The sequence below is a fragment of the Camelus ferus genome, chromosome 22 (assembly GCF_009834535.1).
Source record: "Camelus ferus isolate YT-003-E chromosome 22, BCGSAC_Cfer_1.0, whole genome shotgun sequence".
Taxonomy (NCBI): Eukaryota; Metazoa; Chordata; class Mammalia; order Artiodactyla; family Camelidae; genus Camelus; species Camelus ferus.
The window spans coordinates 23,800,338-23,942,071 of record NC_045717.1 but is presented as its reverse complement, the minus strand read 5'-3'; the positions used below and the strand labels follow the sequence as shown (position 1 = coordinate 23,942,071).

The 141,734-nt window shown below is 53.9% G+C and overlaps 1 protein-coding gene across 11 annotated transcripts; it reads right to left on the bottom strand.

Annotated features, from left to right (window-relative positions):
* Positions 1-20,119: 20,119 nt before the first annotated feature.
* On the bottom strand, positions 20,120-116,631 carry PTPRS (protein tyrosine phosphatase receptor type S). Of its 11 annotated transcripts, XM_032465839.1 has the most exons (37): positions 86,384-86,518; positions 79,292-79,483; positions 73,739-73,884; positions 72,945-73,086; positions 67,596-67,784; positions 65,672-65,680; positions 63,875-63,892; positions 61,290-61,400; positions 50,281-50,550; positions 48,201-48,782; positions 47,073-47,206; positions 46,748-46,892; positions 41,805-41,863; positions 41,558-41,672; positions 40,090-40,283; positions 37,782-37,899; positions 35,707-36,315; positions 35,166-35,263; positions 34,708-34,961; positions 33,646-33,739; positions 33,332-33,547; positions 32,671-32,828; positions 32,157-32,168; positions 31,779-31,891; positions 30,233-30,280; positions 29,016-29,113; positions 28,817-28,940; positions 28,050-28,225; positions 27,850-27,969; positions 26,071-26,225; positions 25,693-25,978; positions 25,313-25,491; positions 24,529-24,655; positions 24,310-24,435; positions 22,238-22,392; positions 21,927-22,062; positions 20,120-21,384 (listed from the first exon to the last, which is right to left on the bottom strand). In XM_032465839.1, exons 2-37 carry the CDS (start codon positions 79,380-79,382, stop codon positions 21,316-21,318), a joined length of 5,676 nt encoding a protein of 1,891 aa, XP_032321730.1. In that variant the 5' UTR covers positions 79,383-79,483; positions 86,384-86,518; the 3' UTR covers positions 20,120-21,315. The 11 variants fall into 11 exon arrangements, with proteins under 11 accessions (XP_032321730.1, XP_032321726.1, XP_032321724.1 ...); XM_032465835.1 differs by lacking the exon at positions 86,384-86,518 and adding an exon at positions 116,478-116,631 and having other exon boundaries at positions 41,558-41,863; XM_032465833.1 differs by having other exon boundaries at positions 41,558-41,863.
* Between the last annotated feature and the right edge of the window lie 25,103 nt (positions 116,632-141,734).

Below are 141,734 nucleotides of genomic sequence, written 5' to 3'. Positions count from 1 at the left end.
AGGAGTACAATTGCTGGATCGTGTGGTAAGTGCTCAGTGTTTTAAGAAACTGTTAAGCTATGTCCCTAAGGGGCTGTACCATTTTACATTCCCACCAGCAGAGCATGAGATGCAGTTTCTCTGTACTCAGAGCATCTTTTATCTCCATCCAGGCTTGTCCTGAAGGTCCCACATCCCAGGGGTTTTGGGGGGTAAGGGGCGGTTTCCTGGGCCCCAGGGGCAGCCCTTGGAAGAGGGGGAATGTGGGCTTGTGATTCTGTTTCAGGGAATTGCCTCACACTTCTTTCTCCCTGGAGCCCTGCCAGGGACTGACTTGCTCCCCCCCGTCCCCAGAATCCCTACGTTGAAGCCTTAACTCCCAGCGTCATGGTGTTTGGAGGTGAGGCCCTTGGGAGGTAACTGGGTTTGGATAAGGTCATGAGGGTGGGGTGCCCTTGTAAGAGGATGAAGGACCAGAGCTGGCTTGCGGTCTCTCTCTGTGCCGCGTGAGGACAGCAACAGAGTACGTCTGCAAGCCGGGGACAGGGCTCTCCCCGGACCCCAGCTGTGCTGGCACCCTGATCTCAGGCTTCCAGACTCGAGAAGAGTGAGGAATAAATTCCTGCTGTTTCAGCCGCCCAGTCAGTGGTGTTTTGTTACGGCAGCTGAAGCCAACCAAGACCAGTCAAAAAGCTCTCGGTCCCCTGAGCTCTGAGCCTTCCTAAACTTATGGGATCCAAGATGCTACCAACCACCAGACAGAAAATCCACACAAATCAGACATCAGAATTTGAAGCACATAGTTGGAGGAGTGCACTGAGGATTTAATCTTTAAAAACGCAATATGTGGTTGGCTTTATTTTTATCCTGTCGCCTGTACAGTTTAGTTTACTCTCGCAACTACGTGCAAACCCTCGAATGAACAAAAGAAACCGTCGAGTGTTTGGGACAATTTTGGTGTATTTTTCTCCCAACAAATTGCACTCTGGAATGACACACGCCTTTCTCTGCCCCTTTGATGTTGCAGTGCTAATAGTCACAGGGGCTTCTTTGTGTGTGCACGTGTGCACACAGACACACACAAGTGAGTTTTGCCAAAAGCCTCTCTTAATCCATTGCTAATCAGATCTTTCTCTTTTAATTAAAAAAATTTTTTTAGTTTGAAATAATTATAGACATCTAGGAAGCTGCAAAAACAATGCAGAGTCCCATTTACCCTTCATCCAGCTGCCCCCAGTGGTGACAGCTTTTAAGGCTGTAGGGAAATAGCAAAGCCAGGAAATTGACATTGAAATTGTCCTGTTAATTAGATGACAATATTCATATTTCATCTTTTTTTTAGACCAGCATCTGTGTGTACGTGTGTTTCTATGAGTTTCTATTAGTCCATGGATAGACTTGTGTACTCACTACCATAGTCAAAATCCAGGACTGCTCCATCCCCACAAAGCAATTTTCTCCTGCTATTTCTTCATGTTAACCGCACTGCCAGTCCCCCGTCCCCAGGAAACCATTAACCCGCTCTCCATCTCTTTAGTTTTGTCATTTCGAGAATATTGTATAAATGAAGTCAGATAGCATGTAACCTTCCGAAGTCAACTGTCTCCGCTCTGCGTAAGCTGTGTGTATCAGTCAGTTTTTCTTTTTTCTGGCTGAGTAATATTCCAGGTATTGGCTTGCCAGTGTTTGTTCACTTATTCAATCAGCGAAGGACGTTTGGTTTCCAGTATTTTGCTATTGTGAACAGAGCTGTTATGAATATTTGTGTACACTTTTTTATATGAACATATGTTTTCATTTCTCTGGGATAAATGCCCAGGAATCCGTTTGCTGAGCTGTATGGCAGCGACATGTTTGGTTTTTAAAGAAACTGACACTCTGTGTTCCAAAGTGGCTCTACCATTTTGTATCGCGCTGGCAATGCACGAGAGATCAGGTTTCTCCACAGCCTCTCCAGCATCTGGTGTTGTCACTTTTTTAAAAATCTGAGCTCTTCTAATAGGCATGGTGGTACCTCACTGTGGTTTTAGTTTGCATTTTCCTACTGGCTTATGACGTGGAGTGTCTCTTCATGTGCTGCTTTGGTGTTATTCTCTTTCCAAAAACATATTGAGGCTTTCCATAGAGTAAAGGGTGCGTATCTTTGAGGGAGGGTGTAGCTCAGTGGTAGAGCACATGCTTAGCATGCCCGAGGTCCTGGGTTCAATCCCCAGCACCTGCATTAAAAAAAAAAGAGCTCGGTGTCTTCAGTATCTTCATGAATTTTTACACTTGCACAGAGTGTTGTAACCACCACCCAGATCAAGACACAAAACATGACCAAACCATCACCAGAAGGGTCCCTCGTGTCCTCTGCCAGGTACTATCCCTTCCAGCAGCAACCAGTGAGCTGATCTGGGTGACAGTGGTATGCAAAATGAGGGCCCCCAAAGATGGCTACATCCTGGTCCCCAGAACCTGCAAACTGTTAGATTACAAAAGGAGATTATGTTTGCAGATCGAATGAAGGTGGCTAGTCAGCAGACCTTAAAATAGAGGCTGTCATGGGGTGAACAGGTAGGCTCAAGGTACTCAAGATTCTGAAAAGTAGAGAAGGAAGAGAGAGAGGTGATTTAAGCAACACTTGACCCGCCATCGGTGGCGGTGAGGATGGAGGGAGGGGCCGCGAGCCAGGGATGCGGCGCCTCTAGAAGCTGGAAGAGGCGAGACCCGATTCTCCCTGGAGCCTCCGGAGGGACCAGCCCTGCCCATGCCTGGGTTTTAGTCCCTTGTGAAAACCTCTAACCTCTAGAATGAAAAGAGAATGAATTTGTGTTGTTTTAAGCCATGGAGGTTTTTCTAGTACGTTGCAGCAGCTATGCGTGCTAGAGATGAATTTGTTCCGCTCTTGAACTTCATATAAATGGAACATGAAGGATGTGACCTTTTGCATCTAGCTTCTTCCACGTGGCATGATGTTTTTGAAATTCACCCATGCTGGCTGTGTGAATATCATATTCCTTTGTATTGATAAACGTTATTTCATTTTATCCATTTTATTCTACTATTTTTGCTTCTACGCTATTCACGTGTTGATGGACAACTGTGTTGTTTCTAGTTGGAGGCTATTATTAATAAGGTCCCTGTAAGTATCTGTCTGTAGGTTCTTGTGTAAACATGTTGTCGTTTCTCTTGGGTAAATACCCGGGGGTGAGATGTCTGGGTCCTAACTTAGCAAATCATCAACTTTATAAAAATCTGCTAATCAAGTCACTTCCCAAAGTGGTTTTGCCGCGTTTTGCATCCCCACCAGCAACGTCTGAGCATTTCAATGGTCCCACAGCCTCACTGACATTGACACTGTCAGGCTTGTAAAAATTTTGACGTTTTAGAGCCACATTGTCCAACGCAGTAGCCATTAGCCATATGTGACTATTTATTTATAGTTTTTAACGTTTATTTTTAATTGAAGTATGGTTAACTTGCAATATTACATTGGTTTCAGCTGTACAACATGGTAATTGGATTTTTTTTTTTTACTTTTAAATTTATATTTTTTAAATTGAAGTACAGTCATTTACAACGTGTCAGTCTCTGGTGTACAGCACAGTGTCCCAGTCATGCGCATACATACGTATATTCGTTTCCATATTCTTTTTCATTAAAGGCTACGTAATTTGACATTTTTGTAGATTGTGTCCCATACAAAGTTATTGCAAACTGTTGACCCTATTCCCTGTGCTGCCCACGTGACTACTTAAATGCAAACGAATTCAAATGAGAGAAAAAAGGAAAATCCAGCTTTTCGGCCACAGTGGTCTCATTTCCCGCGTCCCGCAGCCGCGTGTGGCTGGAGGCCGCCGCCGGAGCCCGTTGCCCTCAGCACGGGGCGCCCTGCTGGCGTGCACTTTCCTAGTGAGTAGAAGGCGCTGCCTCGTGGTTTTAACTTTTATTTCTCAATATGACTTTGTAAACCCCCCTTATAATTTTTTTTTTATTTTTGTTTTTTGGGGAGTTGTTTTTGGTTCTTTTTTACTTTATTTATTTTTGGTTTTTTTGTTTTCTGGTGTGTGTGTGTGTGTTTTTCAGTAACTCTCTTTTTTTCTTAAAACTATCTAGTGTGGGATTCAAAGAACCCTGGCTGACAGCCTTTTCCACAGTGAAGAGGGACCAGAGTTGGTCATCTTCCCAGCAGGTCTTCACAGAGCACCGGCCCGCTGTGCTTGGCTGCAGTGTAGGGGAGGGGGCAGTGGAGCGGGGGGCAGCTTCTTGGGCATCGCCCCACTTCCCTGCCTCCTCTTTGGGCCCTGATCAGGACCCTCATCTCTCTTGCCACCTCCATAACCAGTCCTTCACCACATCCTTCATCCCGTGACTCACCCAGTCCTCCCTGGTAACCACCCCAGCTCCCTGCTCCTAGCCCACACACCCCCTTCTGTATTTTCCTCCATGCAAATGCCGGGATGATCTTTGTAAAACATACATCTGATTATATTTCTCTGTTGCTAGAATGTCAGCTTCAGGAGGGTAAGAATCTTGCTCTGATTTGATCAGTGCTGGATGGCAAGTCCCTGGTATACAGTAGGTGCTCGACAAATGTTAACTGACTGAATGGCTTACGGCCATTACAACAGAGATTGTGGGTGGCCTCTACCCAATGGCCATTCTCCTCCTTTTCTTTGGTCACAGGATCTTGGTATTATTTAGGGCGCCAGACCATCAATTAAAAATTGCCTTTCCTAGACTCCTTTATAATTACATGCAATCTTGTGACTGTATTCTGGCCAATGACATCCTAGCAGAAGTTTGTGTGGGGTTTCTGGCACCTTTAAAAGAAGCTGACTCCAATGGAAGCTACATCATTTTACTCACCCCCCCATCCCTTTCTCCTTCCTGCTGTCTGGAATGTAGGACTGATGGCTGGATCTCTGGCAGCCACTTTGGATCCTGAGGTGACTCTGAGAACGGTAAAGAGAGAAGAGGGAGGAAGCCTGGGATGCTGATGGCCACAGAAGTGCCAACCAGCCCAGAACTGCTCACTTGCAGATACCTTCTTTATCTTGTTTGAGCCATTATTACTTTTCCAATTACTCTTTATCTTGGTTTTGGTTCCCCAGAAGGAGACCCTAGGAATCAGGGGTTTGGGAGCAAGTAGTTTATGTGGGAGGTGATCCCCAGGACACCCTGGAAGGAGGGGAGGAGAATTAGACAGGAAAGGAGTGGTGCCAATACAGAATGCATGCCTAAATAGGTGACAGCTATGGGTAACCTGGACTCAGTCCCACTGCGACCCCTGGAGGCAGAGTAGAGCACAACCTGACTTGTCCTACCTGAAGGAGGAGAGAGCTGGGGAATTGATCTACCAAATCCTGCTGTCCTTGGGAGTTAGGGGTGAATGAGAGGTGAGCTTCAGTTGGGGGCTAGTAAATCCCCAACACCTCAGCTCACCATGCACAGGGTTGGGCTTGTTCCCAGAGGAAAATCCCACAGCAGAGTTGGGGGTTGCAGTCAGCAGCCTTTGGTGTGTTGAGGTAACCACAAGGCTGTGGCAGGGTGTGGGCATCTTCTGGGGCTCCCCATTCTTCTCGGGACAGACTCCTCCGTGTGGGTCTCCAAGTCCTGCATCCTTACCTCCATCTCTTGGAACTTGCTCCAAGCTATGCTCTCCACCCCCAAATTCCTCCGAGGCACCCAGCCCCTTCCACCCCATAGGCCTTACCCCCAAGCTGCTCCTTGGAGCACCCTCTACCTCTCCCCTTTCTCCTGGTCAATTCCTGTACATCCTTTGGGGCTCAACTTAAATGCCACCTCCTCCAGGAAGCCTCTCTTGATACCCCCATCCAGTTTGAGCCCCCTGTTCCTGCTTCCCTCACCTTCCTGTGTTTGCCTTTGGAGAAATCCTCATAGCCGCATTTGTGCAATTATTTGTACATGATTTAGGGTTTATCTCATCCACCTGCTCCCCAAAAGGTGCCTCACTGTATCTGGGGCACTCAGCAGATGCTCAGTATCTTCAGGGAAACTCACAAGGGCAGACTCTCCTCTGCCAAGGGAGTGAAATGTGGCCCGGATCACACAGCAGGGCCCGCTGGCATCCTTTCTGCTGCTTCCACAGTCCCTCTGGGGACCCCTCTGGCCCTTTACTCCAGAACTCCTGTAATTGAAAGCAAATGTTCCCTCCAGAAGTTTACCATATCTGTGTTCATCTTCTGCGCAGGCTAATTTTATTAAAGTTCCCCAAAGAGAGAATTGTAAATTCATTAGTGTGCATCTTGGACCAGACCCTCCTGTACGCCGGGTGAAAAAAGACTAGAAGTCAGCTGGGCTCGATGATAATGAAACAGAAGATGCTCAAACATAATTCTTAATTAAACCGTAATGAGATAAGAAGTTGTCGCCGTTTTGCGGGCCTGGCCTGAGTCGCCCGTGTTCTCCTCATAACTTGTGATTTATGAGTCTCCTCCCTCAAAGATGTAATTAGTTTTTTCTCCCCACTTTCAAAAAAAAATCCTAAACATTATTTAGATTATTGGGAAAAAAAAAACCCAAAAACAAACCCTGGAATGCAATTGGGGGTTGTTTTAATCCTGGTGGAATATTAACTTCAATTTAGAAAAAAATAAATGGAGGAGGAGGGTTCCAGACAAGAAGATGCAGGGTGACAGCAGGATGCTGCGGCTGGTTCTGTCCGGAGCCAGCCTCTTGGACTTGGGACCGGCTGGTGCTGCCTCCAGGGATGTCCTTTCTTCTCTGCAGACCATGGTCATTTAGGACCACCCCCCACCTCCCCCAGGGTCTTGAAACTGACCCTGATTCGAGGAGAGTGTATTGTGGAAGCCCCAGGTGCAGGCATATTTGGGGTCCAGTTGGGTTCTGTCTCCTGGTCACTGAGCCCTGTGATGAGGATGGGCTTGTATCTCATGGGATTTTTTTGGTGGCAAGTGACAGAACCCACTTCCAACTGTCTTGGAGGGGATGGGACTGAGTGGTGGGACATGATGGGGGGCTTACAGAAGGGATGTAGGGGGCCAGTCAGGTGTGATGCATGGCCTCATGTCGTCTCCCTCCCCTCCTGTCACCTGTTCCAGTTTCTAAGCCCCACAAGAGGGTGACCCAGCCTTAACCCAGGACTGCCCCTCACACATCTTTGCATGGGGCTTGGGGGAGGGCCAGGCCCTTCTGAAAGAGGGTGTCATGACACCCCAAAGCCACATACAGTGAGAGCCTCCCTGAGACAGAAGCCAGATGTGACTAATCATGCCCGCTTAGGTCCCCAGTGCTGCCTCTCTGCTGTGGGACTTACTGCAGGAAGAGCCCACGCTGTGCTTTCGTTCATCACAATCCAGCGTCAGCAGGCTGGCTTTGCTGTGCGGTGGGCTGACGTGCCCAAGGCCAGCGCGGTAACATGATGCAGGCAAGTACAGCGTTTATTGCAGGCACCAAGCAAGGAGAATGGGCAGCTCGTGCTCAAATAGCCCGAACTCCTCGGTGGTTTCCAGGGAAGAGCTTTTAAAGGCAACATTACGGGTGAGGATCGCGGGATGCGTGATCGACTCATGGACTTTATCCTGATTGGTCGGTGAAGAGGTAACAGGCTGATGTTTCCAGAATCTCAGTCATCAGCCTTCTGGTTCCAACCGGCCTGGGTCTAGAGCTTGTGCTCTACACGTAAGTCACCATTCTTCACCTGGTGTGAGTCTTACTTACTGCAGAACGACTCAAAGATAATGTGTCGGATTGTTATGTCTACCCCTTGAACTACTGTTTAAGGTATTATTACTTTTCTAGCTTGACTGTTTTTCCTTCGTTTCTGCCTTCCCTCACTTCCCTATTAAATAACTGTGCCTGTTCTTTGGAACTCAAGGAAGGCCCAGGACACTAGAGCTTTTCCTACAAACAAGAAGTGGGGGACACGGAGATGCTTTTGTACCTGGGAGGGCCCCGCAGAGTCCCGCTCAGTGTCGACCACAACCCAGCAGGCTGGCTTTGCTGCACCTGGGCGGGAGGCCCCCAGGTTGGTTCAGTAACAGCTGATTCGCCTATTCAGCCAATACTTCTTGAGCAACGACAAGGTGCCAGGCCTCTGCTGGGTGCTGGGGACCTGGCAGTGACCAAGAGAGACCGAGTCCCTGACTTTAGGGACCTCACAATCTTGGGGGAGACCAGTGGTCAATAAATAACCACACACCAAATGATAAAATCACAACTGTGATCAACACTGGGAAGGAACAGGGAACTAGGAAGATAGTTTAAGGGGGATTGACCTGGTCTGGGGGGGTCCGTGAAGACTTCCGGAAGAAGTTTGAACTGAGACCTGAAGGATGGGTGGGAGATATGGGGCCCTGGGCAGGGCAGGGAGGGGTGCTCCAGGCAGAGGGAACAGCCTGGGAAAGGGGTTGTGGGGGAGACAGGAAGAGGGCCTGGAGGGAGGCTGAGAGTGAGGAGTGTGCCTCAGGAAGCCCTGAAGATTGAAAAAAAAAGTGTTTTATGCTGTGTAATTAACAAAACTCGCAACTTTAAAGTATACAATTCAGTGGTTTTTAATATATTCACAGAGTTGTGCAAACATCACCACCAGCATCTAATTTCAGATTAGATCACCCCTAAAGGAAACTCCGCCCCCATTCCCTCTCCCCCGGCCCCTGACAACCACGAATCCACTCTGTCTCTGTGGATCTGCCTGTCCTGGATGTTTCACGTAAATGGAATCACACACTGTGTGGCCCCTCGTGTCCGGCTTCTCTCACTGACCATCGTGTTTTCGAGGTCCGTCCACATCGTAGTGAGTGTCAGTGCTTCTCTGCCTCTCATGCCTGAGTAATACTGTAGTGTATGCATGGACCACTTTTTGTTTATCCATTTGGCATGGATGGACATTTGGGTTATTTCTACATTTTGGTTCTTGTGACTCATACTGCTATCAGCATTTCCATACAAGTTTTTGTGCAAACGTATGTTTTCAATTTTTAGGTAGATAGCTAGGAGTGGAATTGCTAGATTATCGATAATTCTGAGACAGGAGGGAAGGGGGTGGAGCACAAACATTAAAAGAATGACATGGCCATTGAGAAAAACAGGAGAGGGTATAAACTGGTTAGAATCAACTCAGCCCAAGATGGCGCAAGAGTCGACCTCCGGTTGACCTTGAGCCTCATTATGCGCTCACTGTAACCCGTTAGCTGCTAAGTGGCACCCCCACCAGCACTGGGATAGTTTCGAGTCTAACCTTAAAAGGCCAAAAAGTAGGCAGTGGCCCAGTTCCTGGAAATCCCCGCCCCTTCCCCAACATAGTGGGAAAAACCCTCCCACTTGCTAGCACGGGAAATCACCCAGCCCCTGAAAACCTGCCCGCCCTGCACCCTGGGGCGGCCCTCCCTCCTGAGATGGACCACTCTCCGTCTTGGAAAGTGCGTGTCTCTAAATAAGCTTGCCTTCACTTGACTACAGCTCGCTCTTGAATTCTTTCCTGCTTGAAGCCGATGACCCTGAGACATGACCACCCTCTCCTGCCTCATTCTCCTGCAACAGTTCTGTTTCACCTTTTGAGGGATTTCCAAACTGTTCTCCTAAGTGGCTGTGCCTGTTTAGATCACCCCAGTGGTGTGTGAGGGCTCCAGTTTCTCCCCATCCCCGCCCGTTACCGTATTTATTTTTTAGTTAGCCACCCTAGCGTATGACGCGTGGGGTTTCTCGCTGTGGTTCTCATGGGTTATAAGCCTGGAGGGACGATGGTTGTAGGAAGTCCCTGCAGAGAGTTCAGCCCTTGTTTATAAAGCCCGTGTGCTCTGAGATGGGATGAAACTTACAAGTGGCCCCGGCTCGCTGGTGCTTTTCTGCCGTGTCCATTCTGAGGCCTCCGAGGGCGGGAGCAAAGGGGTTAAGCCACCGCTGTCATCCCAGGACCCGAGTCGTCAGCGGGGCCCCTAGATAGCAAGGCTGGCTATTCAGCAGATTCATTCAGCCGGAGCCCCTTTTCTAAAGGGCCCAGAGGGCGGAGGCCAGGCCGCTGCTCACACACAGAGCTCAGAGTCTCAAGCTTTCCTTTGTAGGGTCCAGCACGGCTCTCTGTGTTGCGGGGGGGGGGGGGGGGGGGGTGTGTGCCTCGCCTGGAGCCCTCTGGCTGCGGATGGACGCCCATTGTTTGCCCTGATTGAAATGCAAAGAGAAAATTAGAATTCACCAGCCTCCTTTCCCCTTTTTCTTCTGGATTTTAATGAATTCAGCACTTACAGGCCGAGCAGGTGAAGAAAATGGCTTTTGAGATATTTTTCAAAAGAACAGTTTTCCTTTCAAGCTTGGTCCTCATGTCCAACTTCATCCGGCAGAACGTTCCCCCGAAGGTTAGGGATCTGGGCAGCGCTTTCCTGATTCGTCAACTCACTTCTTCCGATTCACAAGCGGCTTTATAGAGCCACGAGCAGTGTCACCTGTGTCTGAGACAGAATGTCAGAAAAATAAATACATGGGAGGATATAGTTGCAAAAGGCACTGCTAATAAAGGACCGCTGTCTAGAATATACAAAGAACTCTTAAAACTCAAAAAGAAGCTCACATCAGACTCAATGTTGTCAACTGAAAAAAAAGAAAAAAAGAAAAAAAGCACAATGTGAAAGTGGTGCTGGGTTTAATTTGGGGGCAAAATGAGGACCACAGCCCAGAGGCGGCATCTCAGCGCCGAGGGACTTGGGGGGAGGTCCGTATCATGTGTGATTTGGGGGGGTTACCTGCAGTCAAGTGTGCATTTTAGCTGCGGCTTGCCGCTAGCCACGAGGAGCAGATATCACCATTAATGACGTTAGTGCTTTTCTAGATATGAGGAGATGTAAGACTTTGGGCTCATAAAATCTTCTCCTGAAAATATCTATCTGAAGGCCTGTTCTGCCGGGTTTTCCCAGAGCAGGGCAGCTCAATCCTGAGCTCCGTCCTGAATTCCTCTCAGGGAGTGTTGAAGCCTGCAGCGGCCAGAGACTTAATCCTTGTCCAGGCAGTTGGCAAGCGCCCGTTTTTAGTTGGCAATGCTGAAGAGCTGAAAGCTTTTCCTCTAAGATCGAGAACAAAACAAAGGTGCCAACTCTCGCCAACTTGGTTCAACATAGCCCAGGAAGTCCTAGTCAGAGCAATTGGGCAAGAAAAAGAAATACTCTATGAACATTAAAACTGTCCTTTGGAGGGGAGGGCGCGTTGTCGGCCCTCCATGTGACCTGGGCCCCTCACATCAATACAGATGAGCTGAATGAGGGGCCGGTGAGCCTGCATCTGCCAGGCTGTCCTCACAGGCCGTGCTCGCTCACTGGTCCTCACGCGAGCTGTCTTATTCCAGGAGAATCCTTTCTCCATCACGGTGAAGAAATTAAAATCCTACTCACCTTGACCCCTGGGAGGGTTCTCCTGACTGCCCTCTCACCTGCATGCGCACGGCCCGTTGTGTGCCCCTCAGCAGAAAAGAACAGAAATTTCCTGCTGATGGGTCTGTGTCCCCAGCTCAGCAACAAACCCAAGAAGGCACGGGCTATGTCTCGTGCACCCTTAAATATCTAGTTCCTGGCACAAGCTTTGTTCAGACTGTGAACATGCGGGCTGGAAGGCACAAGTTCAATCCTGGCTCTGCCGTTTTCAGGCTGTGTGACCTTGGGCAATTTGCTTAACCTCTCTGTGCCTCACTTTTCTCATCTGCAAAATGAGGTTGCTTAGATCACTTTAACACTGCAGTGTAGAAACACCATAATCACCACTCAATAAATGGGAGCCGATTTTCATCATCGTGACAGGGCCCCCAGGGCAGATGGCAGGGTTAACCAGATTTAGCTGTGCCCTCATGCCAGTGTGCCCTGCTGCCTGCCCACAATGACCTAAGTCGATACTACCTGATAGTGGAGGGAAGGGCCTTATTTTATTTTTTTTATTGACGTATAGTTGATTTATAATGTGTTAGCTTCTGGTTTACACCATAGTGATTCAATTATACATACATATAGTCTTTTAAATATTCTTTTTCTTTATAGGTTATTACAAAATATTGAATATAGTTCCCTGTGCTAGACAGTAGGACCTTGTTTATCTATTTTATGTATAGTAGTGTGTATCTGCAATTCCCAAATGAATTTATCCCTCCCCGCCCTTTCCCCTATGGCAACCATACGTTTGTTTTCTGAGTCTCTTTCTATTTTGTACGTACGTTCATTTGTATCATTTTTTAGATTCTACATATGAGTGATATCATATGATATTTATCTTTCTCTGTCTGACTTACTTCACTTAGTATGATCATCTCTAGGTCCATCCATGTTGCTGCAAGTGGCATTATTCCATTCTTTTTTATGGCTGAGTAATATTCCATCATGTGTACATACACCACATTTTCTTTATCCAGTCATCTGCTGATGGACGTTTAGGCTGCTTCCGTGTCCTGGCTATTGTAAATGGTGCTGCTGTGAACACTGGGGTGCACGTGTCTTTTTGAGCTAGAGCTTCCTATGGTTATATGGAAGGGCTTTATTTTTTAAAATTAATCTTTAGTCATAATTACTATATAAATACATTTTTCATCATAAAAACAGAAATACTGCTTTAAGAACTAAAGTCCTCTTTTCCTCGTCTTTCATCCTGATCTCATCGTTGCCTCTGTCCTAGTCTATATGGCTGTACAACCTCCCCGCCAGCCCTCGTGCTGTCAGCACCGATCATCTTGCTATGCTCACGGGTCAGTCACTTGGACCAAGTGCGGTGGGGATGACTCATTTCTGTGACATGATGTCTGGGGCTCAGCTAGGAAGCTGGGGCTGCAGACCAGGGCTCCCGTGTGTGGCCTCTCTGTGCATCTTGGGCATCCTCACAGTGTGGAGGAGACCCAAGGGAGCATCCTGAGAGGCAGCATCCAAGAAGCGAGCATCTCAAGGGAAACAGGCGGAAGCTGACAGCCGTTTATGACCCCGCCTTGGGGACCGCCCAGCTCCACTTCCCCTCTACGCTATGGGTCCAAACAGTCACAAGCAGATTCAAGGGGAGAGGACATGGACCCCAGCTCTCCGTGAGAGGAGTGTCATACTTCACCAGTTCAGATGTGCAGCTCTTCCATCTCCCTTTCCTGTATATTTACAATCACATTTGTGTCCCCAAGAGATCTAGTGTCTTTTTTTTCAGGGGGTGGATACATTTATAACCTTTCTTTTTTTATTGTGTTAAAATAACATAAAATTGATTGCAACAATCTGTAAGTGTATGGCTCAAAAAAAAAGATGCTTAGCTCAGGGGCAATAAACATATTCCCAGTGCTGCGCAACCATCAGCACCATCCGTCCCTGTAACTCTTTCCATCTTGTCCATCTGAAATTCTCCCCACCTCCCAGCCCCCGGCAACCACCATAATGACGTAGCATCTTTTTTTATTTACAGTGTCTGATTGGTTATTGCTGATAGTCCAACTAGCTGACTGAAAAAAAATTATTGTAACTTTTTACTTTGAAATAATTTTAAGACAAGTTGCCAAAATAGTACAGAGAGGTCCTGTGTATCCTTTGCCCAGCCTCTCCTAACGTCAGCCCCTGACATGACCATAGCGCACGTACTGAAACCAGGAAATTAACATCGGTACACTGCTGGTAACTGACTTACAGACCTTATTCAAATTTAAGTAGTTTTGCCTCTCAAGTCCTCTTCCTGGTCCAGAACCCGATCCAGGACCTCATGCTGCATTTAGTCGTCACATTTCCTAAGTGTCCTCTGGTCTGTGATACATTCTCATTCTTTGTCACTGTTGAGTCATTTTGTAGAAAGTCCTTCAAGCTGAGTTTGTCTGATGTTTACTCGTGATTCAATTAAGGTTGGGCATTTTGGGGCAAGAATATGACAAAAGTGACATTGCGTTCTTCTCTATCAGGAGACCCAGGATGTCAGTGTTGTCTCATCACCGGAGACCTTGACCTTGAATCACTTGGCTAAGGTCCTGTTGGCCAAGTTTCTCTACAGTAAGGTTACTAATTTTCCCCTTTGTAATTAAAAAGTATCTTGTATGAAGATGCTTTGAGACTATGCAAATATCCTGTTTTTCATCCATTTTTTTTTTCACCCATTAATTTTATCATCAGTATTCCTTCCTTCCTTGCTTGCTTATTTTCTGAGACGTACATTTCATGGCTAACTTACGCCGGGTAATACATGTGCATATCCTGATGATACAAAGAATGACTCTAAAAAATTCCCTTCCCTCAAACAAGTAATTATAACCCAGAGAGAGAAGTCTAAGTAACTCTGGCTTTGCAAAAGGTAGAGGAAAAAAAAAAAAAAAAGAACTCTGCCTGCTGAACTTTGCGCTTTGCCAAAGGTGAAGGGAGGGGAGAGTCGGGTTCCAGTGCAGAGTGCGGGAGGGTGGGGAACCTCTTTATGTAGACGGTTACCTCTTCTGGCCTGTGAGTATATGGTCACAACGGTTTAAATACGAGAGTGTTAAGCAGTTGGTAAGAAATTGGATCAGAACTACTTGTGGCTGAAAATGTTTTCAGTTGGGCTGCACCCACTTCAGAAATAGGCCAGTGACGTTTATGGCGGCTTTGTAACTGGGATTTTGTTGGATTTTCTTATTACTTATGGCACAATTTAAGATGATTCTTTCAAGCTGTCTAGTAGGCAATCACCTCTCTTGTAATAATGAAAACTGTCTTTTCTTCCTGCCACACTTGCACCTCATTTCTTGTCTTGCTGCGTTGGCTGGGGGCCCTAGTATCACATGAAATGGTTGTTATGATAATGGACTTTCCTTGCCTCAGTTCTGAATTCAGTGGATATGTTTCTAGATCAGAGACTGGCTAACTATGGCCAAATCCGGTTCACTACCTGTTTTTGTAAGTAAAGTTTTACTGGAACACAGCCATGCCCATTTGTTTTGTCTCTGTCTGCTCGTGTGCCATAGAAGCCCAGCTGAATGGTTGCAACAAAGACCTTCTGATCTGCAAAACTGAAAAAATTTTTTTTGCCAACTTCCACTGTAAGTTTTCAGCATTGTCAAGTTAATTTTTCCAAATTATGGAATGGTTCTTTTTTTTTAATCAAATGCTTTGGGGTGATATTTCGTCCTTTTTCTGTGGATCGACTTTATTATTTCATTTATACAGAAGTGACATAATGATATAATGGACACCATAACCTTAACACCCAAGTCAAAAGGTAAAACAAAACACACATGTGAGTTGAATGTCCCTGTATACCCTGTGGTGAATGCATTCCCCTCACTCCTGCCCAGAGGGAACGGTTACTCTGAGTTGGCTTATAGATGAGTTTTTGTTAAGAGTTTTATAGCATTAGCTCTTATGATTGTCTTTGATCCATTTTGAGTTAATTTTCATATGTGGTGTGAGATGGGGGTTCAGTTTCATTCTTTCGCATGTAGCCATCCCGTTGTCCCAGCACCCTTTGTTGAAGAGATTGTTCTTCCTTCGTTGGATGACTGGTCTTGGCACCCTTGTCAAAAGCCATAGATGTGTGGGTGTATTTCTGGATTCTCATTTCTGTTCCGTTGACCTATGTGTCTGCTCTTACGCTGTTATCACAGTGTTTTGATCACCGTAGCTTTGTAGTAAGGTTTGAAATTGGGAAGTGTGAGTCTTCCAACTTTTTTGTCCATTTTCAAGATTGTTTTGACGACTCAGATTCCTCTGCAATTCCATATGAGTATGAGAATTAGCTTTGCCATTTCTGAAAAAAAAAAAAAGATACTTGGGATTTTGATAGGGAGTGCATTAAATCCGGAGTATTGTCATCTATATGAGTTTTTATATATTTGCCACTTATGTATTTATCCTTAACTAATACATATTTGCTTTATGTGTCTTTAAAATGTTCTATAAAGCACTTGCACTAACTTTTCTTCCTCGGGCCTGCTTGTTTTGCTCAGTGCCTTTGAGGTCCATTTATATTTCAGTGCAGAGTTCCAGTGGCTTCGTGTTCACTGCTGGGCACTACTTTGTTATATGACCACACAGAATCCTCCTGCTGGTGGCCATTTAAGTTGGTTCCATTTTTTAATAAAATACTGTTTCTAGGCTTTAAATTTATTTTTTGGTCTATAATAAAAAGCTATTGTACATTTTTGTTTAAGCAAATAATCCCACTGTGGACACACCTGTACATGCCCCCTTGGGCACACCTGCCCACGACAGGTAAGGTGTGTAGGAGTGGAATTACTGAGTCAAAGTGTGTGTGTATCTTCACCTTCCTAGCTACAGCCGTCAGGTTGCTCTCCAAGGTAGCAACTCATTCTCACTTTGAGTAGATTTTCTAACAGGAAACCGTCTTTGCATTCCACAGCTCCTTCCCCACTGAGTCATAACATCCTGTTCTTTTAAGGAGATGCTGGATTTGCATTCCTGATATTCTCTTGGCCTTTTTGAATCTAGGCACATAATGGGATGTGTTTGTTTTTTCCCCTTGGGTTATCTTTGTATAGTTTGAGTACGCCCTCTTTCTCCCCCTTTTGTAAGCTGACATAGTTTATAAAGGATGCAAGTCATCTCTTTCTTGAAGATCTAGCAGAACTCACCTGAAAAACCATCTGGGAAGCTGCCTTGTTTGGGGGAAGAGACCTTTGACCATCATTTCAATGTTTTCGAAGATAATTCACTTTTTTAAATGCTTTGGTTGGTTTTGATATATTTTCTGATTTTCCCCCCTATTTTTATCATCTTAAACATTTAGCAGTGAAAGTTGTAAATATGTAGTCTATGTTCATCCTTTAAAGTATCTCCTTTGTGAGTTATTGGCTCCTCTGTTGTCCCTAATGTTTATTTGTGCCTTCTGTCTTCTTGCCAGAGACTTGCATCTTTCATGGGTGTTTCCCAAGATCTAGCTGTAGTTTCCCAGTTCATTAAATTCTCAGCATCTTAATAATGTTTTCCCTTGACTTTCCTTGGGTTTATTTATTCCTTTTGTGGATGTTTGACTCGAAAGCTTAACTGCTTTATTTTCAGTCATTTTCCTTATAAATTCACTTAATGCTACAGATTTCCCTGGGTACTGCTTTGGCTGCTTATTTTATATATATGCTTTATATATATGCTTATATTCAGTGATCTTACTGCCCCCATAAATGCACTCACCATTTTAAATTTACCCCTGAGTACATTTTTGGTTACATCCCAGAGGCTTTCGTTTGCAGTGGTCTTATCATTCAGTTCTAAATATTTTGTAATTTACGTACTCTTTTGCTCATTATTTAACACTTCCACCGTGTGAATTTGAGGAGCTACGTGCCATCACTGATTTATCGTTTTTATTGCATTGTGGCTAGCGACTGTGAATGCTAAGCTTTTCCTTATGGTCTAATTCATGGTTATTTTTGGCGACAGGCTCTAAGTGTTTGGACAGAATGTATGTTCTCTGTGTTTGGTGCAAAGTTCTGCACACATACATTTGCTCAAGTCTGTTATTGCATTATTTATCTCAAGATCCTTATTATTTTGTCAGTTTAGTCGTTTCATTCCTGAGTTAGTTTCAGTCTCCAGCATCACTGTAGTTCTGTTTCTCCTCATGGATATTTTAGCTTTAAACAATTTAAAGTGATGTTGTTAGGGTCAGAGTGTGTCCTTAGGGGATCTGCACTTTGCAGAGCAGTAGAACGCCCTGGCCCCTGACAGGCCCTTGGTGGTGGGAGGTGGGGCTCTGCCCTGGGGCTCTCCCAGCGTGGGACTGATGCGGAGTGTGGGCAGGAGGAGCGCACAGATGCCTTCAACTCCCTCACTGTCGCAGGAGCGGTGGGAACTGGGCAGATTTGGACCCACGTCCAGCTTCCAGTACTTACCATCTGTGTGATCTTGGGTAAGAAACCTGAACTGTTTGAGCCTCAGTCTTCTCATCTTTCCATTGGTGCATCATCAGAAGGATTAAATGAGATTGTGCAAGCCAACCATACAGTAAGTGCTCAGGAAATGGGGATGGAGGTTATGAAATCCTGTGGCAGGACCAAGGCAACTGGAGATGCCGAAGTCTTGGTGCTCACGTCTATGGGGTGAGGCAATTCCTTAGGGACCCCTCTTCCAGGAAGTCTTCAGATAGATCCCTATCTGCCACCACCTACCCACAACCATAGCCATGAGCATCGCAAGGGCTGAACCACAGAGCTGAGGGTCACACAACTGTTAACTTTCCCTGAAGATCCTCTGGTTTCCAGGAAGAACAGCAAGGTAGATCTTTTTCAGGCACCTTAGCCTCAATGGGTTTCGGTGAACAGAGAAGGGAAATAAGAGACACCTTCTTAGAGGAGCTTTTAGGACTGGGCTTTGAGGATTGAGTAGGAGTTCAGGGGGCAGAGTAGCCTGTTGATAGTCTTGGATAATTTAGGTAGGACTAGGGGTTAGAGTCTGATTTTTTGGTCCTTTCTCCCCCACAATCTGTGACTAGGAAGAGGATTGCCTCCCCTACTACTTCTTGAACTCAGAACTCAGGAGCTAATGAATGTAGTCCTTTCCGTGCCACTGCTTCCTGCTTCTCTTTTCTCTGCCTGCTCTTCCCACTGTCTCAGAGGGGAAGGGTGAGGGATTCCTCTTCCGTGCCAGCTTGGCTACCCCCCCCCCACTACCCCTCCCTCTCTAGGCTCTTTCCTGCTTGTCTCCCCCAGGACTCATCTCACACTTTGAAAAAGAGCCTCCATCTGTAGTTAATGTGCCCCCCCCCCGCCCCTTTCCTGGATTTGGGTGCGCTCTCTCTTCTTGACTGTCCTTGCCTAAGATTTATCTACTCTGGTGTTTTCAAAGACAGTGTCTGATTTTGTTAATGCAAAAGAACCACCTCAAAAATGTACAGTTAGAGTTACCCCACTTGCATCTTTCCCTGTTTGGATTTAGTCTGTTCGAGCTATTTGAATTGAAAGCTTGGTCTTTTCCTCCTGGAGTCTCGGTCTCCAGCATCACTGTCACTCTGTTTCTCCTCGTGGTATTTTAGCTTTAAATATGTTAAAGTGATGTTGTTAGGGTCAGAGTGTGTCTCTACATGATTTGTACTTTGCAGAGTATTTTAAAGTTGACTTATTTTCAGAATTGGTTTTCTCGCTGATGTGTTCAAGGCTATAAGTTTTCCTCTGGGCACCCCTTTGGCTGCATTCCATAGGTTTCATAACGTAATGTACTGTTTGAATTGTCCAGTTTCAAAAACTGTAATTTCTGTGTTGATTCCTTCTTTAACTCATGCCTTATTTAGGATTGTATTCAAAGATTTCTCATTGTAGGCCTTTTCAGGGGAGGCTGTTACAGAGTCTACTCCTGGGGCCAAGGTCAGGTTACCTTATTTACTGTCTTGTTTCTTGTCATTTATTAAGCTTTCTACTGCTGGTTTTACAAATGGTCCATATGTGTGTGAGAATTCTGGCACTGGGGGATATGCAGCTTGATAAATCTGTTTGACTAAGCTTATTAATGGTGGTAATCACTTTATTCACTTACTTACTGCCTGAAGGATCCTGTAATTTCTAAAAGGGTTGCGCCCACTCTTTCCCAGGCTGGACTCCTGCCCTGAGACCCTCTTCTCACCCCTGGAGCATCTCTGTGAGAATAGGGGGAATCTTTCATCCTGTCTCTGGGTCAGAGAGGGAAGGGACCCAGCAAGGGTGTAGACACAGAATGGCTCACCCTCCATCCCCCAGGGTCTGACTCTGGCTCAGAGTAGGGCCCACTCATTGGGTGGCCTAGAACATGGGGAGGAATAGTGCTCCCAACTCAAGGCTTCCCTCCATGGACTCCACTCCATCACTGGCTGTCCTGGGGGCTGTGGATAAGCCTGGCTGGGATATGAATCCGAGCTCCACTTCAAACCATTATGTGACTTTGGGTTGGTGCCCACCCCTCTCTGAGCCTCAGTTTCCTCATCTATCTATTGGGTTGATTCCCATCTCACAGCGCTGGCCCGTGGTTGATGCTCATTGGTGATCATGATTATCAACAGGAATAACTATTACCAATGAGGCAGCCCCTGCAGGGCCAGAGCTTGGGTTCTGGGTTCAAATCCCACATGACCCCTTAGATGCTGTGTGACTTTGCACAAGCAACACCACCTCTCTGGGCCCCACGCCTCATTAGACTGTTTACACAATGGAATGAGAATATATCAGCTCTCCAGGCCTCTGCCTGCCCCCTGGATGAGACAGGATAGACAGGGTCATGACAAAGACTCCACCACCGGCCGGGGTCAGACGACCTTCCTTTAATACAAAGTCGATATATCTACATACACAGAGGTGGGAAACCACCCAGCTGCTTCCATTTGAATAAACAGTGTTGAAAGCAGCGGCAGGTCTGCTCTTGTACAAAGAGGAAAACTTGCTTGCTCAGGGGTGGGGGTGGGAGATTTCATCTTTCTGTTTCTGCCCCCAAACTGCCCCGTAGTCCCGGGGGGGGGAAGGGTCCCTGATCCGGGGCAGCACACGGCCTCTCTCTCCCCGAAGAAGTGGGAGCCTCCCATTTTGTTCGGTCCTCCTCCTCGGGGTGGGAGACAGGGGGCTCAGGCTGTGGGGGGGGGGGGTCACTGCCATCTCCTCTGGGGCAGTGCCCACCCCGGTGGGCTCGAACCCGACGCTGGTGGGCCCAAGTCCCCCCACTGCCCCACCCTCAGAACGGTCCTTGATATGTCTGAGAATTGAATTTCAAAGCAAAAACAAACAAAAAAAGCATTAAAAAAAAAAAAGAAGAAAGGAAACTAGGAGCAAAAGGTCCTATTCTTGAGCGAGGCACACCTTCAGACGGTAAGAAAAAGAAAAAAAAAAGCAAGCCACGGGGCAGGCTGAGCCGCACGCGCCTGCAGACACAGCCGCCACACGAACGTCTTCTACGGTGAAAAAATAGACTGCGGACAGAATAGGAATACGCCGTTTTTCTTTTTAAATTTGTTGACTGTCTTTTTTTTTTTTTTTTTTTTTCCTGTTTGTGTCTTCTTTTAAAAAAAATGAAAAAAAATACACTATTTAAAAAAAAGGAAATGTCACTGAATACAGTTACACTGAGTTTGAAAGAACGCTGAATCGTGCCCCCGGCCCGGCGCCCCCAGGCCACAGGGCAGGCGGGCGCCCCGGCGGGGGGAGGACGAGGGCCCAGGCCGCGGCCCCCGCCCCCCGCGGGGTCTGGGGAGAACCCCTGTTTGCTCACCGCCCCCCTCCCCCCACCCCGGAATCGCGGTTTTTTTTTGGAATCGGAAGGAAATGAGGAATGTGCCAAGTATCGAAGGCGGCGGCCGCTCCAGGGAGGTCGCTGGGGCCGCGCGGGGGCTCGAGGGGCCGCGTCGCCCCGGAGACCGAGCAGAAGCGCGGCGGCCGGGGCCCAGGCCTCGGGGCGCCCCCGGCACGGGAGGCACCGGCCGGCGGGGTCGGGCCGGGCCGACCTGGCTCTAGGTTGCATAGTGGTCAAAGCTCCCGAGGTACTCCAGCGCCGCCTGGTAGCAGAACTGGTACTCGTCCTGGGGGGTGGGGGAGGCGGGGGCTCCGTCAGTGCCTCTCCGGCTCCGAGGCCCCCCAGGGCTCCCGGTCGCCCTGGGAGAGCCTCGCTCCTTGACCCTGTGCCTATGCTAGACTCTCCACCTCCTCATCTCCCACAGGTCCTGCTCATCTTCTAGGACGTGGCCAGTTGGCCGCCACCTGCCACATCCCCCTGGGGGCGACGAGGCTGCGACTCCAGCTGTGTCTCCCCAGAAATGGGAGGGTTAGGAGGATTTTGTTGAAATGCCCAATGTGAATATGATGACGAAGTCCCTCCCCACTCTCGGCCTCCCTCAGGATCTGTGGCCTGTGTTGGGGTCCTGGCCGAGCTTGAACTTGCTGTGACTCAGCGGCCAGGACAGACCACCTCTGCCCACTCCGAGGGATGCTTCTCAGCTCTGCACTTCAGCTTACTCTTGTGTCTCAACCCCCTTCCGCCCACAGGGACCCAGAGCGTGAGCCCATCTCACAGAGGAGGAGACGGAAGCGTGAGGCTGGGCTCCACCTCCCGTCCCGCCCTCACCTCCGTCTGCACCATGGCCGGCCTCTGGGTCCGCAGCATCTTCACGGTCTGGAAGATGTCCACCACACCTTCGTACCGCATCCGCTCCAGCACGATGCTGAGCGTGATGAAGACGCCCGTCCTGCCCACGCCGGCACTGTCAGGGTGAGTGCGGCAGTTCAGGGCAGGGTTCTCAGGGGAACCCGACTTGACCACCCGATTCCTCAAGGATGAAGAGTCCAACCTGGACTGCCCTGAGGCTCAAGACCGTCCTTGTGAGGCCTCAGTTTCCCCAGCCGACCAATAGGCTGGGGCTTGGTGGAGAAGCTCACCTGCAGTGGACAGAGATGGGGCCATCCTGGCCGAACTGTTCCTTGGTCTTGTGCACTTGGCCGATGAAGTCGATGAAGCCCTCCCCCGACTTTGGCACGCCCTGTTCCGGCCAGTCCGTGAACTGGAACTGCCGGACGGTCCGGGACTGGCCATCCTGGGAAGGAGAGATAGCCTGGTCTTGCTACAGAGGTCAGCGGCAGCCACAGTTGTTTCCCCGCCCCAGCCAAGCTCCAGTCCCTTCTCCATCCTTCCCCAGCCTCAGCCCCATTTTCCGCCATCTACCCTGATAGCCCATTGTCCAGCACCATCTTTCATTGGGATGTTCCAATCTTATCTTTCACCACCCAAGGATGCCAGGACCATCCTCCTCACCATCCTCTAACTTCACTGAACAGTGACACCATTTCACATGGCCACTGTCCACACCCCCACCACCCATCTGTTCCCCTCTCCACATCTCCAGTCCCATCCACCACGACTGAAGTAACATCCAACACCACTGTTGTCCGCCATCTTCCATCCTCCACCACTGACTACTGACCATCTTTTATTGCCCACCCAATGGCGCGATCTTCCACCAGCCAACACTGGAATCTCATCAGCTTCTACCAAGTGCTACCCAACATTGTTATCTCCTATCCTTTGCCATCCACTTCTGGTAACACACAATCCTTGACCATCCGATGATGCCACCTTCCACTGACTTCCTCCATCCCCACCACTCAACCATCCTTCTCTCCAACCCCGTCTTCCCACTACCCAGCAGTGCCATCCAGCATCATTGCTCTCTGCCATCTTCCATTCATCATGACCCAATGGTATTATTTTCCACCATTCATCTCTAGTAATTCATCACCCTTCTCCATCTAAGGACCATCTTCTACTGACAATTTTCATCCTCCTTCATTCATCATTTACCGCTTTCCAGTCACATTCTCTACATCAAAATGGTGACTTCCAGTGCTACACTCTTACCCTGATGGCCTCCATCCTCCACCATCTAACACTTCCTTTCTCCAATCCCACCTTCCTCTATCTTGTACCATCAACAGCACTGTCTACTACCATGGATCATTGACTAGTCATCACTCTTTACTACTTAAAGTCATTTCCCATTGATTTTCCCCACCTGCCACTGGCCAAACACCTGCTCTCTGTAGTCTCATCTTCCTCCATCCATTGCTGGTAACACATCACATTTTACCAACCCATAGTACCTTGTTCTACTGGTATTCTCCATCCTGTTATCCATGCATTCCCATATCCAATCCCACCTTCCTCCCATCCAATGCCATCCTTGTTTAACAGCCTCTACCACCCAACACCAACATCTTCCCCTGATTCTCTAATCCCACATGCCACCAGTCCAATGGCGCCATCCTGCACTATCCAAGCTGGATGACCAGCGATGCTTTACCACCCACGGGCGACATCCTGACTGTCGTTCCCCATCAACTCACCCGTGAGTCTCCAATCCTCTCCTCCATCGCTGACTCTGACCGCCGTCACCCAGCGAGGCCACCTTTAGTCTTCACCTGTTCCCATCCAGTACCTGCCCTCCTCCCATCAGCCAACACCACCGCCCTCCACTGAGCCTTCACCAGCCAACGCTGTCCACTCTTCACTCGCATCTTGCCCGACACAGCGGTGCCAATTCCTACTAGCCAATCTTCACCGTTCACCCCTCTTTTCCAATCTACAGCTCCAGTTTCCACCAACTCTCCTCCACCAGGCTTTCAGCCCTCTGGCTGTATCCCCCATGGGTTGTCGCTTCCAGGGGAATGCCCACATTCGTTCCTTCTTACGTGATCGCCTCGGGCCACGTTCCCTGGTGAGCGGTGTTACACGCACGCCAGCGGGGTTGCTGTGGGGTCATGGACATGGCCCTCGCTTCTGCCCACCTGATGTTGGCTCGTGATTGGCCAACTCACTCGTCTTGCACCCAAACCCCAATGCTTACTCCTCCCCCTGGGTCTTTGCTTCCACCCTCAATTAGCGAAGCCCTCTCCAGACCACTAGGGGAACGTTGAGTAGCCTGTAGGGTCCAGCCTGGGTTTTGGTCCAAACTCACCCGGGCGTCTGTGACCTTAAACTCGCGCAGGATGTACTGAGGCATATTGTATTCCGCCATCGGATCCACCACGAAGTACTGGTAGCGGGCGGAGCGCTCGGCCGGCCAGTACTGGTGACACTTCTCCTGTCGCGGGGATGGCAGCTGTGGTCAGCCCCATCCCGGGCCGGGCCCCCGCCCCACCCTGCCCCCCGCGGCCCCCCGCTGCCCCCCGCTCACCCGGCCCATCTCCCGCAGCTTGGTCAGCATCACCACGATGGTCGAGTTGTTCTCCCACAGCATGCGCCAGAAGTCCTCCGTGCTTTCGGCCAGCGGCCCCTGCGTGGCGATGTAGGCCTTCTGCTGCCTGCAGGGCGGGGTGTGCGAATCCAGGGTCACCCCCTCCCTGTCCTGTTCAGCTCTCTAAATGACCTCGTTTCGCACGTGGAGAAACCCTCAGCCTCAGGATACTTTTCAACTCCTTGAAGGAGCTGCGGGTCCGTCTGCTGACCTCTCCCGCCTTCCTCCTCCACCTCCCTCGAGAGCTATTAACTAATTGCCATAGTTCGCATGGGCGGTACCCTAGTCCTGGAACACCCTCCCTTGGCCAGGGTTTCTCCCCCTCAGCACCACGGACATTCTGGGCTGGGGAATGCCACGTGATGGGGCACCACTCCCTGCACAGTGCTGAGCAGCTCCCCTGGCCTCGACCCACTAGAGCCCAGGTCCTTCCCACCTCCCTCCCATTTTGACAATCAAAAATGTCCTTAGACTCTGCTAAACGTCCCCTGGGCGGCAGAGTTCCCCAGGCTGAGAACCTCTGAGGGAGAAGAGCCAGTAGAGCCATGCTGCGGACAGCAGCCATCGGTTAAACACACGTCGGAGACTCCTTCCACCTCAGGGCGGTGTGGGGCTGGCAGTGTCTGTCTAGCTCTCTCCCACGCAAGACTAGAGGCCCCCCGAGGGCAGGGCTGGGGCCTTCTGCGGCCCCAGCATGGCCCAGCAACGGCCGGGGGTAGGGTACCTGTAACCATCGATGAAGCTGGCGTTGATGTAGTCGGAGCCCTCCACGCCCCGGATGGGCTGCAGGCAGACCCGTGTGCTCTCGTAGGGCATGATGTTTACCAGGCGGTTCTTGAACTTGTTACAAGGCAGGTTGGCACTGATGAAGCGGGACGTGTGGGCTTTGGAGTTGGCCAGCCGCTGTAGGGTCGAGGGGGCAGGGGGCTGCCGTCAGGACAGCCTCCAGCGGATGGGGGGTAGGCTGCTTTGCCCAGGGCTGGAGAGGGCTGTGCGAGTTCCTCCAGAGCACTAATGATGGGGTGGCGCGCAGGGGGATGCCAGGCCCCGTCCTCTGGTCCCCCGCCCCGCCCACAGCAGTCTCCCCCTCCTCCACTGTCCCACCTTGAACTCAAGCTCCATGCCGGTGACATGCTCGCCGGGCTCCACCTGGGCCAGCTTCTGGATGTAGGCGTAGAGGCTGCGGGCAGGCACCTCCGTGTTGCCGCAGCCCACGGCCTCCAGCAGGGCCTCGTGGATGAAGCTGTACTGGTCCTCGGTCTGCACCATGTAGTTGCGCTGGGACCGCATGAGCGTCACGTGGCCGTACACGTCCACCGTCTTCTCGGGCTTGATGCGCTCCAGCATGGCGTCGATGACGATAAAGCAGCCCGTGCGGCCCACGCCAGCGCTGCGGAGGCAGGCCCGGCCGTCAGGGGCCGCCCGGGCGGGAGAGGCGGGGTGCAGGCAGGAGTCGCGAGCGGAGGACAGGGCCAGGTGTACCTGCAGTGGACCACGATGGGGCCGGCGTCCGGCGGGTTGCAGGTCTTGACTCTCCGCAGGAAAGCCAGGAATGGCGTCGGGTACTCGGGCACCCCGTGGTCCGGCCACGCCGTGAACTGGAACTGGCGGACCTCACGTTTCTCGCTGGAGCCGTTCTGGGGGCCACAGGGACACTGCCTGTCACCGCAGCCCACCGCCCACGTGTGGGGGCCCAGGTTCAAATCTCTAGACCAACACGGCCGTGGGTGCCTGCCTCGGGTGTCTGGCTGCCCCGGACATGGGGGTGTCTCCGCCTGTGAGGCATCTCGTACTCCGTGCAGCCGGCACTGCCCCCACTTTCTCCTGAACCCGTCGCACCCATTTCAGCTGGTGGCAGCTATGTCCTTCCAGGCACTTGCCAGAATTTAGGAGTCACCTTGACTCCCCTCCCCCACCCTCCTACATCCAACACATCAACAGGGACCCTCAGCTCTGCCTTCAAAGTCTATCCGAAGCCCATTTCTCTCTCACTCCTTCGATGGTGACCACCCGGGTCCAGCCCCATCATCACCCATCCAGACCAGAGCAGCCACCTCCACCCTGGTCCCCAGGCGCCCTTCCTCCCCCAAAAGTCTATTCCCCTCACAGCACCCAGAGGGCACCAGTGAGCACCGGAGCCAGGCCCTGCCCCTCCTCTGCCCACAGTCCTCCCTGGGGTAAAAGCCCAAGTCTCCCCTGCAGCCCGCAAGGTCCTGCACCATCTGCCCCTGCCCCTCCCTGCCCTCACCTTCTACGCTCTCTCTCACTCAGCTCTAGCCACACAGGACTCCTCACTATTACGAAAACACCCCAGGTACAGTCTTGCCCCAGGGCCTTTGCACAGGCTGTGCCGTCCGCCTGGAATGCTGCTCCCCCAGATCTCCTCATAGCTCCCATCCTCACCAACTCCAGGTCCCCCACTACATACCCTACTCTTCTGTTTTACTTTTATGCATCAGGTTTCCTGTCACTTCACACGTGCACTGACCGCATCTTGTCCGTTACAAGACTATAAGCCTCACAAGAGCGAGGCGTTTTATCTGCCTTGGTCCCTGCCGTGTCCTGGCACCCGTGTCAGGGTCTGACACACAGTGTGCGCTTAGTATGTGAATGAACTGAAAACTCTTGCTCCCTCTTATCCATCTGCTCCGTTTTCTGGCACCCGAGCCAGCTGTGTGCTTAATGTTGAGACAGGACCTGGCTGGCTGTCAGGAGCACACGGTGGTGCCAGGAGCACCTCCCCTCCCCATCATGACAATAAAAAGTACCCCGACATTGCCAGACGTCCCCTGGATGGCAAATGCCCCAACTGAGAACCACCGCTGGCACCGTGTTATGGACAGCAGCCATCAGTTAGATACGTCTCAGAAGAGTCCCTCGGCCCCAGCCCCGACTGCCCACTGTCTTCCGTCCAAGGCTGGAGGCCACTTGAGGGCATGGCTGAGGTCACAAGCCTAGGCTGGGTGAGGCCAGAGGGCAAAGACCTGGGGGGTGACTAGTGGCAAAGGGACAACAGATTCATTGCTAAATTGGACTCCGCTGGTTTGTCCTACCGCTGGTCTGGAGACAAGAGCTGTTCCATCCGAGTCTCACTGTCCCCTTCCGTGACGTGGGCCACAGGACAATGTGGTCAGCCTGGGTCAACGTGTTTGGTTTCTTCTAACTCAAGGGGAGCTCCCAGGGCAGAAGCTGGGGTCCTCGTCTTCCTCCTCCACCCCCATCACCCCTCCTGCAGCCCCCAGTCCGCACCTGGGGCCCTACCTTGTGCAGGGAGAAGGTCCGCACACAGAACGTGGCCAGCTCGATGGTGTCCAGCAGCGTGACCTGGATGAAGCCGTAAGTCTCCGTGCCCCTGTTGGGCCAGTACTGATCACATTTGATCTGGACCGGGTGAGAGAACGGAAGTGAGCGTGGGCACGGGGCTGGCCAGGGGCTTGGGGGCTACAGGGTCCAGGCCTCACCCGTGATTTCTCCTCTAGCCGTGTCATCATGACAATGGTAGCGGAGCGCTGCTCCCACACCATACGCCAGAAGTCACCAAAGGTCTCGGGCAGCGGCCCCTGCGTGGCGATGTAGGCGTTCTGCCGCCGGTAGCCATCCACGTAGTTGGCGTTGATGTAATCGCTGCCCACGATGCCTGCGGCCGGGGTGAGAGGCCAGAGATCACTGGGGGCACTCTGTCCTCCTGGGCTGGTTCCACCAGGCCCACCACTTCCTGGAAGCCCTCCTGGACTGCTCCAATCTATCCCCAAGGGTATCGTGGAGCGTATGCTTCATGGTTTCTCCCCCTTAGCACTATTGCCACTGGGGGCCAGAGCATTCTGTGACCTGTGGGGACCATCCTGTCCACTGTAGGGTATTGAGCTGCATCCTTGGCCTCTACCCTCTCACGAACACTCCACCCCTTCTTCCAAGTTGTAGCAATAAAAATGTCATCAGACACTATCAAATGTCCCAAGTGGTGGAATTACTCTGAGAATCACTGATGTACAGGAACAGATAGAAAAATGGAATGGACAGCGGCCATCAGTTAAATACGTATCTAAAAATTCCTGGTGGCTTCTGGCTGGAGTTGGACCAGGCCTGTGACCAGAATCAGGCCTGTTTCCCCACCAGCCCCCTAGCCAGTACACTCTGGCCTCGCCCTGTGGCCAAGAGGCGGCCTGGGGTCTACGAGCTCTCTGTGGAATGAGGAAGAGTGGGATGGAGGCTGGGCCCCGCGCGCTACCTTCGATGGGCTGGAGGATGACGCGAGAGTGGTCGTAGGCGATGACGTTGGCATAGCGGTTCTTGGGCTTGTTCACCTCCAGGTTGGAGTGTTCCCACGTGAACTGCTGGCCCGGGTCGATGGACTGTGGGCAAAGGGAGGTGGAGGGTGTCAAGGTGGGGCTTCTGCAGGCTCAGGAGGGTGGGGGGGAACAGCTCACCTCATACTCCTGGGAGAGCTTGAGGCTGTCGTTGGCCTTGAGGCGTTCCGTGTGCTCCGCCATGTCCGTGATGGGGATGGGTGGGTGGCTGAGCATGCCTGCGGGCAGAGCAGACCCGACGGCGGCCGGTCACTCGGGGGCCAGCCCTGGGGCCAGGGGATGAGGGGTGCTCTACAGTGTGAGTCTGCGATGGACGAGCTGTGGTTAGAGGGAGTGGCAGGGGGCGGGGACCCCAGGCCTGTGGGTCTGGAGGAGCAGCATAGGGGCTGCAGCCCCTGGCTGAGCCCTGCTCCCAGGGCTTCCCCTCCCTAGTCCCCCTCCACCAGTTGGGGACGCAGGGGCTGGGGAAGGGTCGCCCTGCAGGACTTCAAGCTCCTAGTGCCTCGTGGCAAGAAGCAGGCAGGTGACACAGAAATGAAGAAGCAGATGCAGCTGGCTGGGCCTTCAGAAATATGTTCCCGGGGTAGGGGCAGGAGGCTGATACTCCTTTCGACCCCTCTGGGACCAGAGGGACTGAAAAGTCCTCTGCTAGGTGGGGCTGAAGGATTGGGAGGGGAGACACAGGGTGTGTGTGTGTTGGATGGTTGGAGGTTTCCCCATCTGTCCGTGCACCTGCCCCAGGCGCATGAGCTCCTGACCTTGGAGGGTTCATTTTCTCATCTGGTAAATAACAGTGATGCCCCTTATCTTCGGAGTCCCCAGGTGGGTGGCTGGAAGTAGTGGGGTGGTCCTGGCTCTTTCCTCCCGATACCCGGGCCTGCCAGATCCCTCCCTCTCCTGGGGCCGGGCAGCCACGCATGCGCTCACCCACTCACTCAGCAGCTACAGTGATGGCCCCACGCCGACACCAGAGTACCAGTGTTAAACCAACACAAGATTTGCAAAATTGACTGGTAAAGAGCTGTTGTTCTGAGTCCCTGCCACCCTGGGGGCTCCCTGAGGGCCTACATTTAAGGGGCCTGAGGCTGGTGTCTGACCAGTGGATGGGCTCCCGCTCTCATGTGCGGACATGTCTCACCTCCATTCCTGACCCCAGCCCTCCCCTCTGCTCCACACGCAGTCACAACCTGTGCCCTAAGAGCCCTGCGGACCAGACCCCCGCCCCCCTCGAGAAGCCAGCGCAGGACAGGCGGGCAGAGAGAGGAGGTGGGATGGCGAAACCACGGGTGAAAACAAACGGGCGAAAGGAAGCCGAGAACAGAGACACAGGAACTAACTTTCAAAGTGAAACCCCGGCTCCCTGAGGGGGCTGCTGAGGTCTGAATCTGCAGAAACAGCAAACAATAAATAAATGAAAACAGGCGGGGAGCCCACCTCCCCACGCCCCTCGCTGGGTGCACGCACAGCGGCCGGCGGACAGACGCAGAGGGCAGAGCGACTCCAGCACTGAGGGACACACGGCTGCCCCAGCCCCGGCCCCAGCCCCAGCCCCAGCCAGGGAGCCTGCAGCAGCTGCAGTGTGTCCCTGTGACTGGACATCAGCCAGTCCTGATTCTCAGCTGTGACTTTGGAAAGATATCAAAGCTTCAAGTTCTTCTATCAATATGTCCCCACAGACCGACCTGGACTTGGGTCCCCTGTTGGGGTCAGCAGAGGGGATTTTGGAACAGATGCAGGGTGGTGAGGGAGAAGCTTGAGGGCAGGGGAAGGACGTATGGGCCCATGCCATGAGCTTTACGGAGGACAGCGGCCATCAGTTAGACATACACGTTTAAAATTCTCATTTGGGTGGAAACAGAATGGACCTAAGCTAGTCCAGAAACAGAAGAGAGAAGGGAGTATGTCAGGGGTGCCAATGAGACCTTTGATGAGCTCTTAACGGAGAACTGCAGCCACCAGTTAAATAGAAATGATTGAAATTCTCTTTAGAATGAAACAGAACGAACACGAGACAGTCCAGCAACAGAAAAGAGAAAGAAACGTATTAGGAACAGCACGTTAGGCTATGCATGAGCCCTGCAGGAGGGCTGCAGGCATCAGTTAAACAGAAATGTTCAAAATCTCCACTTGGTTGGAAACAGAGTTAACAAGAACCAATTCAGAAACAGAAAGTGGAGACTGAGGCGTAGAGAGAGAGACAGATGTTACTATGCTGGGAGTTCACATGGAGGACGGCAGCCATGAGTTAAATGAAAAGTTCCTTGTTGGTCAGAAGCAGCTGGCCTGAGCCCGTTAAGCGGGAGGAGACGGGGGTGACGTGTGGGTCACTGTACGTGAAGATTCTTCAGGGCAAGACCCCAGTTCAGTTCTCCTACCAGGTATGGCAGGTGAATTGCTGAATCCTGTCAATCTACAGTGAACTCTGAAGTGGCAGGGAGCCCATGAGCATCTGTGGCCACGGAGGGGAGAGGGGCAAGGCGTGGTGGAGGCGGGTTTCTGTGCCTTGCCAGGGGCTCACCCCGGGCAGTGCGGGCAGAACCCTCACACCCACCACCGAGTGGCCGTAAGGCTCGAGGTGTGAGCAGCAGAGTTCTTTCTGCCAGAAGAAATGAAATAGAAAATTTCTATCTTTATTTTCAGATGTCCTTTAAGCTCCCAGAGAAGACAGCAACCACCAGTTTGAAACCAACTTTTCAAAAGCCTCCCTTGGATGTAAGCAGAACCAGCCCATGGCAGTTCCAAGCCCAGATCCACATCGGAATCTGGGGATCAGGAGTTTAGCTGCACCAGGCACGTTCGGTGGAGGCAGGTGGAGATCCACCGGGGTGCAAGCTTCCTCTCCCCGCGTTGCTGAGGTCCCTGGCAGCTGGGGCAAGCACATACCTGGTGTCTGGAAGTTAATGCGTCTCATTTCCACAGGGTCCTTGGGGTGGTGGGGGGCGAGGTCGGCATTGTTCAGTAGGCATTTGGTGCGGGGCTCTGAGTCCTTGCGTTTACTTCATGGGAGCAAGCAGAAGTCAGTGAGCTCCAGGGCGTGTCCAAAGACACACGGGCACATGCGTGAACATGCACGGGCGCCACACCCGTGTGACCCGGCTGGCAGCAAAGGGACCCTGTGTGCATGCGACTGAGGGGTCGGTCCCAGGACCATGCATAGACACACGGGTGATGGCTGGGGCAGCCAGGTGCCCCGTCACCCTACGGGCGCAGTGCCACCCCGGTCCCCCTCCCCGACCTCTAAAGGGCAGGACTGGTTCTCACCTGTCAGGCTTACTGCTCCCGAAAACAGATACAGGTAAAGAAGAGGGAAAAAGAAGACAGGTGAGGATGTGCTGGCCTTAAAGGGTCTGCCGTGTGACTAGGTGGCTTTCTTGCCCTCTCTGAGCCTTGGCCTGCTCCAGAAAATGGCTAATCCTCCGGGCCTGGGTCTCCTGCACAGAGTAATGTCTCAGCCCTCCCCTTCTAAGCTAGGACGTGTTAAGCATGGTGACGACAATTACCGTCCAGAGGCAGCCTCCACCCCAAATCTTCCTGCTGAGTGGAGAGTGGGGCTTAACTGGGGTCAAATCACTGGCCAGGCTGGAACCCCACCCTGCCATTTTCCAGGCTGTGTGACTTTGATAAAGTCTCTAAACCTCTCTGAGCCCTGCTTTCCCTGTCTGTACCATAGAAGGGTTCTGTGATAATCTCCTGAGACGACCCTTCCTTGGGTCTTTCCCCCACCTTTTCTAGGAAGCCCTCCCTCCTGTCAAGTGGGGGAGTGCAGGGGGCTCACTTCTTGTAGAGCAAGATGGCAATCACGATGCAGATGATGAAGACCACCGCCAGCACGGGCCCGATCACCCAGATGAGCCCCTCCTCGCCGTCCACGATGGGCTGGGGGTCTGGGTTATCCAGCTGGAAGGGGTCTGAGAAGGGGCTGGCCGCAAATGTCTGCAGGAAGGGGGTGGGGGGACCTCCGTCAGTGCCCATCCTCCTCACGGTGGCCAGATGGCTCTTCCTCAGATAGAAATCTATGTCCATCCCTACTCTAAACCCTCTGAGAGCTCCCAAGAGCCCTGACCCTGGTGCCTGCGCAGCCTGGCCCTTGCTAACCTTCTCTCTCCCCATTCCCCACTCTGTTCCAACCGCTCTGAAATTCTTTCTGTTCCTCCTGCACCCTTAGGCCTTTGCACATGCAAAAGCTGGGGTGCTTTTTCTTTACTAAACTCCTGCACATCTGTCAAAGCCCCAGTTCCAAAGTCCTTTCCTCTCAAAAGTCTTCCCCTTGGGATTCCCTCAACCCCAAGTCCTTCCCTCTGCCAGCTCTGACCACAGGGAGCTGGGAGGATCTGTGTCTGGCTGTGAGGTCAGGGCCCTGCGGACCGAGGCCACTCTGGGGCCTGCCTCACTCGGCAGGTGTGGCTGGATGTGGGCAGACACCATTTGGGACTTACAGGCTCGCTCTTCTGCAGCACGGCAAGCACAAAGAGAACATATCTGTGGCCAGGCTCCAGGCCCCTGTTGTCAAAGCCACCATACTGCTTCTGGTCGCCGGGATGGAAGGTGGGTGGCAACACTGAGAAGCGAGCCGCGATATAGGGCCGGGGCACCTCCAGCTGGCGGGAGTGCCGCAGGCTGCGCCGTTGCAGCCGTGCAATGTCTTGGATCAGCTGTGGGAACAGAGGTGTGGGCTGCTCAGCACCTGACTGGGAGCAGCTGGGCTCACGAAAGCTGGGACATGTCCAGTGGTTGGGCCCCAGACCCTTACCTCCTCCAGGTCCATATCCTCTGGGCTGCCCAGCGGGGTCAGGAACTGACCGCCACGAGACTTACGTAGTGGCACCATTACAATGAAGTAGTTCCTATCAAAAGATAAAAGTCATGGGAGGCTGTCTACAGGCATGAAAAAGGGATGCTATCTGGGGCTGAGTTGGGGAGCCACCCCCTCGAGATCTTCCCCTCTGCTCAATGAGTAGATGGCCCCAATCACATGCACCTATAGTTCCTGATTCAAACCTCCAGGCTTTTGATTATTCTATACTTTTTGCCTAGAAAGCTTACCCCGTGCAATTCCAGTTGACCCTTCAACAACATAGAAGTTTGTTGTTGGTTTTTTTGTTGGGGATGGGTGGAATTAGGTTTGTTTATTTTCAGTGGAGGTAGTTGGGATTGAGCCCAGGACCTCGTGCAGGGGCATGCACTCTACCACTGAGCTACACCCTCCTCCCCAATAACACAGGGGTCAGGGGGGCTGACCCTCTATGCAGTCAAATCCATGTGTAAGTACAGTTGGCCCTCTGTGTCTGTGGTCCTCCATTTGTGGATTCAACCAACCATGGATCAAGTATTTGTTGAAAAAAATCTGAATATAAGTGGATCCATGCAGTTCAAGGGTCAAATGTATAGGTCTCGAACTCTTATACATCCTTCAAAGCCCCAGCTCCCATGCCCACACATTCTTGTAACCCTTGATTTTCTCTGCTTCCCAGAGTCTTCCTCTCTCACTAGTGACTCTGGTGCCTCTCACTGCCACACCATTGGAGCTGAGAGTGTCTGTTTCCAGCTGTCTCTTCAACAGTCTGGGAACCCAGAACCAGTAGAAGGTCAGGCACATGGGAGTGTCAAGGAATGCTGGAGGAGCAGACATAAGGCCACATTTAGCGATGACACCTAAAAGCAGCACTGGATCTTCAGGGCAACTACTCGAGATAGGTTGTGATCTCTATTTCACAGGCGGGAAAACTGAGGCACTGAGAGGTCAAGAGGCTAGCCCCAGTCACATAGCTGGCTAATGGTGGTGTGCAAAATCCCTGGGGTGGGCTGAACGTACTGGACGGGCACGGGGCTCTGGCCATCGGGCAGATACACCACAATGAAGCCGTCAGAGTCAGGCTTGGGGGTCACGCTGGGCTTGGAGCTGAGCAGGTTGAAGGCAGTCCAGGCGGTGACTGTCTGCTGGAGGCCGCCCAGGCTGCTGCCGCGGTTGGTCAGCACGAAGTTGTAAAAGGTGTTGGGCTTGAGGTGCGTGATGAGCTTCTTGGTGGTGCGGCTGTCCACATCCAGCGTGAGCCCATTGTACTGGATCTGCGGGCCAGGGTTGGCTCAGTGGGGCTCAGGGCTGAGCCTCAGTCCCACCAACTGTGACCCCAGGCAGAGCCCTAATGCCAGCTGAAGCCTGAGCCCACTCAGCTGTGAGCACAGTGCAGCCCAGCCCCCGGACCAGGCCTAGACTCCAGCCTAAGCCCTGACCCCGGCTGACCCCGCCCCTGACTCGGTGGGAGGCCGCACCTTGTAGGGCGTCGGGGAGTTGTAGTTGTCGGGGAACTCCCAGCTGAGCAGGACTGACGTCTTCATGATCATCTTCACCTTAAAGTTCTTGGGTGAGACTGTGCCAGGCAGCGGCGAGCGGGAGAAAGCAGAAGAGAGGCCCCGTGAGCGCTGGGGGCAGCACGGGCGGACGGGGTGGGGTGGGGCGGCCCAGGCACTCCCTGTCATCCGCTGTGCACATGGCCTTACTGCCTGGCCCTGGCCCGGCCCTGCCTGGCCCTGTCCCAAGTCCCTGCTGCGGGAGACGGCGCAGCTGCAGAGAGAAGGCGGAGGCGGAAGAGGGAAGGGGGACGGGTCGGGGGGCGGCGGTGGGGGCGGCGGTGCCACCGAGGCACGTCCCACCTTTGCCAACACCGGAGCCTCAGGGTCTGGACTTGCCTGGAGCGTCCACGAGGAAGCAGAAAAGTGACCACTTACCTGGGCGGGGGAGAGGGAGGGGGCTGGGGTGGGGGCAGGCGCGAGGCCCAGCCCAGCTCTGGTGCGGGGGTCACCGCGCGCCTACCTTGGTCCCGCAGGAACGTCCGGTAGCGGACGGGGGGGCTGTAGGGGCCGGGGCCCCGGCGCGTGTGGGCCCGCACTTGGAGGTCATAGGCCGTGTCGGGCTTGAGGCCCTGCAGCGTGAGCACGTTCTCGGCGCCCGGCTCGGCCGCCGCCGGCAGCTCGGTCTCTCGGGCGGGGCCCAGGGCACCGGCCTCCCGCACGGCTACCGTGTACTTGACAATGGCCCCGTTGCGCTCGGCAGGCACGGGCGGCAGCCAGCGGAGTAGGACGGTGCCGGCTGAGGCGTTGCCGGCCGCCTCGAGGATCTGCGGGTGGCCGCGGGGGGTGTCCTCTGGGATGCTCAGGACCTCGGCCGCCTCCTCGCCCAGGCCGCCTCGGCTCCGGGCCGCCAGCCGGAACACGTACGTGGCCCCCTTGTGTACGCCTGATGCTGTGTAGTGGTCCTCGGTGGGCGGGAACTCTAGTGTGGCCAGAGGTGACGAGTCCTCGCGGCCGAACTGCAGGCGGTAGCCCAGCACCTGGTCCTCGAAGGTGCCGGCTGGGGGCTCCCAGCGTGCCAGCAGGCTGCCCTCGGGGGTCTGCTGCACCGACAGGGTGGGGCGGCCCAGCACTGCGGGAGACACGGGACAGGTGTTAGGGCCACAGGACCAACCCCCAGCCCAGGAGCACACAGTGGGGTTACTATTTTCAAAAGTGGTCTTGGGAAGGCCTCACTCAGAAGCAAAGACTTGAAGGAGGAAAGGGAGGGAGTTGCAGGGAGGTCTGGAAGGAACAGTGATTCAGGAAGAGGGACCAGCCAGTGCAAAGGCCCTGAGGTGGAATCGTGCTGGGTGAGTGCAAGGAATGGAGAGGAAGCAGGGGACTCAGAGGACCCAATAAAGGAAAACATCCACAGACATCATGGCAGGCCCTCATCTATGTACTTCCTCCCTTGAGTTATTTATTCGCCCCTTGCCTCCTGCTGGCACATGATTAGTATCCATGGACTGTAAGAGTGTCCAAAACCCTGCCTCTACCCCATGGTTCTCAACCGTCTGTGTAGTAATCAATGTGTCAAGGTCCTGAGAAGTCTGGCTACACATGAAACCATGTTTCTCCACTGCAGGCCTTATCAGGACCTTTAATGGAATATGCTATGAAATCATTAGTGTACACAGCAGGTTCTGCTTAGCAAGCATGACTTCTTATGCAATGTGCCTGAGAAAGGAGGGAGCAATCCTGGGAAGCGTCCTGGAGGAGGTGACGTGGGTGCTGGAGGCTGGAGGACAGACTAGGCAGGCAAAGGGAACAGTATGGGCAGGGGCTGGCAGCAGTGTAGAGGAGTGCTGTGTCCAGCTGGGAGGCCCTGAACATCAGGCTATATTGTCAGAGGTGCAGCACGAAGGGTGCAGGAAGTGGACAGAGGCCACAAGGGTCCTTCTTTGCTCCTTGAACACTCCAAGCTTGTGACTCCCCCTTGAGTCTCTGGGCTGTGCCCTCTGCCTGGAAGACCTTCTCTTTACATTTCCATGGCTGACTCTCTCTCTCCTCACTCAGCTAAGTTTGGCTGGGGGAAAAACAGCCTCTTGTGACTGATGGGAGGAACCCAGAGGGGCCAGAAGGGGAAACTGAGGCAAGGCTACCAGGAGAGGCAGCTCCTGGTGCAGCGGGGAGGCGGCACACCATCCTGAAATGACAACCCACTTGGGGTGATCAGAGCTGGGATGGGGGAAGCAAGGGGTGCTGTCAGGCGGAAGGGACGCAGAGAGGACACCTGGCCCAGACTGTGGGATGGGGGGGTGGGGAAGGCTCCCCGAGGAGGTGCAGACTAAACAAAGACCCAAAGGATGCTGAGGAGACAGCCAGCCCGGAGAAGGGTATCCGGGCAGAGGGAACAGGAGGCAGAGTCGGCTGTTAAAGGTTTCCGTCTGGCTGAAGCTGAGTGGGGCTGGACCACGCTGGGTCTGAACAACCTCTCGAGTAGCCCCTACACCTCTGTTCTCCCTGTTTCTCCTGCCTGATGCACCCTCTCCCCACGTGGGCTCTGGAACTCTGCAGGGACACTCTGGGGGCCAAGGGCATAGGAGGGTCACCTACCTGCTCCTTTGGTCACTACCACCTTGGGTTTGCTGCGAGCGCCATCGCCTTTCATGGTGTAGGCGGCTACCGTGATGGAATAGGCAGTCTCAGGCTGCAGGTTTGTGATGACCATCTCCTGTGGGCAGGGGTGGGGGGGGTCAGTGATGCAACCAGGGCTGCCCACCCTCCTCCCCATGCTAGGGACAAGCAAGGGGGACGCAGGGCCCAGTCCACGGGCAGAGACGTGCACCTGAGCTCATGCACAGATCCCAACATGTAACACGTCCAGGCTGAGATGGGCACACGTGGCCTGACACCTGTCACGGCTTCCCCTGGACCAGCACAGTCCCTTCCTTTCCCACACTTGCCCCCATCTGGCCTCCCTAAAGTGACCACCAGAGAGCGCCTGTGAGCACCTGAGTCAGGTCCGAACTCTCTTGCTCATAGCCCTCCACTCCACCCCCAAGGCCCTACACAACCTGCCCCACCTGCCTGCCCTCCCCTTCTCCCTCGCTCACTCTGCTCCAGCCACACAGGCCTCCTCTCTATTCCTCCTAAACACCAGCCACAGTCCTGCCTCAGGGCCTTTGCACTGGCTGTCCCTCCAGCCTCCACTATACCCACTGGTGTGCTAGAGATTCCTTATAACAACTCTCAGAAGCCCACAGTTAAATTTTTAGAAAATCTGTGAGCCAGTTACTAAATACAACTGTTATTAAAAATTAAACTATGCAAATGATCAAATAATAGTAAAAACAAAGGTAACAAGTGCTCAAACCCAACCCTTCCTAATTATTTTGCCACCTTTACTATTAGTTATGTCTCCAGATTATTCTGTCTCTTGTATCTGTGTGACAGAAACACTCTGCAATGATGAGCTACCACAAATCTGGTGGGTGGCTTGAAATCGACACGGTGGGAGTATTACACCCTGGAAAACGGCAGATGCTACCAGTCAGGACTGTGCTCCCCGCCGGACAGCTGACTGTTCATTTACACCACTGCCTCTGCCCCGTCTCCACCAGAGCTGGAACTAGGCCTGAATTTGTGCTTTTTTCCAATTAAAGCATCCCTGTCCCCTGGACCGTGACCCCTAGGAAGGCAGGCACAGGCCTGTCTCGGTCACCATCGTGCCTGCAGCACCTGGCACAGGCTCTATGTATAGCAGGTGCTCAGTAAATCACTGCTTGTTCAGTGAGTGACAAAGCTCCCGACCTTCACACAGTCACACGTGTGCCCATGTCCCCACGCATGCACACCCGCACACCCGCACACCCACACACCCAGCATGCCTGGGAGCTGTGGGGTGGCCCCAGGTCAGGAGCACAAGGTGGGAGGACAGGATGCATGAACAGAGGGTCTCCTGCACCTGAGCCTCCCATTCAGTCTTCCCAGGGTCTTGGTGGGTGGGAGGGACTGAGCCGGAGCCCCATGGGAACCTTCCCCCCAGACTCGGGGTGCGGAAGAGGCAGAACTACAGGAGTGGGTGGGGCCACATCAGACTTAGGGCTCTCAGAAGAGCCTGTGGCCTCCATTTTAGGGGCAGAAAGACAGCCCAGAGAGAAGCAGCAACTTGCCCGAAGTCACACAGCAATCCTGACTCTGGTTCAGGGCCTCCCAAGAAAGCTTGGAGGGGTAGAAACAGTAGTCCTGCACACCTCCTTTCCCACCTGGTGCCCACTGACCCCTCTCATCATGCCAGGCCTGAATGAAAGGATACTTTTTGGCCTGAGAGAGAAATTTAGAGGTCAGGGAAGGCTGTGCTGGGTGACCAAAAGGCTGGAAAGTGACTGTTCTGATCTGCCAGGCCTGGGTCCAGCAGAGGAGGCTGTAGGAAAGGCCTTCCAGGCTGTGTGACAGCTTGGGCAAGGATGTTGGGGAGAAGACCGCAGCAAGCCTGGGGAAGGGAAGTGCGGAGGCATGAGGCCAACGGAGTCCCGGGGGCCATTCAGGTAAGAGGGCTAATGGATACCTCTGGGGACCCAGCAGGTGCCCATTTGCCTGATGCAAAACTGAGACTTCAAGGTCCAAGAGGTAAGTGCGTGCGCATCGGGGGCCCAGGGGAGGAGACCCTTTTACAAGCGGCGTGCAGGGGCGGGGGTGACACAGCACTGCACGGCCCGCAGGAAAAGCACTGGAAGTGGCACTACTTACATATTCAGCTGTGTCGTCCATCTCCCACTGAGCGCGGGAGGAGGCGGCAGGGGAGAGAGGAGGAGGTGAGCGGAGTAGCCAGAGAGAAAGAAAGAGAGAAGCAGAGAGGGGGCAGGAGTGCAGGGACCCAGGCCCCGCCCCAAACCCACGCCCCGCCCCGAGCCCCGCCCACCTGGGCATCGGCCAGCATGATGTCCTTGATGCGCGGCGGCCCTCGGGCCTCAGCGCCCTCCATGCGCACGTAGTGGACCTGGTAGCCGCGGATCTGGCCGTGCTGCCGGCCGGGCGCGGGCGAGCGCCACAGCACGCGAATGGCCGTGGCGTTGAGCGCCTCCGCCTCCACCTTCCGCGGCGGCGCGCTGGGCACTGGCGGGGGGAGGGGAGGGGCGGGCGGGGCCGTTACTGGGGCGCCCAGCCCCGCCCCGGGCAGCGCCACTGCCCGATGCCAGGGTGCCAAGGGACTGCTGGTTAATTGGGCGCTCTGAGCGCTCACCACAGGCCGGGAGGGAGTACCTCCTTCACGCCTCCCACAGCCCGGGAGGGGCCCCTGACGGCATACCCCACTTAGACACGCGCGACTTAGGTCCCCCGGAGCCTAGCCACCTGCCAGGGCCGCGCATGCCCCAGCTAAGAGCTTTAGCCACACTGCCTCTATCCTCACAGCACCCCTTCCAGATAGGAGCTCTTATGCTTTATATATAAAGGGGAAACTGAGGCACAAAGAGTGGATTCCATGATCACAGGGTTATTAAGAGGCAAAGCTGGGATGTTAACCCAGTTCAGCTGCAAACTCCTATACATTCCAGTGTGCAGCCAGCCCACCACTTTGCACTGGGCCTTTTTCTCAGCCTGTCCCCAGCTCAGAGCCCTTGCCACCCCCGCCACCCCCTCCCACCCCAAGGTCTGGCATGAAGACCGGCCTCATTTCTTCCCCACGCTCAGGACAAAATGTGGGCTGCCAACTGAACCTTCCAGGCCAATGGCTCAGAAAGCAATTGGTCTAGGTTCCTGGGACTAAGAGGTTGGAATCTTACTGGGGAAGCTGCTTGCTTCATGTCTCCCCATGCCCTCGGCTTCTACTGCGTGACCAGTGCCTTGAAACTTTCTACCTCAAAATCAGCCACAGTGGGAATATTTACACCACAGAAATTGGCCGGTGCTTACAAATCAGTCTCCGTCCCCCAGTGAGCTGCTTGTTAACCGTTATCAGCGGGCAATCTAACTCCTTTCTAGGTAGCATGGCTCAGTCCCAAGCAGCTCCAAACCCCGACATTATCCCAAGAGTCTAAAAACCGGGTTTCGGGCGTCAGGGACCATAATCTTGTTGCAAGTGCTGCTTGCTGTTGCTTACACTCTGTTTCCATGGTTTCCACCACTGGACCAAAATTTAGGGCTGCCAGCTTAACTTCCCAGGCCCAAGGCTCAGAGAGAGAATGCAGCCCAGAAAGGTCTAGAATGGAGAGTTCTGAGATCAAGGAGCCAGGGGTGGCTTGGGGAGGCTGCCTGCTGCGTGCCTCCCTCTCCTGCTTGTGGCTTCTACCTTTTGACCACCAGCCAGCCCCATCTTTCAGGGACAGAAGGCTCCAAAGTGGGGCCCAGGCTGGGGCCTGCGGGGTCCCCAGGACAGGGCCAGTGCTTACCGTCCTCGTCGGTGCGGACGACCACGGGCGAGCTCTCGGGCCCTGGTCCCACCTCTGTGTGAGCGACAGCCGTGATGCGGTACTCCGTCCACTTGTCCAACGCCTCCAGCAGGATCTGAGTGGTGGTCGGGGGGATGCCGTTCACCTCCTTGGGTTGCGGGTCCTCCGAGCCCAGCGGTCGGTAGCGGACGCTATAGCTCACCAGGGCCCCGTTGTGCGTTTCCGGCGGCGGCGGGCGCCAACTTACCAAAATGGCCGTGGAGCGCGTGCTGACACATTTAACGTCTTGAGGGGGGGCTGACGGTTCTATTGGAGGGGGGAGAACGTGGGGGTGGGGAAGGGAGGCGGGATGGGTGGGGAGGGGGTGGGGAAACAAAAGATGGGAAAGAGAAAATAAAAAAGAAGATGATAACAAACAAAACAGAACCAAACCAAAGAGAAGTCGAACCCAAAAGAAGCGGGTGTCAACCAAAGGTGAAATGGGAGGGTGGGCAGGTGGGTGGGGATGGCGGCCGGGAGGGCTGGCCAAGAACGCTGCACTCATGGTACAGGGCTGCACTTGGCACACAGTAGGTCTTAGGCAGAGGGTAGCTATGGTCCCCATGGAGCACAGACGTGTGTGCCATGCATCATGCCAAGCAGAAGAGCAGTAAAAGCCCCATTTACTGGCACCTACTATGTGCCAGGCATGGTGCCAAGGGCGTCACAGAATAACGGCAAATGTACTTATTTATTGAGCACCTACTGTGTGCTAGGCACTGTGCCAGAAGAATGGCAACAGAAGCCTCATTTATTGGGCACCTATGTGCCGGGCATGGTGCCAGAGGCTTTACAGGGTAACAGTAAAAGCATCTATTGAGCCCCTTCTACATGCCAAACACCATGCCAAGGGCTTCAAAGAATTACAGTAAGTGTACTTAATACAGAACACCTACTGTGTGCCAGGTACAGCACCAGGGATGGAGTAATAGTAAACACTGGTTTCCTGACTATCAACTGTGTGCCAGGGGAAGGGCAGTGCAAGCCCCATTTATTGGGCACTTACTATCTGCTAGGCACATCGCTGAGCACTTTCTAGGTTAACAATAAGAGCACCTATTTACTGAATACCTGTACTGCCAGGGACCCTGGAGGGCACACAGTGGTTACTTCAACCAGGACCACCCCCTTGCCCTTACCTGCAAAGAAAATAATGCTTGTGTCTCGAGCACCTACTGTGTGCCAGTCAGCATGCCAAAGGCTGTATACAGTAATAGTAAAAGTCCCTGTGTATTGGCCACCTACTGTGTTGGCACCCGGCCAGGGCTTTACAGATACAGGTAGGTACATATTTAGCACCTACTGTGTGCCATAGTTTTTACAGATCATAGTTCTTCTGTTTGGAGCCCCTACTGTGCACCTAGCACCACACTAAGCCCAATACAGATGAACAGCAAGGCTCATTTGCTGAGCACCTACTGTGGGCTGGTCATCGTAATAGCCCCCTGAAGATAACAGCAGCAGCTGCCTAGTGCATGCCAGGCACCGTGCTGAGGCCTTTATGAGCTAACAGCACTGGTCCCCACATACCAGCACCTGTGTGCCAGCCACTGTGCTGGAGGCTTTACTGAAAAAGAGTAACAGTTCCCACATATTAAATACCTACTATGTGCTAGGTACTGTACTGAGGGCCCTGTCAAACATTAATAGGTCCCATTTTTAAGCACCTACTGTGTGTCAGGCACTGTTTTTTACTGGGTAACAGCAATAGCCTCCCCATTTAAAGCACCTACTATGTGTCAAACACTGCTAAGAGCTTTATTGGATAACAGTAGTAGTCCCCATGTATTAAGCACCTACTATGTGCTAATGACCTTATATTAAAAAGGTAATAGTTCTTACTAAGCACCTACTATTTACACAGTGCCAAGAAACTTGCAGATGACAGCTCCATGTTTTGAGCAAAAACTGCGTGCCTGAAACCATGCTAGGCCCTTCCAGACTGACAGTGGCTCCCAGTTGAGCACCTACTATGTGCAGAGCACCAGGCCAACATCTTTAAAGTGCCACTTACTGGACAATAACATATGCCAGGCACCATGCCAAGGGCTGCAGATAATAATCACAGCCTCTGTGTTTCAGAGACCTACTGTGTGCCCGACACCAGGTTAAGCTTGTTACAAACTACTAAGAGCTTTCAATCATGGAGTGCCGACTGTATGTCCAGCACCGTGCTGATCCAGTTTAGACTGAAAACAGCAGCTGCGTTTATGGAACACCTACTGTGTGGCAGGCAGCACACCAAGCGCTTTGTTAAATAACAGTGTTATCTTCCTACACATTAAGCACCGTGTGTGTTAAGGGCTTTATGGACCATCAGTAATAGTCTCTGTATGTTGAGTGCCCACTAAGGGCCAGGCCCTGTGTTCTGGGCGTTACCAACAGTAAACCTCATATTCTGTGCACATTCTGCACACTAGCACCCTAGGCCCTCTACAGACTCAAAATGCAGCTCACTGGCTATGCCTTGTTTAATTCGAACGACCCACCTTGGTGGCCAGAACTAGTATCTCCTACCCCTACACCATGTTATAGGCAGTGAAACGATTTTCAAAGCTCCCCTGGTTTGCCTGGCATTCTTTCATCATTGGTAGTGTACCTACTGGGTGCCAGGTCCCACTCATCCTGGATGCTCACCTCCCATTTTACAGGTGAGGAAACTGAGGCCCAGAAAAGGCAAGTGGCCTGCCCAAGGGCCTGTGGCGAGAGCCAGGATTTGAAGCTGGGCTCAGCTGCTGTCTATGGGCTGCCTTGCTTGAGGCAGGGAATTCAGGCCTCAGCCTGTGCCTTCATCAGCTCAGGCCAATTGAGGATGGCTGGAGCCAAACCCCCTCAAATGCCCATGACCCTAGAGCCCGCCTCGCCTGGAAGGAAGCTCAGAGAGGTCACTGGCCTTGCTTGAGGTTAAGGCACACAGAACCTTCACCATCATACCAGCCCTATTTATTCACTGAGTATGTGTCTACAGAGAACTTACTACATGCACACCCCACAGTAGGTTCTAGGACCCCGAGATGAATTAGAGGCCCCTGTTGTCAAAACCTCTAGGCTACCTGACTCCAGAGGCTATTCCAATGGCTTACTGCAACCAGAATGACTCTCTGGCCTCACTTCAAGTGAAACACTGGAGTTCTGGATTCTGAAACCAGACACTTAGGGGTCCTCACCCCCATTTCTTGACCAGCCACCCCAACCAAAAGTAGCTGGGGGGAATCAGGCAGGAGAGGAAAAACCAATCGAGGAATGTGCCAGAAGGAATGGATTCGCTGAAAAAAAGGGGGGATAAAATAAAACCAAAACCATAATAAAAGAAGAAACGATGATGGTGATGATGATGAGAAAAACCATAATAAAAGAAAGAAAGACGCCTTCCAGAAAACTCCCAGTCTGGTTACCTACCTTCCACTCTTCAACTGCTAACTTAAAAGACTTTCTTACGAGGGAGGGAATGGCGGAGCGCTGAGCTACAAGGCCAGACCGAGCTCTGGGTGGGTCTCCGGATGCAAGCTGGCGCGCAGCCCTGCTCAGGCCCCAGTGTGGGCATGCCGCAGTTCCGGGCTGGCACTGACGAGGCGGGAAGGTGGGACGGTGTCTGGGGAGACCCACGGCTGAGTGGTCTGGCCTCCACCTACCCTTGAGTTCAGCCTAAGAAGCCCGCACTCCCCGGGGGGATACGCCTGGCCCTGAGTCTTGACTGCCAGTTCTCTCGGGCCCCTCCCGTCTCGGGTTGCGAAGTGGGGAGTCCCTTCTCCCTCACTCCCTGTCCTGGGCCGCCCCAGAGGTTCACGTGGCTGGGCCAAAGCCGCTTTCTTGACGACCTTGGAGGCCGCCGCCTTCACAATCCGGCCCAACCTGCGTGATATCTCGGAGGAGGTGGGGTGGGCGTAGATGCACACAGAGATGTGTGTGTGCAGGGGCGGGGTTCCGATTCCTGGTTCCTGGACAGGCATGCCTCTTGGCAGCAACGGAGAGTTGAGGGGGCTGAATTTGGGCTCCGGACTGTCTGCACAGCCCAGAGCTGATGGACACATGGGCCACAGGCTAGGGGACACGCAGGGTGGGCCGTTTTTGTGAACCCACTGGAGACCAGCGCGTACTCACCTTTGCGGCACCTGTGCCGGTCTCTCACGTGGCCGCCCAAGCCACAGGACACCCTCACTGATCGCCTCACGCACAAACACGCCTGGAGCTGCGGAGCGCTCGGCTCGGCCCCGGCAGGTAGGGGGAGGAGGGTAGGGGGCCGGGGGTGGCAGGCAGAGGTGGGTGCTGTGTCTCCGAGGCCCTTGATCCCAGCAGCTCAGACACCCTGGCCCGGGTTGCTCTCACTCTCGATTGACCCGTGATCCCCTGTGTACACACGCCCGGGGGGGCTTGAAGGTCTGGACACCAAGGCAGCTTCCGGAACAAGGCCTGGGGTGGCTGCCCCGAGACTGACTGAGCAGGAGGTGGGGAGGAGAGGAGGGCTGCGGCGGCTGCCACGCCGGCCAGGCTGAGCAGAGAGGACCGAGCAGAGGGAGGAGGGGGAGGCAGGGAGGCTGCGGGAGGGGAGGCCTGCTTTGGGCCTGAGCTCAGAGCAGGCAGGGAGGGCGGAGCGGGGCGGGGCCACGGTGTGGCCCAGAGCCAGCTGCAGTGTTCTGGTCAAAGGGGGACTTTTTGTGACGAGGGGGGGGGGGCCAGGCAGGCACAGCGAAGAACTTCAGGAATTCGAGAGCCCTGTGTTTGGGGAACCCTGAGCTCCCCCCAGATCCTCACTCCCCCCGCCCCAGCCAAGGGCCATCTGGGGAGGGAAGCGTCTCTGAGCCCTCTGCTCTCTGGGAAGGATGGGGCGCGGGCTGTGACAGCCTCACGGACCCCTCAAAACGCCTGTGGAATGGGCGCAATGTGGCCATTCCACTGGCCCCGGATCCGGGAGAAGCCGAGGAGAGGAGGTCCCATCAGCCTCCACTCCCCAACGGCGGGGGAAGCTGGCCTCGGCGGGGCCCCACAGGCCAGCCCCTCACTGCACCGGCGGGGGAACCGCGGCGCCGCCGCGCGGGTGCACGCGGCCGAGGCGGAGGGCCGAGGTGGACGGGCCGGGGCGCCCCCCACCCCTGCGGCAGCCCCGGCCAGGCCCCCCCCCGCGGCGCAGGGCGGGCTCCGCGAGACACCTACTGGACTGCAGCGTGCGCTGCCGCACCACCGAGGTGAAGGCGCCCAGGCCCTGCGGGGAGCGCGCCGCCAGGCGGAAGGCGTACTCCGTGTTGGGCTTGAGGTCGTCCACCACGAAGGTCGTGGCCGGGTCGAAGGTCCTCCCGACCTGGGGACGGGGCGCGGAGAGCCACGGAGGTGGAGACAGAGGCAGACGCGGACACCGAGAGAGATGGAGAAAGAGGAAGAGTGAGAGGTGGGAGCGGCGGCAAAGAGAGCGGGGGAAGACCCACACCCAGGCACAGAGCCGGCGAGACGCGACGGCCGCCCACCCTCGCCGTGCGCGCACCTCGCGACCATGGTCGCCTTCCCGGAACAGCAGCTCGTACTTGACGATGCTCTCCTGCCGCGGGGGGCTCCACGAGAGCCCGATGCTCGTCTCCGACTTGGCCTCGGCCCGGAAGTTCATGGGCTGGCCGGGCACTGCGGGGACGGGGAGAGGAATGGCACGGGGGGAAAGCCGGGGAGGGGTCCACCGGCAGAGGGGGCCCAACCCGCCAGGTCCCCATTCTCCTGAAAAGAGACCCGTGGAGCTCGGCACTGCCCTGAAGGAAGGGCTGCTCAGCTCTGGATGCTTTTGGAATGTTCTCAACTGTTCGTATTTCCCTGTGGACCCCCACACCCCTTGTTGTCTGTTGTCTACCTCAGTTCCCCCATCCTCTCTGCTACCAATGGAAAAACACTAAAACAATTCTCTTTTCAGCTGACTCAACACCTTACCCCTCCTCGAAATTCAATTACAGAGAAATTGGTGGGGACCCTAATTTGAAACAGGATCTTCACCCTTCCAAACCTCCTGTCCCTTTGTTTGAGTAACTGCCTTAGTCTTCCTGGATTTGAGGTCCTAGAGCCTGAGCCCATAAGAAAAAGCCCAGAAACTTGCAGAGAGCTGGGGCCCCACACATCTAAACGCCCCACACCCCCATCCCTAGCAGGCAGGAGACCAGCCTGCGGCCTTTGAGTTGATGTATTTTGTTATTTCAAAACGGGCAGCATGGACCCCTCCAGTGAGAGCAGCAAACAGGGGTTCTCAAACTCAGATGTGGACAGGGCCGGACAGTCAGTTAACAGAGAAGAAGGAGGTGAGCGGAAACTGTGCCCCTTTTTTGAGACGCGGCCGCCAGCATCTATCTGGATGCACTCTAGTGACTGACTGTCGCCCTGTGGGCTTGCCATATCAGATTTTCCAAGGGTAGCCAGAAATCTGGGTTTTCCACAACTTCCTGCTTTCAGTGCTGGTCTGAAAATATTTTAACACACCATGCAGGACAAATACGCCATGCGTGGCTTCCAGGTAAGACCAGCCGCTGCATGGTTGGAGACACGTCACTGCACCACTGCCACCTCCTTCCCCCTGATGAGCCGGCCTGGAATCCTGCTGTCCCCGTAGAAGCCAGGCCTCCCTCAGGCATCTCACCTCCCTGCTGCGTCTTGACCTGGATGGGGTCCGAGAGGGGCCCGTCGCCCACGGAGGTGAAGGCCAGCACGCGCACAGTGTAGGTCTCATCCTGCAGGAGGCTGCCCACGGTGGTCAGCAGGCTGTCGTCCACGTTGTGCTTCTGCCAGTTGCCCACGGGGTGCTCAGGCTCCGTGGTGTAGTAGATCCGGTAGCCCCGAATCAGGCCATTGGGTTCCACAGGCTCCTCCCACTGGATGATCATGGTGGTGGCGCTCAGCATGCGGGCCTGCACGTTACGCGGCGCGCTGGCCGGGGCCTGCTCGCCTGTGCGGGTGACCACTGACTCGCTGGGCGGGCCCTGGCCGATGGAGTTGACAGCTGACACCCAGATCTCATACTCCGAGTTGGGGCTCAGGCCGCCGATGCTGTAACGCGTCGTGGTGATGTCCTCTTTGATCTGGTACGGCCCGTCCTGGCTCTTGGATTTATATTCGATGACATAGTAGGACACTGGGTCTGGGTTGCCCGAGTCCCATGTGATGGTGATGCTGGTGGCTGTGTTCTCTGTCACCACGGGGGTCCCGGGGGCTTTGGGGAGAGCTGTGGGCGGAAGGCAAGGTCACATGTCAGGCATGCTGGCTGCAGATCCTGAAGGCTGCGTGACTTTGAGTCACACCACTGCCCTCTCTGAGCTGTCCTTTCCTCGGTGGTGACCACAAGCCTAATGACCTCTATCCCATCATCTAGAGCAGGTGATGGCAAACTTCAGCCCGAGGGCTGGGGACCTGGTTTTATAAACCAAGTTGTATCAGCACACGGCCACGCTTACATGTTGCTAACGCTGCTTCTGCACCATGATGGCCAAGCTGAGACTAGGGGGCCCGTAAAGCCAAAACTATTCACTTAAAAAAAAATTGCTGTTTAAGGAAAGTTTTTGCTCCCTGGTCTGCAGCCCTCTCTGCGGTTCACTCTGCTCAGCCACAGGGCTCTTCCGTCTGCTCCCACTTCACACGTGCTGTTCCCTGTGCCCGGACAGCCAGACGACCAGATGGCTGGCTCCTCCTAAACCCACTCCTTAAGGCCTCCCTCACCATCCCAGCTGGAGGTGCCCCTGTCCAGTTCATTTTGCCACCTGATGTTATCTGTTTTCACGTTAGTTTCCCCACCAGCCTGGACCGAGTTTTGCTTACAGCATGTCCCCAGCACCTGGATAACTGTGACTTTCCCTCTTGTCCCAAGATCTCACACCACCTGGGCCCCCCGGAAGCATTTACCAGAAGTGCAATCCCTCAGCAAAATGACCAGCACATCAGCTGATACTGACACCGTCTATGGCCCCAGGGTGGGGCTTGGCAAACTCTTCCTGCAAAGGGCCACGGAGTAAATATCCTCGGCTTTGCAGGCCTGGTGGCTGTTGCCCAGAATTACTCAGCTCTGCCATGGTAGCTGGAAAGCTGCTACACGCAAGGCATGAAAAAAAATGCCCACGTGTCAATAAAACTTTATTTATCAAAACAAGTGGAGGGCCAGATTTAGCCATGGCCTGTCATCTGCTGGCCCCTGTTCTAAAGCTAGAAAAACATTTGGGGGCACCCTCCTCTGAATCTCACCACTAACTTGAGACATCAGGAAAATCTGTAATCCGCCCCCTCCTCATGTTTTCTCTCTCTCTGAGTCTTCGCATAAGCTGTGCCTTTTTTGATCTTTTCTGGCTCATTCCTGTTCCACTGTTAGCCTTTCCCTGAACCCAGCTTTCCTGGGAGCTGGAACCTTTTTCCTGGGGATCTGAGCAGCACTGCATGGCCCCCATCACTGCTCTAATCAGCCTGCATCCTAGCCGCCCAGCTACACGGCATCTACCTCTTTGGATTGGAGCTCAACAGAGCCAGACTGGGTCTCATTCCACGGGCTGGGCCCAGAATAATTTATCACCAATAAATGTTTGTTGACAGAACAAGAGTCCTCTTCACAGCCAGGAAGGAATGATTAATCCGAAACAGTAACTCAGAGGGTTTTCCACCTGTACCTGCTCCCCTCAGCACACACTCCTGAGGTTGGGGCTGACCTGCCTCCCCCATGCCCCACAGGCCATGCTTACATTTCACTGTGATCTGAGCCACGGCCTCGATGACACCCAGGCTGGACATGGCCACACACGTGTAGTTGGCAGAGTCCTTGACATCAGTGAGTTCCAGCACATTCCGGCCCACGGGCATGTCATCCTCGGGCGTCAGGTCCTCTGCCCCCTGCATCCACTTGACGTATGGCATGGGTGAGCCCACGGCCACGCAGGTGATGTTCACGTTGCCACCTGGCATGATCTCGTGGCTCATGGGCAGGATGGAGAATCGTGGAGCCACGCGGCGGACTGGGGGGGCGGGGCGGGCAGGAGGGAGGTGTGGGGGGGTGGGAAGGGGTGGGTGAGAGATGCAGGGGAGGATGGGGCGAGTGGGAGATGCAGGGGAGGGGAGGGGGAGACGGAATGTGGAGGAGAAAAGAAAGAAAAGCAGGCAGAAAGAAAGAAACAAGGAAAGAAAGAAAAAAAGAAAAAAAAGTGGAAAACAATTTAAATATAAACAAGGCTGTTGCCTTCCCCCCAGTTGAGATTTTTTTTTCTTCCAAATGAAAGAAAACAACAACCAAAAAAAACCAAATTAATAAACCAAATTCCAACAAAAAGAAACCAAAACTTCAAAGGAAGGTATTTCACAGAACAATAGAGAGAGATATATCGATATATAATAAGAGACATGAAGCGTTATTTCATAGCAACAGGGTTTCAGCGACCAGAGTGGCTGGTCACAGCACAGTTACGAACACAAAAATTTATCAGCCGTTTCTCATCTTTGCTGACAGACGTGGCTTCGGGGAGCAGCCCCTCCACCCGCTCTCCGAACGGGAAGCTTCGGAAGAATCAGGCCGCAGGGGTCAGGGGTCTCTGGGAAGGTTGGACGGGGGGCAGGCAAGGTCATGGGAAGAGGTGGGACTGGGAGACAGAGGGGGCTGGGATCTCGGCCCCCCACCCTCACCCCCTCTGGTGACCCAGGGGCCCCTCCCACTTCCTGGGAGCCCTCAAGGAAAAGATGAGAAACTCTAATGAAATTTTTGTGGTTTTGGGGTCTAGAAACCCTTCTAAAAGCTTCTGTCGGATCTGACAAGTTTCCATTGATAGATGCAGCTCTCAGAATCACAAACAGCATGCAAAATAGGCTGGCTGAGAGAGAGTGTGAGAGAGAGAGAGAGAGAGAGAGAGAGAGAGAGAAAGGGAGACAGGCAGGAGGAAGAAAGAGAAAAGGTTAATGCGAAGAGGCCTGGATCTCAGGGGCCTTGAGTGCGCCCTCACGGGGGAGCCAGGGAGAAGAGACAGATGGGCCGAGAGAAAGAGAGAAAAGGGACACAGAGGGGGACAGAGACAGAGCAGGGGGGGAGGGGGCCCACGTCAATGCTGCATATTATTTCTAGCGGATGTGACCCAATGTGACGTGTCACATTGTCACATCACAGCCCTGGCAGAATAATAAATAGGATAATAATAATAATAATAATAATAATAATAATAATAATAATAATAATAATAATAATAATAATAATAATAATAAACAACGAGGGAATGAACTTGAACGCTGAGGAAACAGGGACATGTTCTGTGCATTTCTTAGCGGGGAAGCGGATGCAGCCTTCTGTCCCAATCTTGCAGACCATGAAGGCAGCAGGAGGCATTTCGGGGGCTCCGTTTTCAGAAGTCAGATGGGTTGGGGGGGGGGTGGAGGCTGATGGGCACCTGAACTTCCAAAAGGCACTGTGTCCCCATGGGAGGTGTCTCACTGCAGTGGAAAGGACTTGGGTTAGCAGGCAAATCCTTCTGGCCAGAACGACGTAGTCCCTGGCTTTGAAAAGCCAGGTGTGCACGCGCCCAGCTTTGGGCAGGTCATGGGGTCTTGTCTTGTAGAGATGACAGACTGGAGGCTCAGCAAGGCTAAACAGGGCCACAAGGTGACTTTCAGTAACCTGATCTGCCTTGGGTTTTCATATGGTATTGAGGGTGCAGCTGTACCCCTAAAGGGGTGGTTGTGGGGATCTGGCCTGTCTACAGAGGAGGGGGCTCCAGGGGAAAAGGGAGGCAGCCCAGTTCCCTCTCTTCCAGCGTGGGTTCCAAGCTGGAAATCTCAACCCCTGTTCCCTGGATCCGGGCTGGAGGCAAAGAGGAGGGGGAGCTCTGAGGGGGTGGGAGGGAGGGCCAAGAAAGCTGGCAGCCCTTCGGAAAAGGAAGCCCCACGAAAAGTCCACAAAGTCACGCCGGAGACAGGATGGAGGACGCGGGAGTTATCACCCGAGGGGAGGAGTTGGGGGGCGAGGAGGGGAGACACAGGGGTCATGCAGACAGACTGGGGGGGTGGGGCGGGGCGCTGAGATGAGGGGCGGCTCTCTGGCAGGGCTGGGTGGAGGGCGAGGGGGAGTTGAGGGAGGAATGGGGTCCGGCCAGCCAGCGGACGCGGTCCAGGCCAGCCGCCGGCATCCACAGCGAGGCACGAGTGGGATGCCCGAACGCTGCGTTGTCATGGAAACGGAACACGATGGGGGATGAGCGTGGGGGAGCTAATTAATCAAGGACAGAAAACGGCATCGACGTCCAAAACAAAACCAGGAGAAACAGATGAAAAAACAAAGCTGGGGGGAAAAGAAATCCAAAAAACCAACCAAACAAAAAACCCCTCCAACACAAAACACCCAAAAGCAAGAAGGGGGGAAAAGAAACAACAGAAAAACCATGGAATGGGTGTGGGGCTGAAAATCGGGGTCTGAAAGGAGGAGGGCTGTGGCTTCCCCAGGGAGGGGCCCCCCACCCCGGCAGAACACAGCATCTGGCCTCCCCACCCAGCACCCAAGGTTCCTGGCAGAGGCTCGAGGCAGCCACGGAGGTGAGATCCTCACAGAGAAAGAACCTTCGGAGCAAACCAACCCCGCCCCTCAGGAGCCCCTCAGCCCACTTGTCAGTGACACCCTCCCTGCTCCTCAGTTAAGGATGAAAAGAGGCCAAGTCACTGTAACCGCACAGCAAGGTGAACTCAAGGCCTCAGAATCCCATAGAAAAGCTTCCCAGGCAGAGGTTGGGGCGGTGATGAGTCCCCGTGGCCTTGGGAAGGGCCCTCATCCTCCTGGAGCCTCAGTTTCCTCCTCTGTGAAATGGAGACCATCAGTGATGTGCTGATATTAAGCTGACCAGGGCAGTGCCCGCACATAGGAGATGCTCAGCCTGGGCATAGGGCCAGTGAAGTTTCTTTCTTCTAGGCTTCTAGTGCGCTCTACATTAAGGGGGTTTAAGGATGAATTAGAGTTTAAAACAAAAAAGTAATACAAAGAATTTCTATTGAATCACTATCTCACTTTATCCCTCTCGACCAGTGAGAGGCAAATGACCTTATGCCCATTTTGTGGATGAGGCAGTGGAGGCCCAGAGAGAGGCTAGGGCGAGCTGGAAGACATGAAGAAAAGAAGTGGTAGGGCCAGAGCTCAAAGTCAGTTATGCCTGATCCCTGCCTCGCAGATAAAGTGAGCCTTCTCTCACCACGGTAATTAACAAGGATTATAGACAGATGTCTTCTTGGCGCTTTCAAACTTGTGCATCCTTACCCTCTGGGGGACACCAAAGGGGGCGAAAGTACCCATCACCTGAATGGTGCCCAGGAAACATCAGCTGAATAATATCCAGCAACCATCATAATAAATGTCCAGAAGCCATCGTAAAAGGCTCATACTAAAAGGGATTATTGAAACAGCAACGGGAGTAAGAGCTAGCTTTAGGATTTATAGGTTAAACACGAGCCAATTTATCCCTGTGTAAAGCTCAACATCATGCCCCAAAGACCCCGTTCACATCTGATCTGATCTGATCTGATCTGAATGTGTCTTCCCTCAGGAGCGTCATAATTTGGAAAGTACCTCTACCAGTTTTCAGAAGTAGACACAAGGCATACATCTTGAACATGTAAAAGACTTGCTGTATGGGGCTGTTAATTGTAAGTCAGTTAAGTGTGGGAGGGCACTTATCAACAGCAGTATTTTGGTGCTCACAATCCCCAGCATGGCCAGCAGCCATCAGTTAAATGGAACTGCCAGTATGCTGTGAAGGCTGACACTTAAGACACTTTGCCCACTTGCTTTCTCGCCTATTCCGCTTGTTTCTGAGGGAGTGCTGTAGGAAAAGGGCTGGTTTGCCACGAGTTAGGGGAGGACTGTATCCATTAGCACTTGGTGGCACAAAACTTGCTGCAGGGTCTCATAAGGCCTCTGGGCATCCTCCCAGCTGGCAAAGGCGGGCGGCTGACGCTGTGTTCTGCCCAGTTTGGTGCTGACTCCCACCCACGTCATCTTTCCACCCATGGCTGCAAGCTTGAGGTGCAGGTTAGAAAGTAAGGTGGGCGCGGCACCCACAGGACGGAGTGGCCCCGCAGGACCCCCGCCCCCAATTACCGACCTGAATGGAGGGTCCAGGCGGGTTATAAGGGGACCACACCAGCCTTGGTCCTCAGCACGCTCCAGCTGGCTCTCGTTTCCAGCTCTTCTCGTCACCGAGTAGCCGGGGGGTCCCAGTGAGGGGGACCCGCGTGGGTGAGGGGATCAGAAGGGTGGGCAGTGGGGGGTGGCGGGTTGGGGGGGTGGGTCGCTTCAAACCCCGATTCACATGGAAAAACAACTCAAAAACCATCAAAGCAACCGGGAGACGACCCCTCCCCCAGGCAGGAAGAGGCAGAAACTCAAAAACCAAAAGTGGGGGGGGGGGGAGTCCAGGGGAGAAGGGGTTGGGGAAGGGTGAGGGGGGAAACTCAAAAGTGAGGTGATCTGGTTGAAGCACTAGGTAAGGAACAGTGTCAGACATCTCAACAATTCAGCAAGCCGCAGCTCTGGGGCGTGGGGTGGGGGGCTCCGCTGGGCATTTTGGGGTGAGAGAAGCTACTGGGTGCTCCTCCAGACTCCAAAATGAAGGTGTGGGTGGGGAGGGGAGGGGAGAGATGCCAAGCCCTACAGCCTCCACAGGCTTACTCAAGCTTAGATTACACCTGTCAGGGGAAAGTAAGGGGTCCGAGATCCAATTCCAAAGCCCGTTTCTCAGCCCTTCCGCTGAACCCCAGCCTGTGGCCCAGGGAGGGCAGGTGCCGCCCTGCAGCCTGCCCCGTGCATCGTCCCCGCTCCCCTCACCAGCTCCCTCCGCCACCAGGACAGCGTGCAAGGCCTGGAGGGACCTGGCTGGACCCCTGGCCCATGGGCTGACCAGTGGCCTTGGCCAGCTGCTGACATTCTAAGCTGGACATTTTGCTGCACTACACTTTTTATTGTTTTTATGTTTTTGGTGCCCTCTCTCTCCCAACCTTTTTTTTTTTTTTTTTTCGGTTCTACAAGAAAATGGGATGATATCTTGCCAATCGACTGAGTCTGATTTCCCCCTCGCTGCGGCCACCGGAGACATGGGGCTTTCCAAATGACAAGGTGTAATCTAATGTTCCCCTCGCCCCCAAAAAACAGAGACAGCGATGCAAAGGGTGTGAGGCAGGCAGCAGGCAGGAGGTGTCTAGAGCTCAGTGTTCCTGCAGAGCAACCCCTGCCCCCCACCCGAGTCAGGGGGAAGCTTGCCTCCCCACCCCAGAGCCCCCTCTCCCCTCAGGATGAGGGTGGGATGAGGAGAAGGGCTGGGTCCTGAACTGCCACTGCCTACCACCAGGGTCAAGGCTTTGGGGGCAGGGGTTAGGTGGGGAGGCACAGCCAGGTGTGATCAGTAGGAACTGGGGAGCTTGCCAACGCCCCCCAGTAGCAGTCTTTCTGGAGATACAGGAGGTGGGGGGCGGGGTTCCAGGCCCAATATCCGTATCTACTCCCGTTTGGGAGTGCCAGGAGGTAAGGGGAACACCTAGAGGTCATATCCACCTTGGCTTGGGTACCAGAAAGTTAATTTTAAAAACAATCTGTCTCATAAAATTCCATGCTATGAATTGATGTGAAAAGGCCTGGGGATAGGCTGCAGATAAAGGGTTCTGATGAACAGCTGGAAGCTGGGGCAATCTAGCTCTCCCTCTGGCATTGGATATCGAGTCTTGTCCTCTTAGCTCAGCATTCAAGTCCTGGCATTAAATTACCCCGGCCCCATGTGGCTTCCCCCCAAACCCTGACAATATCCTAAGTCCCTTGAAGATGTAAAATTCTTCCCCACATCTCCAGCTTGCTTCAAGTTCTGCCCGCACGTTCCTATGTCATCAGGTGGGTGACATAACATTTAATGGGGCCCTGTGCACCATGGTTCAATAGTGCTATGTTGCTAGATCAAGCAGTAAAGACACCATTTTTTGCCACTAATTCACACCTTAAAGGCTGACAATTTTAAAGAGGCAAGAAAGAAAATTAACTGCCAGGGAGAGTGTAATCTTACCATCTTCCCACCTTGTCAAATGTATGAGCTGCATCTTCTCTAGGGGAGTTCTAGGAGCAGAACTGCCAGTTGCATTAAAAAATGGGCTTGCTTTTGACTTTGGCCCTTTGGATTTCAGATAAATTTCAAGAGAAGGGTATATCTGAATAGCCCACCCCCAGACCACCCAGAGTCAGCAGAAGCTGGAGATTAAGAACTGGAGGAAAGAGTTAGGTTGAGGGTGGGGATTCCCTGCAACTAATTCCCAGGACTGGTTGCTCTGGCAACAATGTAAATACTCATAGCTTTCAGGGCAGAACAAGCCAAGTGGCCCATCTCTTCTGCTGGGCTGGTACTTATCTGCAAGGGGAGCCTAACATCCAAACTGGGGAGGCCACCAATCTCATGGGAATGGAGTTGGAGCTGGGAGAAAGTGAGACCATGGGATAGACTCAGAAAACCACTAGCAAAAAATGAAATCTGAGCAAATGAATTAATGTCTGCTCTCCAATTCTTTTCAAAGACATTTCCCATAAGCCATCTTTTTCAAACAGTGGGTCTGTGAAATACACGATGGGGAAACTGAAGTCCCCAGTGGCTTCCCAGACCATTTACTTGAACTCTTTGTTTCCCTGTTTTACAACAATCTTACTGCAATTTCCTGTCTCCTGTGCACCACCTAGGGCGCTAGACGAGTGTTAATTTCCTGCTCCTAATATGAGCTAGACACACTGATGCTTCCTATTGTTCAGATGAGGAAATAGGGACTCCAAGCAATCAAGTGACTAGCCCAAGGCCACACAGCCATGAGGGGTAGAGACAGGATTTGAATCTGGGTCTCCCTAAGCCCCAAGTCTGTGCTCTCAAAAGTCCAAATGGTCTTCAGAGACCCTCGGCCACCCCTCAGTTCCAATTCCCTGAGACCCAGCTTTAGTGGAGGAGCTGGGAGACCTCTCTCATCCATCTTTTGGGGAGGTTCAGCCTAGCAGCTCTCACACTGGATTCAAAGAGAGACAGGAAAAATAATTCCCTAGGATTGCATATAAAACCCTCTTGCCAACTTGGCCCTGAACTTAATAAAGTGGGAGTTTAGAGAAGGCAGGTGAGGGATGAGAGAGAGAAAAAGGTGACCCCAAACAGACTGTCTCCACCCTCAATTATCATCGATGTCGGGTAGGGAGCTGAGGGCTACTGGTTATATAAGTCTAAATGGATATTTTATTGGGGATGTTTTTCACTTGGGATTTGGGGCTCTCAAGGGCTTGCCTTTTCTCAAGGAGGGAACAGAAGATGGGAGTGAGCACCTCTAAAGGTTTCAAGAGTGAGAGAGACACACAAAGAGAAGAGAGCTGAGAGAGAGAGAGAGAGGCAGAGGGAGAGTCAGGGAGGCAGAGACAGAGAGGGAGAGGCTATGTCCAAAGTTCCCCAGGGTTTTCTCCAGAATTCCACAGTTCTGATGCTCAGGTACTCAGAAAGTGACCGTGCTCTGTTGCTGGACAGAAGACGCCGTGATGGGGCCCAGAGCCTTTGCGGTGGTGGGGGACGCAGCCAGCATCATCTGGGAGGCAGAGGTGTAGCACTCAAGGGCAGAAAACCTGGCCAAGTATTTTTTCCAAAGTCTGTCATGCTACACTTGTTTTTTCTCTGATGGGCGGTTCTGTATTGGTGCCCAGCCAGGATGCAAAAAAAGTCATCACATCAGCTGCCATTCTGAGTGCTGCCTGTTTGCTAAGCATGCAACATTTGGGAGGGATGGTCCAATTAAAGGTGGCCATTTCTCATATTTGAGCATGTTGCTCTGTGGAACAAGAACTCAAAATGCCGGCTGCCCATTCAGCTGTGTTTCAAGTGCCTGTTTCTGGGCTGTTTGGAAGAGGGGTAGGTGGTCTCATTCTGAGGCAGAAGGATGGGAACGTGCCTGCTTAAGCTCCCTTCCAACATGGCCACCCCTTGGGGCTGACCCCCAGCTCTGGGTAGAAGGGGACTGGCCAATCAGGTCAGGCAAATTGGGCTGCTCTCCTCACACCCCACCTGGGCTCTGAACTCCCGCCATCTGTCTCTGCCGCTTCCCTTGTACCCTGGAGCCCAGGCAGTCACTTTCTGCCCCAGCATCCCAGCTGTGGGACTCTTTCCACCCTTCTGGATGGTAGCTGGGACAGGAACACTGGCTTTTGAATCACAATGCGCTTGGAGAACAACCACAAAACAGCTCAGCCCAAGAAACTGAAACCAAAGAGCACAGAAACACAAGACAGAACCAAAGACGAAACGCTTTGGGGGAGGAGGGGGCCGGGTAAAGGGGATGGGAGGGGAAAAAAAAACGAACCAATCGGTTTTTTCCCCCCCAAAAATGAAACAAAACCAAAAAGTTAATCATTAAATAAAAGGAAGAAAGAAAGGGAAAAAGAAAAAAAAAAAAAAAAAAGAAGGAATCCAAAGGAGAAAAAATGGAACAGAAGACGAAAAACACTCCAACAGAAGGCGCTGGGGATTCACCAAACCGAACCAACAAGAGTGGCATGCAGAGAAATTTTTACATTCTCCCAGCATGCATCAGGCCCAAGTTACCATGACGACGAGGAGTGCAAAAAACTTAGCAACAACATTACCAAAGGATGCAAAGAGGCGACCACATTGCAAGCATCGCATGTGTGCGGCCGGCCCTAGGCCGGGCTGGGCGCGGCTGAGGTTTTCGTGTCTTTCTGGGTTTTTGCTCTCGCTTGGCGGTTGTTTTGTTTGTTCGCTTTGCACTCGGTATTCGTATTCCGTTATTTTTTTACGTTCGTTTTTCTATGATTTTCCGTGTGCATGTCTGCGTGTGTCCGTGTGCCTGTCTGCGTGCGTTTCGTGTGTGTGCGTGTCGCTTTCACAATGTAAAAATGTGGGTAAAGAAAGTAAAAAAGAAAAAAACACACCAACCTTCTCGAAGCTCTGAGGGATGTAAAGGGGGTTTGATGCAGAACACAATGACATGGGGAGAAGAGAAAAAATAGGGGAGATACAGAGAGTAAAAAGAGGACTTCCCAAGGCTAAAAGCTGCAATAGTTTGTTGATTTTTTTTTCTTTAAACCAAAAAGAAAAATTAAAATTAAAAAATAAAAAGAACAGCAACGACCTTTTAGTCTTTCCTCTGCTCTTTCCTTGACATATAAGATCTACTTCTTAATTCAGTTTTGGAGTGTCTGAGACCCAGGCAAAGATTGGGAGGCTGGGCCCCCCAAAAGAAAGGACCCCACCTCCAGGGGTTGAGCTGAGGACACAGAAGGCCCCCCTCCTTTGTTACACCCTGGCTAGAGGCCCCTCCCCCGCCCTGCCCCACACCTGCTGTCCACACTCTCTTTGAGCTCTGCCAGACTTACAATCCCCCATCCCAGGTGTTTGCAGAGAGACAAGCAGGTTAGACAAAGACCAGTCGGTTGGAGTCATGGACACATTATAACTCACCAGAGGTGTCGTGGCATCGGACTGGATGTGTGCCCTCCTGCCCCCACCGCCCTTGCGTCCCCGTTCCCTCCCCCCATGCAGCCTCCTCCTCAGAGCCAAGATGCAGAACCCAAGTGCAGAGCCAAGGCGCTGCTTCAGGGCTGGTGCGGGACCAAGGGCTGAGGGTCTCTGGGTGAGGGAGGAGCCGCCCAGCCTCCAGGTGGAGAACCACAGGGGCTTGATGCGTCGAATGGGGGAAGCGGAGGCCCAAAGATTGTGTGATGGACTCAAGGACACAGAACCAAATGGGGCAGCTCGGGGGTTTGAACGGGGGCCCCATTTCCTGGCAGGCAGAAGCTGTTTCTACCACGAATCTGATCAGAAACAGCCGTGGGGAGGCGGGAGATGGTGGAGTTTGCAAATGGAGGAGGAGGTGGAGGTGGATTATAATTTCTGAAAGGATGGAAGAGACCCGACATGGGGATGAAGGGGGTCGACAGAGGCATCTGGGGGCAGGGGCAGCACCCCCATCCCGGCACCTTTGAGGGGACACCAAGGGGCCCAGAAGGAAGTTCGTGTAGCCGCTTCCCAGGCCCTCCTTGGGTGGGGTGGGGGTGCCGGGGGGACCCCAAGCTTCTGGGTATAACTGACTGGGAATTGAAGCTGGTAAACTTCAGCCCAAGCCCCAGGGCATCTGCCCACTGGCCTAAAGGAACCCCTCCCTTAGGGTAATGAGGCTCTGGGGCAGCAGAGGGTGCAGGGCCGGCAGGGGCAGCCTCGAAGGCGCCCCCCTCAGCTCTTAGATTGAGGGCGCTGGCGTGGGGCAGTGACGCGGGGAGCTACGAGGCCACGAGCCTGGAGAAGCAAAGCAAGCACACAGCAGGGGAGGCGACCACACGACACACCACAGAAGCCGGCTTGGAGGGGCGGGTGGGCGGGGTGGGGCAGAGGCCTGCAGGCTCCCCCGGCCCTGTAGGCCCACGACCGGGCCCCTTGGCCCTGCCCTGTTCCCTCCTGCCGCTTCCCACCCCCAAGTCCTGCAGCCCACGGGGCGGCCGTCACAAGGCACGGGGGTGGGAGGGGGTTGAAGCTGCTCCCATTTTACAGGCAAGGAAACTGAGGTCCAGAGAGGAACGCCGCCTCGCCTGAGGTCCCGCGGCCACCAGCGGGGGTGGGCCTTCCTGCTGGGTCTGCAGGGGACAGGGGAGCCCGGAGGCTGTGAGCCCGAGAAGGGAGGGGGTGGGTGGGGCGTTCCCTGCCTTCGACCTGGACTCGGCGTTCCCTACCTCGCACGTAGAGGTTGGCGGGTGAGGAGTAGCGCACGCCAGCACTGTTGGTGGCCACACACTCGTATTTGCCCTGATCGGTCTCCTCGCTGCTTTCAATCTGCAGGGCTCCTGTGGGAAGAGAGGGGGAGAAGGCCTGGCCCGTCAGGGGAGACCCCGGGGGTGTGGGGTGGGGCGGCGGGAGGGCTGTCCCAGAGTCCTGTCCGGCCTGTCTCAGTCTGGCTTGGCCGGAAAGGTAGAAGAAAAAGCTGAAACAGCCCAGAAGCCCGCACTGGGCTGGGGCCCCCTACCTGTCTCCCTCCGACCCTAAGCCTGGCCGTCCTGGCCTGAACACACTGCAAATCCTCCACCCTCAGCTGGTCTGGGGCTGGGACCTCATAAACGCCTGCCAAGGTAAACGGCGAAGCCCAGGAAAGCACTGAGTGATGCTCTCCAGGTGGGGATGGGGGTCGTGGGGGGAGAGCAGGTTGACGCTTACGATTCATAGCAGCCGTTCCAAAGACCCTGACACCTAGGGGCCACCACAGACAATGTGCCAACTCAGGGAGCCGGCGGTTGCTCGCTGGTTTCAACTAGTGCCCACGTGTAAGTGAACATGGGTCTGGCTTCCTCAAGTATGGCTGGAATCACGGGCCTCAAGGCCCACAGCGCCCATAAGTAAAAGGAGACAGGGTTCTATTCAAGGTGTTTACATTTCAAGACTGGGTTACCCTCCAGGAGAGTGAAGGCAAAGAATGTTTTTTTGTTTTGTTTTTTTGTTTGTTTGTTTTTTCATTGGAGTATAGTCAGTTACAATGTGTCCGTTATAGTGTGTCAATTTCTGGTGTAAAAGAAGGTTGAGCCTGGTACACAACAATCTGCTTGAAATCAAAGGCCTGGATCAAAGCTTTCTGCACTTGAAACTAATTGAAGAGGAACGTGAATTTGCCCAGAGAGTTAAAGTTATCTAAGTAAGTCTAAATTCACCCACCTGCTTTAAAACCACGGGCCTGGATTCAGGATCCTTGTGCTCACAAGTAACTGAATGAACTTTCTCAAGTGTGTTTGCAATCAGGGAAGGAGACCTGAGTCCATGGTGCTAATAAGTTAATGGGGAGAATTTTCAAACGTGTTTGAAATCAGAGGTCTAAAGGAAAACCTCAAAGACCTACAAATAAAGTTGAGGTTGAAATGCCTCCAGTGTGTTTGAAATCCAAAACTTGGATCAAAGAATTTGTTGGTCACTAGTGAATAAGAATTTAAAAAGGTCAATTTTCTCAAGCATATGTAAAAATCACAGGCCCAAATGAAAGGTCTTGGTGCCCACAAGTAAATGAAAATAGGGCTTATGTCCCTCCAGTTTGAAATCACAGGCCCAGATGAAAGACTTCATTTTCCTATGAACATGCAAAAATGAATGAACCTTCTCAAGAATATCTGAATGCATAGGGCACTACAGCCAGTGCCCATGAGTAAATGAAAATGTGGCCCAGGTTTCCCCAAGGATCTGAAACCACAGGCCTAGGGAAAAAAAAAAATCTTCATTTTCTCAAGTAAATGAAGTCAAGCAAACATCTCTAAGTATGTTTGAAATCACGGGCCTTGCTTAAAAAACTTGAGTACCCGTGAACAAACCAAAATGAGGCAGAGGTTTCCACAATCTGTTTGAAATCAAAGGCCTGGATCAAAGTCCTCATCTTCACAAGTAAATAAAACTGCGCGAACATCCGTAAGCATGCTGGCACCACAGGCTTAGATCCTGTGACTTGTTGACTATGAGTAAATGAAGATGCGTGAATATCTCTAAGTGTGTTTGAATCACAGGTTTTGATCAGAGTCTGTGGCACCAGGAGTCCAAAAATCCAGTCCAAGGTCCCAAGCAGACCCCTCCTCCCAGCTTTGTCTGTGGTCGTCCCACAGAAGTGACAGGGACCCACAGATTGGGAAACTCTCTCTGGGGGCTGTGGACTAGGGTTCTATCCCTGCACACCACCTCCTGCTCCCTGCCAGCCTCAAGGCTCCAGGGACGCAGGCAGACAGGTATCACTGTGGAGGCCCAGAGAGGGCACAGAGCCTGCTCTAGGTCACACAGCATTTCAGGGCAAAGTCAATGACTCTTCCCTAAGGCTCCCACCCAGGCCTATTCTAGTCTATTCTCTGAGGCAGAGACCCTGAGTCTGCTTGTCTCTCTGTTTCCTCAGGCTGGACCCCTCCCCACCAGATCAAAGCTTTAGGGCTGGAAGCCTCCCTGTGCACACTTATTGTATAGATGGGAAAACCGAGGCTAGAGACAGACAAGGGCTGTGTACAGAGCAGAGGTCAGAAGCCTGGCTCCCAGTGCTCTGGGTGGGCTTGGGAGGCGCTGCCCCTTCCTGAGGACACAACCCCCTGACTGCAGCCAGGTGACCCAGGAGCCACCATGGCCACACTCAGCCCCCAGCCATGGAAAGTGACATCGACACAGAGACTGCACCGACACTGGGTGAGGTGGCAAGGAGGAGGTATGTGGAGGAGGGGCTGGGGCAGCCCCCTGTGGAGCCTAGGGGGCCGGGCGGGCAGTGAGCAAGAGCGTGAGTGGGTGGGTGGGTGAGGGAAGAGCCTCTTACCTCGGATCGGAGTGCTTTCTGTAAGGGAAGCAGAGAGAGTCAGGTGAAAGTCAGAAGGCAGTCCTAGGGGGCCGGGGGGGCCCCAGGGAGGCGGGGCCGGGCCACGAGCCAGGCCTGTTCACTCTGCCCCAGGGCTGGGAGGGGGCGGAGGCAGCCCTGAGCCTACGGACCCTGCAGGCCTTGCTGAGGAAGGCGAGGCAATGCTCCAAGGAGCAGGATGGGGTCTGAGGGCTGGCCAATCAGAAGGGCTTCCTGGAGGAGGTGAGAATCTCTTGGAGAAGTCTAGCAGCCCCTCTGGACTGGCCTGAGGGGCATGGCTATGGCCCTGGGAGGTCCATGGCCTGGCGTGGCCTCGTAGGCTGCCTTCCTTCAGGGCTGAGGGAGGTCCATGACCTTCCCTCCTACTTTCCTTCTCGGAAGGGACAGGGAATAATGGGGGTCTCAGGTAATCTTGTTAGAGACGGCGGAGAGGGGTTAGTGCCCCAGGGCCGGGCATTAATAAAGCAAAGGGCAGGTGTTACAGACAGGCCAAGGAGGAGGGACGGGGAGGGCAGTGAAAGGGGACAGAGGGCAGAGGGAGGGCCCTGCAGACTTCTTAACTTCCAAAAGGAAAAGAGGAAGAGGACCTGCACGTGTCTCCACGGGTGCTGGGGGCAGGGCTGCTCAGGAAACCGGAAAAGGTGGCCCCAGGCTGGAATTTTGCACCCTCAGCTCATCTTTCCAGGGGAGACCTGGGGCCCTTCTCTCTCTGCCGATAGCTGATAACCCCACTGAGGACATGGGCACCCCACGGTCAGGGCAGAGAAGCTGCTGAGGATGATAAAACACAGTTCTTTCCTGCCTGGCCCAGATCCATTTTGCAGATGGGCAAACTGAGGCCCATCAGGGACCATGAGTCAGAGGTGGGGGGTGGAGGGGCTTAAACCCAGCTCTCCAGCCTCCCAGGCTGGGGCCCCTCCAGCCTGAACTTTTTGGGGCCTTATGTTATCTCTTACAAAATCCCCAACCTGATGGGGCCACTCCTCCTCCTCACAAGGCAGGAGGAGGCAGGATGGGAATTTGCCTAAGGCTGCACTGTGGAGGGCGAGAATCCAGGTCAGTAGGAATCTAGGTCGGCTCCTGCTTGGACTGCTTCACTGCACTTGGACTACGATGACAGAAGCCAGAGGCCAAAGGACAGAACTTCCCAAGGTGGCCAAACAACCTATGGCTAATATACTGAGAGGAAAGGATATACCTCTTGTGTATTAAAGGTAAAGAGTGACTATCATGGGCCGATATCAGTCATTGTCACCTTAGTAAGAATTAGCCCAGCAGTTGGTTTCAGGGGATTTGGGCTGGATGCTGGGAAAAGAGGATGCGACTTGCCCAGGACTAGCCCAGCTGGAACATTCCCCTCTCCCCCTAGACCCAGCCCCCAAACTTCTATAATTTCACCACTTTCCAGCAGTGTCAAGGCCCAGAATAGGGCAGGATGACTATTATGTGTGAAGCTCCCCTGGCCCAAGGATACCCTGGTTTTCCTGCAGCTCCCATTGTGGGGTCTGGCCGGCCCCTTGTGGCTATGTCTTTTTTCCTCTTTTCCTTTTGGACTCCTCTCTCTGCAGCCCCCTGGTGCCCGGGTGGGGAGGGCTGGGCAGCCAGAGACGGGGTTGGTGAGGGGACGCGTTAGTAAACATGCCACGTGGAGTGGGTCACAGTTACTGTCACAGTGGCTGTTAGTCTGAGGGGAAAGGACGGGGGTGTGGACACAGGAGGGGGGCGTTAGTTGTTGACTGGTGAAGAAATTAAACTTACCAAAGGTTTCTGAACGTTTACAACGGAGGGACAAGAAAAAAGAACAGGAACATTAACGGGTGGTTATGCAGAAGCCTGTATCCTCATGGGGGTGGGAGGGGAGGTCAGAATAGTAATCAGATTGACTATGATAAGTAAAGCAGCTGATGCTCTCTGTGCACTCGGTACGTGCCCGGCAGCCCTCAGGGGCCCCTCACAATAACGCTAGGAGTAGGCATGTTTCATGAGGACACCGAGACCCGAGAGGAGGACGTGCTCTAAGACACAGTGGACACTGAGCTCCATGCTCTTAATTATTTCACTGCGTCGGGGCTACGATGGTAGAAACCAGCAGGGAAGCAACTGGATTCCCAAGGCTGCCATCACTCCTCCGGCGGAACCCCCAAGCTGCGGACATCCTCAGATAGGTCGGGACAGGGAAGGCTACGTCTCTCCCCAGGGCGAGGGCCGGGTCTCTCCAGGGAAGCAATTCTGGGCTTAACGTCTGCCCCTTTTCAGGGTTTGGGTCTTGGCTGGGGGGGAGCAGGAAGCAGAGGGTGGGCAGACAGACTCCTTGGAGGACGAGGCTGAGCAGTGGGTGGTGGGGGACCGCGCTGAGAACGGGGAGGCCTTCAGGCAGGGGTGGCTCCAGGGCGGGGTCCTCAGAGGAAGGGGAGGGAGGAAGAAGGAGGTGCCCCAACACGTGTACTCAAGATGGACTGAAACACGTGTGAGTGCACAAGAGAGCATCTCGACCACACACGTGTCTGCACATACAAGGACCAGCTTGAGACGTGCGCACAGGAGGGACTGTCACGTGGAGACACGTGTGGCCGAGATGCACGTGGATAAGCTTTGCTCTGGGAGGGGAAAGGCGACCCGTGTGCTGGTGGCATGCCTGTGTGTGCCCACACACGGGAAGCAGGTCAGGACACACGGGGGGCCCAGACACATACACACGGACGTTTGCGAAGCAGTGGGACAACCAACACAACACACATACAGCCCCCAAGACATATGGACTCACAGAAGGGGCACAGGGGTGCTATGCCGAGACACAACTGTGGAAGTACCCAGCCCCAAGGTGGCCAAGGCCTTGGGCTCTGTCTCCAGGTCCTTCCTAGCCCAGCCAGGACCTGGACAAATTGCCCCATCACAGGCAGTCCTCCACCACCACCCTCTGCCTGTCTTTGCCTCCATCACGTCCTTATGACCTCAGTCTTGCAGACACTCTCTCTGCAGCTCTCCATGGCTCCCCATTAACTTACCTCTCTATGCCCACTATCCCAGCTTTAGCACTGGAAATCCTCTTTGCCTTACTCTGCCCTCTACTCCTACCCATCCGGACACTATTATATCCTCACTGGACAAGCCTACTGCTTCAGCACAGAAAGTGCTCTCCCTCTGCCACCCTCCAAGGCTCCCCGTTATCTGACTGTGCCCCGTTATATAGCCAGTGTTTGGACAGTGAAGGTGGCCTTCCCTTGCCACCCTCCAAGGCTCCCCATCACCTGTCTGTCTGTCCCCTGGTGTCCCCACTGCTGGGTCCCTGGAGATCCCCACCATCCTCTGTGGTTTTCCATCACCTCAGCTACTTGCACCTCATTGGACCTCACTTAGGTACCAGAGACACTCTGTCCCTATGGTCTCTGGAGCTCCCTAGCATTGTGCGTATCTGGGTCCATTATATCCCCACTCAGGCACTAAAGAACCCTCCTCCTACTATCCACCATAGCTCCCCATTACCCCTACCTGTCTGCACCCTATTATATCCCTACTAATTCCACTCTGAAGACACTCTCCCTCAACACCAACACCCTCCATGGCTGCACACTAGCTCTGCTTTCCTATCCTTCATCAGTCCTCGGGGCTTGGGCCCTGGAGACACTGCCTGCTCTCTGCTGTCCTCTGTGGCTCCCACGTCCTCCTGGCCACCTGCACTTACCTGATCGCAGCTGCTTGATGCGCCCGTTGCTGGCGCTGGGGTCCACGGGCAAGAAGTCCTTGAACCAGGTGATCTCGGGGTCAGGGTTGCCGCTGGCAGCACACAGCATAGTTGCTGTCCGCGTCCGCTCCACCACCTTCAGCTGGGGGCCCATGTCAATGTTGGGGAAACCGGGGGGCAGCTGGTCCTCTGAGGGTGGAGACAGGAAAAGCAAAGCTGAGGCCCAGTCACCGCAGGGCCATCCCTCCAGGGTGGGGCTCGGGGCAGGACAGCCCTGGTCCAGCCCCTGCCTGGCTGGGTGACCTCCCATAGCCTGCTTCCTCCTCTGTTCATCGGAAGGACCACTCTCACGTGGGGGAGCCACCGGAAGGACACCAGGCAAGACCGGCACCTCTCGCTCGGGGCAATCCTGCCCCTCCTCAGGGGACTGGGCCGTATCTGGGGGCATCTATGGCTGTCATGAGTTGGGGGAAGGCTCCTGGCATCAAATGGGGAGCAGCCAGAGGGGCTGCTCCACACCCCACAGTGCCCAAAACGGTCCCCCAGAGAATGATCTGACTCCACGTCAGCAGTGGTGGGGCTACAAAACCCTTGCGTTACTGCACAGCAGTCAGAGGGAGCTTTTCAAATTCGAAACAGGGCCACATCACACTCCTGCTGCTGGTCCTGCCGTGGTCCCCACCACCCTCTGTAGGAACACAGGCCCCTCGCCAGTGCTGGCCCCCGCAGGCCGCAGCAGCCCGATCTCACACCAGCCTCACGTTTCTCACCTTTTCTGTCTCACCACACTGGCCACCTTGCTCCCCAGAGTCCCTGCTCCCTCCTGCATCACCCCTCGGTGACTCAGGCACATCCTCTGGGCGAGCTCACGGCCCCCAGTTATAAGTCCCCCTGGACTCCAGAACAACTGAGCATCGAACTCCAGGGATCACAATGTTATCTGTGTCCCCACAGTGTCCCTATTACCCCATTCAGGTCCCAGCACACAGTAGGTGCTTAATAACTGAGTGCATGACTCAGCCCCAGTTACTGCCAACCTGTGAGAGGCACCACCCCTCCAGGCCTGAGTCTCCCCATTTGCTGGCCAGTGTCTAGGTAAAGAGGGTTTAGGACACGAGGAGAAATTGCCCCTCCCTCAAGACTCTTGGTCCCCATGTTCCAGGGACTGACAAGAATGTGGGTCTGGCCTGAGCCAGGTGGGCTTCATTCATGTCCTCTGCAAACTGCACCGTGGGCTCCGTGGCTGGACTCAGCTGGAGCTGGCGCTGGGGGTGGAGGGATGTGGGGGGAGCAGCTGCAGGGCCTCCTGCCAGGTGCCTCCCCCTCCAGCACCTGGCTCCAGGTTCCTTTTGCTCTGACCCCTAACACCCCCAGCTCCGGTCTGGCCTGTCATCCACAATGGACAAAGGGTCCCCTGGGGTGGGGCAGGCTTCCTCAGCTAAAATTAAAACAGCCACTAGCTGTTTATGTGTCCCCTGCCCCAAATTCGTATGTCGAAGCCCTAACCCTCAGGACCTCAGAATTAGACCTTAGTTGGGCACCATAAGGCGAGAGGAGGTATCAGGGTGGCCCTAATGCAACATGACTGGTGTCCTCATAAGGAAGAGATGAGGACCCAGGCGCACACAGAGTGGAGACCATGTGAGGACACAGGAGAAGACACACATGTTCAAGCCATGGAGGGAAGGAAGCCTCAGGAGGGACCAACCCTGCAGACTCTTTGCTCTTGGGCCTCCAGCTGCCAGGACTGTGAAAAGACGTGATGTATGCCGCCCAGGCTGCGGGACTCTATTACAGCCGCCCTGGAAGACGAACACAGTCCCCACCCCAGCCCTGACGGACAAGCGACAAAAAAGTGATCACATACAATGCTGACAGGATGGAGGAGAAACAGGCTTGCTCGCCTGCGGCCAGCATGATCGCTCGTTGGTGTCGGTACAGTGCGACCAGGAGGGGCGACCTGGCGCCGTCCACCTGACACCCTCCCCGAACCCGCAGCTCAGCGGCTGGCTCCCTGGGCCTGTGCCCTAAGGGAGGAAGGCAGGGGAGTCCTGAGGCGCTAACAGCAGTAGCGGAAAGCTGGAGGCCACCCAAACACCCGTCAGCAGAGACTCATCACAGACAGGACAGGCTGTCCATGGGACGGACCCCCAGACAAGCAGAGAGAATCGCCTTATGGATTTGGAACAAAGTCCAAGATGCATTGCTAAGGGGACAGAGTTCAAAATCAAAGACGGTGTGGACCCAGGATCGAAAACTACAGCCCCGGGGCCCAATCCGGCCTCCTGCCTGCTTTCGTTGATAAAGTTTTATTGGCACATGGCCACGCCCCTTGGTTTCCTTGTCATCAACAGTGGCTTTCCTGAACTGAGAAGTTTCAACGGAGACCATCTGGCCTGCAGAATCAAAAATATTTACTCTCGGGCACTTTACAGAAGCAGCTTGCCGCCTCCAGGTATAGAAAATGCTGCTATTTGTATGAAAAGGAAATAATACGTGTGTATTTGCTTACAGATGTCCAGGAGGTGCACTAGGCATGGTGTGGGGATTGGGGGATGGACAAGGCGGCTGGGGAAGAGGAGGCCAGGGCCGCATCACTGGGTTTCCCTAGTTAAATAAGAGAGCTGTGGTTCCCGCCCACGGAGGGGTCACTTCGTGGAGGAAGACAGCCCAGTTCCAAGTCCTGAGCACTAACTATGGACCAGGCACTGTAAGGCAGCTTCCTGCGCCCTCCTCAGAGATGGGACCTATTTCATAGAAGGGGAAACTGAGGCTCGACAGACGCACACCTGGCCGGGATCATACAGCCAAGACACAGCAAGGCTGGGATTTGAATCTAGGCCTGGCTGAGCCTGGAGAAAGCTGGATGGGGCTGGTGGCTGCAAAACCCCCAGACCCAGCCTGGACCCATCAGGGTCTGAGTGGGTGGCCTATCTGAGCGGGTTCAAGCCTGCTGTGTTCCTTCCCAGCCCAGGCCTGGGCCACGCCACCCGTGGTTCTGATTGGCTACTGATGACATCATCGGGGGTTAGGGCCAAAACCACCGGGTCTCAATTCTTGGTGCTCCAAGCTGGCCTGAACGTGCTGGCGTCCCTCTGTGTGCCTGTTGTGCACGGGTGCACATGTGCGTGCACCTGAGCTCACCAGCACCCCACGTGAGCACTTCCTCTGTGTGCGCGGCCCCCAGCGGGTGGGGTTGGGGGCTGTGAGCGCATGCTGGGCAGCAGCCAGCCAGGGTGGGGGAGGCTGCGGCCGCCTGACGTTACAGAGAGCTCCTAATTAAACAAAAATGTTCGAGTACCACATTGTGCCCGATTCCTCGGAGTTTAATTAAAACAACAGCGCGGGAGGCGTGAGCAGGGTCCACAATCAGATGGTGGCCGAGGAAGGGAGGCAGGGAGCGCTGGGCCCCAGCCGCCCAGACCTCCCCGCTCAGCCAGGGGTCCCTGGGACTCCGGGCCCCGAGGCGGGGGAGGCAGGGGGGACAGGCACTCCGGGTCAAACGCTCTGGGCTGGGCGCCCAGACCAAGCACCACGTCCTTCTAAGCGGCCCAAGAACAGAGAGATGCTGAGGGCCTTGATGGGGGCAGGGAGCGGGGATGTGTCTTTCCCAGACTCCTGGGGACTGGGCGGTTAATAGATTCACAGCTTGTCCTTTTAACTCTCTGAGCGCTTACAATGGAGGCTGGCACGGGGGGCAGCGGGAGGCAGGCTGTTCTGTCTGTGCCCAGGAAAGGTCAGGGCGAAAATATCTGCTGGGAAGGGGCGGGGCGGGCTGGGGCGCGTGGACTCCTCCCGCTTCCCGGCTCCTCCCCCTTCCCGCCTCCTCCCTCCATCCACCAGCCGGACAGGCTCCAGGACCCACGCGAAACGAAACTATGGGACCTCTTGTTTAAAAATGACTAGGACTTTCCAGGCGGGAATGGCAGAGCCTTCTGAGTGTGGATGCACACTAGGGTCTGGGACAAAGTACCCCCGCGGCCAGTGCGATGACTCCTCGCAGGGCCCCCAGCTGACCATGGGAGGATGCTGGAAGGCTTCTAACCTGGGAGCCACACGTGGGGGCCACCTGCCCTCTAATGGCTGGCTGTGGCTTGTATTTATAGATCAGAGAGGGTCAGGGTAGCTGTGCAGGCGACAGGCAGAACTCAGCCACCCACCTGACAGCTGCAGAAAGGCTGGTGGCAGCTGTCCTATTACAACTAGAATAATAATGATGGTAATAATAATACCAGAAGGTAGGATCCACCAAATGCTTGTTCCCCACGTGGCACCGCACTGGCTCCCCACCTGTATCGTCCACTCAAGTGGCTCATGTCACACTCCCTTGGGGTAACTGGCATTATTATCCCAATGAGGAAACTGCAGCTCAGAGAGGCTCATTAACTTGCCCAAGGTCACACAGCTACAGGGTGGCAGCTCCAGGATGTGAACTCCAGTTGAAGCCCCTGGGTTACAATGGACAAGGCAGTAGGGAGCAGCCACGGGGAGGGGTGGTGGGAGGGAGAGGGGCAGGTTTGTGGCGAGACTGGTGAGACTGTCTGAACGATGCTGCTTTACAATAAGGAAGCAATCTCCTGGTGCCCCGCAGCCCACCTGAGTGAGGCCAGCAGGCAGCCCCCACAAAGGTTCCATGTGAATGTGTGGGCAGGTAGCATTAGCTGTTTCTGCCTAGCCAGCCTCTAACCCTCCTCTGTTCCTTTGGGGAAACCACCACTTACTGACCCCATCTACGTGCTGACACACCCCTGACTCCAGGGAGGACTCTGCCAACCAGAGTATCTGTTCCTCCTGCCCTAGTGACCGGCTCAGGGGTAATCACCTGACCCAAGCTGGGCCAACGAACAGCAGTCCTGGGGCATTCAGTCCTTTCTTTTCTGTGTTTGGGGAGGGTGGGGGGCAGAAGCCTGGAGCTAATGCGGGGAATCTCACTGAGGATACCGTTGATATGGAAGAAAACAAACCCAGAGACAGAAAGTGAGCTCTGACAACATCATGTGGGCTCTTGGATACAGCTGAACCTGAAGCTAGCTGCTCCACAGACATTTTAATTGCATGAGCCAATGAATTCTCAGTTTGAGTTGGACCAGCCTCTTGTAATCAGAAAAGCACGATGAAGATGACAAATGGGCGTGATTCTAGTCCTGTAACACTCCTCTTTTCTGCAAAGGCTCAATAAACCACTCCCACCAAGCTCTGGGCCCCAGTGGTAATATGGGCTGGAAAAAGGAGATCAATGTCCCCCCTGAAAGAAAAAACCTAAAACAAGACATTCCCTTTAGCGTTTGTCCCTGAAGTCCAGGACCCAGTTCCTCCCCCACCCCGCCTCAGGGTCCCCAACCCCAATACCTCGGAGGACAGTGAGCTTGGCATGGACCGTGATCTCCCCGACGGAGTTCTGGGCCACGCACTCATACACGTTCTCATCCCGCGGTGTCCGCAGTGGCTGGATCCTCAGCACGGCCCCTGCACTCCCATCAAACTCGATCGTCTGTTGCAGTTAGGGGAGAAGGTCAGGGTGAGGCTGGGGCCGGGGGTGACAGGAGAGGAGCTGGGGGCTGTCCACCCATGTGTGTATGTCTGTGTAAACACACTGGAGGTGGAAAACTGGGTCTGTCCAAGTAAAGGGTATGGTGTGGAAGTGGGCGTGTGACATGCACACGTAAGTCTGTGTGACAGGCACTGTGTGAAGGGACACTGGAATGTGTGTGTCTGACCACATACATGGGTACAGAGTTGTGAATGCCCTTCTCTGAGCAGTGGTGAGATAAAATTCAGAGAGAGCAGGGCATGGCTTCAAGCCACACAGCACAAAGGGGGCAGAGCAAGCGAGCCTCGCAGGGCCCTCGCTGAGCAGGCAGGTGGGGTCGCAGGACAGGGAGGGGGTGGGAGAGGAGAGGTGCCTGGGCTGGACAGGCCGCCCAGCCCTAGAGGCCCACGTTCTACCTGGGGAACGTTTAATTTTTTTTTTTTTTAATGGAGGTACTAGGGATTGAACTGCATGCTAAGCACACACTCCACCACTGAGCTATACCCGCCTCCCCATCATTTGGGTGAGGTTTCTAGGAAGGCTTCCATGGCCCAGGGGTGGGGCTGGCCCCGAGCTGCCTTCTCCCCCCACCCTGCCGCCTGCCCCGGCTCACCTCAAAGCGCTGGGAATTGACTTTCTTGCCCTTCTTGTTCCAGGTCACGCGAGGCCTGGGATCTCCCGTGGCCTGACACACAAAGGAGGCCACACCCCCCGACACACCGATCTGGTCCTTGGGTTCTTTGATGAACCTGGGGGGCTCTGGGGATAGAGCAGGAAGAGGAGGGGCTCTGCTGGGCCCGGGCATGGGATCAGGACCCCCCTGGGCCCTGCAAACATGCCCACCATCCCCTGTCCGGCCACAGAGGTACCACGTGGGCCTGACAGGAGGGTTGGAGAGAGGAGGGAGGAGAAATGTTGGCATTGAACCCCTCCGCCCCCCACCACTGGCACCTGCGGGTACCCTGAAGCCCACCCAGCACCCCCATCTCCCCAACCCCATAAAACAGCCACACACACTCAAACGGGGACACAACCTCACATGGGCACACCCGCTCAGACCCAGTGCCACAAGGGATGGTGGGTGGGGAGACCCCCAAGACTCTGGGGTCCCCCAAATTCAGCACCTAGAGGCCCTCAGTAGTGACTGGCCAAACCCTGGAGGGTCCTTTGCCCTGAAAATAATTGAGAGAGTTGATAATGGTCTAACTCCCCCGGTGGGACACGTGGAGAGACTGAGGCATCAAACAGGGAGGCAGGCGGTGACCAAGGGGTCTGAGGTCAGAGCCAGCCTGCGAACCCAGGGCTCCAGCCTCTTAATCCGTGGGAGGTGTCCCAAGGGGTCCAAGCTGGAGGCTGAAGCTCAGAACGGGTGATTGGATGCCAACAACCACTAGAGCAAGTGCTTATTGAGCGCCAAGTGTATGCAGGTGGTGTACACTCAGTAACATCAAATCCTCTGGCCGGTGCTGAGGGGCAGGGCCATCATAATTCTCATTTTATACATGAGAAAACTGAGGCACAGACCAGGCAAGATACGTGCTTCGACACACAGCCTGCCGGTGGCTGAGCGCGGATCTGAACCGGGCTGGCTCCGGTGCCCACATCCTCGGCCCCTCGTGGTGATCTGAGGTGCTAAGTCTCTCCAGAAAAGTCTCGAGTGGGAGCTACCGTGTCTTTAATACCTAGACAGCCTCAAGCCTCTACCTCTGGACAGGCTGCAGTAGCCAGTGAGGGTATTAGCACTGTTTCCTTTTTTTATTGACTTTTCATAGTAACCTTTGAATCGCCCAAAGGGATACTGGGTTTCCATTCATAGGAATGCAACAATCTATCCCTCAAAATGAATTCAGTTACTACTGAGATTCTTGCTAAGAGACTCAAGGGATGCAACAATACTTACAAGGTCCTAAAAGAAACGACCTGTGTATCCAACCAAAGGGGGTGATTAAATGGCCACCCACAATGTGGAATACTATGCAGCTATAAAAAGGGACAAGGATATCTTTGTAATAAACTACTAGGGAAGGAATAGCAAGATATAAAGTGGACAAAAAATGAGGGATAAAAAAGTGCAGCAAATGCTTCTGTTTGTGTGATGAGAAAAGTGAAAATGCGGAAAGTGTGAGTGAGTGTGTGAGTGTGTGTGTGTGTGTGTGTGTGTGTAGAAACAACAGCTGCCTCTGGGAAGAGAAACCAGGTGGCTGGACACAGGGGGAAGAAGGCTTCATACCTTGGTAACTTTTTTAGATTTAGAACTATTTGGAGTTAAGTTGAAATTGTTATTTTTCTAAGGTTTGAATTAAAAGGTGAGCCAATTAAAGAAAAATATTGAGTAAGTAAGAGTTTGGGGTCTGAAGAGAGGCAGAGAGAGAACAAACAAGTCAAGCCTGAGCAACGCCAGGTCTCTGAGCACTGAACCACGTGGGTCCACCTAGAAAGTTCTAGCTGCTTGGGAGCACTGAGAAGTTCAAGGAGGCCTCAGGTGCCAAGTCTGGGTGCCCACAGACCACAGTTTCTCCCACCCGTGATTCAGGCTGGGCTTTGAGTAAAATGGAGTCCCCGTCCCAGTGGCTTGACTGGTCTCGCCTCCCTCATTCAAGGCTGTGCTTCTACTGTTGTGGCCATGTAAGGCTACACTGGCTGTTTCTCTGGAAAATCGGTAGACCCACTGTGTGCAGGCACGTGTGGCCTCATTCAACTCCTAGGTATGCTATTGAGGTGATGAGAGTTAATCTCACTGTACAGATAGGATTTTATGGATTCAGGGAGGCTAATGAGCTAGCACGAGGTCACACAGATCAGAAATGACAGCACCAGGGTTCGAACCCGAGTCTATCTGTCCCCAACCCCACATCTTATGGTCCTATCACTTCCAGGCCAAGTTGAGCCTGATCGAGATGCTTTTGCTCCACGCTGAGCCTGGGGCTGGGCTCGCCTCCCTGGGTCTGCCTGCACGGTGTGCCCTTCGTCCAGGAATGGTGACTGGGGCCATATGGGTCCCCAGCCAAGGTCATAGGAGAAAGTCACTGTGGCTGCGTTAGGAATCTTGCTTCTGGGAAAATCCTCCTTCGGGAGCCGCTGGAAGGAAGGGCTGGAGCAGGCTGCCTGTTCACGATTTGGAGCTAGGGACACACCCCGAGCCCCTTCCAATCCAGGGAACGAGATGCTCCCAGGGGAGCCTGTGCTTTCTTTCCTCCTCCTTTCTCAGCTGGCAGCTTCAACCTCAGCTCGGCCAGCGCCTCCCCGGGGGAGCCTTCTTGGATTACCACTGGCTGGGTCAGGACCCCCCCTGTCCCCATCGTTCGGCTCTGATCACACTGGGCTGAGATATTTGGTTATGTGCCATCTGGGACCCCACTCTTCGGGACTCTATCACCCCTCCTTTCTGTGCCTGGAGACCCTTGAGAAAATGGGGCTCTGAACCTTGATGCCTGCCTAACACTGGGCCCAGGGAAGTTGCCCACTCGCTCCCTGGCACCCCCTCTCTGCAGGGCAGACACCTCCGGGCAGCTCTGGGATCCCAGACATCCTGGAAGAGCTTTCTCGGCCTGCAGCATACCCCATCAGAGTATTTCTTGTGGAGAGGTAGATTCTCTCACTTGGACAAACCCTCCTCTCCCCTTCTTGGCAAAGAGGCCCCAGACACAAGAAAGACATACTGGGGTATGGCCAGCACAAAAGCAGTGCTGACTGGCCCCTAGTCACCCAGCTTGTGATGGGCAAGAGCTGAGATTCCAACCCAGTCTCGTCTGGCCTCTGCAACTAGTACACTTGATAAACAGGGTTGTGGGGAGCTCTAGCTGTGCAACTGGTTAGCATGCAGTACTTATACAAACAGGGTTGTAGGTCTTCAATGACGGAGAGCACCCTGGGTGTTCCCATTTCTTAGATGAAGAGACTGAGGTTCAGAGTGGTGATGCCAACAGCATGGAGGCTGGGAAGGGTTTGGCCTGATTTCTGTTTTTTCATTTCAAATTCTGCAGAAAAAGAATCTGGTAGCAGAGCTGGAGACTCACCCACCCGTCCCCTCCAACCCAGCCTGGGCTGGCCGCACAGCACCCTGGGAAGGTCCCAGAGGACCAGAAGCTGTTTCTAGGGTGGAAATCACTCCTCCTGGTGCTGGCTGGTGGACACTGCAGCTGCCTGCCTGAGCTCTCTATGGCCTGATAGCCCCCACACAAATGGCTTCCTGAGGACCTGGGCTACTCTTTGAAGCTGGCAGTGCCAATCGCAGTGCCCATAAGCCCCCCGACTGACCTCCCAGGTGACAGGGTTCCTGTTAAACAGACCACCTACTCAGCTCAAGATGCCCCAGATTTGGAGATGGAGGCCTGGGTTTGAGTCTAGGCCACTACCAGTGCCTACAGGAATACGGTAGTAACAATCACAGGGCTCACTGCGGGAGACCCACTGAGCTAGCTCCAGTCACATGCTCAGTGCTGATACCGGGGGTCACACTCCCCCATGACTCACCTGGACCAGTGTGGTCCCCTCTGCCCTGGCTCCCCTCATCCTGTCCCCACCCCCTGCCAAGTCTGTCCTCCCTCAGCAGCCAGAGGGACCTGTGGGCACCTAAGTCAGGTCTTGTCCCAGCATCCTTCCTCTGCCCACAACACTCCAGGACTCCTACCTCCCTGGGAGCAAAAACCTAAGTCCTCCTTCAGGCCACAAGACCCTGCCTGACCTGCCCTGTCTCCTCCCTACCCCTACTTTCAGAGTATTTCTCTGAAAGGTAGAAACAGGTACCTTTCTCAGCTCCAGCCACAAAGGCCTACTCACTGTTCCTCCAATATGCAGGTGTGGTCCTGCCCCAGTGCCTTTGCACCAGCTGTGCCCTCTGCCTAGGACCATTCTCCACCCCCAATACCCATGGGCTACACTCCTAAGCTCCTTCAGGTCTCTGTTCAGATGCCACTTCCTCACTGCAAACTCCCTCAATGTCCTCCCACCCATTTAAAATGCAGCCCCCAACTACCCTCCACCTCCATCTCCCTTTTGGCTTATCTTGCTCCCAGGCACATCCACCAGCCAGCGCAGTGGGTGTCTCTCCCTCACGAGATTACCACCTCTGAAAGGGGGTGGGATATTTGTTTTGTCCCTCAGGTCTAAACCAGTGCCTGGCATACAGTAGGCGCTTATTAAAAACCCATCGAATACACGAGAGCACAGACCCACCCCGAGGTCACACATCAGAGCCAGGATTCAAACCCAGGCGAGGAGAGTCTCCCAACTCTGTGATCTCCATCCCCTCATCACAATGGCCGCTTTGCAGCCTCAGTTTTCTCACCTATAAATGAGAATGCTCTCAGCTCCATCCCACTGAGAGGTTGAATCATTAGCCCAAGGTCACACAGCAGGTTGGCAGCACAGGATTCAAACCCAGATTAACAGCAGATCCCAGTTTCTTTCTCTGCTGGCCTGACTCTTGGTGTCCCCATGGGCCTAAGTGATACCTCTTCTGGGCCCCTTGTGGTGGGACAGACCTTGGCATTGGGCCCAGGACTAACCTTCATCCTTTCCATGTTACTGCCAGAAACACAGCCGTGCCCATCCCCAAACTGCACCAACCTCTTTCTACACCTCCAGGTCTTTCCATGTACTAACACCTTTGCGAGTAATGCCTTTTCCATCAGCAAACTTCTATACACCCACAAAATCCCAGCTCCAATGCCCTCTCTCCCAAGAAGCCTCCCCTGGCTCTGCCTGAGGTTTGATTGCTTGTGTGTCTACTAACTGGGGGCTAGTGTTTCTACCTGTGGTAAGAGAAGGTGAACTCTGTAGCTCACTCAGGAGTGATTTCAAGAAAGTCCCTGCCCACTCTGAGCCTCAGTTTCTCCTGTCAAAAAACGTGGATGGTAACGGAAGTGGCATGCTGGGTTCGGTGAGGTGGAGGGAGATGAAGCAGGTAAAGTCTGCAGTTAGCACTGGGCTTGGTGCAGAGCTGCTGCTGGGGAGACAGACATCGTCATCATCGTTACTATAACTGCTTTTTAATACCATCCTTGTTATTCACCTCTAAACCTCTCAGGACCCAGTGCTTAGCAAGCATTCTACTAGCCCCATTTACGGGGCGCAGAGGCTTGGCTCGGCAAAGCCCCGGTGAGGAGGTGGGGACACGTGTTCACACTCGCACATGTAAAATGCAAACTCAAATGCCCGTACGTACCTTCTGCGGCACAGCCTCCAACCAGTAGGACCACGAGGAGGCCCACGGGACTGACCGCAGACGCCAGACCATGGCCCCAGGCAGGCGCCATGCTCAGCAGCGACCTGCAACCTTCGACCTCCACCCTGGAGGGGGGATGGCCCCCGGTCCCTCAAAGAGAAGCCTTGAGCCAAGTGTCAGACGGGGCAGTGTCTGCAGAAAGACAAAGGAGGGGCTGTGAGAGGGGTGCAGAGGAATCCGGGGGCCTTCATGGGGGAGGTGGCGGGAGGATCACAGAAGGACAGAGGAGAGTCACGGGATGAGGGGGAGAGGGTTCCAGGACCATGGAGGAGGGTCATGGAGTGATGAGAGGGCAGAAAGAAAGTTCTGAGCCCCTACTCTGGACTGAATTGTGCGCCCCCCCAATTATTATACTGAAACCTAATGCCCAGTGTGATGGTGGTAGGAGGCAGGGCCTTTGGGAGGTGATTAGGTCATGCGGTGGAGCCCTCGTGAACGGGATTAGTGCCCTTATACAGGCACGCCAGCGAGATCCCTGACTGCACAGCGAGAAGATGGTTGTCTGTGAACCAGGAAGTGGGTTCTCACCACACACCAAATATGCCAGCGCCTTGATCTTGGACTTTTGGCCTCCAAAACCGTGAGATATGCGTGTTGTTTATAAGCCTACAGGCTAGCGCATTCTGTCATGTCAGCCCCAACGGACTGAGGTGGCCTCCACCGCTGCTGAGTCCTGATCCCAGCTAAGCCAGACCTCAGCCCTTGGCCAGGCTCCTGACCCCGGACGGAGCCCCACACCAGGACTGAGCATCAGCTCTAGAAATTGCTCTGAACATCCAATTTCTCATCCCTCGCAGGCTGAGCGTCCCACAGGACGCAGCTCCAGCTAACACTGCCGACTGTCCCTTTGACCAGGACCCATTTGGCCACCAGACAGATCTTCCTCCAAAGCATACCTGCTGGTCCCTGCCCTGCTCTAACACCTCCCGTGGCTCTCATCACCCCCAGAGGAAGCCACTCCTGCTGATCTCACCCCCTCCTCTCACGGGAGGTGCAGCCATGCAGCCCCAGCTCAGCCCCACCTCCAAGCCTTTGACCCTGCTGTGCTCTTGGCTGGGAATGCTGTTCCCCCTACTACCGCGTGACCCATCTCAGCTCCACTGTCACTTCCTGTGGAAGCCCTCCCTGCCCCTTGAAGGTCAGCCCCCACACCCATTCTACATCCCACGGCCTCACAAATGACTACGCCCATCCACGGCATTTACCCCAGTTTGCAAGTCAAGTGTGAATGTTAATTGCTAAGCGTCTGTTTCTCCCATGAGAATCTGAACTCCTCCAGTGCAGAAGGGTCCCCCTCAAGGGCCAAACCCTGGGATGGCCCCCTCCTCAGTGTCTACGTTGGCTGGAGCCAGGGCACAAGGCTAGGGAGGGGCTCAAGGATGAGGCCCTCGTGGCCGGGTCAGTCCTACACCCACCCAGGGCCATGCCTCGGGCGGGTCCACACCATGGCCACAGGGATGGGCCCACATAATGACGGGGGCAGCCCCTGTGATTCTGCCTCCCAAAATACCCAGCTGCGGTCACCTCGCCCAGCCCAAGTGGCCCCAGGGGAAGGCTGGACTGGTGGTGGCAGGGTCATGGCCCAGTGTGGAGTCGGGGGAGGGGGGAGCCGAGATGAGGAGGGTGGGGACAGGGGTGCTCAACAGACACACAGTCAGACTGTACACAGACAAGACAGAGAAGGATGCTTGCACATAGTCAGGCCACAGACAGACCCAAACACAGTCAGACTACAGACAGACAGGGAGACCAGACACAGGAAAAGATATATTTGTACAGTCAGGTAACACAGATGGGTCCACAGGCATAGTTAGGCCAATAAAACTTACACACAGACCATGAATGAGGACAGGTGCAAAATCGGACAGACACAGGGTCACAACGGGGCAGATGATACATGTACCCAGTCAGACCACAAGCGCAGTCAGATCAGACACACACCGGCAGACACGAAGACCACAGCCACACAGCCAGATGAGACACACACGGGGCCACGGCCAGGCAGGCAATACACATTCACGGTTGGGGTGCAGGCAAGTATGAATATGGAGGCAGATCAGAGCTCCCCGGGGCACAGCCAGTAGAAACACAGCCCACAGACTCAGTTGCGTGTACACAGTGGGGCTACAGAGACAGGCTACATAGTTAGCAGACCACACTCTCACCCAATCAGACGATACACATAGACACGCAAAGTCAGATCCCCCTCATCCACGTGGATGGGCCCAGACGGGCACGCACACAGTCAGACCACAGATGCGCACTGGGACACAACTGGTCGGGGACACACAGATGGGGGCTCTGAAGCCTAGAGCCAGCCCCTTTCCCTGTGCCCCCACTAAGGGCCCTTTAAGAGCAAAAAAGTGGCCGATGGGGAAGGGGAAGGCCCTAGGTGGGGAAACAGCCCAGGGCCAGCTGAGGTCAGAGTGACCCCAGCAGCTGGCCCTGACCACAGAGGCACATCAGCTTGACCACATCTGAGGAGGGGGGCTTTGGCACAGACCACTTGGATCAGCCAGCCAGCCCCTCAGAGAGCCTCTGGGGAAACTGAGGCAGCAGCGCAATGCAGAGGGGCTCAAACCAGGGCGGCCAGGGCCTCCAAGGATGGGGGGACCTTCCTGTTCCAGCCGCAGTCTCCTCACCTACAATACCAGCTGGCATGGGCAGGGGTCACCTGCACGAAGGGCCCTGGCCACGATGCCTCCCCTGCTCTCCCCGCACCATGAGAGCCAGGGGCCGCAGCCTTCTAAACAGAGAGGCCCCTAATTATCCCCTGGCTCCCGCAGCCGGAGCTCGCTGGGCCCCCGCCTTCTCAGTGTCTGGACAGAACGGGGCTGATCCAGGCGCAAGCGGGGCCCGACCACGAGCTCTGACTCCCCCGAACACACCATCCAGCCTGCTGGGTGGGGGAAGACACAGCCCTGGGGGCTTCAAGGCCTGGATGACAGAGCAGGAATGGGGTGGGAGGCAAGAGACAGACTCACGGAGGAGAGGTTCAGACAGAATATAAATGGTTAAAAGTTCCAGGGTCCCTTAGGCCCTCACCCTCCCTGGGGGGACTTCGCAGGGTCTGACCCTGCCAAGCCTGTCATCCCCTTGTCTTCTCTGGCTTCCCGCAAGACCCGGTGTCGGGTCTTCTGCAGGTGGTTGGGGGACAACATAAGTAAATCCTTCCATCTCTGCCTTCAAAATTTATCTCAAATCTGTCCAATTATTACCTCTTCTGCCCCTAACTGGTCAGGTGCCACCATTGCTCACCTTGACCCATGCAGTCGTCTCCTGCTAAGCTCCTCCCAGTCTGTCCTCCCCTCAAAGCCAGAGGGCCCCTGTGAGTACCTGAGCCAGGTCCCATCCCTCCTCCTTTGGGGGTAAAAGCCCAAGTCCCCCCCACCGTCCACAAGACCCTGCACCACCTGTCTCCATCCCCTCCCTGGCCCCACCTCCTCCCTCTCTCCCTCTTGCTCATTCTGCTCCAGCCACAGGGATCTCCTGGCTGTCCCTCCAACAGACCAGACACAGTCCTGCCCCAGGGCCTTTGCACCTGCTGTGCCCTGCGCCTGGACCTCTCTGCCTCCAGATTTCATGTTGACATTATTACTGGCTGAGAATTGGGGAGGAGGGGCATCTCCACAGAAGGAACAGCATGAGGAAAGACAAGAAGCAGTACCTAGGGGTCCTAGGAGGGAGATGGGGAGAGATTAGGGCAGAACGGTGGATATGCACTGAGCTCACAGGGCAAGGAGCCCTAGGCTGCTCTGAGCAGGGAGGGACGTGGCCAGGTTGGCCCTAGGCCAAGCCTCCTCCCTGGCCCTCTTGCCGAAAAGCAGCCTGGGCCACCAGCCCCACCACTGCTGAGAAGGGGAAACTGATGGAGGTGCCTTGGGACCACATAATGCAGCAATCCCCAAGTTCTTGGGGGATGGCATGGCCATTAAGGGAACAGCCACCCATGGGAGTCACAGGAAACAACCCAGGTGGCAAATGAGGCTGGGCTGGGGATAGGGAGGAGGGAAGGGAGTAGCCTTCGATCCTGGAACCCAGGGCCCAGGGCAGGTCCCTGCCCACCCCTGTGCCAGGCACTGAGCTGTCCACCTTCTGCTCCCAGCCACCAGCCAGACGTGGATGCCTGTCTTGCACAGATGAAGAAACTGAGGCTCAAGGAGGAGTGGGGACTTGGTTCCAGGGCCCACATTTAACCAACTATGTCCTTCCTTGACCACTGTGTGATCTCAGGAAAGTGGATGACCCTCTCTGGGCCCTATGCAGCCTGCTGGATGGCCTCTGGGGACTCCCAGGCCTCACTTGCAGGGGGCGGGTGGGCTCCCGTTCCAGCCAGGCGCCAGGGAGCAAGTCACGAGATCTTGGAGCCAGCCCTGTGTACCCACGCGGAGCAGGGAGCATAAAAGGGTGATTATGACCCAGGACTGGGCAGCAAATAGGCTGTGTCACCAGCACAAGGCCAGGTCTCCTGGGGCCTGGGGACTCCCTGCTGCCTCTCCCTTCCATGCCTCAGGGTCTGGCCCATCCTGGGGGCCTAGGGGCTCATCTGTGCAACCCTGACCCTCAGGGACTTCCCAGGGCCAGAGGCCAGGGGAAGGGAAGGCCAGTGACAATGACAATGGAGCTTAAGGAAAAGCCCTCCAGTGATGCACAACCTCTGTGCCCTCACATCCACCCTCCACACCTCTCCAGCCCACCACCTCCCTTCTGGGCCCATGGACTTCCCTGCTGCCTGGAGCCCCTTTCCCAGGCCTCAGAGCCCCTGGAGGGCAGGACCTGGGCCTCCCTCTAGCCTCCCTGGGCTGCTGGGTCCCCGGAGTGTGAGGCAGCGTCCAGGCTCCAGTCCTCACGAGCTCCAGGAGGCTCTGAACAAGCCCCTCTCCCTCTTGGGGCCTCCATGTCCCCCCCAACAGGAAATGGGCTCAGGGTGGGGCCAGCCCCACCCGGCCCCACCCTCCTTCCCAGAATTGGCTAGGACCAGAGCTGAGGGACCCGCCTTTAAATGACTATCAATTGGTATTGAGTGCTGTCCCCAAAGGTCCCCACGGCCACGAGTGGATGGGCAGGGCAGCTGGGAAGCCAGGCCCAGCCCGGGAGGAAGAAATTGGTAATGTCAGGTGGGTGCCCCCCATGTGCTGAGCCCTCTTAAATACTACCCGCGCTTCCTTCTGTTTGACAGATGAGGAAACAGGCTCAGAGATGGGCAGGGGTATATCTACGGTCACACAGGGGGAAGGGGATGGGCTAAGATTTGAGGCCAGAGACCAGCACTCAACCAAGCCCAGAGCCCACGCTCTCCGGGTGCCCAGGCTGCCAGGTTCACCCCGGCCAGCATGTCCTCCACACTGGCTTCATCGGGGAGCCTGAGACACCGAGATCTATGTACGCCCCTGCCCTGCTCACAACCCCAGGGTCCCCCAGGGCTCCCCAGCGCCTAGGCTCAGTCTCCTGGGCCTGCCCTGCTGCCTCTTCCCACAAGTCACCCCATTTCTCAGAATGCACAGGTCTGCCTCGGGCCTCTAGGTCTTTCTTAACACACATCCCTCCTACCAGGGGGCCCACCATCCTTCAAGCCACAGCCACAGATCTTCCCACCCAAGACAGCTTTGACTCCCTCTGGACTCTTCCTCCAACCCAAGGACCCCTCCTCTGCCCAGCCCTGACCCCGTTCCCTGGCTTCCATCAGTGTCTATTAAAATTTAGTCTCCTAATCTCAGCCTCCAAAACTGCCAACTCCATGGTGTTGCACCCCAAGCTCCTTGCTTGTCCCCTTGGTGCCCCTACTCACTGCCTCCTGGCTCCCAGAGGGACATTTGTGCATACTGTTCCTTCCACTCAGCACACTTTTCCTCAGCCTTCACACTCATCCTCAGGTCTCAGCTGAGTGGTCACCTCCTCTAGGAAGCCCTCTGGATACCCCAGGCTGGATCAAGACCCTCTTTGGGCTTCCCCAGCATCAGTGTCTCCCAACACAACTCTGCTCCTGTCACAGACCTCTCATTCTCCAGAATGGGAGCCTTCCCCCCATCCCAGGAATGTGCATTGATTAGACACCTACTTCATGCCTGGCCCCACCAGGCACATTACCCACATCGTTCCTGTGGTCACATCCATTTCAAAGGGGGAAACTGATGCCAGGAGACACCACAGGCAGCAGAGGCCAACGCGGGCATGGCCCCCAGCCACAACCTACATCTGCTCTCGGTGGGGGTAGGGGTGGGAGTCAGCTCAAGATTCAGGGGATAAAGGTAAGGCTCAAGGAAGGGCAGGCAGGGCTTGGCTCCCAGCCCCGCAGCCCAGGAGATACAGGAAGCCCCTCTGGGGTCGCCCAGGGCTGAGTAGGAACCCTGGGAAGCAAGACTCTCAGGGCAATAATGGGGGGTACAGAGGCATGAAGCGTAGGGACGGGTGGGAATGGGAAGCCAGAAGGTGGAAGGTGACATGTTTGTCCCGACCCCATTTTATTAAAGCCCCAAGGCCCAGCATTAACGTGGGGTCCAGAAGCCTGAGGGGCACAGAGATAAACAGAGAGAGGAAAACTTGCTGTGAGTTTTGCAGAGCGCCTAAGAGCAGGGATCCCAGCCACTTACCCCTCCTCACCCAACCCCCGTAGTCCTGCCACCTCCCCTGTGGAGCGGGTCCCCAGCGGAAGGATGCCAAAGCCCCCTATCAGAAGCCCGCTATCAGCGCACCCCCGGGCTGGCAGCGAAAGCTGCCCCCGCCTGGCTCCGCCCCCAGGAGGTGGGGGAGGAGGTCGGGCTGGGGGCCAGGAGGGGGAGGGGACCCCACGGAGCATAACGGTCTGGAGTTTTCCAAAGTACAAGCGACCGACCTGAATGGGGTTGGGGGAGGCGCCAGGCAGGGACAGGCTCGAGCCGTCCCTGGAGGGCAGCTGGGCCTGGCCGCGCGGGGCGGGGGTATGCGGGGAACGCAGGGGTCCCCCCTCCCGGGAGCCTGAAAGGTGGCAAGGAGAGGGACAAAGCCCAGCGCAGACTGGGTCTCGGGGTGGAAGGGGGGTCCTGACGCACTCACCCAGCGGCTCAGAGATCGGGGCCCGGGACCCGCGCTGCCTCGGCCGGGCCGCTGCAGCGGGTCCCTGGGTCCGCCCCGAGCGCGGCGCGCAGCGAGGACTCGCAGAGGCCGAGGCCCAGGGAGCTCGGCCTGGGGGCGGGGCCGGGGCGGGGCAGCCAGGGGGCGGGCCCGGGGAAGGGGCTCGGGAGCCGGCCGCAGGCGGGGCCTGGCCGGAAGTGGGGCTGGGGGGGGACCAGTGGGGAGCCAGATCAGCAGGCACTGGAAGTCTACATGGATGGGGGTCCTATGCTGGGGAGGCCTCCAAGTTGGAGCACTGTGTCCTCCTCAACGTGCACATGCATGAGGGGGCGCCCTGAGGAGAGCAGTCCAAGACCCTCCCTCTGGAAGCCTGATGCCAGAGGAAGCCCCTACCCGGCTCCCCCTTCCTTTCCAGGCGCTGATCGTGGCCATGGCAACGGATGAAGGGGCTGGATGCTGGACAAGGCGGCAGAGGGCTCCCCAAACACACCCAAATACAGGAGGTCGGAGAAGGGGCAGAAGATCCCCTCCCAGTCTGGGTTGGATGGCATAGGCCGCGCCACCTACACACAAACCCAGAGGGTGGGGGAGGGGCACGGGCACAAAGAGGTTTCCCTCCTGCTGGGAGTCCAGTCTTGGGGGTGGTGAACGGGGACATCATGGCAGAGGCCCCCACCCTAGCCACAACCCTGAGGAGGGGGCGGAGAGCGCAGGACCAGATTGGAAACAGATGGGGCCACCGTGCCAGGCCTGAGACACCCGATCCGGAAGGGGGGGAAGGGAGAGAGGGGAGAAGGAGGGGCGGCCCCACCCAGGCAGCCAATCCCAGCCGGCGCTGCTGCCCCCGTGCGGGTTTGAAAACTCCAAGGCCGGAACGCAGAGGCCCAGCGGGTCCTGGGAGCTCAGGGATGTGGTCACGGAGGGGTAGGGACTCTGATGGAGGCAGCCGAGGGTGGGGAGGATGGGGCGGCGGGGGGGGGCGGCTCCCCCACCTGAGCCCATCCCTGGCGGACTGGGATCAGTTCCGCCATTAGGGCTCAGGACAGCTCCCATATATTCCGAGCGCTGTGATGGGTCACAGCACCCTACTATCACCCCCATTTTCCAAAGGGGTTGAGGAGGAATTGAGAGAAATTACCAAGGTCAGGGAAAGCCGGGATTCGAACCAAAGTTTGGGTCCAGCAGCCAAATGCCCTTACCCACAATGCTACAGGAGACCTGGAGCTGGAAAATGACAAATCACTACAAATTTAAAGCCCAGGGGGAAACAGCAGTGCTGGAGACAGACAGGCCCCAGCCTCTAGAAGTTCACTGCCCAATGGGACAAAGAACCTGGGCTCTGATGGGGGCATACAGGCAGCTGTGGGAGCCCACCTGTGGGCTGATAGGGACAAGGACAACTCACTTCCCGGGGTGGCCCCTTCAGACCCTGCTACGGCACCTTGGCAGGTCCAACACCACCCCCCCATCTCTCCCCAGCACCCAATGCACCCCCTCCCTGGGGCACCTGTGCCTCAGTACTCCCTCTTTGCAAAACAGAGCATGTAATCCCACCTCCCGTGGTACTGGGGAGGCCTGTGCTGGAGTCCTCAAAGCACCAGGCACACAGTAAGCGCTCTGTGAGTATCTGCAGACTCCCACCTGCCCCTTCTCCATGGAGCACACAGTCTGTGCTGCTAAACAGGAGACTCTGACATCTCCCCTCCCCGACACAGCCCTAACACAGCCCTAACCCTGGGAGGCACACAGTTGGTGCTTCTTGGAGATGGGACACCTGGCACGCCTGCACCACGTGGGAAGCACACAGGAGGTGCTCTGTGTCCACATGGGGTGGAATCGAGCAGCAGAACACTGTCCCCCGCATGTCTCGGCACACAGTGTGCCCTCAGAAAACACCCGCAGGGCCACAGTAGGTGCTCTGCTTGCATCTGCGGGCTGATGGCCCGAGAAAAGGGCTCACGTAGACCTGGGGTTGAAGCTAGGCACATCCCACGTGACCTCAAGCAAGAATCTGTACCTTTCTGGGCCTCAGTTTCCCCATCTGAAATACAAAGCAGGCCCACAACTAGCACTCAATGAGTCCGTGTTGGCAGGACGCCCAGGGCTGTGTGGTCTGGGGCAGAAATGCCTGTCTCTGGGTTGCCTCAGACCCAGGGAATGGTGGCTAAGGACCCACCACTCCCTCCCAGACCAGCCTTGCCCTGTCTGGGTCTCTTGCCCATGTCTCCCCAGAGATGACCTCTTGCTTCCAGGCAATGGAGGTGACCAGAGTAGGCTGGGCACACAGCTATCCCCGTGGCAGAGATCAGGGAGGTCTGGAGCAGGAGCAGGAGCAAGGCCTGAGTCTGGCCTCCCCGAGCAGGGCAGGCCGGGCTGCTCAATGCCCCGAACACCCCTATCATGGCCTTGATCACGACATATGCTCACTGTCTAGTCACGGATCTGCCTGTCCCACCAGACTGTGACCTCAGATGGTAGGGAAAGGTCTGTCTCTCTCGATCACAGCACATCCCCTGTGCGGGGTCCCCAGCACCCAGCACGGGGCAGGCATGGAACACAGTAGGTTGTCAGCAAATGTTTACATAACAGCCAGGACGGTACTCACCCAGGAGAGCCCTCTCCAATTTTATCCTCCCCAGGAGGCCACACTGCAGTGCCCTTGTCACCAAGCAGGCATCTTCACCCGCCTTTTTTTTAAACAAAGGTTTCTTAGCACCTACTATGTGCCAGTCCTGGTTTGAGGCACTAGAGACATAGCAGTGACTAAGATGGACAAAGACCCCTACCCTCATGATCCTGACGCCCCAGTAAGGACAATGGATGAGTAACACAAGGAAGAAAATGCACCACGGGGCAGCGGTGCTAAGTGCCATGAAGATGAACAAGGTGGGTGGGGGCCCACGGGGTGGACGTGGTATTAAGCAGGGGGTGGTCAGGGAGTGGAGAGGTGACATTTGAGCTAAGACAGCAAGGAAGTGTGGATGTTTGGGAGGGGCGATCCAGGCAGTGGGCACAGCATGTGCAAAGGCCCTGGGGCAGGACTCTACCTGGCATGGTGGAGGGACAGCAAAGAGGCCTGTGTGTCTGGACCAGAGTGAATAAAGGGGAGAGAAGATGAGGGGAGGGCAGGAAGGGGATGGGGCATGTCATGCAGGGCCTTGTGGGCTGCAGGCTTTTACCCCTAGGGAAGTGGGACCCTGGAGGGCTGTGGGCAGAGGAGGGGAGGACCTGACTCCGGTGCTCACAGGAGCTCTCTAGATCCTGCAGGAAGGAGGGTGGGTGGGAGTGGGAGGACCAGGGAAGAGGTGACTACATTGATTCAGGTAAGCAATGAGGGGACTGAATCAGGGAGGCAGAGAAGCGGGCAGAAGTGGGAACATTCTGGATAGAGTACAAAGGCAGAGCCAAGGGAATTTTCTAAAGGACTGGTTGTGGGGCACAATTAAAGGGGGGACTCAGGATGAGCACCTTGAGCACTCTGGCCTAAGCACCCTGAAGGTTAGAGCTGCCACCTCCAGGAAGCCCTCCCTGAATGCTCTGCCCACCCAGTGTCCCTGACGGCTGACCCTGGGAGCCCCCGAATGTTCGGTTGATATGTCCTCTGTATACACCCAGGAGGCAGCTGCCCTTGGGATGGAGCATGGGGCCTAGATCACGTCAGCTCCTGCAGCTGGGACATTTGGGGGTAATTTTTTTTTCAAAATAACTTTTCTTCTAATTATAAAATAGGCGCGTGCAGCAGAAAATTAGGGAAAATCAGCATAAAGAAGAAAATAAAAATTGCCCGCAATCCACTCATCTCCTGGAGAGAAACTGTTACCCTGTGGTCATTTTCATTCATTCTTTCCACAAACACTTACTGAGCACCTACTGTGTGACAGACCACTGGGGATACAGCGGTGGGATAACAAGCCCCCCGCCCTCAGGGGGCTCACAGATAAGCGGGAGGGACGGGCAACCACAGAGAAATAAACACTGTCAATAACAGAAGGCCAGGAGACACCGAGAGGCACCCGAAAGGAAAGAGATGCACCGTAAGGCTCTAGAAGCCTGAAGGGGTCTGAGGGGACCTCTCAGAAGACAGGGATGAAGTGAGCCAATCAGATGGACAAACTCCTACAGGGAACAGAGTTTCAGGCAGGAGGAACAGCAAGTACAAAGGCCCTGAGGCCAACTGTTTTCTTCCAGTCTTTCTCCAACATGTGTAAGTGGGTACTTTTTAAAAACAGAGATCATCATGATGAGACCATTTGCCAGTGTCCAGCTCAGTTTAACAGGTTCCCACTTGATGGCCCAGTAGAAATAAACAAGAGAGAGACATCCTCAGACGAAGCTGTGACCTATCGCTTCCAAGCAAAGGGTGATTCTGGGGGGATGGTTGCAAGCCTTTGAAAGTTGCCCTGACGTGGCACCCTCAGGCAAAAACGCCCCTGGGCACCCCTGGGTAGGACCCTCACTCTAGTCCCTCCTCCGACCTTCCTCATAGCTGGGGCCAGACTTCCTGAAAGTTTCATTTAGAGGCAACCACCAAACTCCACACTCGGCTTCGAGAGCAAGAGAGAAACTGGTTGGGCAGCTTCCTCCTTTCTAGGGCTCCAGAGCTCCCAGGCTTGGGTTGCCCAATGGACCCCTCTCCACCCAGCTCAGCACTCATGCCCTGGGGCAGCGAGCATGTGCCGACCAGCCAGAAGCCCGCCTCGCCCACACTCACATCACAGCCCTGGCGCCGTGTCTGCCTGCCAGCCACACCGCAGCGGGCACACTGCCCACCACAGGCACACACCAGCTCCTCGTTTGCCTTTTTCTCCTTCCAGGTCCCCCAGCTGCCATCCTCTCCTTCTGGACGAATGCAGGATGCCTTCAGGTACAGCTGGATCCAGCAAACCTGCGCTTCCCTCTGTCCTCCCCTTTTCATCTAATGGCAGTTCCATTCTCCCAGAGGCTCAGGCTACAACCTGGGGGCTGGACCTGACTCCTCTTCTTCCCTCACCCCCCCCATGAGAATCTGGAAATACTCTCAAGTTTCCATCCTAAATTTCTCCTGCATGTGTTCATCTCTCCCCATATACCTTTCCCACCCTGTCTAGCCCCTACTATTGCCCACCTGGACCAGTACAGACACCTCTACCCTGGTCCCTCAGCTCCCACCTTTATTCCCCATGATCTGTTCTCCCCACAGTAGCCTGTGAGCACCTGAGTCAGCGCCCACCCCTCTTCGGCTCACAGCCCTCCAGGACTCCCACCTCCCTTCAGTAAAAGCGCAAGTCCTCCCTGCCGCCCAGAAGGCCCTGCAGGATATGCCCCCATCCCCTCCCTGCCCTCCCCTCCTCCCTCTCTCCCCCTCCCTCATTTGGCTCCAGACACACAGGCCTCCTCGCTGTTCCTCCAACACCCCAGGCACGGTCCTGCCCCAGGGCCTCTGCATATGCTGGTTCCCCATTGTTTGGAACACCCTTCCCCCATATTTTCAGGGCTGTTTCCTTCTCGCCCTTCAGGTCTCCCTCAAACCTTGCCTCCTCGGAGAAGCCCTGGCTGGCCAGCCCTGCCCAGGGCCTCCATCAGCCTTATCACAAGTCTTCTCAGTTTTTCTTTTTTCTGTTTTGGCACTCATTTTCATCTGAAATCATCTTCTCTATTTCTCATTTACTGTCCAGATCTGTGCTATTCAATATGAGAACCACTAGCCACACGTGACTAAGTTAAAATTAAATAAAATTCAACCAAATTCAAAATGCACTTCCTCAGTCACACCGGCTATGTTTCCAGTGTGGCTCATGGCCACAGTATTGGCACAGACCTAGCATATTTCTAACAGTGCAGAAAGTTCTGTGGACAGCTCTGCTGGAGACTGCGGGAGCCAGGTTGGTTTTGCTGGGTCCTAGGGCCTGGTGTCCATACAGGAGGTGCTCAGTAAATGCTTTCTAAATGAATGAATGAGCAAAAAAAGGCTAAGAGGCTTTGCGAAGTCTGGAGGGGCTGATTTGCAGGACAGGGCAGAGGTCGGCAGGCACCATCTGCAGCCACAAGTCCACACAGCTGGGATCTGAACTTGGGTCTACCTGGCTTCCATCCCAGGCACCCTCTGGGGGCTGTTGCTCCAGCCTCAAAGGCAGAAATTTGTAAAAAGCTGCCCTGACCACAGCCAAACTCTGCCCTGCAGCCCGGTGTCAACGTGCTGACTCAGCCAGAGAGGCAGAGGGCGGAAGGGGCTGTGCCCGGCCAGGCAAGGTCCTCCAAGCTGGGCCCCCACCGGGCCCCTCAACTCCCACCTTGAGCCAGCTGTGGCTGCTTTCATGGGCTTGGACGCATCCTCTCCATAAGATGCATCTGCGCTCACCACGTCCCCACTGGGGAAGAGTGTGGCATTCCCCCCAAATGCTCCCCTCCCTGTTTCTGACTTTTGCCACATCCCAATAACCCTCATTAAGTCTTTCATTCAACTGGCTCACACAGTTCTCTTAAACTAATTTACTTTAGAAACTCTCTAATGCACAGCTCTAACTGCCGAGCCTTGAAAGTCACCAGAAAAATTATTACAATGAAACTATGTACTGAGTTCTTCCATTTTCCCTGGATACTGTTGCTAAAGCCAGCAGCTGGATGGGATTTGGTTGTAAAGAGATGGGCGGGTACTGGTGTAGAAGATCACCCTGAACCCGAGTGAGACTTTCTCCTTGACCTGTTACAGAAACAGAGGCACAGGCCAGAGAGGTCCTGAGGCGGTGCTTTGTGTAGCTCTTGACTGACTTCCTTCGTGAGGGTGGGACCCAGCCTTGGTCACTACTGAAACCTCACTTATTCTGCACTAGGTGCTCTCTGGAGTTCTGGGGACACAGTAGGAACCAGGGCAGGCAACCTCCCAGGGCTTCTTTTCTAGAGAGGGACAGTGACAGGTGAAGGCAGCCATGCAAAGGTGGGGATGAAGAGGGAATTCTGGGTAGAAGACACAGCATGTGCAAAGGTCCTGAGGTAGGAGCAAACACACTAAGTTCTAGGGAATGAGAGGGAGATGGGATTAGAGGGGCGGGGAGGGGTATGTCATCTGAGGATGGAACATACTGAGGCACGAACAGTTATCACACTTCTGTGACAATTCTCCTTTCACACACATATGCCTGCATTTATAGAGCACCTGCTGTATACCAGACTCCAGGCTGAGCCCTGGGGACACAGGATGGCCCAGGCAGCCCTGACCCAGCATCAGGGAGTTCACAGGCTGCAGGGGAAGCAGACAGGGGCTCTGGTAGTTAAAGACCAGAGCTGTGATGGGGGATACCTCTGGCACAGGGGTGCAGCAGGCTTCTGGGAGGAGGTGATATCTAAGATGTGAAAAAAGAGGGGAAACTAGGGGAGGAAACCAAAGTGGTGCTGGACCAAATGAAAGAAGTGGGAATAGGAATCCTGGGCCAAGTCCCATTCCAAAGTGAGAAGACTGAGGGACCAGGGGGCTGCTCAGGGGGGTGGGATGGCAGAGCCAGGGTTCCTGCTTGGCCCGGATCTGCTGTGTGAGCTCAGATGCAGCCACAACCTCTCTGGGCTACTCCCCAAGCTCTCAAGCCCTGGGTAAGCTGGGAGAAAATGACATCTTAGGAAAGGGGTTTGGACCTAGACCCCACCCCACATCCCCCAAGACCTAGGAACACTCATTAAGGGCTCCTGGAGGTCACCCAGTCCTGGGATTTGCGGCATCTTGAGCCTAGCCCATCTGTAACTTCGCGGTCTACAGGTAGGCTGGGGCTGGCTGCCACGTGGAGGCAGAAGGATGAACCACTGGCTCCCAAATGCATGAGTTATTGTGATTATTATTTCCCGGCCGCAGCCCCCAGCAAGCAGCTCTCACTGGGAGCCATCATGGGGGGAGGGGCACAGGTTTCAGTGAAGACAGTGGCTCAGGCTCAGCGGTTGTCCCCGGGAGGCCTCACCACGGGGCCTTTGCATCTCTGTCCCTCTGCTGGGCACACTCTGCCCCACTGAAACCCGCCTGGCTCCCTCCCTCACCACCTCTCTCCAAATGTCACCTTTGCAGCGAGGTCTTCTGGGACGCCCTATTTAAAATTTTGCCTCCCACTCTGGGCACTCTCTGTTTCCCTTCTCTGACTTTTATTCCCCCTAGAGCAACATACCACTCCCTGACATTTCATGTGGTTCTGTCCCCCCTCCCTGTGCTTTGTTTATTTTCCACCTCTCCAACTGGAGTGCTAGCTACAAGAGGGCAGGGGATTTGTTCTTTCAAATTCTCTCTGCCTGGAACAGGGAACAGCTGGCACACAGCAGATGCAAACATTCATGGGAAGAGTCCCTCTTGTCTGCCCCCAGAAGCAACGTCTGTGGCGGGCTGGTGTCAGTTTTCTACATCTCTTTCCCGAGCAGTTACAGACCAAAGTTAACACTAGAATATGGAGGAGAAACGGAGTGATTTTTCTTCCGTCCAATTGTATCCTCTTTGTTTGTATCACTTCCCAGTGCATGTTCTTTCACATGACATGGTATCGACTGAGCCACACAACCCTAGGCTCTTTTCACCTGCTGCATATAATCTTCCACTACAGGGCTGTGCCCAGTTAGTAGAATCCCCTACTGATGGACACCTAGGTTGGCTCCATTTTTTCCCCTCAATCTCACCCAACACCTGTGAATCTCTGAGTCCATGCTTCCCACACCTCAATGCCAAGAGGTAGGCAGCTGGAATTTCTGCACCATCCCTTTAAGCCTGCTAACATCACCTGTAGGAAATTATCTGAAAGACACATTCCTGAGAAATGACACGTGCAGACAGTCCTCACAGCAAAAGACTTGATGCAATCTAAGTGCCCAAAAATAAGGGGCGGGTTAAATGTATAAGGGGGCAAGGGATCAAATAAAGCCACAAAAGATTAAGATCTCAGTATTATGAGGCTAGCATCACAGCTGTGAAAAGGCAAGACAGATTTATAATTATGAAATCACTTTTAAGACACTACATTTTTAAGTGGGGAGGAGAAAAAAACCAACCGAGGTACAGAACAGTTTTTAAAAGATGCTCCCATTTGGTTACACAAAGGAATACAAATCTACCCGTCTACTGAACGTTCACCGAAGATGTCTAGGTAATTGCGCACCCAAACAGTGGCCGTGAGCCACTTCTGGCTATTCACATTTAAGTGGAATAAAATTTACAACTTGAGCCCTCATTTCCACCAGCCACATTTCCGATGCTCGACAGTACACGCAGTTAGAGGCTACTTTATTAGGAAGCTTAGGTAGAGAATATTTCTAACACCGCACAAAAGTTCTGCTGGACAGCACCGACACAGAGCAGGGGCCGGCAAACTACAGCCCGTGGGTCAAACCCGGCCCACTGGCTGTTTGTGTAAATAACGCTTCATTGGCCGCGGCCATTCATTCACGTCTTGTCTCTGGCTGCTTTCAAGCTACAAAGGCGACACTAAGTGGTATTGACAAAGACCGCAGTACAGTGGGGCTAAAAAGATTTACTATCCGGCCCTTCACAGAAAAAGTTGACCAACCCCTGTTCTAGGAGGCTAGTGGCTGCTTCTGGGGAAAAAGAGGGGAAGGGGCCTGAGGATCCAGGGGAGGGGTGGTGAAGAGACTCTCCATGGTGTATTCTTCAATACATCCTCAACTGTGTCCCACATGTACGCCTTATCTGGCCAGAAAAAGAAGTTCGAATAAAAGATGTTGCAAAGTGGCAATGCTAATTTATTCTCCCGCTGGAGATGCCCAGAGGGCCTGGTCCCCCTCCCATCACCAATCTGGAGATCCCCAAGCTTTAGAGATTTTTGCCAAGCAGATAGTCAAGAAAAAGACCTTGTTGTGTTCATTTGCATCTCCTGGGCAAGAGCTGGGGAATCTTTAAATATAGATAAATGCTTGTCTACTCATCCGTCAGCCCCCAGACTCAGAAAAGGCGGGGTCTCCATCCATCTCAATTGCTGCAGTATCCCAGCATCCACATGGGGCCAAGCAAACAGCTGGAGCCCAATGAATGTGTGTTGAATGGATGAATGAAGGCCGGAGGGAACTGGGCCCAGGGCTGGGGCTGCATTGCAAGGTCTGGGATCACAGGGGGACAGGGGTAGGCATCGAATGCGGGCCACGGCTTCTCCGAGGCAGGCTCACCAGTGGACCCAGGGCTAGCCTGGCTCCAGAGCTGGCCAGAGCTGCCGGCCCCTTGGGCAGGAGCTGAGGACATCCTTTCCGGGGGCTGTGCTCAGCGGACGGGGTATGGGCAGGGTGGAGGGCCCCTCAGGCTCCAGGCACAAGAGAGATTATATATTCATCAAAATCTTAAACAAAAGCCCCACGGCCGCCTGTCAGCCAGGCTCTGGCTTTTATGGTAATCGGCGATGAATTACCCACAATGCCTGGCCAAGCGCAAGTGGTTCTTGGCCCAGATCCTAAACTAATTTTTATATGTTCGTGTGTATATAATTTTGCTCACTCCCTCCTATCCCACTTCCATCATTAGTGGGCGCCTAGGGGGAGGGACAGAGGACGGGGGGCAGAAGGAACCCTGGGTATAAAGCAGAGGTTGCTCACTGGGAACCCCCAGCCCTCGAGCCCGCCTGGCATAAGACCCTGGGCTCCAAGTGTGTAGAGGTGGGAGGTGAGTGCCAAGCTGGAGCCAAGGGGAGCCTGGAAACCCCCAAGAACTAAAGCTGGCAGCCCCGGGGGTGGAATAACACACAGAGAAGAAGGGAGAGGAACAAAGTGGGGAGGGTGTGTGGGCCCATGAGTGCTGTACCACGTGCTGTGTGGCCCGGGGCAAGTACCCTAACCTCTCTGGGTTTCAGTCTCCTAGTCTGCAAACCAGATGTCCCCCTATATCTTGAAATGGAGGCTTCCAGAGAATCTCAGAATTTCTGCCCCAAGAGCCCGCTTGGAGCTGGCGAAGTCTCAGCCCCAGCCTCATCCAAACCCAAGTGTGTAGATGGCTATGTTCTAAGTGCTTTGTACATATTAATTTACTCCATTGCCTTCCATTATCATCCTTATTATACAGATGGGGAAACTGAGGTTGAGAAAAAGATGTGCCTTGGGCAGGGGACACTGGTTCCAGATGGTACCCACGGGCTAACTTAGGAACCACCAGCTCCAGGACCCCCCTCCAACACCCACAGAGAGAACCAGCCCCTTTGCCTTCTGGAAACCTTTGTGGGTGTCCTGTAACAAGGGGTCCCCTTGCCTGTCCCTCCCATCCTTGCAGATGCTCAGGCCAGAGATCTAGGAGTTGTCCTTGATTCCTCTCAAGCCCACCCTGCACCCACTGCTTGTCCAATCCCCTGGCTCTTCCCAAAAAACTCTCTCCAGAATCCACCCACTTTCTCCTCCTCCTCCGCCTCCATCTGGTCCAGCCCCATCATCGATCACCTGGGTGAGTACAATCGCCCCCACCTTGGTCCCCGGCTCTTGCCTTCATCCTTATGGTCTGTCCTCCCTAAAGTGGCAAAAGGGCACCTGTGAACACCTGAGTCAGGACCTGCCCCTCCCCTGCCCACAGCCCTCCAGGGCTCCCACCTCCCTCGGGGTAAAAGCCCAAGTCTTCCTGTGGCCCACAAGGCCCTGCACAACCTGCCCCCATCCCCTCCCTCCCCTCCCCTCCTCCCCTCTCCCCCTAGCTCACCCTGCTCCAGCCACAAAGGCCTCCTCGCTGTTCCTCCAACACACCAGGCATGACCCTGCCCCAGGGCCTTTGCATAGCTATCCCTTCTCCCCACCAGGGAACACCTTTCCTCCAGATCTCCATATAATTCACTCTCTCACCTCCTGCTGGTCTTTACTGAAATGCCACCTCCTCAAAGAGGCCTGCCTTAATTCCACAGCTGAAACAGTCCCTCCTTATCACCTACCCCTTGCCCTGGCTTCATTTTTCTTAAAGGAATCCTATAGCCCCTTGATAAATATTTAATCTACTTATTTGTGTATTGTTCTCTTTGCTACCCTCACAAGGGCAGGGCTTTTTCCTCCATCTTCTTCACCAATTCCCAGCACCTGGATCAGGACCCAGCATACAGTAAGTGCTCGATAAATATCCACTGATGACTCTTTAGACCCCCAGTAAGGTTCTGCGTCCAGAAGAGTCACTATGATTATTTTCTCAACACTCAGAAGCCTTTTTTGGGGGGGGGGTCTGAAAGAAAATTTTTGATCTGAAACCACAGGGCAGGGTGAGGGGGTACAGGCTTCTGCAACTGGCCTGGTGGGAGCAGCCAAAGAATAAAAACGTTCCTATCCCACTAAACTGTTAAGGAGAGAAGCCTGCACTCGCTCACTGGTGGCTGGAGTGGAGATTACAGACACTGTAGGGTGACCAGGTGAAATCCAGCAAATGCTAAGATGTGCATTCCATACACAACCGCTTACTCATGCTTGAAGCCTGTGCGTGAACAAGTACTGTGGCTCATCTCATGGGAAAGTGAAAGAGGCATGATCACAAGGAGGAGGCTGGGCATGCCAATGGCATAGTACACAGCCCAGAAAAAGGAAGTGAAGGCTCTGTACACACTGAGTCTGTCTGTGAAAGAACACAGCACGGAACAGTGGGTGCAGGCTGTGTGGTTAAGGGGAGAGGAGACCAACAGACGTACACTTGCTAAAGCTAAAACAGTAACAGCAATATTAACAACACTTGCTACTATTTTACGATGATGTATGATGTGCTAGACACGTATCTCACCTAATTCTCTCCATTTTACAGAACAGGAAATTGAGCCTCAGAGAGGTTAGGCCACTTGCCCAAGGTAACATAGCTTGGAAGTGGCAGAGGGGGAAACGAGCACAGGTCACCAGGCCCCAGAGTCTGGCCTAGGATGAGGTGACAAAGCTTACTAGCAGCTGAGCTCAACACTTTGTATACAGTAGGTATCCAATAAGGGTCATGATGATGCCCAAGGGTGAAGTGAGCAGAGGCAGGACTATGCTCAGGCGGAAATGGTGGGAGTTACTGAGCAGTCGGTCAGATGTTTGCTGGTGTGAAGGGACAAGGGCTCCAGCAATCAATGCAAACATGTTGGAAACCGGGCATCGGGGAGTGAGGCGGCTGGCTCGGAACAGAACAATTGGCTGCCAATCTCATTTCCTCCTGTGACGGGGATGGGCAGGCCTGGCCGAGACCCACAGCTGGCACAAAGCCAGGGCCAGCGGGGACCTCCCCACCTGTCACCCATGATGTGTTCATCAAGAGCCAGGGGAACGTCATAACCATCCAGGGTGGATGGCAGGAGGGGGTGCGAGTGGATGCTGCCTGGATGGAGAGGGAGAGCCTGGCCCAAGGTCACTGTGGCTCCTAGTAAACCTTTCTTCCTCTCTGCCTCAGTTGGACTAACCCCCGTTTAACCTGTGTTTACAGAGAACCATATGGTATGAGGTCCAAGATCACAGGCTTGACGTGAGTCCAGTCGCAGGCTCTGCTCCTTGCTTACTCTATGACCTCAAGTAAGTCACTCCCTTTCTATGAACCTCAGCTTCCCCATCTGTAAAATGGAGTCATCACCCCGTGGCTTGAGAAAACCTTCCCAAGCCATAGGCTTTAGATTCAGAGCAACGCAAGACCCAAGTGTGGCTTAACCTCCTTCTACCTGAGTGGCCCTGGGCAAGCATTTTAAGCAATCTGGGTCTACTTTTCTTTATCTTTAACAAGGAATTAAAGGCTCCTGGCCTGAGCCCCTGGATTAAGCCATGCCTGAAGCTGGCCTATTCTAATATCAGCCTTCTCAGGTACAAGAGCCAGTCAGTTCACCTGCTTTTAAAAAAAAATTAAGTCAGTTTGATTTGGGTTTCTCCTCCTTTCAATCTGCATGCCCATTGTGCACCTGAGGATGGAGTCTCAGCAGTAGCAGGGCAGGGAGCTGAGGATAACTTTTGAACAGGATCAAACCTCTGTGTCTCACGTCTTTAAGAATGCAGATGCTGGAAAGCACACCCAAGTGGTATCATCCAGGCCTGGGACTGAGGGCAGTGCCTATTTACTGAGCACTATCTCATGCCTGTTGACTGACTGCCTATTATGGGCCCATTGGTCTAACAGCTACCAAGATCCATTTAGTGAGCACCTACTGTGTGCTGGCCCCCACGCAAGGCACCAGATTTAACTACTTTACATTGAGGGCTCGCAGTGCCTTTGCATGGGAAGTCTTTGCCCATGCTGTTCCCTCTGCCTGGAACACCGCTCCCTCCTCTCTCTGCCCAAATGACTCCTACTCAACCTCCATATCTTAGATCAGCTGCCACAGCCTCCAGGAAGCCTTCCCTGGCCACGCCTTCCACCTGTCACTCTGGAGCCTTTCATCCTCGCTCCCTTCCTCGTTCCGGTCCCAGAGCTGATGTTCTGTATTTCCTTGAGTTCAAGTCGCATCATGATTTTACGTGTCAATAAGAAAGAAAACATGTTCCCAGTTAAACTATATACGACTTAACACATAGAATTATCATTTGATAACTACTGAAAGTGCCTTTTTAGACATCTTTGGACATAGATTTTGATCACCTTTCTCTCCTGATCGTAAACAGAAAGTGTAAGTAAAATATATGATTCAAGCTTTCCTAAAACTCTATGTTCCAAGCTCAGCTCTTCAGTATTGGTTTTCGCCCCAGAGTTGCTGATTTGGGGTTTTGCACGTAGCCCCCGTCCCTCTGCTGCCAGGCCCTGGGCACCTGGCACTTCCCACGGGTGGCTGCCCCAGGCCTTCCCTCCAGGCCCCTGACACCCATGCTGGGGCACCCACGGCCGGTGCTAACAGTGCACAGAAGGCTCTCTCCCACCCAGCCTCGCGTGGCCCGAGTGCTGCAGTTTGTCAGCTGGCGTTCTGGGGGCTGCAGTGGTCAAGACGGGAATAAGCAACCTGCCTACAGCTGCTTGGCACACAGCGGGGACTCAGAAAGTATTACTGGGATGACAAGCAAATGCCCGAGTCTGATTTCACCAGAAATGGGAGTTCAGAGAGGCTGAGTGAAAGCCGTAAAGTCACACAGCTAAGTAAGAGGTGCGGGCAGACTCAAATCTGGGATCCTTGGCTTTGCCCCGGGCTATCTGTTAACAGCACTTGCCACACATTTTCATAAAATGGGGCAGGGCAGGGGACCCCAGCTAACATCTCAGCTGAGAGAACTCAAAGTCACACAAGCCTTTAAATGTATGTGATCAATCTACACACAAATTAGGAGGAAGTGGTAGCCTGTAAGTGCTTAGGGAGCAAACTGCACCTGAGTCAGGCCCAGCCATGGGTCAGCCTGCGCGCCACCCGGCCTTATCATCTAGCTGTGTGACCCTGGGCAGATGACTCAACCTCTCTGGGCCTTAGTTTCCCCACCAGCCAAGCAGGTGTAAGAGCCCCTGCCTCCCAGAGCTGCCGTGAAGCTTAAACCTATAACAAGTCTGCCTTCAAACTCTATCACAGATTCACCTACTTTTCCCCCATCTTCTGTCTTCACCTGCTCTACCCCATCATCCCGTCATCCTCTCCCTGCTCCCTCCACCCCCATGGTCTGTCTTCCCTGCAGCAGCCAGAGGGCTCCCATGAGCATGGCACCTGAGTCCGGTACCTACTTCCTCTGCTCTCGAAGTAAAAGCCTAAGTCCTCCCCGCCCACAAGGTCCTGCGCACCTGCCCAACCCCGACCCCTCCCCGCCCTCCCTTCCTCCCTCTGTCCCCCTCACTCACTCTGCTCCAACTACATAGGCCTCCTCAGTGTTCCTCCAACACCCTAGGCATGGTTCTGCCCCAGGGCCTTTGCACAGGCTGTGCCCACTTCCCCCATGTATCCACTTAGCTCCCTCCCTCACCTCCATCAGGGCTTTACTCAAACTTGGCAACTCCTCAATACAAGGCCTTCCCTGAGACCCCATTTAAAATGGCAGCCCTCAACCCCCCACTCACGTCTTTTTCTCCCTTACTGTTTTCTCTGATCACCACCAAACAGGACACATATTTGGCTTATGATCTCTCCATGATCAGAACCTGAGTCCCACAAAGGCACGCACTTCCTCCCCTGCCGGGTCCCAGCAGCCAGCCAAGCACACAGTAGGCGCCCGGATGACTGAAGGCACAGATGTGGGGGTGGCGGTGGCAGCAGCAGCAGCGGCCACAGCTGAACCGGCGGCCTGGGCTCTGGGGCTGGCGGCGGAAGTGTCCACGCCTCCTCCAGGGGGGCCCTTCCTGTCCCCATTTCTGAGCCATCCCTGGACTCTGCCCTCTGCCCCCTTTCCTGAGCCTCTGGCCAACACCTGCTGACCGAAGGCAGGAAGCAGAGGCGGCTTCCGCGGTGCCTGTGGCCTAGGCTGGGCATGCTCCTCCGGGCAGTTTAATCCCTGCCCCAGTGGGAGGGAGGCCCCAGAGGTTGAGCCCAACAAACAGATTGACTGGAGAAGCATCTGTCTCCCTGATCCCGCTCCCAGAAGGAGCCGGCACTGTGGCAGGTGCCTGGGAAATACTTAGTGACTAGTGTTTTATATTATGTACAGCTGCTGTGTCGCCTTCTCTCTGTGCCCAGCACTAAGGCTCCACTCTACTAACTCACTGGATCCTTCGGGGTCATCACTGTCCCTGTTTTACAGATGGGGACGCTGCGGCTGGGAGGTGAAATCACAGCACATGGGGAACCGAGCTGGGACTCGAATCCAGGCCAGCTGGTCCTCAAGTGTGGTTCTTAGCCACTGATCTACATGGTTTCAATTAATAGAAGCATAAAACAGGACAGGGAAATGTCTGTGATGTCTACGGAACATCTGCTGTGTCCTCAGCCCCAGGTAGAGGGGAAAACAGAGTATGCGCCTCATCTCCCGGCCACCTTCCAACAAACTGGTGGCATGGGCCCATTCTAAGGATGAGGCAGGCTGAGTCCACCAGGGAGGAAGTGATTTCCTGAAGGTTCCCAGAGGTGCCAGTGCTCAGAGCTGGCGCCAATTCACCAAATCCTCTCCTGAGATGGGTGACGGAGGCTGTTTCAGAGGGGGCCGAGTGCCGTAATGAGGTCAGCTCACACCTCGAGGACACCCACCACGTGCCAGGCCCTGAGTGGAGAACCCCAGGGTTTCCAGAGGCTCAAAGAACTTCAGCTCTTTGCCGAAGTCCCAAGAGGTCCCCCATTTCACAGACTGGCAAGTCGAGGCTCAGAGGGGTTCCTCCACATGCCCAAGGCCACACAGCCAGTAAGAGGCAGCATGGGGCTGGAGCCGGGGCTTCCTGAGCAGACCTGGAGCTGTGAGCTGCGCGAGCCCGCCTCGGAAGCTCGCAGCTCGGCAAAGCAGAGGCCCCTCGGCGGCCGGGCGGCGACGGAGTGTCCACGGGGACACAGAGCATGAGACTCAGATGACAAGTGTCGGGATGGAAACAGCCTTTGTGGGTGGCTGGGATTCTTCAGGCAACAAATGGGAGGGGAAAAACACCTCTAACACCAACTGTATTTTTAAAACTCCAACAGCAACGAGAAGGCTGCCCGTCAGCACGGCGTCACGTCCGTGGGCAGGCAGGAGCCCCACACGCAGGGACGCGGCTATTTTAAAGGGGCTATTTCTGGAGGCCGAGGTGAGAACACGGGGGCGAGAGGAAGGAGCGGGAGCAGCGCCGGGACTGACTCTGCGGCGTGGCCCGAGCTGGCCGGCCGCAGGGGGCGGGCGCGGGGGGGGGGGGGGAGGGAAAGGGAGGACTCAGGAGCCACCTGCGTGGTGCCAATCCGGGCACGGCCACCCGCCAGCTGGAAGACCTCAGGTATCTCAGAGCCTCGCATCTTGCTCCGTGAGTGATGTGTGTGTGTAAAACAGGCACAGAGCCCTACTGGGCACCGGTGCTGCCGCGGACACAGCAGAGGACACAGGCAAACGGGAGGCAGATGCTAAGTCACACGCAGACGATGTGGGGATGGTGACAAGCACTTCCAGAAAAAGCAAAGCGGGAACGGGGAAGATGGGGAGCCAGGGGGAGAGGCACATTTTGCAAACTATAATTTTACAAATGATTTTGCAACTATTAACTTTGCAAACCTTAATACGGAGTTCAGGGGAAGCTTCACCTAAAAATGAGCAGAAACTGAGGAGCGGAGTTAAAAAACCACGGAGTTAAAAAACCACGTCCTGAGGCTCACCTACTGCTATGAGGATCAAGTGGGGCTGCAGATACCAAAAAACTCACAAGAGAGGCGTAAGTTCTCTCTTCACATAAAGAAGCTCCCAGGTTGGCCTTTCAGGGCCATTTTGCCCAGCCTATAATCATCAGGTTCCAGGCTCCTCCATCTCTTTGATCCCCTATTCTTATCCATATCTGCTCCATGGTCCAAAATAGCTGCCTGGGTGCCTACCATCACTTCCATATTCCAGGCAGAAGGAATCACAAGCTACCTCCCTTTGAAGACTTTTCCTGGAAGTTCTGTTCATTTATCCCACTGGTCAGAATCGACTCATGCAGCACAGACACCTGTAAGGTACAGGGGCAATGTTTTGTTTTGTTTTTTCACCAGGTGGCTACATGCCCAGATAAGTCAAAAGGTTCAAACTGCTATGGAAGAGAACAAAGTATGGGGACACCTCACCACAAACGTGTGGCCCAGTGGGGTCAGGTCTTAGTTTCAAGGCAGTACATCTGAGAGACTTTGGCCTGGATAGAGAAGATGTCTTAGACGTCATCAGGGCCAGCCCCCTGCCTCCACACTAGGATGGTTTTCACTCACCCCAGGCTCCACCTCCCCCAAAGCCCCCAAGGTCGGAAACAGTGGCAGCAGCCCAAGTTTAGGCTCTGTGCATCAGGGTGGCTCCCCCTGGGAGGCAGGACCCCATCCACAGGCTGCACTCGCTAAGCACCTGGGCATCCCCCATCCCTCCCTGTGCCTGCCTGGTGAGGATGCCCAGCCAATTCATCTCCTTCTCCTCAGTAAACAACTGTCAGGGAAAATAAATAGTTTTTAATAGGCTCATTAATTGAATTCAGGGAGAAATAACCTTCTCCCCAGGCTGTTGAGAAGGAATATTCAGACAGACATGAGAAAGTCCAACCACCCAAGTCCGAAAGTAGCGACCCCCAACAGCTGCAGCCGCATTCAGTACCACAGACTGGACAGTAAGGGGGCCATCGCCTTCCCGGCCTTATCCAGCCTCCGGAGGTGGGAAGTCTCCGGTGGGTGCTAACTTGGCTTTAACGCCTCAGTAGCCCTTGGCCTCTACTCTAAGCCTGTGGCGGCGGCAGGATGATTTAATGTCATTCTTTCTTCTTTTTTTTTTTGCTCTCATCACATTTATTTTAAAGGTTCTGTCTACTTATGTCAAGGACATTCAGGTTCCCCATTCATGAGAGTAAGACAAAATGTTCTCCTTTAAGTTTAAAAAGAGAACGGGTTTCAAGAAAACTGTCAAGTTCTTAGGAGGACCACGGAGGTGGGGCAGAAGGCACATGTCACAGTGACTGGGGTGGCGTCGGGCAGAGCACTGGACAAGGAGTCCAGAAGCCTCCATGCAGCCCGCAGGGTGAACTCGGCACAGAATTATAAAGTCAGAACTGACCCTCCCCATGCCTGCTGAGGGCTCTGGCCACTCAGGTGTGACTCAGTTTCCCGGGGTGGTCCTAGGGCTGGCCTCCCACCACATGCAGCGCATGTATGGCCTGTGGTTTTGTCTGCCTGGGGCTGGCCCTGGCTCCTACCAGCCTACTCTTGGCACCATAATAGGAGGCTCAAGGCAAGACTCAACACCTCTGGGAAAAGCCAGGCTTGGGCCCAACTGCTCCCAGGACCCCCAAACCCTTTGTCCTCCAAAGCTCGGTATGCAGGTCCCCCGATGTGCCCCCTGAAGGCATTAATCATCACACTGGATTGTACGATATTCAGCCAGTGACATCTTTGCCAGGCCAGCACTTTACAAGCATGCTCGGTACAGATTCTTCCAATTATTCAAGAGACAGCCTTGCTCCCATTTTATAGATGAGGAGACTGAGGCCCAGGCAGGCGACTCCACTGGCCCAGGGTCACCCTGAACACGAGGCCAAGGCTAGAATGCGGGTTCTACAAATGCCAAATGTGACCCCCAAAATAAAGCCTGGCCCATTCCTGGGGGCTCCTCAGTGACTTCTCTACCTATCTTGCCGGGTGCACAGGGGTCAAGTGAACATCAGGGCTAGCTGAGTCTTAAAATCCCCTGGCCCAGCTTTGGGGGTCCCCTGCTCCTTTGGGTTTCTCACCTTCTCTCCAGGAGACAGGAAACCTCATGGACTGTTTCAGGGTTCCCTGACCCCCTGACGCCCATCCTCAGGGCCCCTGGCTCTCAACAGCCATTCATCATGGCTTCTGCACCAGATATCTCAGACATGCAGAGACTCAGAGAGGGCTAGTAAGTAACTAAAAACACACAGCACCTCCCAGGCAGAGGGAGCTGAGCCAGGGCATTCGAACTGTTGATGTGGGGTTTTCCGGGCTACCACCTGCCTAATCTGGACCATTAGACATGCTGGTTCTAGCACGGGAGGGCGGCGGCTCTCAAAAGCTGGGCAGGCTGGTCTGGAGAGAGGGAGCCAGGTGAAGCTCCTGTCCTGAGAAGGGGGTCAGACAGACAAAAACAGCAAATGAGCAAGTGAAATAAAGAGTGCCAGGAAACACTGGCCGTGCAGGGTTGGTCAGGCCAGAAACGGAGCTCCAGGCAGAGGAAACAGCAAAGACAGGGCCCCAGAGAGGGGAGCAGAAGGCAGGTCCATGTAGCTGGTGCAGAATGCATGATGGGGGAGTGGGGAGGAGCCAGCAGGGGCTTGACTTACAAGGGGGAGTCTGGGTGTGCCATTCAGAGAAGCCAAGCACTTCCCTAAAGCCACACAGCTTATAAGAGGCAAAGACAGATCCTGAACTCAGACCAGCCAACCACAATGTCCCTCCCTCGGCTCCCCAAGGTTACCTAATTGCTACAGAATCCAGCTGTGCAAACCGAAACCACAGAGCTCCTTATGCGAAAATGGTCAAGAATTTTCAGAAAGCAGCCACAGATCGTCACAGCAAGCGCAGACCCTCCGAATCGCCACAAGGCCAGAAACGCCACCTCGGGTCACCTGTGGGTGCATGGGCAGCGCTGGGGAGAGGCTCCACTGTGCCACCTCTCAGCAGCCACCTCTCAGGGCTGTAAGGAGAAAATTCGAGTGAAGCCAGAGCGCAGGGCCAGACACACAGTGCAGGCTTCATGATAGGAGATTTAATGCCTATTTGGGTTACTTCCCTTCCTTTTCAGTTCTTTGGGAAATTCTGGGTGTGGGCCTCCCTCCTCATCTCCCCTAATGGTTCATAAAGATGGAGGGGCGGTGGGGAGGACAGTCATTTAATCCCTGCTTGTGCACCCCGGGTGCCCAGCCTCGTATCAATGCAACAGTATTTAACTCCCAAGGGCGCAGCAAGCAAGATGTGTGCCCATTTCACGGATGAGAAAAGCGAGTCTGGCAGGGAGGGAATAAGGGGCCGCCTCACACAGCTAGGGAAGGCCTGTATCAGTATTCGAACTTAGTGCTCCTGCCTCCAAAGGCCAGTGGGAAAAGGGGAAAAGACCTGGACACGGCAGCCCCTCCACATCCCAGATCCCTCATTGTTGCCACAAACCCCAGCCGTTCACGCTTCCAGAACCCATACGTCAGGGGCAATTACCCACTTCTGACAATCAATTGGGCAGTGGGGCCAGGACAGGTGTGCAGCAGGATTTCATCAGTGATCTCAGTCCAGTGAGATGCTGCAGAGCCTAGGAGGTGGACGGATGTTCATGGACAAGCCAACGGCCCAACCTGCCTGATTTCTCCTGTTGCCTGGGGTCTGGAGCATGAATGAGGTTTTCAAAAGCGCCCGATTGTTCTCTGGGAGGGTGGGTAGGGGCTGCCTCAAGCAGCATCCTTGGCCCCGCCTGCTCGATGCCAGGAGCCCCACCAACCATGATGACCACAGATGTCCCCAGACATCATCCCGTGTCCCCTGGGAAGCAAAGTCATCCCTGGTTGAAAACCACTGCAGTAAACCCTACAGATACTGCAGGTGACCCAGCGCCCCAGCCCCGAGAGCAAACAGGTACATTCCGGAAAAGACAAGAGGCTAGGAACGGGTCCTGCAGACAGAAGATAATTCCCAGCCCTGCCCCTCGGGACAAGCCAGCTTCCTTCTGCACAGCATTTAATTTAAGTCAAGTTTATCATTATGACCAATATTAATATAATCAGGGCCAACGTCTATCGAGCGTGGACGCTGGCCCGGGCCTTGTTCTCAGCCCTCCTGTGAGTTAAGGCACTGCTGCCTTGAAATAACCCCTCAAGGCGGCTTACTTCTTAAACCCATTTAGCATCCCAGGAAACTGAGGCTTGGTGACGGCAAATGGGGTGTTGAGGTCCTGCAACCGGCAAATGGAGGTGTTTTAAGGAAAAGAATGATCTGAGAAGGTAAAATGGGGCAATTTCACAGAAAAAAATCTAGATGTCTGGGTTTTCTTGGAAAAACTGGCAGATCTGGCTATGGAGCCACTCAGGGCTGCCCGGGAGGCTGTGGGAACCCATTTGGTGCCCACCATCCCTTGGCATTATCTGCCCAGCCCTGACTGGCACTGGGGTTTGAAAATGATGTTCCTGACACTTCTTCCTGCCTCAGTTTCCCTCTCTGGCCTGGTGTGAGGATCCAGCCCACCTTTGAGCGCAAGGCCTGGCAAGCAGGCAGGCAGGCAGGCAGGCAGGCATGGCTGTGTGGCTTCGGGCAAGTTCCTCTCCCTCTCTGGGCCCTGGCCTGACAGCTGTTCTAATAGGTATGTCCCAAGCTCCTTGGTCTCCACTGAACCCAAGCTCTCAGGGGCCTTCGGCAAACTAGCCACATGTGTTGAAAATGCAATTCAAACTCCTCAGGACCCCACGTGGTCACCCGCATCTTGCTTCTGCTCCCCTCACCTCCTACAACACAGCTGCAGGTGCCCCCCTCCCAGCTTTGCACTTGTTCCTAAAACCCATTCTATTCAGAAGGACTCCCCCCCGATCCTCACCCCCCTGACCAAGTAGTGGCCCGGTGCCCTGCTGGGGGCCACCGGATTTCCAGTCTCAGCAGAACCCCACTGCAGCCCAGATTTTTCTTGCTTTTTTATGTACTCACTGTCTCCACCAATAGACTGCAGGGGCCAAGGGATGCAGGACCGAGTCTGCCTTGTTTTTGCTGTATCCCCAGAATTTCATGTTCATTTGCTTTTATTTAAAAAAAAAAAAAGAAAGAAAGAAAGGCAAAGAATGTACATAGCACTTTCTGTTTACCCGGCATATATTCGTTTCCATATTCTTCACGATACCCCTATCGTGAGTGAAGCAATGCCAAAGCCCCCATTTTACAGATGAGGAAACTGAGGCGTGCAGCAGCTATGTAACTAGTCCAAGGCTCTGCAGTCGGTCTATGTAAATAGTCTGATGCCCCACAGTTGGCAAGCAGCAGGGCTGGAATTCGAACCCAGAGCCTGGCTCTCCAGTTCTCTGGCAGCTGGTATTCAAGAAATACTGACTGACTGAATGAGTGAATTGGTAAGTGAATGAATGAACACTCACATACCAAGCTTATAAAGTGGTCGCTTTCCTGGGCGCCTCTCAGCAGGCCTGGAGTTGAAGCTGAGACTGAACAGCCCTGAATAGATACTGCCCTCCCCCCAGGCACTCACTCAGATCCACCGTGGACTCTGGAAGTCAGGGGCCACTGCCTGGGATCTCGGGGATGTCAGAGCCTCCCGAGGCAGCCACCTGCCCTCCCCGCCTGCCTCGTCTGGCCTCCCGTGGCTCAGATCCTGCCAGGCGTCTGGCCTGGTCCTGCCGCAGAAGTGGGGCGGCCTTGATTAGGCAGCCAGTGACGGGGAACGCCCCAGTTCGCAGTGGCTGAGTCATCCTGACATGTCTCCCAGGCTGGACCCCGTGAGGGGCTGAGCGCTGGGGGAGGGGGCTGCTGGGGAGCCCGTGCTGGCCAGGTCCCGCTACGAATCACCACATTACATATATTAACTCATTTATCCACCCAGCAACTTGAGGTAGACAGCACTACTCTTCCATTGTACAGATGTGAACATGGAAGCACAGAGAGGTTGAGCAACTCGCCCAGGTCACACAGCCAGTGAGTGGCAGAGCCGAGATTTAAACCCAAGCAACCTCAGGACAGTGTCCATGTTCTCACCCATACAGGAAGGCAGCTGGGAGCCCTAGAGTCTCCACAGTGACTCTCAGGTGCCACCAGCAGGTGAATAGTCATCAAAGCTACTTCTTTGATAATTGGGCAGAGCCCCTCTCTTGCCCAGGGGTTAAAACTTCAGGTTCTGGCAGCTGTTGGTCCTGGGTAAGATTTTTGGTTCTGTCACTTGTGGGCTGTGTGACCTCAGGCAGGTGAAGACTTCGCTCTGTGCCTCAGTTTCCCTGTCTGCAAAATGGGGCTCTGAGTATGGGAACCATGCTAACGGGGGGATGAGGGTTAAAGGTGATAAGGATGCTCTGAAGGTGCTTATTCATCACAGGGCCTGGCATGGGCACCAACTCCAAATAAGTCGGAGCCATTATTATCCCCCGACATCCCCTCATTTGCTGATCACGGGGTTAATTATAAACAGCATTAAATTATACACACACAGACGTGTCGACCTCCTTTCCCCAGAACCCCCAAATTTCCACCAACACTCAATTACCCACATGACAGTGTGACAATAGAGCATCTTTCCAGCCCCTCCCCACCAGCCCGTCTCCATCCGAAGGTCCCAGGCCTCTGCAGCTGTGGCCGCTACATGCCTCTTGGGGCCCGGCGTCGTAGGACGGATGTAGCCAGTGACACGCATCCAAGAGCCAAAGGGGCTTTACCTGCAGCATCTCATGCCCTGGCTCACCATGAAGCAGGCTGTGATTGCTCTATCTTAGAGATGAAGGAACACAGAGAGGTTAACCAACCAGCCCAAGTGTGCACAGCTCCGGCAGGGTGGGTGCTGGAAGTCAGGACCCCCAGAGCCAGAGGCATAACCTCATTTTGCAAGCGAGGAGGCTCCCACACAGGGAGGGGAAGGGGCAGAGGCGATGCCACACAGAGAAGGAGAGATAGGAAGGAGAGAGCCAGGGAAAAAAATCGGGATTCACAGTCTTCCTCGCAGGAGGGCAGGAGACTCCTGGCCTTCCGACAGAGGACTAGCGTAACAGTAGAGATTTCAAAAAGCAAATCAAAAAGCTCAAAAGCCGCAGGGACCACCCAGGGCTTTCTGGACAAAATCTGCCCCTTCAAAAAAGGATATTTACGGAAGTGGGGTCACTGTGACCCAGAAACGCAGGCTCCAAGCCCCGGACCGGGGTAGAATCTGTGGGAATGAGAAGAGAATGGGGATCCCAGAGAAAAACCTGGGTGTGTTTCGGCCTCCGCGGGCTCAGAGGGCGCCTGGGTCCCAGGAACAGCAGAGGGATTCCACGGCCAGCCCAGAATAGCACCAACCCCCAGGTCCAGCCTGGCCAGACCTGGGGGAGGGGCGGGGGGGTACCGGCAGCTCCACAGAGGAGAGGAGAAAGGAGAGAGACGAATAAAGCAACACGAAAGTCGAGGCCTGTCCGTGAGTCACTCCTACCCGCTTGTTAATTTTCGCCTTTGCAGAAGTGTAAGCCAATTGATTTTTCATGTTCCCCACGCACAAACCCCCACCCCCCGCCCCGCAACGCTTCTGAAATATCAGCCAAAGACAAGACAGAAATGGTACGTCGGGTTTCTTTCTTCTTTTTTTTTTTTTTTTTTTGAGTGTCTTTTCTTTCCTTAAAGAAAAAAGAGAGAATGGGGGAAAAACACACTATACTCGTAAACTGTGAGCTTCTAGAAAGCCAGAGGGGGTAACTAACTGGGCTGCAGGGTTAGGAGACCCAGAGGTCACCAATTCCTGTGCATCTCAAGGTACGATCTGCCTCTGTCCAGGCTGTCCGTCCTCTTGGTGACAGGGTAACACACACTTGAAATTCACCCACTCCCAGCACCCCATCTCCTCCAGCTACAAGAAAGGAGCTTTCTGGTTCCAGACTGGTCAGGTGCGGATGAGACAAAAATTTTAAAGCCATCTGAAAAGCCCTCCTGTCTTCTCCTCAGTGCAGTCATGTGACTTTGTCCACGGACCCACACGGGGTTTGGTGGGTTTGGCACCTGAATGCTGTACCAGGCACAGCAGTTATGCCTGATTCGTGTCCCCTCCAGTCCCCACGGGACAGGCTGCACCACTCTGCCTGGCGGGCAGCTGGGGTCTCTCCAAATACCACCCCGGGGGCACCTCTGGCGGTGGGGAAGGACAGAGCAAGGGCAACGCGCACCAGCTTCGCCAAGAGGGGCACCTCCTCCTTGCAAATTCTGGGAAGCAGAATGCCCACCCACGAGGGTGTGCTAGGAGGCTGTCCTGGTTGGAGAGGAAAGCCGGGTGGTGTCTCAGAGTCCTTGCCTAAGCCCCCTGCCTCCCTCCAGAAGCACAACCTGCCCCCCCACCCCCCCAGAAAGGGAGCCACGGCCGCCACGTGCTGGCCAAGCCCACTGCACTTCCCAAGAATCTTCCGCTGGCTCCGGATACTCTACAAATGGAACCTAATGCAGTCAGGGTGGGGCGGGGGAGGGGGAACTGCTTTCAGCTGAAAACATTAAGCTTTGTCAATTATACCCCAAACCCGCTGGGTTTATAAATACCCATCTTTATTTTTAGGGTTTTCCTCCCCAACCCGAATTCTCTCAATGCCCCCCTCCCCCCACTCACAGAGGCTGTACTAAAGTCACAGGAAGCAGGTGAACTTGGGGCCGCAGGGCACCGCGCCTCGGAGCAACATTGTCCCTGCCCATCCCTCCCTGGCCACCTCGCTGACCATCACTCGGGCTGGAGTGATCAGCAAAGCCACAGGTCTCCCAGCACCGGGCTCCTGGAAGCAACAGCTGAACGTGCGCTGTGCTCCAACACCAGTGACATGCAGCTCAGTGCCGACCCAGAAGGCAGGAGGAGAAACAGAGTCATCCCCAGAAAGCCGTTTGCTGAGGGGAGGTGGGTCTGCCTCCTGGACCAGTCCCGGGTCTAAGGAATGCCAGGCAGAGCGCCACACTCTGTGCAGCCGGACGAAGCAGAAAATGGGTGGATAGTGAAGGCTCCAGAATTGCACATCCCCCCTCAGATGCCACCCTAACCCTAACCCCTAAATCCCTGTCATCCAGGGAGCTTCTCCCCTTCCACCTGCTCCTGACTCCTCAGCCCAGAGTCACAGCCTGTGTTGAGAGATAAATGCCTCGTGTCTCCGAGTGGGGCTCATGGACACGCGAGGATACCCAGACCCCCTGGGAAGCAGGGGAAAAAGAAAGGCGCCTGGAATGCTCCAAGGGGATAGAAACAGAAGCATGGTCAGTGGGCGATGATTCCTGTGTGGGCAGCAGGCAGACCACTGGCTTGCAATGCCCCTCTCTCTGTGCCCACCACACACCAGGTCAGCGGCTGGCAAGGGACCCTGAAGGAGGAGAGTTCCCCCAGGGAGCCCAGTGGCACTCTACAATGCCACACCCTGGCCACACCAGAGTGACCTGTTCCCCCATCTCCTGCAGAGGGTGGGAATGGGCCAGGCATGGCCTCTCCTCTCAGGAAGGCCACTGACATGACAGCACCAGCCCCTGTCACCCCCCGGGGGGGCCAATGTCATTGGCTGGGTGGCAGGAATAGAAAAGCACATGAGCTCACCAGGCAGGCCGGGTCTCCCGCGACGTTTTGTTTGCCTGAGCCCAATTATACCAACTCTCAGGGCAATCGAGTATGGCGGGTGGCTGCCCCCGGGGGCTGGGGGGGCCCGGGCCCCACGAAGAAGTGCACAGTCATGGTGAAGGTGCCCCCCGGGCCTGGGCAGAGGGCAAGACAAAGCTTACCAAAGGGGGAGACTGGAGACTCGAAAGAAGGCATCAAGAGATACCCTTTGGAGGGCATAGTGGGGAGGCAGGGAGGGGATCCAGCTAGAGACCCAGGCCCAAGTTGGTGGGCTCTAGGATTTGGGGGCAGGAAGCAGCCACCCCCGGCCCCAGCTGCTTGCTTTCCGCAGCCAAAGTATCAGCTGGCAGAGGAAGACTAGAGAGCTGAGGGACAGAAGGCAGGCGAGATTGGCAGGGGGAGGGGGGCACAAAGGAAGGGGAGCCTGGGAGGGGGAGGGGAGCTATGCAAATGGCAGAATCGACCGAGTCCCTCGGCCATTAATAAAAGCTCCAGCAGCAGCTGGTATCACAGGAGTAGAGGCGCAAGCTGGCTCTCTCTTCTCACCGGTGGAAGGCGGCTCAGAGGGGGAAGCAGGGTGCCCCAAACAAAAGGGACCCACGTCCCCTGTACCCTAGGAACAGCAACAGGGGGGAACATAGAGGCAAGGCCAGAATCCAGCAGCCAAAGTCCGGAGGGAGGCCTCTGGGGGCTGGGAGCGGGGATCCCTGTCCTCGGGACCCACGGGGGACCCTCTGGCTTTGTCCCCACTTCTTAGAGTCTTAACGCCAGGCCTGGACACCTCAGACAAGCACCCTTCACCAGCTGTTGGCCAGGCTGCTTTTTCAGGGGTTTGACCAGAGGTAGAAGGACCCCACGCTCAGAATGAGGACTCCTCCCGGGATGGAGACGGGAAGAGGACTGGGGAATCCCAGCTGAGCCCGAGAGGGGGAGGGGAGGCACCTCCCAGATAGATGTACTGGGGAGGTTTGTTAATTTGGGGGATGAGGACCCAAGGGGGGGCTAAATTTGAGGAAGGGTTGCGGAGAAAGGGACCCTCTCAAAAACTGCATATTTACGGGGCTACTAGAGGAGAATCTGAAACCGGGGGAAGGGGTCACTAAGGAGGAGGTTCCAGATTTGGGGGGTGTGGCTGAAAAAGACTCCAGTTTGGAGGAGGGTGACTCTCTGATTTGAGAATTTTGGAAAGCAGCTGAAGGGGAGTTCTCCAGTTTAGGGAGGTTTCATGAGGGGACGTGTCCAGGACTTGGGAGAGGGTGCTAAAGAGGGATCATAAATTTGGGAGCGATTTCTATAACGAGCAGTGAACTTGGCCGCAGCGTGGCCGAAACCCTTGCGCCGAGAGTACGGGTGCTCTAACTCGGGGGATGGGGCGGGGGGGGGGACTCCCGTCCGGGCAGGTCCCCCCACCGCGCCCCGCGCCCCCTTCAACCTGGTTCTGACAGCTCCGCCCCTGGGATGACGTCACCGCCCCTCCCCCCAGCCCCTGAGGGGGCTCCCGGGGCGTGCAGAACCCGCGGGACTGGCAGCTCCAGGGGCGGCTTCCCCTCTCCCGGGATCCCCACGGGGCCCCCAGAGCGGAGGGGAGGTCGGGCGCCGGGCGCGCGCGTCCGTCGGTCCGCCAGAGTCCCTGGGGCTGGGGGCTGAGCCTTGCCCCACCTGGGGGGCTGGGAGGGGGCGCTGGGGCCGCAGAAGGGTGGGGCAAGGCCAAGGTAGCGGAGGGGCGCCCCTCCAAAGGATACACGAGGCCGGGAGGGCGCTAGGAGGAGACTGTGTTGAGTAGGGGGTCTCCAAGGGGAGGAGGACTGGAGAGCCAAGGCGGCGGGCACAGCAGCCGCCCTGAGCTCACCGGCCAGTCCGTCCCCCTCGTTCCCACCTGAAGCCACCTGTCCCGGACTGGTCTCCACTCCGGGGCGCCCGGGCGCCCCTCACCCCCAGCACAGCGCCCTCTGCCACCAAGACCCGCCCGGGGAGCCTGGCCGGGCGCCGCCGGGACCAGCACCCGCTCCGCACACACACGCGTCCCCCCTCCGCGCCTTTGCCCCGCCCGCAGCCCGGGGTGGTGCAGCCGGCGGCGCTGGGCAGCTTCCAACGCCGCGCTCCGGGCGAGTCCGGCCCAGCCCCCTCTCCTGCCACGGCGAAGCCCCCAGCCCCGCCCGCCAAGCCCTCCCCGCGGCCCCTGCCCGCCTCGGCCCAGGCTCTCGGGGACGTTGTTTGGACGCAGCTTGCCGGGAGCCGCGGCTGGGCGTGCAGCCGGCTGCAGCGGAGCATCCTCCGAGCACAATGGCCGTGCAGGCTTCCCCGGCACAAAGCCGGCGCGCTGCCCACTCTGCTGCCTCCGAGACCCCCACTGGAGCACCTGCATTTTTAAAAATCGGATTCACGATATTTTCCCTCTCTTTACCTGGAGGCTGGCTGGGCTGGGCTCCCCCGGCTCTGGTCCGCTTCACATCCTGGCTGTTGCATGGGATCCGAGCGGAGCCCGAGCGCCAGCGGCTCGCGGCGTGCGCGCGCCGGCCGGGCTGCCGGGCGGGCGGCGCGAGGACACTCACTGCGGCTCGCGCTCCCCTCGCGCCGGCTCGCGCACCCCCCCAGCCGGTGACGTCATCCCTTCCGCCGGCGCCGCCGCCGCCGCCGCCGCCGCCGGCCGGGGGCGGGGCCAGGACGGGGCCGGCCCGTGCGCGTCACTGCGCAGCCGCGCAGCTGCCACGCCCTCTGGCCAATGAGGCGGCACGGCGAGGTCACGTGGCCCGGGGGCGTTTAAAGGGCTGAGGGAGCACGTGGGGCGTGGGGCTTCGCGGGACACGTGGGTGGCGGCGTCAGCACACTGGATCTCTCTGGTCAGGGGTCTGCCCCCTAGCCGCAGGGCGCTTGACACAAAGGCCACGAACTGCTCTAAACTCTGCCGTGGCTCCCCAGTGCGTTTCAGATAAAATCCAGCGTCCTCTGTGAGGCCCGCCTCTCTGCGTTCGCACCCATCACTCTGTCTCCAGGTGTCCATACCCGAGCCAAGCCAGCGTCTTACAGTTCTTCCAACCTGCTCACTCCTGACTCAGGACCCTTGCCCCTGCTGTTCCTTCACCTGGAATAGTCTTCCCACAAGATCTTTCCCGTCTCTGCTCAACTGGCAGCTCCTGGAGAAGCCCTCTTTGACAATGGCCGTTAGCCATCTCACGTTTCATCCTCTATCCCACCATCCTGATTTTATTCTGGTAATGTTAGAGTGTGACTCCGTGAAGCCTGGAGATCCCTGTGTATGGTTGCATGGATGAGGGAATGGATGAGGGAACATTTCCTGCAGAGTAAGCACGTTACAAACATCTCACCTAATTACTATCCCCTGCTGCCCTTGAGTTGCAACAAACCACAGTAGGAACCCCAGTTCAGACACTGTCTTGCTGTGTGGGGTCTGTCTCAGCTTTTCCACTTGCAAAATGGGTTTGCCTCTCTGGGTCTCAGTTTCCCATCTGTGAAATGGGGCAAGGTGGCCCCTGCTCACAAAAGAGTGTAAGGATGAGGTGTGATACTCTGCCTGCCTGGCCTGTAGTTGGTGCCTGAAAATGGGCTAATGAGAAAAAAAAGAAAGAAAAAGAAAAGGGAGGATTACCACGGAAGGTGGAAGAGATCAAAGACACCAAACAAGATTGCACATCAAATGGTTGTTTTCTGAACTGGTTTGAAGCATTTTATTTCTTCAAGGTAGACATTTGGAGAGAGCCTCATGCCTACAAAAGGACTCAAGTTTTGAATTTGGGGATTTTTTCCTCTAAAATCGTTGATTCATTCATTCCTGGCCAAAGATACAGATATAAACAAAAGGCATTAACCCTGGGAACAAAATGAGAAGGCGGAAGTCATAAATAGGAGAAGAGAGAGGAGAGAATGAATAATTAAACAAGGAACCTAAATTAAGCTCGGAGTTTCCCAGCGGCCAGTGCAGCGGCCAGGTTTGCAGAGCCTATTTTGTCCTTCCTGGCTGTGTGACCCTGACCCAGCCATTGACAATCTGACCTTGGTTTTTTCATCCAAGCAATGGGGATGCAACCTCATCTTGAAGGATCAAATGGGATGGTCTGTGCACAAACGCTGAGCTGATCTGAGGTACACAATAGGTGCTCAAACCTTACATGCTTGATGGAGGCAGAGTGAAATGAGGTTGCTAGCTCTGGAGGGGATGGACATGGCATGAGCCACACTCAGCCCTGCTGCCGGTTAGGAGCAAGACTTTGAACAAGTCTCTCTGAGCCTCAATGTTATCTGCAAAAAAGTTACAACCATATCTACTTCTGGGAGTTCTTGTGAGTGGCAAAGGAAAACAAATGTAAAATATGGTTCAGACTATGCTCAGGAAACCCATCTATTCAGGCCATCAATCTGTATGCCAGGCTGTTTTAACGGCTGGGGCACAGAAGTAAACAAAACAGGCTAAAAAATTCCCACCCTCCAAGAGTTAAGAGTCCAGTGGAGGAAACAGACAATATCTCACTTGGGGTAAAAACCCAAGTCCGCTTGCAGTGCACAAGGTCCTGCACTGCCTGCCCCCATTACCTCCCTGCCTCACCTCCTCCATCCCCCTTGCTCATTCCACTCCACCCATAGTAGCCTCTTCACTGTTCCCTGCAAACATCAGGCACAGTCCAGCCTCAGGGCCTTTGCACTGGCTATTCCTTCTGCCTAGGATGCTGTTCCTCCTGCTCTTACCCAAAGCCAGCTCCTCCTCACCCCTCAAGTCTCTGAGAGACCCTCCCTGACCATTCTGCCAAAATTTATCTTCATCTCAGTACCGGATTATTTATCACAATTTGGAGTGATTTATATTTTGGGCAGTTTGCTTATTTTCTATCTCCCCTCTTTATCTGTGCCTCAGTTTGCCCATCTGCCAATGGGGGATGATAATAGTCTCTTTCTCCTAGAGTTGTTGGGAGGTGAAATGAATTATCTCCTCTAGATGTAAGAAAGGATTGCTTGATAAATCTGACTGCTGTCAGTGGGAAAACTGGGATGGCTGGCCAGGTGATCGTAAAAATCAATGCAAGGAGAACAGAACATTCTAGTCTGATATTGTTGCAGCCTCTGGCCAGCCCCAGAGGGATGACAAGTGTCAGAAAGGCATTAAGTTTCCAGTAATACCAAACCAAGACTTCCTGCAAGCCAAAGGTTGAAGAGATAAGAGGAGGAAATGTTCTCCCTGGGGGCATGGCTTAAGCCTCAAAGTTCCACACTGTGGAAAATGCTAGAATTGGGAGATGGGGCGTGGTAGGCTCTGGGTCTCTTTTGTGTCTGCCAACCATGGGACTGGCAAGCTGTCAATGTGACTCATTGTTTGTTGGGTGAAAAGTTCAGTAAGTGAACATCTCTACCTTTTGCAGGAAAGAGGTGGTCTCTCTCCACCCTTCCACCCTCCTCCTCTTCCCTGCCAACACAACCTCTGCCCCAGCATCTCCCAGAACCTGGTAATTAGCTTCATTGTGTTTTTGTTGAGACAACTCCAAGGGAACCATCAACTGCCCATCACGGTATATACACAGGACTCCTCATGCCAAGTTCAGGAATGTCTGCACAGAACCCAGCCTTAAATTCTTGCAAGCCTGGTCCAAAACATCTCCCCTACAACTTTGTTCTATGTCAGAGATTCCACTATCTTTGTACATTCCTTCAAATTAAACATTCCCCTCCCCACCTCTGTCTCCAAGATCACATCAGATGCCAAAGAGAAAAAGGACAGGTGGAAACACCCCTTTTGATGACTGCCTGCTCTTAACTGGGTTCAATGTGGGGCTCCTTTGGTGGTGGTGGGGGTTCCCTGATTTAGTTTATCAGGTAAGTTTTGGGATTCTGGAGTCAGAGAAACATGGTTTCAGATCTTGCCTGTGGCACTTAACGAGATTCAACATCCCTTCACGATAAAACACTCAACAAACTTGACATAGATCTGATAAAGTGCATCTATAGCTAACATCATACTTAATGGTGAAAGACTGGATGTTGTCCCCCTAAGATCAAGAACAAGACAAGGATATCTGCTCTTACCAGTCCTATTCAACATTGTGCTGGAGGTTATTGCCAGGTAATTAAGCAAGAAGATAAAATAAAAGTCATCCAGACTGGAAATGAAGAAGTAAATCTCTATTTGCATGACATCATTTTGCAGATAGAAAATCCTGAGGAATCCACTATAAAACATTAAAACTAGTAAACAAGTTCAGCAAGGCCGCAGGATGCAAGATCAATCCACAAAAATCCATTGTATTTCCTAAGCAGAGGCAATAAACAAACACAATGAAATTAAGAAACCAATTCCATTTGCAATTGATCAAAAAGAATAAAATACCTAGGAATACATTTACTGAAAAATGCAAAACTTATACTATGGAAACAAGATGTTGCTGAGAGAAATCAAAGATGACCTAAATAAATGGAAAGACATACCATGTTCATGGATTGGAAGACTTAATATTGTTAAGATGGCAACATTCCCCAAATTGATTTATAGGTTCAACCTAATCCTTATCAAAATCCCAATTGGTTTCGTTGCAGAAATTGACAAGCTGATCCTAAAATTCATATGGGAATTGTGGGGACTCAGATAGCCAAAAGAACCTTGAAAAATAACAAAGTTGGGGGCTCACACTTCCCAGTTTCAAAACTGATTGCAAAGCTACAGTCATCAAGACAGTGTGGTACTGGCTTAAGAATAAACAATCAATGGAATAACATTGAGAGTCTGGAATAAACCCTCCCATCTATGGTGAATTGATTTTCATGAGGTTGTCAATTCAGTGGAAGAAAGAATGGTCTTCAACAAGTGGCACTGGGAAAACTGTGTATCCACAGACAAAAGAATGAATTTGGACCCCTACCTCACACCATAGGTAAAAATTAACTCAAAATGGATCCTAGACCTAAATTTAGAGCTAAAACTGTAAAACTCTTGGGTAAAAACAGGCATAAATCTTTACAGTTTTCAACTAGACAATGGATTCTTTTGGGGTCATGAAAATATTCTAAAATTAGATAGTGGATGATTGGTGATGATGATGGGGGTTTGTGAATATACGAAAAACTATTGATTTGTAGACTTCAAATGGATGAATGGTATGGCATGTAAATTACATCTCGATAATGCTAGCATTAAAAAAAATCTTGGCTATGTCACCTCTGCATTATATGACTCTGAGCAAACCATGTGTGCTTCCTGTATTCTGAGTTTCTTTGCCCTGGTATCAGGTATAATTAGACCTACCCTGCCCAGGCTTTCTGTGAGGGTCAAATGAGCCACATCACAGGGAACTGTTTTGAGAAGTTTAAAGAAATGTTTGAATTCAAGTATCCAGGAGAAAGAGATGAACTTGAATTAACCTGATACAACCCTACTGGGGAGTAGTATACAGCTATGAAAAGGGATTGGTGGCACGGACCCATGAGGAAAGATCTCCAGGGTAGTCTGTTTGTGACAAATGCAGGTGGAGAGCTTTGATGATCATGTTCCACCTTTTATCTAAGTTTTCAGCTTATCCTTCCTTATTTTAATAGGTGCAAAGTCATATATTTGCATTTCTATAAAACCAGGTCACCACCATCATCCAAGTTAAATGACCAGGTGGGATTGATCATTCAAACAATTCTCTTAAAATGGCATCTTTCTCCTGTGGTGACAGAATAGTTCTAAATCTTGATGATGGTTGTGGTTACACAAATCTGAATGTGATAAAAATGATAACTACACACACATAACACACACACACACACACACACACACACACATAAACCTGAGAAGTCTGGAAGAGGTCAGTGGATTGTAGAATGCCAGTTTCCTTATTTTGACAATGTTTTGTGATTATGAAAGATGTGACCACTGGGGGAAGCTGGGTGAAGGGTACACAGACCTCTCTGTACTATTTTTGCAACTCCCTGTAAATCTATAATCATTTCAAAATACAGTGCTTTTCAAGCATATTGGGAGGCTGAGAAGCACCCCTTGGTGTGTGTCCTGTCTGCTTCTCATGCCTTGGCTGGCCATGAGTGTTGCTTCCTGTCTTTGGTGCCCGAGGACAACGCTGTGCTAAACATTTCAGCTCTCACCCATCCTCATGCAAGCTGCTTTCCCTCCCTCTCCATCAAACCCAGCCATTCTTCATTTAAGCTCTCATAGACAGTTAGTGAGAGAAGAAACAGGAGAGCCCTGAATCTTTGGAGCATGAAGGACAGGGGGCCTGCGGTGGGTGGAGCCCCGGCCGCTCTGCCTGGACTTTGGAACCTGTTTTAGTTTTCTGGGCCTCCTGTAACGAAACGCCGCAAACTGGGTGCTTTGGGCGAGGGAATTCTGCTGTCTCACAGCTTTGGAGATTAGAAATCCCAAATCAAGGTGTTGGCAGGGCTGGTTCCTTCTGAGAGCTGCAAGAGGAGCCTCGGTCCCGGGCCTCTCTCCTTGGCTTAGAGATGGCTGTCTTCCCCCTGGATCTCTTCAGATCGTCTTCCCTCCGGGCATGTCTGTCTCTGGGTTGAAATTTCCCCTTTTTATAAGGACACCAGCCGTTGGTTTAGGGCCCACGCTAATGACCGCATGTCAACTTAATCACCTCTGTAAATAGCTTCTCTCCAAATGAGGCCACTTTTTGAGGTCCTGATGGTTAGGACTCCAACACACCGCTTTTGGCGGGGGAAGGGGGAGAATGCTACTCAACCCAGAACCACCTTGCCCAGAGGGTGACTCTGCTGAAATCCACCCAGGACTTCAGCTGCTCCTGGCTAATTCAGGGGCCAAGACACACTACTAGAGACACCGGCCGCCGGGCCCCTACATCAGGAGTACCCTTTGCTGGTGGCAAGAAGTTCGAGGCTTTGGGCGAGGCTGGGGGTGCCTTGCCTCAGGTTAGCTCTGGGGCCTGCCAGGCATATGGAGCGATCAAGGGGCTTTATTGCACTTTACTTACTTCCAGGGATCCAATGACAGTCTTCAAAACTGGCCTCTGTTATCGCCTACCTGGTGCAGGTGAGGCCTCTTTACTCACCCATTCTCAGGAACAGAGGCCTGGATTGTCCACCAGGAGAGGGCTGTGCTGGCTGTTGTGTCTGGGGTCCGAGGGACACACCTGGTCTCGCCATCCAGACTCCCGTGGCCACAGTGTCGCCAAGTCACCATCATCACCTCAGGGCCCCAAGCATGGCACCTGGACATCTGGGAGGGCCCCGGGTGGCTTCACGTCCTACACAGCCAGAGCATCATGCACCATGGAATCGCTGTCGGCCAAAGCTGTGCACTTCTCGATCTTGCTTCCGGGAGAAAGTCTCCGTGGTGCTAGCTGAGTCATGAATGCCTGCCTGCTCATAGTCACTCAACACTGTTTCCCAGGAAGGAGAGAGCTGGCCTGGTGGGAGTCTGTGCCCGAGAACGGTGGTCGCAGCTCAGACTGGGTAATTGCTTTTGATTTTGTTCATTTTGTACCTGGGTCTTCATGGTTTTTCTTGGTCAACTTTGGCCTTCCTTATTCCCTGGGCTTTTTCTTTTTACTGGCCTTTGTGTATTCATTCCATTTGTACTTGCATTCGATACTAGAGAGGCGTAGCCTAAAGTTTCTTTTGGAAAAAAAAAAAAGTTGACTTCCCTAGAAGCAAACGAAGGCAGGTGAAGAAAACCCTAAGTAACCCAGCCAGACACTGCCAGGCCCCTCGATGTCGGAGGAGAATGAAGTCAAACAGATTGAATTATTTGGCTGAACGTTGATGTAGCCTGAACAGTGTAGGACTCTGTGAGACCCATTTTACAGGTAAGGAAACTGAGGCTCCAGGAGGTGATGTCACTGGCTCAGGGATGAGTGTGGAGCAAAGACCAGCCAACTGCAGAAGCTATGGTCTCTCCTTCCTCAGTGGCCGTACCTCAGGACATTTCCAGGCTGTTCCAACCTCTTGGCCTGCCCTCTCTGCCCCTTTCTGCCACTCCACATTTTTGCCAACTCCTGCCCACCACCTACAAGAGGCTCTCCTGACTCTTCCAGCCCCCAACCCTTGGTCTCAAGTCACTATGAAAGCTGGGCTGGGGGCCGCGAATGGGCTGGGGGCCCATCCGTCCATCTCACAGAGCCAAACACACCATGGGGCTTGCTGAGTACCTATGGAGTGTGTGGGACCTTCCCTGTGTGTGAAAAGGGTTAACTCACTTCATTTGCATACCATGCCCAGATGAATTTTGGGAATAGACTGCAGCCCTGCTGCAAGAGTGGATGAGGAGAGTCCTTGGAGCACCCAAGAGGTGGATGAAGGGAATAGGGCTCCTTCCGGGCAGAGCTACAAGGGTCTGAGCTGGGGGGATGTGGGCAGAAGTGGGGCACAGATCACCCTAACTACTGGGGTGGGGTCAGTCAGAGTGACGTCCCTTCTCCCTGGAGTGAACCAGTCAGAGGTGAGAGCATCCAGAAGTGGGCTTACCCCCCAGAGGCTGTCCTCAGTTTACCAATATGCATTTTGGGCACATGGTACAGTCTCCCAAAAATTTAAGGGATGCACCAATTCAACAGAGCCTGGGTTAACTACTGTGTGACTTTCATCACACACACAGTAGGTTTTTAGTAGATGTCATCATGTTTTTTTCCACACCTCCAAAGGAAACCAGGCCTAAGAGAGAGGACATGAATTAGTCAGGACCCACAGTGGGCATGAATGTCCCAGCAGAGCTGCGGTTTAGCCCTCTCCCTGCCACCCTCACTGGCTCCCACCCGATCACGAGTGGGATCGTCCTGGCAGCGGAGATGTGGTACAGGATAAAACGGGAAGTGCTAAATAAATCTGCTCGCCTGGCGTCCCAGTTACCCGTGGCACTCCTCATCGGGTGCCTGGCACTCTGGGGCCCTGGAGAGGGGCGCTTTTCCTGTGCCTGTGAGACTCAGGGCTGCTGCAGCATTTCAGACTCTGCACATGAGTCCCCCAGGCTATGGTCACTGCCTTGTCCCCCGATACTGTCGTGACTTTTCTGAACAGAAAGAAACCAAACACGGGGGCATTTCTGAATTGAGAGCAGGCTGCCTGCTGAGGGAAAGGAGAAAGTCATCGACACAGAACAACAGAAACTTCCATCTGATGAGCATCTGCTATGCGCCAGGTTGTGGGCTGAGAGCTTCCCATGTCCTCAAGCAGCAGGAATCACCCCCATAGAGTAAGATGGATGATTTCTACCCATTTCACAGCAGAGTAAACTGAGGCTCAGAGAGGGAAGGGAGGTACAGGCAGTTGCATAGCTCGGTCCAGGCAGGGCTGGGTTTAGGGTCCCAGGTCTCAGTCAGCTCATTTCTTCATTCACTCCATGCATCTAACATACCTATTAGGCACCTACAGTGTTCCAGGCACTGGGGACACAGAAGGGAACAAAATAGGCAACAATCCTGGGCTGACTTTTTAACAGAATAGGTAGACATGAAACCAGATAAATAAATCCTTGGTGGGAAGTGCTAGGGAGGAAAATGAAGCAGGAGCAGGAAGGGTTGGAGGCACAATTTTGAATCGAGTGGTAAGGGAAGGCCACGCTGTGATGAACAAAGGTCTGAAGGCAGTAGATGAAGAACATCCCAGGCAGTGGGAACAGCCAGTGCAAAGGCCCTGGGGCAGGACATGCCTGGTGTGATGGAGCAGTGAGGAGGCCTGTGTGGCTGGAGCAGAGTGAAAGAAGAGGAGAGAGGGAGGAGGTGAGGCAGGGGGTGGAGGGGGCAGGTCGTGCAGGATCTTGTGGACGGTGGGGAGTACTTGGGCTTTTATTTCCAGGGAGGTGGGAGCCCTAGAGGGCTGTGGGCAGAGGAGGGCAGGGCCTGACTCAGTGCTCACAGGCGCCCTCTGGCTGTTGCTGGGAGAACAGACGATGGAGGGGAGCTGGGGGACCAGGTGGAAGTGACTGTGCTGGTCCAGATGGTGATGATGGGGGCCAGACCAGAGTGCAGGCAGCTTAGGGGGAGAAGTGGTCAGATAGGGTACAGATGGGAGATGGAATGACCATTGGCCATACTTCCCTTGCAGTCTTTCTGGGACCTGGACAACCTGCAGGGACTGAACAGGGGGCACATTTAACAAAGGACTAGGTGGCTGCTGCCTGCTCAAGACTCAGGGGCAACCTTGCATCAGCCGGGGGTGGGGCCCATGGCCCCTGAGTCCTCTGGCTTCTCCAGCTGCCGCCCTAGATATTGTGTGATGAGGTTAAAGTCGGGGAGCACCCCCAACACCAGCCAGGGCTGCCTGTGCCCCAAGCCTCAGCAAACAGGCGCCCCCTCCACCCTGAGCACTTGAGCAGGAGTCCCCAGAGGGCTGAGCCGGAGACACCAATGACGTCACTCCCAGAGGCCCATTGCCAGCTACCAGCCACTCCCAGTGTGTGCCAGACCAGGCCCAGGCCCCAGTGACAACCACAGCTCCCCCACTGACCAGAGCTGGAGGCGTCACCACACATGGCATTTCCTGAGCACACCCTCTGTTCCAGACTGTTCCTGGTGCTTTCGGGTGACTCTTCGCAGCCCTGGGAGGTCTGTGTTGATACTGCCCCAACTTGACAGTGAGGCACAGAGAGGCTGAGGACAGCCTAGTCAAGCCAAGCCTGCTCTGGGGTCTCAAGTTAGGGGTCCCCTCTATCCTTGCATCCCAAGCTCCAGGAGAGGTGAGGGGCCTGGGAGGGCAGCAGATTTCCCATTGCAGAAGCCCCTCCCTGACGCAGGTCAGTCTTGCACACGCCAGGGATGGGAATGTCACTCTCTACACGGGAGAGCTGCCTTGGTTTGGGGCTGTGCTAAGAGCTAGTTTTCCCTTTAATGTAGCTGGTCTCCATCCTCTCCCTTTAACCTCCCTCCATTGCCCTGGTCCTGCTCTCTGGAGGTTGCTCAGAAAATGTGCCCCTGTCCCCACCCCCACCCCCTCCTCCCCTCTGCCCTCCCCTCCTCTCTACCTCCAGGTAGCCCTGCAGCCGCCGCTTTAAGGAGCAGGTGAATCCCAGCGTTTAGAGTCAGACACGCCTGCCACTTGTGGCCCTGGGCCAGTCATGTCACCCTTGGGGCCTCCGTTTTCTCATCTGTAAAAAGGAAGATGATACCCCGTATCTTGGACACCCCTGTGGCCCTGGCAACCAGCTCAGGGCCTGGCAAACAGCAGGTGCTCAATTAACGTTTGTCACATGGATGTTTTTCCTTTCAGCTTATTGGTCCACTGATTACTACTCTGTCTGCTCCAAATCTGACGCTTCTTGAAAGCATCTCAGGGCTCCCCTGAGTAGCACTCACCCTCTCACCAGGCCATCTCTCTGTTCTGTCCTCGCTCCTCTCCACCATGCCGAGCTCCTTCCTGACTCACAGACTTTGCACATGCTGTTCCCTCTGCCACGAATGCTCTTCCCTCATGTTTTGCTTTCCACATAAAGGATGACGGGGCCCTCCTCCTGGCTCCTTCCCTCCTTAAACAGTTTGCATTTAAATCACTAACTGTGATCATTAATTATGCAATTAACCACTTAACATCTGTCTTCCCACACATTCCGCCACCAAAGCAGGACTTTTAAATCTGCTTTTTCATACTTGTAGCCCCAGCACCTCGGACAGCACCTGACACACACATTGATAAATGCTTGTGAATGAAAAAAATGAAGGACACGTGTTATACCCAGTTCTACTTGCTTCTTCCCTATGCTCCAGCTTTTCCAGTTTTCTGAATTAAATACACTTCTCCTAGTGAGGCTGCAAGCAGAGAAAGTGGCACAATCCCCTCCCTGTTTTTGCATGCCCTATTCCTGTTAATACAATCAAAATGTTTTCACTTCCCCCGCCCTCCCTTTTTCAGCTTTTCTCATTCAGGAGAGGAAAATGTTAAAATGTGTTGATTTAGTCAGAAGTGTTTTAAGCCTCCAGACAATTCAGACTTGAGAATCAAGTGATGGCGGAAGAGCCCAAGAAAAAAAAATCTTGTTTATTAGGAGGAGAAAGAAAATGCCATTTCAATAAGATTGAGGCTCGTTAATGCTGGAATATAAAGATAGACACTTCCTGTCCTTGACACGCAAACTTTACCCACAGCTGTGGGTACCAGGCCCTCCAGAGCGGCTGGGGCAGGGCGGCCACAAAGAGACTGTAATTGCTCCAGAGTTGAAGACCTATGTGTTCGCGGAGCCATGCCAAGATTGAATGAAGGTCACAGAGGATGTGAGATGCTGTGGAGGGGGTGGGGAGATTGTCCTTGGGACCCTCCCAGGAGACAGGGATGGTAGGTGCTCTCCCCCCAGGAGAAGGAATTCTCAGGCCATGTTGCCTATTACCTGTGGGGGACTTGTCTTGGTCAGGTTTTCAATCTAGGGAGAGAGGTTTCTAGTGAATACCCAAGTGGCCACTGTGTGACCTTGGGCACGTTGCACACCCTCTCTGTGCTGCAGTTTCTCTATCTACCAAATACAGATAATTAGTTTAATATTAAACATGTAATATAAGCTATGATTATTTGCTGTCATCATTAGCTCTTCTTACTGTTTTTGTTGTTGCTCTTATAATACCCCATCTGGGGTGTCTGCCTAGGCCATGAGCTTCTCCTCAGAATTGCCCCTGCCCCTCCGTCCCACTAACACAGCGCCCCCTGCCACATTCACAGTGTTACCCCACCCTCTTATCTTAAGAGATTGGACCAGGGACACAGGCTGAGCCTATCGGATTCTTTCCTCTAGGAGTTCACAGTGAGGGCCTCAAAGCACTCATTCCAGGTTCCAGATGCTGCAGAACTCACCCCTGTCTTGGGGGTGGGGCAAGCAAACTAAAAAATAAAGATGATAATTGCAGGTCGTGACAACTGCTACAAAGAGATAAAAGCATGGTAAGATTATGGAGGGGTAGGTGTGGAAGAAACTTTAGGGAGTTTGTGGCGGGGTTGGGGGACTTCTCTGAAGAGCTAAGACGCGGCCCGGGGGCAGGAGGAAGGGCAAGGGCGAAGGCAGGACACGGAGTGTGGATTTCACCCTTGGGGCAATGAAAAGAAACTGGAGGGATTTTTAACAGGAAAAGGATTAAATCGGAGGCTTAAAAATGTCAGTCTGGAGGATGAAGGAGAAACGTTTCCAGAAAAAAGGGGCAGCCTGGGTTTACCCCATAACCCTGACTGCACATCTGCTCCTTAATGGGAAGTTGCTGCTTGGGGTCTGTGTTTGGAATGATTCTGAGCCTAAGTCCCAGTTCTGCAGGGAAGAGTTGCTGCACTCTGTTAGTGACACCTGGGTCCTGTCTCCTTGGGAAAGAGTTCTGCTGTTGGTTAGTGATGCCTGTCAGAGGCAGCTGAACTGGCTAAGGTGGTCTGCATGTTACATGTTTGCTGTCCAGGGTGAAGGGGTCGCTTCTGCTCGGAGAAGATTCTCCACACCCTCCTGGGAAGGACAGTAGCATGGATCCTGGACCCAGACAGACCAGGGTTCAAATTTTGGCTGGACTGCTTCCTCCCTGCGTGACTTTGGGCAAGTTGCTTTCTAACACCAAATTTCACTCCCTCTTCTGCAAAGAAATCTCACCCCCGTCGACTTCTTCTGTGACCGTACGAAGCGGTAAGTGTGACATTCACGGCCTGCAGCAGGGCTCGGCTGTCACTGATGCTGCCTCTCCAGGCTCCCCTTGCCGTGGCCCTGGTTCTGGAGCCGAATCTGTTTTATTTCCAGACCCAACTCCAGGACTGGCTCCAACTCTGTCCTCCAGACCTTGGCGGATACCCTCAGCTGCATCCTGATCCTGGACTCTCTCCCCAGAGCTGCCAGAGCCTTGGCGTCCATCACCCAGAGCCACGCCTGCACCTGGTGACGCTGTGCATGAAGCAAAGTGGGCATGGGGACAGATGGCCTGGGACTCTTGTGGAGGGGAGTGGTCCCCACACCTGGCTTCCACTCACTCCCTCCCCCAACCTGGGCCTGCCAGGAAGGATCCTCTGGCCAACTGGAGTGGGGACTGTCTCTATGCCTGGCTGCCTCTCAGCTCTTGGCCTGGAGTCTCACCATCAACGTTTATGTCTGCAGGTGGCTGGGCCCACACTGCCTCCTCTGTTACTTGGCATGAACTGGAGGGATCTTGGGGTTCTGTGAGGATGGGGGAGAAAGCCTCAAATAGATATGGCTGGAGCCTGACCTGAGGGTGACTTTGGAAAGCAATCAACGTGCAGGAGGAGGCAGGGTTAAACCAGCCTGGAGAACAGGACGGAAGCCGCCTTTCCCACCTCCATCACCACCACCACCCAGCCCCTTGACTCCCGCTCCCTCCTCCTGCGCCACCCCTCCGTCCACTCAGCATCCAGGGGGACATTTAAAAGCACAAGCCCTACCCTCCTCCCTCCTCTGCTTGGCTCCTTCTGTGGCTGCTTTGGCCCCCAGGCTAATCTGACTCTTTCCACTGCCGAGGATGTTCCCACAGTCCCCGAGCCATCCTCTCCCTCCTTTCCCCATACCCCGTCTAGCCCCCTTTCCAGGCTTTGAGCCCCTGAACTTGCTTCACGTGCTCACAGAGGCCGTCCTTGGTCTCACCCCCGGCCCTTCGCACATAATGTTCCTTTTACTCCAAATGCTCTTCCCTCCCCCCTCAGCTGGCCAACTCTTGAACCTTCAGGTCTCAGCTTCAATGTCACCTCTTACCTCTTCAAGGAAGCCCTCCTTGAGGCCATGCCCCTCCCACCAGGCTGGGTTAGATGCGTCCACCATCGAAACTCCAATCGCCTGCTGAGCTCCAACTCTGCAGCTGGTGCCCAGGTCCTCACATACATCACCTTGTTGAAATTCTCACTGCTCCAGGGAGTTGCCTCCATGAAGGTCCCCATTACTCAGGTACTAGAACCCAGGTCTGCCTACCTGACTTGGGTTTACCACCCACCCAAGTACCATAGGACTTTAAATCAGTGATCTCACCTCTCTTGGGTTCTGTTCCCTCATCTGCAGATAGTGGCTGCAGGTGGGGTTTTTTCATTAAGTGACTGAAGAATGAATGAATGAGTGAATGAATGAATAAATTGTGCTTGTCAGCCTGTTTCACACGAGGCAGTCAGAGGAATCTCTTTAAAACTTGAATCAGAAGATCAGATCACTCCTGCACCAAAACCCTCTGCAGATCTCCACTGTTCTCTCAATAAAGTCCACATCCCTCCCCGCAACCCACAGGACCTGCAGGACCTGCCCTGTCCCCTCCCTGTCCTCACCTCCTCCGTCTCTCCCCTTGGCTCACTCTGCTCCAGCCACATGGGCCTCCTTGCTGTTCCACCAACATTCCAGGCACAGTCCTGCCCCAGGGCCTTTGCATGTGCTGTCCCCACTGCCTGACACACTGTTTCCCAAACTCTTAGCTGAACCTAGCTTCTCCTTATTACTGACCCCTTGGCCTAAATGTTACCTCCACTGAGAAGCCTTCCCTGATTGCCCTACTTGAGCCCATGCCCAGTTATTCTCTGCCCCTATTCATTTCCTTCTTAACTCCCATTCCCATTTGGTTAAAAAAAAAACCAACCCTGCATTTGTCAGGAATTATTTACCTGTTCAACATCCATCTCTCCTGCTAGAGCTGGGTCACCTTGGGCAAGCCCCTACCTTCTCTAAGCCTCAGTCTGCGCATCTGTCCAGTGGGGGTATGTGCCACCAGACAGCCCACAATTGGCCAGCTTGTTCCCTGCTGTGCCGCGGCACCTAGACCAGCGCCTGGCACACCATCAGTGCCCAGTAAACGAGTGGATGGATGAACACGCCAACCAGTGAGCAGCTCACCCCCTCTCGCAGGCCCCCCTCCGGCTGTGTCTCAGAGCTCTGCCTCTCTGGGGCTGATGAGCTGGGTTTACGCGTGGAGGTGCAGATGTCACTGCGGCATTTGTGACCCCCCATGTGTCCCTGCTTCTGCTTGCAGGGGAGGGAGCTGGGTTTCTAACATCCAGTGAGTCTCAGCCAGTATATCTCTGCCTGGGCACAGGCTGGCCTGCTCATCAGAGGGCACACGTCGCTGGGTGGGGTGTGTGTGCGACTGTTCCTTTGAGTAGCTGCCTGGGCCATCGTCCTCCCCGTAAAACACCAACCCGCACTCCCCTGCCATGGTTTCCCTCCTGCCACCCCAGATTCAATCAGCCAGCCGCCTCCTGGCTCTGAGTTTCAAAAGCTGACACTCTGGAGAGGGGCAGGAGACTGCAGCCCTTCTGAACTTCCTGGGAGGACTAACATTAATTGAGCACTTACTGTGTACTGGGCCCCATTCCAAGGCCTTTATACAGTTTCCACATCTGATTTTCTGACAATCCTATGGAGCGGGAAGTATCATCGGCCCCGTATTATAGATGGGGAAACTGATGTGCCAAGAAGTGACACGACTTGCCAAAGGCACAGGACTGGTAAGGCTGTCGCATTGCAGCACGGTCCTCAAAGCCAAAAAGAACGTGGAAGCAACCTATGTGTCCATCCACAGGGACTGGTTACGGGAGTCTGGTTTAATAGCCCAAAGAATTGCAAACAGGTGTGCTGACAAATACGTGTACGTGTGTATTCACAGCAGCCGGAAGGTGGAAACAACCTAGTTGTCCATCAGCAGGTGATGGATAAACAAAATGTGGTCCATCCATACAGTGGAATATTATTCAGCTAAAAAAAGAAGGAAATTTTGACACCTGCTACAATATGGATGAAGCACAAAAATATTATAAATAAAGTGAGCCAGACACAAAAAAGGATAAAAGCTGTCTGATTCCACCTGTAGGAGGTCGCTAGAAGAGTCAAGTCCACAGAGACAGGAAGTAGACGGTGGGGCCGGGGCTGGGGGAGGGGAGGGGGAGTCAGTGTTTCATGGGGACAGAGTTTCAGTTTGGGAAGATGAGAAAGTCCTGGAGACGGTGGTGGGGAGGGTCGCACAACAGTGCGAATGAGCTTAATGCCCCTGAGCTGTGCACTTAGAGATGGTTAAAATGGTGCATTTTGTTATACATATTTTACCACAATAATGTTTTTTTCAATTTAAGAAGGAGAGAAGCGTTGACACGCACTACAACACGGACCTTGAAAACACGAGGCTCAGTGAGAGAAGCAGACACCAAAGGACACAGTGTGTGATTCCATTTCCGTGAAGCTTCTGGAACAGGCAGATCCACTGAGACAGGGAGTGGATTTGTGGTTGCCTGGGGCTGGGGGAGAGGGGTTGGAAAGTGACTGCTAATGGGGACCAGACTGGTTTTTGGGGTGATGGAAAATTTCTGCAAGTAGATAATGGGGTTGGTTGTACAACACTCTGGATGTACTTGCTGCCACCGAATTGTACATTTTTAAGTGCTTAAAATGGTGAATTTTATACCACGTATATTTTACCACGATAAAAGAAAAAAAACCAGCCTGGTTTATTCTCTCAACGGAGTAGTAGGCAGATGTATAAAAAGTGAGAATTCACGTACCAATAAGAAATGATCTCGAAGGTGTATTGTTAAGTGACAGCAAAGAAAGCGCAGGATAGCATTTGAGTCCACGCACGTGTGTGGAAAAAAAATCAGGGAGGGGAGGAAAATACACACACAGGTGCTTATGTGAGCACACATCGTCCCGGGAAGGAACACAGGGACCTGTGACACTGGCTGCCTCTGGAATGGGCACTCAACCCGTCTCTAGAGGGGTATTTTCCCCCTGTGAACGCATTTGTACCTTGAAAGGCAGAAAATCATGATGGTTAAAAGATCAGCTCTGTCTTTGACCAGCTGTGTGATCTTGAGCAAGGCACTTAACCTCTCTGTGCCTCAGTGCCCTCATCTACAAAACAGGAACGATGACACCCACCTGAGAGAGCTGTTTGGATAAAGACATAATGAATTAACACCAATCGGGTGCTGAAAATAGGGCTTGGCAAAGGCAGGTGCCACCTAAGCATTGCTCTTGACTTGTATACCCTGTTTCATCTTTATCTGTCCAAACAAAGAAATATCTAAGAAAACATTTTTAAAACATTGAATGGATGGTGCATGAAGTGCCCAGCCCATGGTTAGCATCTGCAAACTCCGAGCCGGTGAGCTCACCCCTTCTCCTCCCCATTCCCACCCTCAACCCCCAGGGATTCAGCCTTATAGCAAGTGACGCAACCTGGGGAAACCAAGTCCCTGTGGCCACGGGCGTTCCCGCAACACCTCGCCGGCGCAGAAGGTGGGGGGAGGGAGGACCCTCCCAGTTCTCAGGGGAGGGTCGAGGGTGGGAATCAGCTCCTATTTGCCTTAATTAGCATCTCGGAGGAGCCGGTTGCCATGGCTTCGGGAGGACGTCGCTGGCTGGGGTGGAGCCCGGCCCAGGGCGCCCCAGGAGGGACCCCGTCCCTCCCCCCGGTGGCTGGCCGGGAGGGCCACTCAGCCTCTGGACCCAGGCAGATGCGGGTCCACGTTCGGCCTTCTCACTGTGTGACCTGTTCCTCTTCTGTGAATTAGGACTAGCACAAAAAGATAAATCTCCTTTCTAGGGCTGCTGGGGGAATGTAACAGAGAACAAAACGCACAGCTCTGGGTTAGGAGACCTAGCAATTGTCATTATTTCATTGGGAGAAAGTGATTTTAAATACGATCCCAAGACCATTTCTCCACATAAAAATGTCTGATAAACACACGTTACAGAGTCAGTGCTGATTACGCCCGGGGGCTGCCATATACAGAACAATCGTGGTTGGTACTGGTTAAGCGCCTACTATGTGCTAGATGCATACCTCATTTAGCCTTGAGGTGGAGGGATGGAACCCCGCTGTACTGACAAGGAAACAGGCTCAGAGCTGGGACGAGGCTCCTCTGTGGTCTCCACTTCCCAACTGTCCAGTTCTGTCCACTTCTCAGGGGAGAGAGAGAGAAGCAGAAATAAAGGGCAAAGGGATTCAAATGAAGAACTGTTTGATGCTGGCGCTAAGAGGGCTTCTGGGCAAGGGTGACATCAGCGAACAGGGTTTCGGGTGTAGGGAGGCTGGCTTCTCTAATCTTGCTCCAGGGCCAGAAAAGCCCCCCAAAAAGAATTTTTCAGTTGATATGACTGTTGTGGGCCCTGAGACTTGGACCCCAGAACTGGTCCTTCAGTGAAGGGCTTGGTTGGAGGGAGCTCAGCCCGACCTGAGCACAGCTCACAGCTGGAGAGCAGGGTGGGCACAGCCTGTCTGCTCTGGTCCATTCAGCAAGTTCAGGTTGATGATGGTGGGCAAAGCCCAGTGGGGAGGGGAGGAAAGCAAGGAGGCAAACCTGGGAGGGTCTCAGGAGAATGGCCCAAGTGGACCGGGCGGTGGTGGGACAGGCCTGGAGACTGAACAGAGCACAGCGCTCAGCATGTAAAGACACTGAAGAGGCGGGTGGGGGAATGCATGGGTCAAAACGGATGCAGAGGAAGGATGGATGGGTGGATGGATGGATGGATGGATGGATGTGTGATTGGATACATGGATGAGTGGAGGTTGTTGGAATGAATAGGTGAGGGGATGGATGGATGGATAAGTGGATGGATGGGTGGGTGGATGAATAGATGTATGGTTGGATACATGGATAAGTGGAGGTTGGATGGATGGATGGATGGATGGATGGACAGATGAGTGGACGGGTGGTGGATGAGCAGATAGCACTCCTAATGGTGACGGCAATAGTGCAGGGATACCATCTCGGCCTTATCAAGAGGACTATGTGCCGAGCACATGATCTCACCGATCCTCAGGCTGCAGTTGGTGTATGTGGGTTGGGGGGGGTGGGTCCCACTGATACTTCCACTCCAGAGTTAGGGTATCTGAGGCTCGGAGATGTAAAATTCTTCCTTAAAATCTCAGCGCTGAACCGTTCCCACCACTGTCCTGATACTGCCCTTGTGAGGTGACCTCCCAGGGGACAAACCCAGCAGTCCCGTCTCAGTTCCCATCCTCCGCCCACTCCCAGTGGCTGTCTCACCTGGCGGGTCCCTCATCCTCCAGGAAACGTCTGCACTTGGCCTCTGGGCACCTGCATCCTCCTGGCCTCCCTCTGTCCTCTCTGCTGGACCTTCGCAGTCTCTCTGCCAGCTTCTCTCCTTCTCTGCTCAGTTTCTAAACACAGGACACCCCTCATGCATCTTCTCTCTCCTCCGCCCCTCGTCCACCTCCATGGATTCAAATATCTTCTTCCATCATTGACCTCCAGATTTATGTCTCCAGAAGGCATCGCTCCCCCAAACTCCTAATAAGCAACTGGCTCCCAACACCTCCATGAAGGCGCGCATTCACGCGTCAAAGCCAAATCTCGATTCTCACTCCTCCCACACCAACCCATTCCTCCCTCATCCTTCCGTCTCAGCTGGTGGCAACTCCAATCTCCCAGGTGCTCGCTTCAGACACAGTAGCATCTTCCTCAGCTTTCCGTTTCCTCACACCTCACAAACAGCTCTTTAGAAAAGTCCGTTGTCTCTGCCTCCACACTCTATCCAGAAGGTGCCGACTTCTCCATCTTCTACATCCTCTGGTCCGGCTTCATCACCACCAGTCTGGACCAGTGCAGTCCAGGTGCCTCCACTCTGGTCCCGAGCTTCCAGCCTTGCTCTCTACAGCCTGTCCTTCTGATAACAGCCACCAGAGGGCGGGTTGAGCACCGGAGTCAGTCCCGCCCCTCCTCTGCCCACAGCCCTCCAGGGCTCCCACCTCCCTTGGAGTAAAAACCGAAGTCCTCCCTGTGGCCCACAATGCCCAACATCACCTGCCCTTATCCCCTCCCAGCCCTCACCTCCTCTCTCTCCCTCTCGCCCAATCTGCTCCAGCCACATAGGCCTCCTCGCTGTTCCTCGAATAGATCAGTCACCATTCTGCCCCAGGGCCTTTGCACATGCTATGCCCTCTGCCTGTCTGCTCTTTGGTCTCTACTCAAATGTCACCTTATCACTGAAGCCTCCCCTGACCACCCTCTTTAAGATTTACCTCCCCACACAACTTCATCCTCTTTCGCTGCTCGATTTTTTTCCCCTTAGCTCTCACCATCAACTGACCCACTGTATATTTTACCTGTTTATTTTTTAATGCACAGCGTCAGCTGTTAGAAACAGAGACCTTCATTCTGTTCTGTTAACCATTTCATCCCAGTACCTAGGACAGTGTCTGGCACACATTTAGGTGTGTTTTTTTTTTTTTTTTTTTTTGGATAATCAAATGCTTAAGGGCAGTCCCAAACCATTGAATGAGCACCTCCTATAACCAGACCCTGGAAAATTTGTCCAGGAAAAAAAGAAAACACAGAGACAGGCAGGTGACCCACGAAGAGACCACGCCCATAACCAGTACAGACCAGGCTTCCCGACCTCGGCCCCAACACGTGGCCACAGAAAAGGGGACACCTTCCCTCCCAGGTCTCCCTGAGGGCTGCAACGTGCCTTCTCTCCCATGAACTCGGACCACACTCTCGGCCTCTGCTCCCCCTCCCGCACTTGGAGTTTCTGACTTGGAGGATGCTTCCCTTTTGAGAATGTTCGCAGAAGACTTTCACACTCCGGGCCAGCAACACGTGAGCCCGGGAAGAAAACGTAAAGGTCAATGTCTATAATTGAATTTTCCCCGAGATAAAAATAGCATCTTTGTAATCGTTTAAACGGTTCTGAGGGAAGGAAGGAGAGAGTGAGAGAGATGCCTGCAGTTGAAAAATTACAGGCTCCAGTCTCAAGCCCACCTGAGCACCAGCCACCCCTAGCTGAGTGACCTTCTTCCCTTGTAACCAGTGTGTGCGTGTGTGCGCGCGCGCGCATGTGCACGCCATCACAGGCAGCTCCAACCAGCTGATGCTGACTGTGTGCTAAACCAGGGTCAGGACCGCGGCCCGGAGAAGGGGGCTGGGCTGGGCTCAGGGGTGTGACCTGAATGAAGGGACAGCACATGGAGGACCTTGGCGGGTGACATGAGAAGGGGTAAGGGGGGGTCTGTGCCCTCTGCTCTGGGCCTCAGTTTCCCTCCCCTACATGTGGGTATGGGATTCTATTCTCTCTGCCCTCCTAGTGCAAACATCCCATCCACTGTTGAATTTGGGTCCCCCATTGTGCCCCCTGTTCTCAAATTCCACCCCCCCCACTCCATCCTGTATGTGGCCTGGGGGAGGGAGAGAGGAGGGAGAGGTACATCCATGTGCCACCTCCCTGTTACACTTCCTCCCTATTAATTTTCGATGCAGAAAGATTTGTTATCTCCTCTGTCTCTCTGCAAAATTGACACTGTGTCAAAGAAGCTTCCTTCAGGCTAGGGGGGTGGGGGGGTGGTCATGAGCCTCTCAGCTGGATCCTCTCCCTCTGCTCCCCTCTCCAGACCTCAGTTTCTCCACCTGGGCAAGCCACTTTCCTAGACCAAGCCTCAGCTTCCTCACCTGGACTGATTAGATCACACCCATGTCCACGGGCACACAAAGAAGGAGCTGCAACGCCAGCATGGTGGGCTCAAAGTAAAACAAGCCTTGATATAGTGCTCATGGACTAAACCAACACGTACTTACCAAGCCCCTATGTGTGCCAGGCTGTTCTACGCATCAGAGACAACACAGAGAAACAGACATCACAGTAGGGGGGAAAAAACGAAAAACAACCTGCCCTCACTTTGGCAATTAACTGAACTGAATTTGTAATAAGGGCAAAAGCAAAGCAGGTGTAGAGAGAACGGGTAGCCACGTGCATAGAAAAAAAGATTGAAAGGAAACACATCAAAATATGGTGACAATGATTATCTCAGGGGCTGGGGTGTCTGAGAACTGGGAATCCCCATCAGAAAGACACACCCCAGACCTCACAATCAGTATGTGAATTCCACCTCAATAAAAATTAAGTCAACAAAGGCACACAGAGAGCCGCCCTGGAGGCTAAAGGTGATGGTGAAACGGACAGATGAACATCTCAGACTAGGAGCTTCATGGGAGGACATCCCGGACGCATCTGAGAAGCCGGAATCAACGGGGGAACACTGTGTTTCTAAGGACAAAAAGCAGATAGGGTCGTCTCACTCGGTGAGTCACCTGCAGGAAGGACTTCATCAGGCAGTATTTTGCATCAAGAACCTCAGTCATCCCACTTTGCTAAAAGGACATGTCCATTTCCTCCCTCTTTTTTTTTTTTTTTTTTTTGGTATTTACTTTTGAAAATTTACTTGATACAAAGAGTTTATATCAATATTTCCAATAAAGTTGTTTAAAATTAGAAAAAGAGAAGGAAGGAAGGAAAGAGAGAGAAAAAGAGGAAGGAAGGAAGGAGGAGAGACTTAATAACATATCTGACCTCTGATTAGTCATTCCAGGACATTTTCTCAAGAAAATATTTGGAGGTGAGAATATACATGTGTGTTACAAGGGTGTTACTTCCTGGTCTATAATGGCAACACGTCAGACACAACCTAAATGCTTAACAATAGAGGATGCATTTGAAGAGACAATATGTTGCCGTTAAATAAGTTACAGTGTGTATAATCGTATAGAAAACAGACTGAAAGGAAGCCGACTTCAAAGCGGGCACGCTGGGGCGAGATGACAGCCAAGTCTCATTCTCTTTAGTGTGCTGGAATTTTCTAAACTTTCTGCAGCCAGTGGTGTTCCCTCTGTGGTCAGAGCCGGGATAAATGACATCAATACATTCTTGTTCTTAAAGAAAGAAGAGGGAGGACGAATGAAAACCCGGGTAAAGTGGGAGGTGGGCTGGGGGCATGACTCTGACTCCATTACCTACAAGAAATGACCTTGGTTTTCTTGCCTGTGGAATGGAGACAGTAAGACCTACATGATCACAGGGGCTTAGGGTGAGGATTTGGCAAGCCCAGCCATGTAGGGCATTACAGACCCTCACAAGAAGCTGACACCTCTTGCCTGGGGACCACCCCAGCCTCCTCTGGCCTCCTGCCCTCTGTCTCTGTCCCTGGCAGCCCAAGAGAGTTTTTGAAGGAAGTCACAGATGAAATCTCTTCCCTCCCCTGCTGAGACTCTCCTCTATTCAGGAAGCAGATATTGTATCATCAATTCCATTTGGCAAAAGAGGAAACTGGGGAGGGGGGATGTGTATAGCTCAGTGGTAAAGCACATGCACAAGGTCCTAGGTTCAATCCCCAGTGCCTCCACTGTAAAAAAAAAAAAAAGGAAAAGAAAAAAAAAAAGAGGAAACTGAGGCATAGGAATCTCTGGTCCCAAAGTCACCTAGTTATTGAAGAGCAGATTCAGGACTTGAACCCAGGATGATCTAGCTCTCAAAACTATGTGCCTAGACCTTGCACCTCTGTACGCTCCTCTCCTTCCTCTCTCCCCTTCACTCACTCTGCTCCAGCCACACAGGCCTCCTTGCTGTTTCTCCAATACACCAGACACAATCCTGCCCCAGGGCCTTTGCACTGGCTGTTCCCTCCAGCTGGAATGCTTCCCCCACCACCGCAGAGACCTACCTGGGTTTCTTCCTCTCCTCTTTAAATCTTTGCTCAAATGTCACCTCCTCAGAGAAGCCCTCCCTGAATATTCCACCTAAAGGAGCCACATCCCCATCACTCTCTCCTCTCTCTCAGCTTCATTCTCCTCCACAGCCCTTTTAAAACCATTCACTATTTTCGACATTGATTATGGCCCTTATTCCCAACAGATGGTCGGCACCTCGACAGGGAATTTGTCCATCTTACTGCTGTCAATTGCAAAGCCTAGAACAGAACTTAACAGAGTAGGTGTTTCATAAATAATTGGATGAATGAATGAGTGAATGAGTGAGTGAATGAATGAATGAATGAATGAATTCTGGGAGGGAGTAGGCCACTGATGCACATTCACAGACATGGACAGTGATTCAGGGAGGGGGCATCACCCATCCCAGGCTCCGTGACAGTAGGTGGAAACACTGGAACTCAAGGCCCTCTGGCTGATCTTTCAGCTTTTCTTTCCTAACACTCCAGGTCTGAGGGGGCCTGGGGGAACTGCTGAGCTGCTGTCGGCAACCTGACTGCGGCCTCCCAGCAACCATTCCACTAGAGGCTGCTCCGTGGGGCATGCCTCTGGATTTAGCTGAAACACATTGTGACACTATGGTGGTATCCGGGGGGAGAGGGGGAGTCGACGGCCCCACCAGGGGCTCAGAGCTCCCAACACAGACACACACACGCCAGCTTCTCTCCGGTCCCCCTCCCTCTCACCCCCGGGCTGAGCGGACCTTGCTGGCAGGCAGCGCGTGGGGCACACGCTGTGCTGTGTGCCTGTGGGTGTCGATGGCCAAGTCTCCGGGGCCCATCCCTCCTACCAAGAGGAGGAGGGGAAGTTACGGTGGTCAAGGGAATGGAAAATCGAAGCAGAATGAGATTCCACCTTGCACTGATCAGATTGGGGAAGAACTGGCGAAAATGGGATGAAATCAAGTATTGTTGGGGGTTAGGGAAACAGGGCTCACGTGGGGCTGCAGCACAGCCCGATGGCATCAAGCAAAACTCCAGCCCTCGGCCGTTAACCCAGAGAAGCACCTGCGCGTGGGAGCAAAGCCTCCAGTTTGAGGATATGCCCTGCAGAGTTGGTGGTATGTGTCCAATAGGCGGGAATGTGGTAGATAAACCATGGAACATGCATCTTGTGGGAACACCCGCAGCCATTAAAAAAACAGGAGTCTGGTCCATGTGTCCTGATCTGGGGACGTCTCTGAGATGAAGGTCATTTGGTCCTAAGAGTGGGATACTGTCTGCCCTGGGAATACTGATTCACCGAGGGAGTGCTAAGAAGTGATGGGCGCTGTGCAAGC

What these genes read in the sequence shown, in the direction of transcription:
- PTPRS (XM_032465835.1), bottom strand. Translation starts at nt 79,382, where the DNA reads ATGGCGCCTGCCTGGGGCCATGGTCTGGCGTCTGCGGTCAGTCCCGTG. An exon ending in AGCTGCGGGAGATGGGCCGG is followed by an intron (nt 24,436 to 24,528) that starts GTGAGCGGGGGG and finishes TCCCCGCGACAG; the next exon opens with GAGAAGTGTCACCAGTACTG. An exon ending in CGGCCATGGTGCAGACGGAG is followed by an intron (nt 21,385 to 21,926) that starts GTGAGGGCGGGA and finishes CCCACCCCCCAG; the next exon opens with GACGAGTACCAGTTCTGCTA.